Source organism: Phocoena phocoena, chromosome 2 (genome assembly GCF_963924675.1).
Source record: "Phocoena phocoena chromosome 2, mPhoPho1.1, whole genome shotgun sequence".
In the NCBI taxonomy this organism is placed as follows: domain Eukaryota; kingdom Metazoa; phylum Chordata; class Mammalia; order Artiodactyla; family Phocoenidae; genus Phocoena; species Phocoena phocoena.
This window is the reverse complement of record NC_089220.1, coordinates 139,226,716-139,370,894: the sequence shown is the minus strand read 5'-3', so window position 1 is coordinate 139,370,894 and position 144,179 is coordinate 139,226,716. Positions and strand designations below refer to the sequence as shown.

General features: G+C 43.5%; 2 protein-coding genes across 2 annotated transcripts; both read left to right on the top strand.

Annotated features, from left to right (window-relative positions):
- The first annotated feature begins 53,075 nt into the window (after positions 1-53,075).
- On the top strand, positions 53,076-64,334 carry ARPIN (actin related protein 2/3 complex inhibitor). Its single transcript, XM_065871131.1, has 6 exons — positions 53,076-53,222; positions 55,772-55,847; positions 58,693-58,825; positions 61,957-62,163; positions 62,544-62,707; positions 63,554-64,334. Exons 1-6 carry the CDS (start codon positions 53,131-53,133, stop codon positions 63,560-63,562), a joined length of 681 nt encoding a protein of 226 aa, XP_065727203.1. The 5' UTR covers positions 53,076-53,130; the 3' UTR covers positions 63,563-64,334.
- A 4,176-nt stretch (positions 64,335-68,510) lies between these two features.
- Positions 68,511-125,412, top strand: AP3S2 (adaptor related protein complex 3 subunit sigma 2). The gene is made up of 6 exons (XM_065871132.1): positions 68,511-68,579; positions 72,158-72,249; positions 72,879-72,990; positions 96,147-96,218; positions 123,567-123,674; positions 125,284-125,412. Exons 1-6 carry the CDS (start codon positions 68,511-68,513, stop codon positions 125,410-125,412), a joined length of 582 nt encoding a protein of 193 aa, XP_065727204.1.
- The last annotated feature ends 18,767 nt before the right edge of the window (positions 125,413-144,179 follow it).

Below are 144,179 nucleotides of genomic sequence, written 5' to 3'. Positions count from 1 at the left end.
GAGCCATGGTCGCTGAGCCTGCGCTCCGCAAAGGGAGAGGCCACAATAGTGAGAGGCCCGCGTACCGCAAAAAAAAAAAAAAAAAAAAAGAGTAAGGATAGAAGGAATAGACCATCTAGCCACAAAACATATTAGAAAATTGTGACATTTAAAATTCTGTGGTATTAGGACAAAAATATATAGTTGTTTTAGTAGCTTAAAATAGGGTACTCAGAATGAGATGATGATACACATATTAATTTAATGTGTAATAAAGTACCATCATCAGGAAAAGAAAAGGTTATTATTATTATTTTTAAAATAAATTTATTTATTTTTATTTTTGGCTGCATTGGGTCTTTGTTGCTGCATGCAGTCTTTCTGTAGTTGCGCTGAGCGGGGGCTACTCTTCGTTGTGGTGTGCAGGCTTCTCATAGCAGTGGCTTCTCTTGTTGCAGAGCACGGGCTGTAGGCGCACGGGTTTCAGTAGTTGTGGCACGTGGGCTCAGTAGTTGTGGCTCGCAGGCTCTAGAGCGCAGGCTCAGTAGTTGTGGCGCACGGGCTAAGTTGCTCCGCAGCATGTGGGATCCTCCCAGACCAGGGCTCGAACCCATGTCTCTTGCGTTGGCAGGCAGATTCTTAACCACTGCGCCACCAGGGAAGCCCAGAAAAGGTTATTTTAAAAATTATTTTGGGCTACTGGCTGGCAGTTTAGGAAAAAAAAAATTATATCCTCACCTCACATAATACAACAAATAAATTCTATCTGGACTTAATAACAATCATAATAAAGATCAAATGTAAAAATGTTGTAAGGAAGAGAAAATAGACACTTTCATGACTTCCTAAGCTTAGAACAAATGGAAGAAATCAAGGGAAAAGAGAATATTTTTGGTTCTATAAATAAGTCAAACTTTGCCATGGTAAGAAAACAAAAATTATCTCTAAGAGATAATTAAGCGAAGAAGGCAAGTTGCGGTTAGTTCACATAATGTTCACATAAAGAAGAAAAATGTTCACAAAAGAAAGCTATATATTTTTGTGAATATATTAGGTGTGTAAATACCTAGGAAGTGGTGAAGAGGAATATACACAAACTGATAGCATTTGGAGTGGGCTAAGGGGACATTTGCTTTATTTGAACTATATGAATTTTAATTTCATACAAGATATACTCATGTATCACTTGTGTAATTTTTAAAGAAAAAGTGATGACAAAACTAAAAAAGACTGTGTTAAATACTTTTAAAGCCTTTTTAAAAATTATATAAAGAACTTGTATAAATGATTTTTTAAACTGTAAAATCCCAATAGATAAATAGTTAAAAGATACCATGAGTCAGGTCACTGAAAAGAAAATACCAGAAACAAAACTAGAAGAAAATGTTTGCACTCACAGTCATTTAAATAAATCCAGAGTGAAAGCTGTCACTGAAGATCAGAATTCCAACTTCTCTTCTGGGCCCCAGGACCAGCTCAATCTTGGGAAATGGGCAACTTGCGGGAACCTGCAGCAGAAAGGAGGATGGGGGGCCCTGCTCAGACCCCCCCAACTGGAGATTTTGCTGGTGTTGGCTGCCCATCCCTTCCTATGGGGATGGTCCTGTCTTGCCCCTAATTTGCCTCCCTGCCTTCTCTGCAAGAGAGTGCAGTATGGGGAGAAAGAAAGAGATCTGCAGAGAGCTGGTGGGGTGACCCAGTCTGCAGACAAAATTGAGGCTATTTTGTCTAATGCCTCCACACAAGTGTCCTTTCTTAGGGACTGAGCACCAGAGCATGGGGGGAAGGTTGGCTTTAGGACTTCCTTGAGCTGGTAGGAAACCATGGGAAGAAGTGGGAAGGAATGATGAATACAAAGGGATTCTGAAGCACTTGGAGTACAGTGGACATCCTTGGGGATAGGGACCTTCTCTTTTGCTGTCTAGATTCCCCAGCATTTGTTCACACTTGAGCTGCACAAGTCTACACTGTGTGGACTAGCACAGTGGAGCTGCTGTGTGCCTGCAGATGACTCACGTCTCTTTTTCTGGATCTGGACAACCTGGGTTGAAACTCAGCTCTACCTACTACCTACTTGACACCAGGAAAGTAATCGAACCTTCCTGAACTCATTTTTTACTTTTCTAAATGGAGGACAAGAACAGAGCTCCCCTCCAAGGGCTGTGGAGAGGATTTAATGAGAGAGTGAAGCATGAGCATCGGGTCAGGCACAGTAAAGGGTTAGCAAATGGCAGCTGGTACATCATTCTCTAAAGACCTGGCCTCTTACAGCGCAGCACAGGTAGGTCATGGATTTGAACTTGTGCATCTCGTGGTTGCTGACCATCTCCACTCGCATGTCCTTTCGGGGTTTTAAAAAATATTTTATTTATTTATTTGGTTGCACCGGGTCTTAGTTGCAGCAGGCAGGCTCCTTTGTTGCGGCACGCAAACTCTAAGTTGTGGCATGCATGTGGGATCTTAGTTCCCTGTCCAGGGATTGAACCCGGGCCCCCTGTGTTGACAGCATGGAGTCTTAACCACTGTGCCACCAGGGAAGTCCCCACTTGCATGTTCTCTTTACATGTCACTTGTCCAAAACAGACAAGTCTACACGCCAAACCTGTCCCCACACTGGGCTCCGGTCAATGGCACCGCTGTCCATCCAGGGCCAACCAGAAACCTGGCACTCCCTCTCTTTCACCCTCAGTAGCCATCAATGACCAAGGTGTATGGATTCCACCATGGAAATACTTTTCAGGATGTATCACCCAACTCCCACAGGCCTGGTCTAGCCGCCAGTGTTTCCCTCCCTTGTAACAGCCTTTTAGCTACTCTCTCTGCATCTAATCTGGACTCCTTAGACCCATTCTTTTAAAAAAAAAAAAACCTCTTAATGACTTAAAGCTTTTAATGGCTTCCCACTGGCCTTAGGATAAATCAAAATAAAAAGTAAAAGTTATTGAGGGGCTTCCCTGTTGGCACAGTGGTTGAGAGTCTGCCTGCCGATGCTGGGGACACGGGTTCGTGCCCCGGTCTGGGAAGATCCCACATACCGCGGAGCGGCTGAGCCTGCGCGTCCGGAGCCTGTGCTCCGCAACAGTGAGAGGCCCGCGTACCGCGAAAAAAAAAAAAAAAAAAAAAAAAAAAGTTATTGAGCAACCACGGTCCTTCCTATCTGTGGGGGGTTGGTTCCAGGATGCTCAAGTCCCTTATATAAAATGGCACAGTCTTTGCACATAACCTAAGCACATCCGCTTGTGTACTTTAAATCATCTCTAGATTACTTGTAGTACCTAATACAATGTATATGCTATGCAAATAGTTGTCAATACAATGTAAAAGTTATGTAAATAGTTGCTGGTTTGACAAATTCAAGTTTTGCTTTTTGGAAATTTCTGGAATATTTTTTCGAATATTTTCAATCCAAGGTTGGTTGAATCCGGGGATGTAGAACCTGGAGATAAGGAAGATCGACTGTATTGTGTACCAGCCACTGTCTTAAGTGCTTTACCTGCTTTATCTCTTTCAACTCTGGAAACCCTATTAGATAGATACCATCACTTCCAGCTTGCCTGGTCACCTTCAACAAGTTAATTTAGTGACTCAGTTTCATTATCTGCTAAGTGGTGATAATACCTTATCTCTTAGGGTTATTGTGAGGATTAAATTAGTTATATCATGTAAAGTGCTTGGAAAAATGCCTGGCATGTAGTAAGCGCTTATTAAATTTAGCTAAGTGTTGGAGAAGACACCCCATCTTGCAGCTAGGGAAATGGAAACAGAGAGGTTAAGAAACTCCCCCACCCGCCCCACCAAGCCCCACAGAGGGGAAATGGCCCAGTCAGGATTCAACCCAGGGCTCTTGACACCAGTCACTGAGCTGAGTCTTCAAGGAGACTGTTACTCACCAGCCTCTTCCAAAGCCACCCTCACCTACTGTACTCACTGCAGCCCCTAAAGGCACCTCAATCTGCCTTTTGCATGCTGTCCCATCTCGTATGGGCCTTTGTCTCTTCCAGGAAGCCCTCCCTGGGCACCCAGACCAGGTTAAGTGCTTGGTATGTCCCTCCCATAGGACCCTCTCCCCACTTCTTGGCAACACTTTGCACATTAGCAGTTATTGAATTGATCATAACACTGTGTTTCCTGCCTGTCTTCCCTGCCCTGTGGTGAAGGCGGGACAACGTCTATCTTAAAACCTGCAGTGCTTTATCAATATTTGTAGAATGAATGAATGAATGTACCTCAGGGGTTTCAGTCATCCTTGTCAACTACATGATGCAAAGCTCTTTTCTAAGAGGGAAGTAGGTGGTGAGGGGAAATTTGATTGGAGACCCAAGCCAGGGAGAGGTCTAGGATAATGGAGCAGGGGCTCATTGGTACCAGGGGCTGTGGGGGCCGAGTGGAAAGGGCTATCAAAGCATAGAAGGCAACAAAGTCATTCTTAGCATCTTAGCATTCTTCTCCAGCACCGAAGCCAGGGACCTGAGTAGGGAAAGCTGATTGGAGAGAGCCTGGCACATAGTCAGTGCTCAAAAAGCATGCGTCGTTCATATTAATAAAATAATAATCTGCATGGAGCTCCTGCGAAAATTTGTTTTATTTGGAAAAACAAAAAGGGAAGGAAAAGGGAATAATGTGAACCAAAATACAAAGAAATGAAAGTGCAAAGCATTTGTGTGTGGTCAGTGTGGTGGGAACTAGGGTGCATCTGTGGAAGAACTCTGGGTGGTGAGGCTCAAAAGGCTCTAAAGCGGGGTCATGGCCAGAGTGGAAGGGTCTTGGATGCCGTGTTAAGGTATCTGGGCTTTATCTTGTAGGCCAAAACATTGCCTACAATGTCAAATAAGGTTAAGACAAATACTGTATGATATCACTTACATGTGGAATCTAAAAAATACAACAGACTAGTGAATATAATTAAAAAAGAAGCAGACTCACAGATACAGAGAACAAACTAGTGGTTACCAATGGAGAGAGGGAAGGGGGAGGGCATTGTAGGGGTAGGGGATTAAGAGGTACAAACTATTATATATAAAATAAGCTACAAGGATATATTGCACAGCACACGGAATATAGCCAATATTTTACAATAACTATAAATTGAGTATAACCTTTAGAAATTGGGAATCACTCTACTGTACACCTGTAACATATAATACTGTACATCAACTATACTTCAATAGGGATTTCCCTAGCGGTCCAGTGTTTGGGACTCTGCACTTCCACTGCTGTGGGCCCAGGTTCAATCCCTGGTCAGGAACTAGGATCCCGCAGGCCATGCGAGGTGCCGCCAGAAAGACAAAACAGAACAACAACAACAAAAAAAAACTATACTTCAATTAAAAAAAAAAAAAAAGAATTGACAGAGTGAAGAAAATGAAAGAAGTCCTTTACTGAGAGACTGCTGCTTGGAGCCTTTAATTTGTCATTTTGTGTTTGGATTCTCTAACATGGGTATGCTATAGAGGATTTCCTAAACTTATGTGACCAAAGAATGAAGCTTCTAAGGAATGTACTTGGAGAAATGTTGCTGTAGTCACTGGGCAACGCTGAAAGGTTCTGAGGGGCACAAAGTGATAGGGTCAGATTTATGTTTTATACTTTTTTTTTTTTTTTTTTTTTTGCGGTACGCGGGTCTCTCACTGTTGTGGCCTCTCCCGTTGCGGAGCACAGGCTCCGGACGCGCAGGCTCAGCGGCCATGGCTCACGGGCCCAGCCACTCCGCGGCATGTGGGATCTTCCCGGACCGGGGCACGAACCCGTGTCCCCTGTATCGGCAGGCGGACTCTCAACCACTGTGCCACCAGGGAAGCCCCCAGATTTATGTTTTAGGCAAAGTAATTCTGTGGCCTTGTTGCCAGTGGTGGGAGAAGCACAGGGAAAAGGAGAGGAAAGCATCTCTACAATCCACCATCTTCAGGGAAACAGAAGCAGCTCACGTGCCTGTCAGAGAATTGACTTCACTGACCAACGGGGCGGGGGCGGCACGGGGCCTAGGCTTGGCTTGGTTGCTGTCCCTATGCTTCTGGATGGTCTGACAGGCGAAATGCCGAGTGCTGGAGAAAGGCGGCTTTGAATGTATCTCGTGTCTGTGATAAATAAGAGGAGACTGGCAGCTTTCTCCTTTACTCCCTCCCGCAGACTCAGGTATGTCCTCCACAGGCCCAGCCTCTCTTTTCACTGTCCAGCCTCAGGCCCTCCCTTCCCCCCACCCCCCTTGCCACTTCTTGCCCAGGTGCAGTGGGACCATCTCCTGTTCTCCTCTCCCTCCCTTAGATTCCATTTGTGTGTCCAAAATGACCTGAATCATGGTGGGGCTGCAGACTCACATCTTTCTCACATGCCTGTAAAAAGAAGATGTAAGAATGTTCTCCTTGACACACCTCTATCAAGAAAAAAGAAAACCATAATATGTGAAGGGAAATTCAGCCTAACAGAAAGCCCTATAGTCAACCTCCTGAGCTCTTGGAAATGCTCAGAAGCCCCTTTCAGATCCCCACTGGAGTCTCCATCTGCTAGCTTATTCTCATTAATTAAACTTCCTTTTTCTCAAGCATCAGCACTCATAACAAATAAAGGTTGCAGATCCAAAATCATTTTATCATCCACAGTTGCAAGTTTTGCTTTCTATTTTTCACTGCAAACATCCAAGCACTTCCTCAATATTACGGATTAAATAAAAATTTTTAGTTTAGCCTGGGAATTTTACAACTAACAATTCCCCCTCCCCTCTCCCCACACAGGTAAAAATGTGCGGAGTGCGAAGCTGATTTACAAATGAACTTTTGGAGCATAACCTGTCTGGAAGCTCTTAGGTACATCTCTGTAACCACATAATTGTGTATCTGTTTGTGAGTTTGTTCACCCAAAGTAGACTTTTGTCTTTCTTTCTCTTTAGCTTTCTGACATCGAACGCTCACCTAACCTGCTTCTTAATAACGCATCCCAATATGGCTTCTAGGGCACTACCCCTAGTCACTCTAAGTCCATGCTATTGGGTGGGTGTTGGCCCCACCCCTGAGGGCCCAGCCAATCAACGTATCACATTTCCGTGTGTCAGTTTTGAGCCAAGTCAGGCCAGCGAGAGCCAGTGAAACTCAAGTTAGTTGTCTGACTTACTGGATTACTTTTTCCCTTTTCCTGAGAGGCTGTAACGTTTGGCGCTATGGCTGCCATATTGCGCTGACAGGAAACTAAAGCCAACATGGAGGAGAGCAGAGCTGAGAAGCGGGACTTGGAGTCAGTCATCCTTCTATACTCTGATCATGCTGCACCTGAAGCTCCACCTACACTGGGGTTTTAGTTCTATGTGTCAGTAAATACACTTTGCTTAAATCAGTTTGGGTGGGGTTTTCTCTCACTTGGTAACCAGAAGAGCCCTCCCTCTAACAGCAATCTACTTCTTCATTAGTAAGCCTCATGGCAGACTCACGGATCCTGCACTGTTGATTCGAATACCCGGCTCTTCTCCCTGTCTTTGGAGGATGAGCACTGCACACACGTCTTGCTGAAAGAAAACGAACTGTTTTTAAACAGTGTGAGCTCCGGGCTCCTCTGTACCTCCAAATAGGCAAGTCACATATGTTCCTAGGGCTCCAGCAGACACTCTAGCTGGTATCTGGCATCTGTCCTGAAACCCAGAGTGGTTCTCCTGCAAGGAAAGGCAGCCAGCCTCAGGCAGAAACAAGGTGACAGGGAACTCAGGGTGCTCTGAGTCTCCTGACGGCCAAATTGACCAGACTTACCTCTCCAGGCCCATCTCCAGAGGCAGAGAGAATTCATGCCATGTTTGGAAAAACAGTAAACCTGGTAGGCAAGGTAGGGAGAGGATTAAAGGCGAAGGCGAAGGCATCAGCCAGGTCTGGGTCCAAATCCTCATCTTACTACACACAAGCTGTGTGCTGGTGGCAAGTTACTGAGCCCCCTGAGCCTCAGTTATCTCATCTGTAAAATAGGGATAGCAGTATCCACCTCACAAAATATTTGTGGGGACTGAATGACATAATGGCGTAAAATGCAATGCCTAAAGTAAGCACTATATGGGAAAAAATAATTATTATTGTCATTAGATATGTCCAAGCCCGATCTAACCTATAAGCACACTAAAGCATTCTGTTAACTGGAAGAGTTCCAAAGACAGAGAAGGTCAAAGCTGGCTACAGGTTGGTTACCCCTCAATAGGAACCAAAGGGTGAAGAACATGGACTTTAGCTTCAGGAAGACTTAGGTTCAAGTCTGGCTCTGTCACTTACAGTTGTGTGATCTTGAACAAGTCATGAGTGACCATTCTGAGCCTCCACTGCCTCATCTGTAAAATGGGCAAATGGAAACCTACTTCAGAGACTTGTGGTGAGGATGCTATGAGCTATGCATGCACCTGCTTGGCACATTGTTCAAAGCTCAATAAGCGATGGGTACACCTCAGGTGTGTCCACAGGCAGGCTATGCAAGTGACAGTTCTTAATTATGTGAACAGAGGAATGAGGCTGCTGTTATCTTTATTTACACAGCATTGAGTATTCCTTAGACAAGGGATGTAATTTATGGCGAGAGAAGAGGAAGAGAAGAAAAAAGAAGAAGAGGAGAAAATGGCATGTGCTGGGGAGGAAGAGCGTGGAGAGATGTTGTCCTGAGATCTTTACGCAGACCCCTGCTTCCTGGAGCTGATGGCAGGAGCTCTGGTCCAGGTTTCCCAAGAGCTTGGTTTTAGCCAGTGCCTCTCCATCCAGGTACTCAGACCCCTTTAATCCTGGGTGAGGCGCTTTCCTTAACTGTGTGACCTTGGAGAGAAGCTCAGACAGCTTCTCTGAGCCTCTTGTCCTATCTATATGAGTCTCTTGTCCTATCTATATGAGCCCGTTGTCCTATCTATATGTCCTATCTATATGGCATTATGAATACTGGTCTCTTTCGCAGGATGGATGTGGGCATTAAATGAAATGTGGAATGTGGAAACACTTCAGAAACTCTCCAGAATCTTCTTATTGCCCCAGGTGGCCTTAGTATTCTATGGTTTGTGTCCTGCCATTTTCCAGTGTATGTTACACATTTTATTTAATTTATTTTTGGGGGCTGTGCCAATTGGCGGGCGGGATGTCAGTTCCCCAACCAGAGATCGAACCTGTGCCCCCTGCAGTGGAAGCGCAGAGTCCTAACCACTGGACCACCAGGGAATTCCCACATTACACATTTTAAACACACTTTTTCTGTGTCTATTTCATGGCCTGGAGGATGGACGTGGTGGGAATGCGGGAGGGGCAGCAACAAAGAACTGGGCGTGGGCGGAACTCCCTGATGGAGGTGGTGGTTGGGCTGGGGCTATTAAATGGGGCAGGGGCTGAGCCAGTGGAAAGGAGGCAGGCTAATCCGTTTAGGTGTCAGACAGACCTGAAGCTGAATCCTGGCCTCCAACTGGGACACCTTGGGCAGATCATCTGTGAACTTTCCAGCTTCCTTTTATTCATGGGGATGAGGGTGTTAGTGTGAAGATTAAAAGAGAAACATGTTTAAAGCACTTAGTATGGTCCCTGGCTTGTTTTCACTCGCCGTACTTTTTAAATGTTTGTTTTATTACCAAAAGAAGGGAAATAAATCAGAAACTCAGGAACATCTGAATCCAGCCTGGGTTAATTCAAAAATGAACACTTAACCCTCTCAGGGTTGAAAGCGCACACACAGATTGGGACCTGAACCCAGAGGCTGGGTCTCCAACCACTGTCATTTAATTAAAATCACACACCTGGTCTCAGGGCTTACTGAAGCTCAGTTTCTTTAGGTCTCAGTGCAGAAGGAATTCAGCAAGAGGCAAAGTGATAGGCAAGAAGTAGATTTATTAATATAGGACGCTTGTGAGTAGGCAGGCAAGGGGGCTCTGCTCCGAGAACTAAGTGGTAAAGCAGGTTTATTTAGAGAGATGCACATTCCATAGGTAGAATGTGGTCTGTTTCAGAAAGTGAGAGTGGCCCCAAAATATAGAGTGGTTAGGTTTTTATTTTTAATTTATTTATTTTATTTTTTCATTTTTGGCTACATCGGGTCTGCGTTGCTGCACGCGGGCTTTCTCTAGTTGTGGCGAGTGGGGGCTAATCTTCGTTATGGTGTGCGGGCTTCTCACTGCGGTGGCTTCTCTTGTTGCGGAGAACGGGCTCTAGGCGCCAGGCTTAGTAGTTGTGGCTCGTGGGCTCTAGAGTGCAGGCTCAGTAGTTGTGGCGCACGGGCTTAGTTGCTCCGCAGCATGTGGGGGATCCTCCCGGACCAGGGCTCAAACCTCTGTCCCTTGCATTGGCAGGCAGATTCTTAACCACTGCACCACCAGGGAAGTCCTAGAGTGGTTAGTTTCTATAGGCTGGATAATTTCATAGGCTAATGAGTAGGAGGATTTTTCCAACTATCTTGGAGAAGGGGCGGGAATTTCCAGGAATTCGGTGGGTTTTGGTCAGTCTCAGAACTGTCATGGCGCCTGTGGGCATGTCGTTTAGCATTTGCTAATGCATTACAATGAGCGTATAATGAGGCTCAAGGTCTACTGGAAGTCCAGTCTTCCGCCATCTTGGGGTAATAGGTTCTAACCAGTTTTTTTTTTTTTTTTTTTTTTTTTTTGCGGTACACGGGCCTCTCACTGTTGTGGCCTCTCCCATTGCGGAGCACAGGCTCAGGACGCGCAGGCTCAGTGGCCATGGCTCACGGGCCCAGCCACTCCGCGGCATGTGGGATCTTCCCGGACCGGGGCACGAACCCGCGTCCCCTGCATCGGCAGGCGGACTCTCAACCACTGCGCCACCAGGGAAGCCCTCTAACCAGTTTTTTTCGTATCCTCAAGGGCTATGTCATGCTTTAAGGGTTGTGCCATGCCCCCTTCCCTCCTGTTTCATGGTGAGTCTGGGATTTTCAAATATACTTGCCTTCCTGCATTTAATACTATTTGATTGACTTAAAATAGTGGAGTGTGGACTCTTACAGTTGGAAGGGATATTAGGGCTTGTAGCTGCGGCCCCAGGAATCCTGGGCTCTGCAGAGCTGCCTCAGAGCCAGGAGTGCCCAGCAGGCAGGGTTGCAGGGCTTGGCTGCTAAAAGAGGTTTGAAAACCCCATTAGCCCAATGCCTGAATCCATTATGGTGTTTCTGGTATGAGACTGAGGCCCTCTTGGAAGAATTCTGGTACAGTAGACTTCACTATCTTTCTTCATTGGAGTAGGAATTGACTGTCCTGTCATGGTCATCTGTGTCCAGTTTATATATATATATTTGTTAAATTTATTTTTTGGCTGAGCCGCATGGCTTGCAGGGATCTTAGTTCCCTGACCAGGGATTGAACCCGCACCCTCGGCAGTGAAAGCATGGAGTCCTAACCACTGGACTGCCAGGGAATTCCCTGTGTCCAGCTTTTAGATCAGAGTTCTAGCATTCTCCATTGTTAAGGAGCTTCCAGTATACCCACGAGGAGCCCCAGGGTTCTGCCTGATTGTCCTCTTGAAGGTGGGCTGGAGGACTGAAGGCTCATGCTGAGTAGCAGAAAGAGGAGGGAGTCCAGAATCCTGGAGAAGTCAATCCTTTGGGGGGAGGGGTGTGGCTCTGGGGGCCAGATGCCTCTGGGACAGAGAACTCTGTCCTCTATGAAACCTCATGTTGTTATACAACAGGCTGTAATTAATACCACTGAGGCTCTGAAACACTTCCTATCATTCTAATAAAAAATGAAAGCTAACTGTGCCCAGCGGCCACAACCTTGCAGACACTTGCCCGCCCAGAAGCCTTCAGCAGAGGGCGCTCACAGGGACTGGAGGTGTCCTCATGCCAACCACCAAACTGCAGGAGAATGAAGCCCTGCCCCATCTGGTCCTGCTCAGCCAGAGCAGGGCAGGTACCTGGAGACCTGTGGCCCCAGGGAATATGAGTCATTCAGAGAGGAGGCCTAGGAGTGTCGGGGGAGGAGGGAGATGGAGAACAGGCATCAGGGCTGATTTCCTTTGACCTCCAACTTACACATCTATTTGTCACCCATTTTGTACTGGTCAGGCTTCCACCCTGGTGCAGAGCACGGAGACTCAGCCAGGACTTCCCTGCACGATGCTTCCAGATTCACCTGCTGAAAGCACCACTGGAATCATATCCTGTTTCCACTCAAGAACCTGTAGTGGCTCCCCATTCCGTGGTATCATGTGAATGTCTCTGCCTTGTGTCAAGGCCTTTGACTATCTGCCTCCTCGCCTCCAATCTGCCTCATCTCTACATGCACTGTTTGCTTCAGGCAGACTGGTCCCCTTGATGGCTCCCCCAGACTGCCATCCACTTTCTCCTTGCAAAATGGCACTAGTTGTGCCCACTTTATAGAGTTGCTGTTGTGAGGACTAAGTGAGAGAACACATGCGAACCATATGCCTGGCACATGATAAGCACTTAGATAAAATGTTTGTGATAATGATAACAATGCTGCTGCTGAACTATTTCTTGCTTGGTAACTTCCGCCCTCCTCTTCACCCAGCCAAAATATTTTTGCCTTTGACAGTCCAGCTCCAAGCTGCTCTTCCTCTCAGAAGTCATCCAGGATCACATTGGGCCAGTGGTTTACAAATCTGGGGCACTTCAGAATCACCTGATAAGGTTTTTTCTTTCTTTCTTTCCTTTTTCCCCCATTTTGGGGGTTTGTTTTTTATTTTTTGGCCAGGCCACGAAGCATGTGGGATCTTAGTTCCCTGCCCAGGGATCGAACCTGTGCCCCCTGCAGTGGAAGCGCAGAGTCTTAATCACTGGACCACCAGGGAAGTCCTGGGGGATGGTTTTTTTTTTTGGTGGGGGAAGGGATGGTTTTTAATATATTTTTTGTGTGTGGTAAAAAACATAACATAAGATTTACCGTCTTAACCACTTTTAACTTTACTGAACCACTTTTACAGTTCAGTCGTGTTAAGTATATTGACATTGTTGTGCAACAGATCTCCAGAACTTTTCATCTTGCAAAACAGAAACTCTGTACACATTAAACAAAAACTCCCATTTCCCCCTCCTTTCTCTTTAAGACTAAAGAATATTCCATTTTATGTATATACCACATTTTGTTTATTCATCCATCCATTCATCAATGGACATTTGGGTTGCTTCTATCTCTTGGCTATTGTGAATAATGCTGCTGTGAAATGAGTGTGCAAATATCTGTTCAACTCCTTCCTTTCAATTCTTTTGGATATTTACTCAGAAGTAGGATTACTGGGACTTCTCTGGTGGTCCAGTGGTTAAGACTCTGTGCTTCCACTGCAGGGTGCACAGGTTCGATCCCTGGTCAGGGAACTAAGATCCTGCATGCCAGTGGTGTGGCCGGAAAAAAAAAAAAAGGATTGCTGAATCATACGGTATTTTTAATAAATTTAAAATTTTATATTGTAGTATAGTTGATTTACAATGTTGTATTAACTTTAGGTGTACAGCAAAGTGATTCATATACATATATCTATTTTTTTTCAGATTCTTTTCCCATATAGTTTATTACAGAATATTGAATAGAGTTCCCTGTGCTATACAGTAGGTCCTTGTTGATTATTTACTTTATATATAGTAGTGTGTATATGTTAATCCCAACCTGTTAATTTATCCCTTCCCATATGGTATTTTTATATAAAATTTGAGGAGCTGCCATACTGTTTTCCACAGCTTTTGCACCATTTTACATTCCCATCAACAGTAGTGCATAAAGGTTACAATTTCTCTACATCCTCGTCAATATTTGTTATTTTCTGGGTTTTTCTTTTTTTTCTCTTTTTTTTTTCTAATGGGTGAGTTTCTATTTTCTTCATGATTGTGAAGTGATATCTCATTTGTCTGTTTTTGCTTTTGCTGCCTGTATATCCAAGAATTTTTGGCATCATATCCAAGAATTTATTGCAAAATCCATGAAGCATTTCCTCTATGTTTTCTTCAAGGAGTTTTATAGTTTTGGGTCTTATGTTTAGGTCTTAATCCATTTTGAATTAATTTTTGTATATGCTGTAAAGTAAGGGTCCAATTTTATTCTTCTGCATGTGGATATCCAGTTTTCCCAGCACCACTTGCTCAAGAATTGTTCTTTCCCGATTGAGTAGTCTTGGCACCCTTGTTGAAAATTGTATGATCATATATGTGAGGTTTTATTTCTGGGTTCTCTATTCCATTGGTCTGTGTCTATAGTACCACACTATTTTGATTACTATATCTTTGTACATGCATTGAAATTGGGAAGTATGGGACTTCCAACTTTATTCTTCTTTTTCAAGTTTGTTTTTTCTTGCAATTCAGGGTCCTTTGAGGTTCCATGTAAATTATAGGATGAATTTTTTTTTAATTTATGCTAAAAAGTCATTGGGATTTTGATAGAGATTGCACTGAATTTGTAGATCACTTTGGGTAGTAATGACATCTTAACAATATTAAGTCTTCCAATCCATTAACACAGGATGTATTTCCATCTTCTTTAATTTCTTTCAGCAATGTTTTGTAGTTTTCATTGTACAAGTCTTTTTTGGATTGTTCTTTGTTAGTGGGTAGAAATGCAACTGATTTTCATGTGTTGATTTTGTATCCTTCAACTTTGCTGAATTTGTTTATTCTAACACTTTTGTGTGTGTGGAATCTTTAGGGTTTTCTACATACAAGATCATGTCATCTCTGAACAAAAATAATTTTACTTCTTCCTTTCCAATTTGGACCCATTTAATTTCTTTTTCTTACCTAATTGCTCTGGATAGAACTTCCAGTACTATGTTGAATGGAAGTGGTGAGAGTGGACATTCTTGTCTTGTTCCTGATGTTAGAGGAAAAGTTTTCAGTCTTTCACCATTGAGTATAATGTTAGCTATAGGCTTGTCATATATGGCCTTTGTTATGTTGAGGTAGTTTCCTTCTGTTTCCAGTTTGTTGAATGTTTTCATCATAAAATTTTGTTAAATTTTTTTGAAAGCTTCTTCTGCGTCAATTGAGATGGTCATGTGGTTTTTGTCCTTCATTCTGTTAATGTGGTGTATTTATTGATTTTTGAATGTTGGATCACCCTTGCATCCCAGGAATAAATTTTACTTGGTCATGGTACATAATCTTTTTAATGTGCTATTGAATTCTGTCTGCTAGTATTTTGTTGAGGATTTTTGCATCAGTATTCATCAGGGATATTGGTCTACAGTTTTCTTTTCTTGTAGTGTCTTTGTTTGGCTCTAATATGAAGGTAATGCTGGCCTCATAGAATGAGTTTGGGAGTGTTCCCTCCTCTTCAACTTTCTGAAAGAGTTTGAGGAGGATTGGTGTTAGTTCTTTAAATATTTGATGGAATTCTCCAGTGAAACCATCTGGTCCTGGGCTTTTCTTTTTTGGGAGGTTTTTGATTCCTAATTCAATCTCCTCCTAGTTGTATGTCTGTTCAGATTTTCTATTTCTTCATGACCCAGTCTTAGTAAGTATATATGTCTAGGAATTTATCTGTTTTTTTCTAGGTTAACCAATCGTGGTGCACAATTGTTCATAATATTCTCTTATAATCATTTTTATTTCTACAAAATCAGTTTATTTATTTTTAAAATTTTATTTCTTTATTTATTATTTATTTTTCGTTGCATTGGATCTTTGTTGCTGTGTGCGGGCTTTCTCTAGTTAAGGTGAGCGGGGGCTACTCTTCGTTGTGATGCACGGGCTTCTCATTGCGGTGGCTTCTCTTGTTGCAGAGCACGGGCTCTAGGTGTTTGGGCTCAGTAGTTGTGATGCACAGGCTTAGTTGCTCCACGGCATGTGGGTTCTTCCTGGACCAGCGCTTGAATTCGTGTCCCCTGCACTGGCAGGTGATTCTTAACCACTGTGCCACCAGGGAAGTCCCCACATTACCTTTTGAGAAGCTCAGCCCATGTCCCCAGACAGCCTCCATTGCTCCCAGCAACAGCTGGTCTTGGGCTGACCACAGCTAAGTTAAGGTGGAGTGTCACCTTAAAATTAACTGATGACCAAAAGTGCATCTCCAGCCAGCAGCTCAGGGCCCCCAGTGAAGCTGGCTGAAAGCTCTGGGCTGCACAGAGGCTCATGGGATGCTGCTCAGGCCGAGGGGCTTAGTCTGGGGGCTGGGTGGGGTGGGGGCCTGCTGAGGGCTAGCTGCCAGCCTCAGGGCACCCTTCTGTGCCCACGGGGTCCCATTCTGTCTTGTATAATGAGTTTCCTTGGTTGGCCTGTGGTTGGTACAGGGCAGCTTGGGGCTCTCTTTGATGTACAGGCCAAGGGAGCTGCTGCTAAGAGGGGTCTGTCTTAGTGGGAGGGCAGGGTGACACCTTAGTGGAGCCTGGTGGGCTAGAATTCTGAGTTTCTATGCTAAAACCTGGGGGACAGGGTGCCACTCAGTCACTGACTCCCTAAGCACTTGCTAATCACCTACTGTGTGCCAGGCACTTTGCAAACATCATGTGATTAACCTTGGCCGCAATGTTTTATAATGTGGGCTGGGAGCTGAGGCTCAGATAGGTGAGATGGCTCGCCCAGGTTTCACAGTGGGCTGCACTGCACACCTGACCTGAGAATGCCGAGTCCTGGAGACTGGAAAGCCTCAGAGTGGTCTGGAGCAAGTGACAGGGGCATGATGGATCTATCAGGGGCTGAAGCAAATGGGCATCTAGCACTGGCCCTCGTGGAGTTTACAGTCCTGGGAGTGTTAGACAAATGCCCACATGACTCTGAGATAAGGTGGAGGATGCAGGAAGTTCACCTTGCTGTTGGGTGGCCACAAAGTTGGCAAAGGTCGTGTCGTCTCCCAGTAGGGAGGCCCTGCCCTTGTAAGGATGCTCCTGGGCCTCAGCCCAGGTCTCCTGCCTGTAAGACCTGTATAAGGACTCACCCCTGATCTGTATAGTGGTTTCTTTTCAACCTTTCTGGCTATTGATTTTTAATATTTTTTCAATATTGATTTTTAGTATCTTAGCTTGTTCATTTGTCTTAGTGTATATATCTTTTAAGAAATTTTTTATTCTTTAGTGTATATTCTTCATTGTTTTGATTTGTATTATTCCCCATTATTTCTCCTTTCTAAATGATCTCATTTTACCTTCTATCCTTTCAAACATTTTAAGCCTTCTGGTTTCCTTTCAAATCTTCTCTTTAATTATCTGTGTTTATTGTTATATTTCCCTTCAATTTTAAAAATCATATTTTTCTGACTTGAAAAACATAATGCATTTTTATTGCTAAATATTTGGAAAATATAGGAAAGGGTATAAAGAAAGAAATTTAAATATCCCATTAAGCTCTCCTCTAGGGATAACCACTGTTGTTGTTCTATTCTTTTCAGCTACTTTTTTTGTTCATAAACACATAGATATTGCTTTAACCCTTTGTCATATGTGTTGTAAATATTTTCCCATGATTTGATGTTTGTTGAAAAAAATCTTCATTTTTGTAAACAGTAAAAGTTGCACATATTTGCTGTGAAAACATCAGACAATAGTAAGGGGTCTACAGCAAAAATGCAGTGCCCCCTCCTCCCCCACTCTCCCTGTCCCTGGGAAACCAGCCCGAGACAACTACGATGAACTGTTGGGCATCCATCCTTCTAGACTTCGAACATGCATTTTCATGTGTGCTTTAAGCAATATTTGTACCTTTTGCTTTTTCACTCAACAGCACATGATGGGCATCTTTTGACATCAGCCGTGAGCAGTGTGGAGGTGGGGCTTTGAAGGGACCATAGCCAGGAAACCCTGGAAGGCTGTACTTACCCATCACATGAAAGGTTCCCAAAGGAGCTCATGTACAGGGACCAGCAGCCAAATGAGGATCAAAGCACCATTCACTTCATTTTTAGCTGAGCAAATGCCTGATACCGGAGAGGCCTGGGTTTGAGACCCAGCACAAAGTGTGTGCCCTGATGCTTCCATCTTTTAGCAATTCCATTTTACTGCAATTAGCACATAGGAGGTGACTTTCAGCCAGCATGGCTAGGTTTTAATGGGCTGGAGGTGTGAGAAGGTAAATTCTCCAGTTTCCTTGTTCCCTCTCAGGAGAGGTGCTAGTGCAGTCAGCTGTTGAGGGTAGAGCTCTGCCTGAGCCGGGGTTTTCTGGGTCTCTTGGATTCCATTGCAATGATAATAACATCCAACATAGTTCTAAGTATGCTTCACATATACTAACTTGGTTATTCCTTATAAGAGCTAGTATTTTAATACTATTTTTGGATAATAATATTTTACAGAGGAGAAAACTGAGGCACAGAGTGGTTAATTAACTTTGTCAAAGGTCACACAGCCAGCTAGATGTAGAACCTGGATTTGAAAGCAGGCAGTCTAAAATCCGTGTTCTTAACTAGTATGTTATTCTACCTCTGTAGCTAGTTTATAGTGGCTTCTGGTTTTTTACATCATCCAGCTCTAGCATCTGGGTTCATGGGATCACTTCTTCCTACGGCACAATGCCACATTGCTATAGTGTCCTCTGGTTATAAAGAGATGACTAGACTTTGCCTGTTGCAGTCACACTACAACCGTGTGAGCATGCATCCTCATTTGTATTCTGAGTCAGGAGGCCAAGACCAATGTGAACTAGCAGGCCTGGCCATGTCTGTCACAGCCTCATACAGGACTCAGGGGCAGATGCTGGACTGCAGCACTGAGTCTGGGCATCTGGACAGCCCCAAGGTAAGGGGATCTGAAGCAGATCAGTAGATCCCAGGTGAGGGCAGAAGGTGAGACGTGGCCAGGCCAGTCCCAAGGCAGCCTGAGAGCTATGAGACCACCAGCATGTGCATGGAGAGGCAGCACAGGGAAGACCAAGCATGGGCATGTCCATTGGATACAGTGACCTCCCTGCTGCTGAGCAGGGCCAAATCAAAGCCCAGCAGCTTCTCCTCCTCCAGGCTTGGGGTGTGTGAGAGGAAGTGGCAGAGAAACCTTCCCTGAACCTGCAAGTAAGTGCAGACCTAACACATTCTTTTAAACCATGGCACATCACACAGTCAGAAGGATTAATTTATGAACATTTAGGTTCTTTCTCTTTCTGTCTCTCTTTTCAAAGATAAACAAAGATGCAGTACCGAAATTCCACTCCCTCATCAAGCTCTCCATTTCCCCAGGTATTCTTTCGTGTCTTCCAATAAGGTTATTAGGCATTCCACATTTCCTGTTAAATTTATTCCTAGGTATTTTACAGCTGTTATTATTGTGAACTTATGGTGTTTAAAAATATATTTCTTATAGTTTTATGTTTTTATATTGTCAAATCTGTCAACCTGTTCCTTTGTGCTTGCTAACTTTGATACTAGGCTTAGAAAGGTGTTCTCCACTTCAAGATTATGGAACTGTTTGCTTATATTTTCTTCCAAATCTTTATGCTTTTAGTTAGTATGATTAAAAGTTTCTTGTTTGCCTTTAAATCATATAGGGTTTTATTTAGCATCTGGTATGAGGTAGAGCTCAGCTTTATCTTCCAAGCTGTTAGCCAGTTGAACCAAGGCAATGTATTGAATTACCCATCTTTCCTCTATTGATTTGAAATTCCACATATACCACACATCCAATTCTTATATCTATTGAATCTCTTTTTCAGTTTTCTATTCTGTTCTATTGATCTGCTCTTCCCAGGCCAATACTACAAAATGACTTTATTTCTCATTAGAAAAGCAATAAAGGCTTATTACAGAAAGATCAGAAAATACACAGACACAAAGAAACAAAAAACACCTGTGATTGCATCCAGGGATAACTACCATTTTTTCTTGCTGTGTATCAATCTAAATCATTTAATTTATTTAAACATGTATACATATATATTCATAAAGTAAAATTAAGACCATGTCATATAAGTAGTTTTATAAACCTTTTTCACTTTATGATACTTCAGGAATGCTTCCTTGCCAGCAAGTACTCTTCTTTTTTAAACTTTTTTATTGTAAAATATAACATTTATACAGCAGAGTATACAAAAGGAATATTTTTAGCTCAATAATTTATCACAATGTGAACACCCACGTAACAACTACTCAAGTTAAAAAACACATGTCAGCACCCTGGAAGCCCATCTTGTGTGCTCTTTTAATCACTGCTTCCTTCCCCACAAAGATAACTTCTAACTTCCTTGCTTTTTTTTTTAGAACTTTGCCACGTAAACTTTTATCCCTAAACAATATAGAGGTTTTTTTTGTTGTTTTTTTTGGTTGTTGCTGTTTGTTGGTTTGTTTTGTTTTGCTTTTTTGGCTGCTTGGCTTACGGGATCTTAGTTCCCTGACCAGGGATCGCATCTGTGCTCCCTGCAGTGGAAGCTCAGAGTCCTAACCGCTGGACTGCCAGGGAAGTCCCACTTTGTCCATTTTTAAATCAGGTCATTTTTAAAATTTTCGCCATTGAATTGAGTTCTTTCTTTATTTTGTGCTTCATGAATCAAGACGTCCATTTCCCTTCTTAGATTTGGGAAGTTGTCAGCCATTTTTTTTTTTTTTTTAAATAAGCTTTCTGCCTCTCTCTCTCTCTCTCTCTTTCTCTCTGTCTCTCTCTTTTCTCCTGGGACTCCCATAATGCATATATTATTTCACTTGATAGAATCCATAAATCTCAAATGCTTTCTTCACTCTTTTTCATTCTTTTTTCTTTTTGTTTTTCTGACTGGATAATTTCAAATAACCTGTCTTTAAGTTCACTGATTCTTTCTTCTGCATGAATGAATCTGCTCACTGTTGATTTTTTTTTTTTTCAGTTCATTCATTGTATTCTTCAGCTCCAGGATTTCTGTTTGGTTCTTTCTAGTGGTTTTTATTTCTTTATAAATTTTTTTTGGTTCATGTATTGTTTTCCTGACTTTGTTTAGTTGTCTATCTGTGTTCTCCTGTAGCTCATTCAGTTACTTCAAGATGATTATTTTGAATTCTTTGTCAAACAGTTCACGGATCTCCATTTCTTTAGGATCAGTTACTGGAGCTTTATTAGTTTCCTTTGTTTTGTCATGAGTACCTAACTCTTCATGATCTGTGTAACCTTGCATTTGTGTCTGTGCATTTGAAGAAGCAGACACCTCTTCCAGTCTTTACAGACTGGTTTTGGCCAGTAAAGACCTACTCCTGCTGAGTCCCCAGACTGAGAGGACTGCCTCTGGGGTTGTGGTGAAGTGGGACTGGAGCCAGGTCATGGGACTACTTCTGGGTCCGCAGTTGGGTTCATAGACAGTGGGCCTGTTACCAGAGGTGTGAATGGGAATGGCTCCTGGTGGGTCCCTGGGCATGCAGAGCTGCTCCTGGGACCACAAAAAGTGAGGCTGGAGCTTGGTCATGGGACTGCTTCAGGGTTCACAGTTGGATCTCAGGTCACAGGGTCCAAGGTCAGCAGGCCTGTTATACTGGGTGCCACTGGGCATGGTTCCTCTTAGCTCCTTTGACAAATGGGGTTGATGGAAGGACTGTGGACATGTGGGGCTGGAGCTGAGCCTACAGTGGGAAAGGGCTGCTTCTGTACCCGCAGTCGAGACCACATTCGGAAGACTTGCCACTGGGGTGCAGGTCTGCCTTCTCAAATCAGCACTCCTCAGTCTTAGGCTCCACTGGAGTTTTGCAACCACCTACCTGGGTCATAAAGTTCCCACAAAGGTAATTTTGTATGTGGACTGCTGCCAAATTGTTATTTCTGTTGGGGGATGACAGCTGGGAACCACCTATTCCCTTATCTTGCTGATGTTACTCCCTTGTTAATTCTTGATGATATCAATAATCTTTAATTTTAGCAACTCTGATGGGTAGGTAGTGGTAACTCATTGTGGGTTTAATACACATTTCCATCATGACTATTGATGTTGAACACTTTTTTTTTCTTGTAGAAAACATATATATTCTTTTTTTTTCAAATTCTTTTCCCAATTAGATTGTTACAGAATATTGTTGAACACTTTTCATATGTTTATTGACCATTTAGATATTCTCTCATTCTGTAATTAAGGTTTATTCAAGTATTTTGCTTTTTTTTTTTTTTTTTTTTTTTTTTTTGCTGTACGCAGGCCTCTCACTGTTGTGGCCTCTCCCATTGCGGAGCACAGGCTCCGGACGTGCAGGCTCAGCGGCCATGGCTCACGGGCCCAGCCGCTCCGTGGCATGTGGGATCTTACTGGACTGGGGCACGAACCCGTGTCCCCTGTATTGGCAGGCAGACTCTCAACCACTGCGCCACCAGGGAAGCCCGCTTTTTTTTTTTTTTCTATTGGGTTTTCTTTATTTTTTTCTTATCAATGTTTGAAGTTCTTTATATTTTCTGGATATGAGTTATATTTTGATTATAGTTATTGCAAATATCTTCTCATCTGTGGTTTGCCTTCACACTCTTTGTTTTTAATGGCTTTATTGAGATATAATTCACATGCTGTACAACTCACAAATTTAGAGCATAGAGTTCCATGGCTTTTAGTATATCCACAGAGTTATATGACCATCACCACAGTCATTTAGAACATTATTCATCACTCCCTAAAGAAACCCCACACTTCTTAGTTGTCATCCCCCAATCTGCTCATTACCTCAGTCCTAGGCAACACTGATCTAATTTCAGTCTTTATAAATTTGCCTATTCTGGACATTTCATATAAATGGAATCACATAATATGTGGTCCTTTGTGACTGGTTTCTTTCATGCAGCATGTTTTCAAAGTTCACCCATGTTGTAACATTTATCAGCATTTCGTTTCTTTTCAAATAGTATTCTATTGTATGGATATACCACATTTTATTTATCCATTCATCAAATGATGGACATTAGGGTTATTCTACTTGTTGACTACTATAAATCATGCTGCTATAAACATTCGTGTACAGGTTTTTGTGTGATATATATTTCATTTCATACGCACACACACCCAGGAGTGGAATAGCTGAATCATATGGTAACTCTATGTTTAATCTTTTGAGAAACTGCCAGACTATTTTCCAAAGTGACTGCACCATCTTACATACCTATCACCAATGTATGAGGGTTTCAGCTTCTCCAGATTCTCACCAATATTTGTTACTATCTATCTTTTTGATTATAGCTATCCTACTGGGTGTCAGGTGATAGCTCATTGTGATTTTGATTTGCATTTTACTGATGGCTAATGATGTTGAGCATATTTTCATGTGTTTATTGGCCATTTGAATATCTTCTTTGGAGAAATATCAGATCCTTTGCCCATTTTTATATTGGATTATTTGTCTTTTATTATTAAGTTTTAAGAGTTCTTTATATATTCTGGATACCAGACGCTCCTCAGACATATGATTTGCAAAAATATTCTCCTATTCTGTTGCTTGTCTTTTCACTTTTTAAAAAAAATTAATTTATTTATTTGGTTGCGTGGGGTCTTAGTTGTGGCAGGCAGGCTCCTTAGTTGCAGCTCCAGGGCTCCTTAGTTGCGGCACATGGGCTCCTTAGTTGTGGCATGCAAACTTTTAGTTGTGGCATGCATGTGGAATCTAGTTCCCTGGCCAGGGATGGAACACAGGCCCTCTGCATTGGGAGTGCAGAGTCTTATCCACTGTGCCACCAGGGAAGTCCCCTTTTCACTTTCTTGATGGTGTCCTTAAAAGCATGAATGTTTTTAATTTTGATGCTTCTTACTCTCTTAATGTCATTTTTTGATGAACAGAATTTATTCATATTCATAATGTCCAATTTATTAATCTTTTCCTTTGCTGTACTTTCTCTGTGTCCTTTAAAAAATATTTGCTGGGACTTCCTTGGTGGTGCAGTGGTTAAGAATCCACCTGCCAATGCCGGGGACACGGGTTTGAGCCCTGGTCCGGGAGGATCCCCCATGCCGCGGAGCAACTAAGCCCGTGTGCCACAACTACTGAGCCTGCGCTCTAGAGCCCGCGAGCCACAACTACTGAGCCCACATGCCACAACTACTGAAGCCTGCACGCCCTAGAGCCCGTGCTCCAGAACAAGAGAAGCCACCGCAATGAGAAGCCTGTGCACCGCAATGAAGAGTAGCCCCCGCTCCCCACAACTAGAGAAAGTCCATGTGCAGCAACAAAGAGCCAACGCAGCCAAAAATAAATAAATTTTAAAAATATATATTTGCTTATCTCAAGGTTATAAAGATGTCCTATGCTATCTTCTGGTGCATAGCTGCTGAATGGTAGAAACATAACATGAGCCACCACTGCAAATCATATATGTAATTAAAAATTTTCTGGTAGTCACATTAAAAAAAATAAAAATAAACAGGTGAAATTAACTTGAATATTTTATTTAACTCAATATAGCAAAATATTATTTCAACATGTAATCAGTATAAAATTTTAATGAGATATTTCACATTCTTTTCTGGTATTAAGTCTCTGAAATATAGTGTGTGTTTTATACATAGAGCACAGCTCAAATCAGACTAGCTACATTTCTAGAGCTTCTTAGATACATGCAGCTATTGGCTAAAAGCTTTTTTAAAAATAATTTATTTATTTATTTATTTTTGGCTGCATTAGGTCTTCATTGCTGCACGCGGGCTTTCTTTAGTTGTGCCGAGTGGGGCTAGTCTTCCTTGCAGTGCGCGGGCTTTTCATTGCGGTGGCTTCTCTTGTTGCGGATCACGGGCTCTAGGTGCGCGGGCTTCAGTAGTTGTGGAGTGTGGGCTCAGTAGTTGTGGCTCACAGGTTCTAGAGCGCAGTCTCAGTAGTTGTGGCACACGGGTTTAGTTGCTCTGCGGCATGTGGGATCCTCCCGGACCAGGGCTTGAACCAGTGTCCCCTGCATTGACAGGCAGATTCTTAACCACTACACCACGATGGAAGCCCTAAAAGCCTTTTTGTCTTGCTCTCCACATTTAGATCTATAATCCACTTAAAACAGATTTTTGTGTATTGTATGAGGTAGGAGTTGAGTTTCCTTTCACTTTCCATTTAGGTATGTGGTTGATTGCAACATTTCTTGAGAAGACCACCTTTTTCCTTCTGTTCTGCATCTTCATCATAAATCGAATGATCATTCATCTGTTTATCTGTTTCTGGGTTTTTTATTCTGTTCAATTAGTCTGTTTTTTCTTGTGCCAGTGCCACCTGCTGTATTAATTTAGCTTCATTATAAGTCTTAATACTTGGTATTATCAGCACTTCAACTTTGTTCTCCTTCATGATTGCCTTGGCTATTCTTTGTACTTTTGCCATTTTCCATACAAAATTTAGAACCAGCTTGTCACATTTTGTAAAGCAAAACAACAATTACCTCTTAAGTGTTTCATTGGCATTGCATTGAATCTATAGATCAATATGGAGAGAATTGACATTTGTAATTCTTTGCTTCTAGTACATAAAGAATAATTAATTTTGTATATTCATCTTATATCCAGCAACATTCCTAAATTTACTTATTTCTATGCATTTTTCTGGATTTTCTACATACACACACAATCATATTTTCTGTGAATAATGAAAATTTTATTTTTTCTTTTCAATCTTTACCATTATTGCTTTATTTCAGTTTGGATCTCTAGTATGAGTGGAATAGGAGTGGTAATTATAGGTAATTGTTCCTGGTCTCAGGAAGAGAGCTTTCAATATATTACTATTAAAGAGTTGCTGGAGCTTCATCTGATTAAAGAAATTACCTTCTATTCCTAGTTTGCTAAGAGTTTTAAATCATAAATTTGTGATTTCATCAAATTCCTCTTTTCAGATAATCCTATGATTCCCTTCTTTATTCTGCTATGAATTACACTGACTGATTTTCAAGTATTAAACCAACTTTGCATTCCTGAATTGGTTGTGATGTAATATCCTTTTTTGCACATTGCTGATTAGATTTGCTAATATTTTATTTAGAATTTTGCATCCGTAATCATGAGAGAGATTTGTCTGTCATTATTCTTTCTGGTAAAGTCCTTTTTGTATCAAGGTTATATAGATCTCATAAAATGAGTTATAAAAGTTCAGTTGGCCTTCAAACAATACAGATTTGAAATGCACAGGTCCACTTATATGTGAACTTCTAAAAACAGTAAATACTACAGAACTACATGATCTGTGGTTGGATGAATGTGCAGATGTAGAAACATGGATATGGAGGAACCATGGATGCAGAGGGCTGACTATAAGTTATAAGTGGATTTTCAACTATGTGGAGGATCCATGACCCTAATGCCTGCATTGTTCAAGGATCAACTGTATCCTTTCTTTTTCTTTCGCTCTCTCTCTCTCTCTCTCTTTTTTTTTTTTTGTTATGCTTTCTTTTTCTATTCTCTGAAAGAGTTTGTATAAGATTAGAGTTATTTATTCAATAAATATTTGGAAACATTTAACATAAGATTCAATTCCCAGTTACAGGAGTATTCAGATTTTCTATTTCTTCTTATATCTATTTTTGGTAAATTATATTCTTCTAAGAATTAGTCCATTTTCAAATTCATTGGCATAGTTTTTCATAGTTTCTTCTCATTATCCTTGTAAATTCTGTAGATTCCATAATTATACTCTCTTTCCAATTTCTGAGATGGGTAATTGATGTTCTCTCTCTGTTTTTCTGAAACAAAGCTTACACATTTTATTAGTTTCTTCCAAGAAAACAAAGTTTGTTTTCTTTTTTTGTGTGTGTGGTATGCGGGCCTCTCACCGCTGTGGACTCTCCCGCTGCGGAGCACAGGCTCCGGACGCGCAGGCTCAGCGACCATGGCACACGGGCCCAGCCGCTCCGCGGCATGTGGGATCCTCCCAGACCGGAGCATGAATCCGTGTCCCCCACATCGGCAGGCGGACTCCCAACCACTGCGCCACCAGGGAAGCCCTTGTTTTCTATTTTATTAATTTCTGCTCTTTTTCCTTTTTTCTGCTTTCTTCAGTCTTATTTGCTCTTCTTTTCTAGCTTTTTAAGGATAGATACTTTATTGATATTCTTCTTTTCTAACATATGCACTTAAAGTTATGACATGTACTCTAATCACAGTTTTTGCTGCATCTCGAAAGTTTTTATATGTCAAATTTTTATTATCCTTTAGCTCAAAATATTTTAAAATTTTTATTTGTGATTTCTTCTTTGACTCTTGGGTTACCTAGAAGTATATTGCTTAATTTTCACACATCTGTGGATTTTCTAGCTATCTTTTGTAACTGATTACTAGCTTAATTCCACTGCAGTAAGAGAACATATGATTTCAGTATTTTGAAATATGTTGAGACTTGCCTAATGGCCTAGTGTATGACCAATTTTAGTAAACAATCAATTTGTATTTGAAAAGAATGCAAATAGGGTCGTTGGATGCAGTGTACTATATATGTCAATTAAGTCAAATTTGCTAATAATGCCCTAATCTTCTTAATTCTTGGGGAGTTTTAAACTCTTTGAGTTACGAATAAGGGTAGCAGAGTACACCACCCCAAAATATGCCACTCTGGCAAAGAATTATTTTGAGTTAAAGGCAATTGAAAAGAAGAAAACACAACAAAAATTCTGTGATCCTCCCACCCACCAGGAAGGACAGAAAGATTCTTAATCAACAGAGACAGCTCTAGACTCTTCTCATTCTGGAGATGTCACCAGAGGAACCTACATACCAAATCTTACTCCCCGATATATTGACCTTCCCACAGTTTGCCACCCTTAGGAGCTCAAAGTCCCTTTACTTTGTTTTGTCACTGCTTTATAATTTATTGTTCCTTTGTCAAGATGATATAAAAGCCCAAATTCTAACCACTTCTTTGAGTTACTCATCACTATTTCTGCATGTGTGCATGATACATATCTTAGTAAACTTCTGTTTATTTTTCTTTTGTTAATCTGTCTTCTGTCAGACTAATTTGCAGGGCCCCAGTCAATGAACTTCAGATGGTAGAGGAAGAACATTTTTTTCCTCCCCTAAAGTTTTGGTGATCATGAAGGTACAGAAAAGGCTGGGGTACCCTACTTGCTCTGGAAACCACTGATGAGATCCTGGGACAACAGAAAAAAGCTGGCAAAAGGTAAGAATGCTTTTCTTTAAAAAAAAATATTTATTTATTTATTTATTTATGGCTGTGTCAGGTCTTCGTTGTGGCACACAGCATCTTCGTCGCAGTGTTTTGGCTTCTCTCTAGTTGTGGCATGTGGGTTTTCTCTCTCTAGTTGTGGCATGCGGGTTTAGTTGCCCTGTGGCATGTGGGATCTTAGTTCCCCAAACAGGGATCGAACCCGCGTCCCCTGCATTGGAAGGCGGATTCTTTACCACTGGACCACCAGGGAAGTCCCCTAAAAGGTAACAGTTCTTACCATGTCAGCCTCCTGCATGTGTGTTTGTCATGCCTCTGGTATGACCCACTGACTGGAGACTTGACTGAAAATCTGGAAGCAAGCCTATGATCCGGCTTCAGCTTTGCTCACCCATAGTCCTAGAAGCAGTCCTGATCACCCAGGGACCCAGGATGAACCATGCCAATTGGCACCTCTAGTAACAGGTGTGTCAACCACAGACTTGACTGTAGGCAGCCTTATGACACAGCTCTGGCCCCACTCTACCATAGTCCAGAGGCAGTCCTGCCAGCCTAGGAACCTAACCAGGGATCTAGCAGAAGCCTGGCCAGGCTAAATCCATTCATGCTCCTGGTAACAGGCCTACCTTCTGTGGACCTGACTATGGACCTGGAAGTGGCCCTGTGACCTGGCCTTGGTCCAACTCAACCATGGTCCCAGAAACATTCCCATAAGCCTTGGGATCTGATAGGAACCACTCCTGCCTGTGCCGCTGGTAATAAGCCCACTAACCAGACCCAACTGCAGACCCAGCAGCAGCTACATGATCCAGCTTCAGCCTGGCCTTACCACCATCCTGGAGGCAGTCTTGTCAATCCAGGGACCCAGCAGGCGAAGGTCTTTCCCTGCCAAAACCAGTCTGTAGAGAACTGAAGAGATACCTGTTCCTTCAAATGCACAGACACAAATACAAGTCTACAAGTATCACAAAAAATCAGTTAATCATGACAAAACAAAAGGAAGCCAATAAAGTTCTAGTAACTGATTCTAAAGAAATGGAGATCTATGAACTACTTGACAAAGAACAGGTCATTTGAAATTATTCAGTCAGAGGAACAAAAAGGAAAAAGAAAGCAAAAGAGTGAAGAACACATTCAGGACTTATGGGATACCATCAAGTGAAATAACATATGCATTATGGAAGCCCCAGGGGAGAAGAGAGAGAGAGAAAGGGGCAGAAAGAAATAATGGCTGAGAAATCCCCAAATCTAGGCAGGAAAAAGGACATCTTGATTCGTGAAGTCTAAATGTTCACAAATAGATTGAATCCAAAGGGGTCTACACTGAGACACACTATCATTAAATTATCAGAAGTCAAAAACAAAGAGAGAATTTGGAAAGCAGCAGGAGGAAAGCAACTTGTCACATACAAGGGAGCCCCCATAAGTTATAGTACCCAAGACAGTGTGGTGTCAGTGAAACAAGACACAAATACCTAAGTAAAACAGCATAGCAAGCCCACAAATAGACCCACATAAATATAGTCAACTGATTTTTGACAAAGGAGCAGAGGCAGTACAATGGAGAAAAGATAGTCTTTTCAACAAAGGGTACTGGAACAACTGGACATCCACATGCAAAAAAATGAATCTAGACACAGCTTTTATGCCTTTCATAAAAATTAACCGAAAATGGATCACAGACCTAAATGTAAACTGCAAAACTATAAAACTCCTAGAAGATAACATAGGAGAAAACCTAGATGATCTTGGATGGTGATGGCTTTTTAGATAAAACTCCAAAGACACGATCCATAAAAGAAAGAATTGATAAGCTGGACTTCATTAAACTTAAAGATTTCTACTCTGTGAAAGACAATGTCAAGAATGTGAAGACTAACCTCAAACTGGGAGAAAATTTTTGCAAATATGTAGTGGTGGATACATATATGTACACTACATATATGTAGTGGTGGATACATATCTGATAAAGGACTGTTATCCAAAATATATGAAGAACTCTTAAAAATCAGCAATAAGGAAACAAACAACCCAATTTAAAAATAGGCCAAAAATCTTACAGACACTTCACCAGAGAAGACATACAGATGGTAAATAAGCACATGAAAGTATTCTCCACATCATATGTCATCAAAAAAAAAAAACAAACTGAAACAATGAGACACTCCCGCACACCTAGTAGAATGGCCAAAATACAGGGCACTGACAACACCAAGTGCTGGTGAGGATGTGGAGCAACAGGAACTCCCATTCATTGCTGGTAGAACACAAAATTGTACAGTCACTTTGGAAGACATTTTGGCAGTTTCTTACAAAAATAAGCGTACTCTTATTGTATACTCTAGTAATTATGTTCCTTGGTATTTACCCAAAGGAGTTGAAAAATTATGTCCATACAAAAAAACATGCACAAGGATGTTTATAGCAGCTTTATTCATAATTGTCAAAACCTGGAAGCAACCAAGATGTCTTTCACTAGGTGAATGGATAAACTGTGGTACATCTAGACAATGGAACATTATTTAGCACTAAAGTAAATGAGCTATTTCGCCATGAAAAGACATGGAAGAAGAAAGGAAGAAAAAAAAAAAAGAAGAAAAAAAAAAAAGACATGGAAGAAAGTTAAATGTGATAGGGCTCAGGAGCATGCTACCCCAAAATATGACACTTTGGCATATATTAACTATTTTAAGATGAAGGAGTTTGAGAAAATGACGGAAACAGGAAGGTCACTTTGTTTTGTCTTTTTTTTAAAAATTAATTAATTAATTAATTAATTGATTGATTGATTAATTAATTATTTTTGGCTGCTTTGGGTCTTCGCTGCTGCTCGCAGGCTTTCTCTAGTTGCGGCAGGCGGAGGCTACTCTTTGTTGAAGTGCGCGGGCTTCTCATTGCAATATCTTCTCTTGTTGCAGAGCACAGGCTCTAGGCACGTGGGCTTCAGTAGTTGTGCATGTGGGCTCTAGAGCGCAGGCTCAGTAGTTGTGGCACAGGGGCTTAGTTGCTCCGCAGCATGTGGGATCTTCCTGGACCAGGGCTTGAACCCGTGTCCCCTGCATTGGCAGGTGGATTCTTTAACCACTGCACCACCAGGGAAGTCCCCAGGAAGGTCACTTTGACCTCCTCCCCCACTTGTTCTTCTTCCCTGAAATATGTCACAAAACCCTCATGAAAGAGGTGCCTTCCCTATACCCAGAGGAAAGGAGCATCCTTATCTCTGAAGACAAATGGAAGCCAAGAGGAATCCTAAGAAACAGGCCTTGCTAAGTTTCCCCTAGTTTACTGCAGTTACCTTATACTCCTTAATCTAGCATATTCCTCCACAAGTGATTACTCTGCTTCAAAACTTGCATAAAAACACACGGGTCTTCATTTACTTATTAAGGCTCATGTGTCATGTAAAACTTTTATTAAAGAAATGTGTATGCTTTTCTCCTGTTAATCTATCTTTGTCAGTCTAATTTTCAGATCCAGCCAGGGACCCTAAGAAGGTTGAGGAATACCTTTTACTCCCCAACAAATGCGTACTATTACGTGAAAGAAGCCAATCTGAAAAGGCTATATACTGAATGATTCCAACTATATGACATTCTGGAAAAGGCAAAACTATGGAGACAGAAAGAAGATCAGTGGTTACCGGGGATTTGGAGTGAGGGATGAATAGGTAGAGCACAAAGGATTTTTAGGGCAGGGAAACTCTTCTGATGTAGTGGTGGATACATATCATTATACATTTGTCCCAACCCACAGAATGTACAACACCAAAGTGAATTCTAATGTAAACCATGGACTTTGGATGTTAATGATGTGTAGGTTCATCAGTTGTAACAAATGCACCCTTCAGGTGGGAGATGCTGTTAGTGGAGAAGGCTATGCCTGTGCGGGTACGGGAGGTAAATTGGAAATCTCTGTGCTTTCCCACTTAATTTTGCTGTGAGTCTAAAACTGCCCTAAAAAACAAACTGCACGATTTTTTTTAACTGACTCAAAATCTCCTCATCAACCACAGAATCATTCTTATTTACGTCAGGACACTTTCAGATTCTGTAAAAAGCCAGGACATTGGAAAAATAATTGTCCTATAATTAAGAAGAAAAGGAGGGGGGGAATTAAATAGTGATTGCCCTAGATTTCTGATAATAGGCAAATAGCACCCCTGAATTCCTTTTTAGAGGAAACCTACATCCTTTCTCTGTCCCTTTGAGATATAAATCTTACTGTATCTTTGAAATATAAACATCCTAGGAGATAACTCTTAGCTAACAGAGCCATCTGAGACTAAAAGAAATAAAAGAGGGAAAAAGAGGCTTTTTGGAAACAAACTGTTACTTGCTGCTTCCAAAGAGTCACCACTGGCCCTAAATTTAGTCCACACACTCCATACTACTACATATCAGGGCAAATAAAAATCATAAGGTTCTTCTCCAGGAATACTGGTAAAAAGCTTTAGCCCTCATGAGCAGGTAAACTTAACTTGTTCTACCTGCCGGAAACATAATTCAGATTAAGAAAAAATAAGTCAAGAATGAGAATCAACTCATAAAAATTAGTGAAATTTATGTTCCTGTGTTTATACCTAACTCGTGGCTGAGAGAGAGAGAGAGAATATCTCATGGGGTCAAGCTGGCTAAAATTGAATGGTTTTATTGTAAGGGCTAAATGAGCTTTAATAGCAATAGTGTACCAATGCAAAAGTAGAATTTTGTTTTCTTTCTCTGTTACAAGGTTACAGGTTTCTTGGATTATTTGTCTGTTCTTAATGAGGATTGTAAAAGGGTTTTGTTTCTGTTTTTTTAATCTGATGAATAATTTTCCTAGGAAATATAGATTCGATGTCTTATCGAGATAATTTCCTGTGCTTCTCGTTGACTTCATTAGGTCTTTGATTAGTTATGAAAACCAAAACTTCTCAATACTAAAAGAGCTAAGGCTTTTTTTTTCTCAAGTATGTTACTTCCTATATTTGCCTTTGAAATCTTTTATTGTCACATTGGTAAATGAATAAATATTCTTTCATAGTGATCTGTGATCAAGTGCTCAAACCTTTTGGCATTTTTGACAAACTTTACAAAATCAAATTCTACTTTGATGTTCTCCTGAAATCTTTTACAATCACCTACAATCCAAAAGTACTTAATCCTCAAAGAGATTCATAGAAAAGACTCTGACAAATACTCTGGAACACAGGTTTCTGATAACTTTAATATTATACCACTGAACTGGGTAAGAGTTTCCAGAACTCTAGTAAAGAAACTGATGCATTAATGAAACTGTGAACTCAAGATCAAGCAGAACAAAAATTAACTGTATAGGACAGAATAAACTGATGAGGATGATTATAAAAATTTTATGGCATTTTTGTTTAAAACTTTGCTAGCTCTCTAATGTTTGATTTTCTCGATACAAGGGACACTTCTCTTTTCTCATAAGCTATTTATAACTTATAGCAATTCAATAAATTATACCATTGTAAACAGAAATGAAACATTAATTTTTTGGGACTTCCCTGGTGGCGCAGTGGTTAAGAATCCGCCTGCCAGTGCAGGAGACACGGGTTCGAGCCCTGTTTCAGGAAGATCCCACATGCTGTGGAGCAACTAAGCCTGTGCACCACAACTACTGAGCCTGAACTCTGGAGCCTGTGAGCTACAACTACTGAGCCCGCATGCCACAACTACTGAAGCCTGCGCACCTAGACGCCTGTGCTCCACAGCAAGAGAAGCCACCACAATAAGAAGCCAGCACACCGCAAGGAAGAGTAGCCCCCGCTCGCCACAACTAGAGGAAGCCCATGTGCAACAACGAAGACCCAATGCAGCCAAAAATAAAAATTAATTAATTAAAAAATAAAAGACTTAAAAAAAACCCATTAATTTTTCTCCCAGTCTGCTATAGATTGAATGTTTGTGTTCCCTCCAAATTCCTTTGTTGAAATCTAATTCCCAATGTTATGGTATTTGGAGGTGGGACTTTGGGAGGTGATTGGGTCATGTGGGTGGAGCCTCAAGAATGGGACTACTGCCCTATAAAAGGAGAGTCCAGAGAGATCTCTCACTTCTTCTTTTGTCATGTGAGCACACATGAGAAGACACTTGTCTGTGAACCAGGAAGTGGGTTCTCACCAGACACCGAATCTGCTGGCAACTGGATCTTGGACTTTCCAGCCTCCAGAAGTATGAGAAATAACATTTCTGTTGTTTGTAAGCCACCCAGTCTATAGTATTCTGTTATAGCATTTTGACCAGCCTAAGACACTACCTGATCCCACCAGAATTCAGACATTCTTACTGAGCCTTGTAGCCAGTATATTGTGGCAACAGGGAAGCTGTAGGATTTCCAAGGCTAAGTCAGAAGAAGTGTTGCAATTTCTGCCTTGTTCTCTTAAAATGCTCTCTGTTGAAGCCCTTAGACACCATGTAAAATCTGACTATCCTGCTGGGGGGACTATGTGGAGGGAACCTGGAGAGTAGCTGGAGAGGTAGAAAGGCCAAACTGAGCCCACCCTTTCAGCTGTTCTCCCCAAGGCACGAGGCATGTGAATGAAGCCTTCCTAGAGCTTCCAGCCTAGCCCAGTTGCCACCTGAATAACACCCAGTGACCCTTGTCAATGCCATGTGGAAGCTAAAGAATGTTTTACTCAAATTCTTTTCTTTTTTTTTGGCCGCGCCATGTGGCTTGCAGGATCTTAGTTCCCCAACCAGGGATTGAACCTGGGCCACGGTCAAATTCTTTTTTTTTTTTTTTTTTTTTTGCGGTATGCGGGCCTGTCACTGTTGTGGCCTCTCCCGTTGCAGAGCACAGGCTCCGGACGCGCAGGCTCAGCAGCCATGGCTCACGGGCCTAGCCACTCGGCGGCATGTGGGATCTTCCCAGACCGGGGCACGAACCCGTGTCCCCTGCATCGGCAGGCGGACTCTCAACCACTGCACCACCAGGGAAGCCCACCATATACTTTTTATAAGACTCTAAAACAAGGGAAACAATACATTGTTTAGGCAATCACAGGCAACAAACGATAAAATAGATAAATTGAAGTACATCAAAATGGAAAACTTCTGTGCGTCAAAGGACACAATCAACAGAGTGAAAAGGCAAACAGGGCATGGGTTCAGTCCCTGGTTAGGGAACTAAGATCCCGCAAGCCGCACAGCATGGCCAAAAAACACAGAAAAAGGCAACCCATAGATTAAGAGAAAATTTTTGCAATGCAATGTTGCAATTATATTTAATTTTGCAATTATATTTAATAAGGGATTAATATGCAGAATATAGAAAGAACTCCTACAACTCAACAACAACAACAAAAACCAACCTAATTAAAAAGTGGGCAAAGGACTTTAAGACATGTCTCCAAAGGAGATATTCAAATGGCCAACAAGTACATGAAAGGTGTTCAACATCACTAATCATGAGGGAAATGCAAATCAAAACCACAGCAATACCACCTCACACACAGTAGGATGGCTATTATCAAAAAAAAAAAAAAGGAAATAATAAGTATTGGTGAGGATGTGAGGAAGTTGAAACCCTTAAAAACTGTTGGTGGGAATGTAAAATGATGCAGCTGCTATGGAAAACAGTATGGCAGTTGCTCAAAAAATTAAAAACAGAACTACCATGTGACCTAGCAATTCCACTTCTGGGTATATATATCCAAAAGAATTCAAAGCAGAGCCTCAAAGAGATATGTGTATGTCCATGTTCATAGCAGCATTTTTCACAATAGCCAAAATTGTGATAGAAGCAACCAAGTGGATAAACAAAAGGTGGTATATATATGTGTGTGTGTGTGTGTGTGTGTGTGTGTGTGTAATGGGATATATATTAGCCTTAAAAGGGAAGAATATCCAGTCACATGCTACGACATGTATAAACCTGAGGAGACTGTGCTAAGTGAAATAAGCCAGTCACAAAAGGACAAAATGCTGTCTGATTCCCCTTACATGAGGTATTTAGAGTGGTCAAATTCATAGAGGTAGAAAATAGAATGGTGGTTGACCAGCGGCTGTGGGGAAGGGAAGATGGGAGTTACAGTTTAATGGGTATGGAGTTTTAGTTTTACAAGATGAAAAACATTCTGGAGATGGATGGTGGTAATGGTAGCACAAAAACATGAATGTTTTTAATGCCTCTGAACTGTACACTTAAAAATGGTTAAGATGTTAAATTTTATGTTATGTGTATTTTACCACAATTTAAAGAATGAAAAAAAGCAGAGGAATGAGAAGCACAAAATTCAGGATAGTGTTTACTTTTAGTTGTGGAAGGATGGGGATGGGAAAGGAGCCAAATAGTTATTGGCAATATTCTAGCTGGGTGGTGGATTCTTGGGAGTTCATTACAGAAATGCATACATAAACAAATCAAAGTAAATAAAATGGAAGTGACCATGCATGGATCATACAATGACAGTGTGTTCTTGTCTAAGAATTATAATCTAAATACATGCATTTGAGGTCCAAAAAGTAAAAATCATTTTTAAAATGCACTTTAATCAAAAAGAAGAGACTATAAATCATTCTTGATTTACTATTGTAATATTTTTGCAGTCTTTATATATATATGTGCTAAAATTGGAAAATGGAACACTCTCTTTTGTAACTTTATTTTTCACCTAACGATAAATTGATAACATGTTTGTATGTCATTAAATATTCTTTAAGAGTATTTAAAATATAGTCATAAAATTCCATTGTATGGATACACCATAGTTTATTTAAGTAAATGACTACTGTTAGAATTTAAATTGCTCCTATAATTTTCCTATTATTAACACATTGGGTTTAATATCGTGGTAGCTTAATCTTTGTACCTATTTTTTGTTTGTTTGTTTGCTTTGTTTTTTGTTTTTGGCTGCACCCCACGGCTTGTGGGATTTTAGTTCCCTGACCAGGGATTGAACCTGGGCCACCGCAGTGAAAGCACTGAGTTCTAACCACTGGACCATGGGGGAATTCCCTTTGTACCTGTTTTTGATTCTTTCTTCTGGGGAAATTCATGGACATGGAATGGTTGAGGCAAAGATATAGGAAAAAAGTTAAGGCCTTTGATATAAAAAAATTCCTATGATCCTCAGGAAAGGTTTACCAAGGCTCACTCCCACCAAGAAAATATACAAACAATACACAAGCCCATTTTCTCATATCCTCATCAACTATGAGCTTTATGAGTCTTTAACTCCTTCCTGAAAATTTTTTTTTCCGTGATATTTTGACGCGCAGGCTCAGCGGCCATGGCTCACGGGCCCAGCCGCTCCGCGGCATGTGGGATCTTCCCGGACCGGGGCACGAACCCACGTCTCCTGCATCAGCAGGCGGACTCCCAACCACTGCGCCACCAGGGGAGCCCCTCCGTGATGTTTCAGTTTGCATTTCCTTGATTACAACTGAGATTGAATATTAAGATGTTTCCATAGTTTAAAAAATTAACTAGTTTTTAATTGAAAAAGCAATTCATGTATATAGTAAAAATATCAAACAGCATAAAAAGATACACTATGAAATAAGTCTCCTTCCCAACCTGGAGCCCCAGTCCCCCCGAGGCAGCCACCATGATAAGTTTCTTGTTTCTCCTTCCAAAAATATTATGTACATAAGCAAGCACACATGCAAGAAGAAAAGCATTTATGTCCATATATAATTCTCCATTTTAAAACCCACGAGAACATGTTTTTAGGGTGAAATACAAACTCCCTGACCTGCTTACGGCTCAGACCTCATCTGTACAGCTTTCCCCACCAGTCACCACTCTCCGATGGCAGTGGCCATCTTTGTGGCCCTTGGCATCCTAAGCTCTTTCCTGTCTTGGGGCCTTTTTTCTTGTGCCCTGTTGCCTCAACTCAGATAGCACCTCTAGAGAAGTCTTCCCTGACCACCTGTTCTAAAGCAGCCCCACTGCACCCAGTCTCTCACTGTCACATCTCTTTCCTGAGTTTCCTTCATAGCATTTAGCACTACTGGAAATGATTTCATTTCTGGGTTATTTGTTCATTGCCTCTCTTCTCTACCAGGATGCAAGCTTCATGACAGCTTGGATTGGAGCTGTTCTGTTTACCTCTATTTCTCCAGTACCTGGGACAGTTCTCGGCATAGAGCAAGTCCTCGATTAATATTTGCTGAATGAGTGGTTGTTGAGCACACTGTACTCTACTGTGCTGCTTTTACTTAAGCAAGTAAGAGAGTTCAATATTGCATGCAAACACACCTATGCATGTTATGTATATATATATGCTTCATTCTTTTTTATGGCTGTGTAGTATTGCTTTGAATTGATATTTCAGTTTATTGAGCCAGTCCCCCATTGATGGACTGTTTGGGTGTTTCTAGTATTTGCTATTTGCTCACATATATATTATTTCACATATATAGGAATATATTCATAGAAATAGTTCTATTCCTAGAAATTGAACTGCTGAGTAATAAGGTATGTGTGTGTATGGTTTATTTTATTTTACTGAGGTATAATTGACATTATATTAGTTTCAGGTATACAACATAATGATTCAATATTTGTATATATTACAAAATGATCACCACAATAAGTCTAATTAGCATTTCACCACACATAGTTACAGATTTTTTTTTCTTGTGATGAGAACTTTTAAGATCTATATGTTTGTAGTTTTAATAGCATTGTCAAGTGTCCTTTCAAAAAAGTTGCACCAATTCACACACATATTTTCCCCAGAAATGTGAGTGTCTCTTTATCTGTTATAGCCAAATTTGTATTATCAAATGTCCTGATCTTTAACAAACTGGGGGAAAATATGGATGAAAACAAAAATCGGCTTTCATAGAAAATATAAATATAAACTGCTCATAAAACATGTTAAATATTAAAAAATAAAATAAAGTTCAAAAAAATGATTTAAAAAACATGCTAAAAATGCTCAACCCCACTCAGTGTTTTTATTTGCATATCTTTAATTATGAATGAGGTTGAGCATCTTTTAACATGTTCACAAGTGATTTATAAATCTAGAACAATGTTTCCCCCACCCCTTTTTTCATGTCATTGGCATGTCAGTGCAGAAATTCTAAAATTCAAAGAGCCAAATTTATCAGTCTTTTCTTTTATGGCTGAGACTTTAGGTTTTGATTAGAAAACTTATCCCACACTGAAATTATTAGACTTTTTTCTATGTTTTCTTCTGGTGTTTTTACAGTATTAAAAAATTTTTATCTTTACTGGTATTCAATTGTCCTGATACCATTTATCGACCTGTCTGTCTCTTCTCTGCTAAGTTGTAATGGCACCTTTATCATATACTGGTGTTTTCTATGTCCACCTACACCCTCACCATGGGATTGTGGAGTCACACATGAATGTATAAAGTTGCCTTCCTTGAGATTTTATTTTTGGGGAGCCTAAGAATCTTGAGGCATATGCTATGTGGAGGGAAGATAGGCAAGTCCCTTTGAGAGTACCAAGAAAGGAATATTTCTCAAAACTATGAAGAGGACAGAAATCTGGGGCTCTTGATGGGTGCGAGGGGCACTTTTCACCCTCTATCTCAAGGGCATCAGGAAGATGGTAAGGCCTAAAGGTGTTAGAGCTTGGAAAATTTACAACCTTATAAACTGAGACTGCTAAACCAGATAGAATGAAAATAAATGGAGTTAACATTCAATTCAGGACATTTAAAAAAAACAGAAAAATAAATGTTAAAAACAAAAACAAAAATGGGGCTTCCCTTGTGGCTCAGTGGTTGAGAATCCACCTGCCAATGCAGGGGACACAGGTTCGAGCCCGGGTTCGAGCCACAGGAAGATCCCACATGGCGCAGAACAACTTAGCCCCTGCGCCACAACTACTGAGCCTGCGCTCTAGAACCCGTGAGCCACAACTACTGAGCCCACGTGCTGCAGCTACTGAAGCCTGCGCGCCTAGAGCCCATGCTCCCCAACAAGAGAAACCACCACAATAAGAAGCCCGTGCACCGTGACAAAGAGTAGCCCCCTCTCGCCACAACTAAGAAAAGCCCGCGCGCAGCAATGAAGACCCAATGCAGCCAAAAATAAGTAAGTAAAATAAATAAGTTAAAAACAAAAGCAAAAGGAAGGAATTTGTAAAGCTAATAAGATAAAATAATGAATTAGAAAACAGGAAAATGATAGAACTAATAAATATATTCAAAGAATGATTTTTGGAGAGAAAAAATTAAAAACTGGTAAATGAGGATGAAGAAAAAATGGTAAAGCATACTCATAGCAAGATACTGTACTAGGATATTAACAAATAATTTTTGTCTTTTTCATTTATTCTGGGCTGAGAGAGGTAAATTAAAGTCTCCTATTTCTGTTGTATTTCTAATACACACACATACACACACACCTGTGCATACACACACATTTTTTAATGACATTTCCCTTTCATGCACCATTTCCACTCCCATTCCAGCTCTACTCTTCCCCCACCCTCGTCCCCTGGTACCCACTAATGTATTTAACTATGTGTCCTTGGTTATGCATGTCTCATCAAATTACATACAATATTATGGTCTGGATTGTGTTCCCACCAAAGTTCCTACATTGAAGTCCTAACCCCTAGAATCTCAGAATGAGCAGTATTTGGAGGTCAGGTCTTTAAAGAGGTAATTAAGTTAAAACAAGGTCTTTTAGAATTGGCCTTAATCCAATATGACTGGTGTCCTTTTTTTTTTTTTTTTTTTTTTTTTTTTGCGGTACGCGGGCCTCTCACTGCCGTGGTCTCCCCCGCTGCGGAGCACAGGCTCCGGACGCGCAGGCTCAGCGGCCATGGCTCACGGGCCCAGCCGCTCCGCGGCATGTGGGATCCTCCCGGACCGGGGCACGAACCCGCGTCCCCTGCATCGGAAGGCGGACTCTCAACCACTGCGCCACCAGGGAAGCCCTGGTGTCCTTTTAAGAAGAGAAAATTTGGACACAGATATGTATGTGGACAGAGAAAAGAACATGTGAAGATACAGGGAGAAGACTGCCATCTAGAAGTTAAGGAAAGAGGCCTCAGAAGAAACCAGCCCTGCTGACATCTTGATCTCAGACTTCGTAGCTTCAGAACTGTGAGGAAATAAATGTCTGTTGTTTAAGCTACCCCATCTATGGTATTTTATTATGGCATCCCAGCAAACTAAGATATCCAGTGTTGGAGTATGTATGTGTTTGTTTTTTAAATTTACATATATCTTAGATATAGACTCAGTTTGTTTCTTTTTTTCCCCCTTAGTGCAATTTCTAAAAATATTTTCTTTTTGCTTATCATATTTTCTACCGTGTATATTGATTTTTTTGTTTTTTGTTACTGTGGTAAAATACATATAACATAAAATTTACCATCTTAACCTTTTTTTTTTTTTTTCTGCGGTACGCGAGCCTCTCACTGCTGTGGCCTCTCCCGTTGCGGAGCACAGGCTCCGGACGCGCAGGCTCAGCGGCCATGGCTCACGGGCTCGGCCAATCCGCGGCATGTGGGATCTTCCCGGACAGGGGCACGAACCCCTGTCCCCTGCATAAGCAGGCGGACTCTCAACCACTGCGCTACCAGGGAAGCCCTTAACCGTTTTTAAGTGTACAATTCAGTAGCATTAAATACATTCACATTGCTGTGACTCATCCGTCTCCAGAACTCTTTCATTTTCCCAGACTGAAACTTTATACCCATTAAACAACTTCCTCTTCCTCCCTTCCCCCAGCCCCTGGCAACCCCAATTCTATTTTCTGTCTCTATGAGTTTGACTATAGGCACACTCAGAGATATTGCATGTTCAGTTCCAGACCACCACAATAAAGCGAATGGCGCAGTAAAGTGAGTCACATGATTTTTTTTGGTTTTCCAGTGCGTATAAAAGTTATGTTTACACTATATTAAGTGTGCAATAGTTTGATGTCTAAAAAAAAACCAGTGGACTTACCTTAATTAAAAAATACTTTATTGCTAAAAAAAGCTAACCATCATCTGAGCCTTCAGCAAGTCCTAATCTTTTTTGCTGGTGGAGGGTCTTGCCTCAATGTTAATAGCTGCTGACTGGTCAGGGTGGTGGCTGCTGAAGGCTGGGAGGCTGTGACAACTTCTAAAAGAAGACAACAGTGAAGTTTGCTGCGTTGATTGACTCTCCCTTTCACAAATGTTTTCTCTGTAGCAGGCAATGCTTTGGATAGCATTTACCCACAGTAGAACTTTTTTCAGAATTGGAGTCAATCCTCTCAAGCCCTGCTGCTGCTTTATCAACTAAGTTTATGTAATATTCTAAATCCTTTGTTGTCATTTCAACAATCTTCACAGCATCTTCACCAGGAGTAGATTCTATATCAGGAAACCACTTTCTTTGTTCATCCATAAAAAGTAGCTCCTTATCTGTTAAAGTTTTATCATGAGGTTGCAGCAATTCAGTCACATCTTCAGGCTCCACTTCTAATTCTAGTTTTCTTGCTATTTCCACTATATCTTCAGTTACTTCCTCCACTGAAGTTTTGAATTCAAAGTCATCCACGAGGGCTGGAATCAACTTCTTCCAAACTCCTGCCTGTTAATATTTTGACCTTTTCCCATGAATCATGAATAAAGGCATCTAGAATGGGGAATTCTTTCCAGAAGGTTTTCAATTAACTTTGCACAGACCAATCAGAGGAATCACCCTCTATGGCAGCTATAGCCTTATGAAATATGTTTCTTAATAGCAAGCCTTGAAAATCAAAATTACTCGTTGATCCATGGGCTGCAGAATGGATGCTGTGTTAGCAGGATGAAAACAACACTAATCTCATCCTACATCTCCAACATAGCTCTTGGATGACCAGATGCATTGTCAATGAGCAGTAATATTTTGAAAAGAACCTTTTTTTTTCTAAGCAGTAGTTCTCAAAAGTGGGCTTAAAATATTCAGTACACCATGTTGGAAACAGATATGCTGTCATCCAGGCTTTCCTGTTCCATTTATAACACAGGCAGAGTAGATTTAGCATAATTCTTAAGTCCCTAGGATTTATGTAATGGTAAATGAGCATTGGCTTCAACTTAAAGTCACCAGCTGCATTAGCCCTTTACAAGAGTCAGCCTGTCTTTTGAAACTTTGAAACCAGGCATTGACTTCTCTCTAGCTACAAATGTCCTAGATGGTATCTTCTTCCAGTGTAAGGCTGTTTCATGTACACTGAGAATCTGTTGTTTAGTGTAACCACCTTCATTAATTAGCTTAGCTAGATCTTCTGGGTAACTTGCTGCAGCTTCTACATCAGCACTTGCTGCTTCACCTTTTATGTTACGGAGATGTCTCTTTCTCTAAACCTCATGAACTAACCTCTTCTAGGATCAAATTTCTTTGCAGCTTCCTCACCTCTCTCAGCCTTCAGAGAATTGAAGAGAGTTAGGGCCTTGCTCTGGATTAGACTTTGGCCTAAGGGAATGTTGTGATTGGTTTGATCTTCTATCCAGACCACTCAAATTTTCTCCATATCAGCAATAAGGCTGTTTCCCTTTCTTATTATTCATTTGTTCACTAGAGTAGCCCTTTTAATTTCCTTCAAGAACTTTTCCTTTGAATTCACAATTTGGCTAACTATTTGGTGCAAGAGTCCTAGCTTTCATCCTGTCTCAGCTTCGACATGCCTTCCTCACTAAGCTTAATTTCTAGCTTTTGATTCAAAGTGAGAGATGTGGGACTCTTCCTTTCACTTGAACACTTAGGGGCCATTGTAGCGTTATTAACTGACTTAATTTCAATATTGTTGTGTGTCAGGGAATATGGAGGCCTGAGGAGAGAGAGAGAGATGGGGAATGGCCAGTCGGATGAGCTGTTCCCACCAACATAACATTTATTACGTTCTCTGTCTTACATGGGCATGGTTCATGGCACCCCAAAACAATTACAATAATAATATCAAAGATCACAGATCACCATAACAAATAAAATAATAATGGAAAAGTTTGAAATATTGTGAGAATTACCAAAATGTGACAGAGACAGGAAGTGAGCAAATGCTGTTGGAAAAATGGTGCCAATAGACTTGCTTGATGCAGGGTTGTCACAAACCTTCAATTTGTAAAAAAACACAATAAAGTGAAGTGCAAAATGAGGTATGCCTGTACTCTAGGCACCTCATATAAGTGGAATCATGTAATATTTGTCCTTCTGTGTTTGGCTTATTTCACCTGGCATAGTGTCTTCGAGGTTTATCCATGTTGTAGCATGTGTCAGCATTTCCTTCCTTTGTAAGGCTGAATAAATACTCTATTGTATGTAAATACCACAATTTGTTTATTCATTAATCCACTGATGAACGTTTGGTTGTTTCTACCTTTTTGCTCTTATGAATAATGCTGCTATGAACATGGGTGTGTAAATATATCTTCAAGATTCTGTTTCAATTCTTTTGGATAAATACTCAGAAGTAGAATTGCTGGATCATACAGTAGTACTATTTTTAGTTTTTGGAGGAACTTCCATACTGTTTTCCACAGCGGCTGCGCCATTTTGCATTCCCACCAGCAATGCACAAAGGCCCCAATTCCTCTACATTCTTGCCAAAATTGGTTAATTCTCTTTTTGTTTTTATATAATAACCATCCTAAAGGGTGTGAAGTGGGACCTCATTGTGCTTTTAATTTGCCTTTCCTCCTATAGCTTTTAATTTTTGAATTTTAATCCTACTTTATTTGACATATTAACATTACCTTCATTTAGTTTCTTTGTGGATTGTAATATTTAGCACTATGAAGTTCCCTTTTTAAAAATCTGATTTAGGGACTTCCCGGGTATCGCAGTGGTTAAGAATCCACCTGCCAATGCAGGGGACACGGGTTCGATCCCTGGTCTGGGAAGATCCCACATGCCGAGGAGCAACTAAGCCTGTGTGCCACGATTACTGAGCCTGCTGTGCTCTAGGGCCCGCGAGCCACCAACTACTGAGCCCGTGCATCACAGCTATTGAGCCCACGTGCTGCAACTACTGAAGCCCGTGCGCCTAGAGCCTGTGCTCCACAACAAGAGAAGCCTGCGCACCGCAAAGAAGAGGAGCCCTGGCTCGCAGCAACTAGAGAAAGCCCATGCGCGGCAATGAAGACCCAACTAAAAAAAAAAAAAAAAAAAAAATTAAAATACATGTGATTTAATGCCTTTTCTGTTACGTTCAACCTTGTCCATTATTAATATTAAAAGTGTGCCTCTTCCATTTTGGTTTGCATATTTCTACTCGGTCTTTGCCAAGTCCTTTTGCATTTATCTTTCTGGCTCACTTTGTTTCAGAGAATTTTTGTATGTGATTGTATTAGCTTGGGTTCCTCAAAAGGCAGAGCCAGAAACAAAAATCTTTCTTGCCATTACTTAATTACTTAATGAGGGAGTGCAATCCCAGGGACGCCAGAGGAAAGAGCCGAGGATCAGGGAATGAGGGAGAGCAAATCTAAGGGTGCATTACTCAACTGGTCACCACTTGGAATTAAGAGGGAGTGCTTGTCTGGTCTTATGGGCCCATCTTCCAAGAAGCCCTTTCTTTCTTTCCTTTTTTTTTTTTTGGGCCAAGCGGCATGTGGGGTCTTAGTTCCCCAACCAGGGATCGAACCTCTGCCCCCTCCATTGGAAGGGCAGAGTCTTAACCACTGGACCACCAGGGAAGTCCTCCAAGAAGCCCTTTTTTTTTTGCAGTACAAGGGCCTCTCACCACTGTGGCCTCTCCTGTTGCAGAGCACAGGCTCCGGACATGCAGGCTCAGTGGCCATGGTTCCCGGGCCCAGCCACTCCACGGCATGTGGGATCTTCCCGGACCGGGGCTCGAACCCGCATCCCCTGCATCGGCAGGCGGACTCTCAACCACTGCCCACCAGGGAAGCCCCAAGAAGCCCTTTTAACTATATTTCATCACAGTCTGAACAGGGAGAGAAAGGAGGAAGAATTTATCTGCCAGCTTCTGTCCCCCATTGGTCAAAGGTTCTCTCCACAGGTGTTCACTCCTCTGCACTTAGGGTTGTACAAGCCCTGGTGCCCAGAGGGCCCTGGTGTCTCGTGCTTCAGCCTCAATAAGGATGCCCCAGGGCAAGAAGGGGAGACAAGTGACACAGGGACACCTGAGACACTGTTAGGTTGTACCCACATGAAGTGAGTTGAAGCACACACGGTTTGTCATCACAGCAACAGCTAGAATGGAACAAGCGGCCAAAGGCCCCAGAGACAAGTGGGGCGAAAGGTCCAGCGCAAGCACCATCACTGAGATCTGCTTCAGCTGCCCCCACCCAACCTGACTGCTGTACTACAATGTGGGACCTCCATTTTTGTGAGAAAAAGATTCCTTAGTCTCAGGATTCCCTTCAAGGTGGTGGCCAGCCACACATCTCTGAAAAGACTTTTATTTGAGAGTCTAGTTCCAGGGTAGTGCCTATTTATCTACTCCCATCAACCCCACGGGGCATCTCAAAGATACCGGTGGCCCTCTCCTTCCTCAGTGCCTCTGGGACTTCCTGCCCCTAGTCAAATGGTGGGTTCTCAGGTCTTACAGAGTAAATCCCTCTTACATTCCACTCTCCCTGAGCCTTGTGATCACTTTCTCAACATTGTGTCAAGGAGGTTCTGGCATCTCTACCTCACTGTCATGTACAAGTTTCGTAGCCATCTCCACACACAGTTGAGACCAGCTCCAGGCATCCTTGCTAGAATATTGAAGGCCACGTCGCAGGTGAATGCCCCATGTCAATACATTCTCTCCAACTGAGCCTTATGTTCCACTCCCCCCGTCCCCGGTCAATCACCTCAGATGCACTGCCACGTGGCTTCCCTTTGCTCCAGGTGGCACGTGTTGACCAGGCCCTGCAATTCCTTGGGCGTGTAAGCTGAGCCTCTGGGAGGAGGGACTGTACCCTCCTGCTCGGGTTGTGGTGAGCCCTGATTCCGATTATGGGCCTGGAGGCAATGAGTGGCAAAGGACGCAGATCTTAAGAAAAGCAAATGACATTTTGCAAGGCATCTGCTTCCAGTGAGGACTTTGCACTGTCTCCACATTAGGGGTGGGGCTGCTTCTGCTGGCCAGGAGAGTTTAGGGGAATTTATGTTTAGGGGATCAAGGTTTTCATGCTCATCCGCCCAGTGTCCCCATCCCAGGGTCCCATGCTATTTGGAGCAGGGCCCTGAGTTTGACAGGAGGCTATCAAACCTGCACATTCAGCCTCCTTTGGCAGCTCTGTCACCCTTACAATCAGCTGCTGAGCCTGACTTTTAGCAGTTTGCCCTGAAGCTGCAGAAGATGAGAGTCTCCTTAAAAACTGCCATAAAACTCCCTGTGGCTTTCATGTATCTTAAGTTGGCTGTTAGCTACTCTAAGCCTATCATTTTCTTTTCTGCAAGGTTTCTTATGCTGTTACTAAAAGCTAGCCTACTCTACATTTCTTATAATTATCATTGCCCCCATACAATCAAATGCTACATTCCATTTTCCAGCTCAGTTTCACCTTCTGCCTGCACCTCCCCCCAATTGACCACAGATGAAAACCTTAGTCATTCTGATGCCACTTCATGCCAAGAGTTATCACCACCCGCTTACCACTAGCAATAGTGTCCCTACTGCTGTCAGAACAATATAGGTAATCCAATTTCACAATCCTATCCTGAAAGTCTTCTTTTGAGGACCACCCTTGGGAACAATTATCTTTGGGGGCAAGTGGTGCAGTGTGCCCTTGAGATGAGGTGTGGGGGATTGTTTCTGCGGGAAGTCAGTTGGAGCCCAAGAGGAGGTGGGTCACTACAGAGAGGCTAGGACAGGATAGGTCCAAGGCACTGGAGGCCAAGAGACTCAGATATGGCATTAAGAGATGTTTGTTACAAAGGCACATCACAGGTTTTCTTTCCAAACTAGGTTTACCCCATTTGCATGTATTGATGTAATGTGATGGATAGGTTTAGTTCTCATTCTGGCATCATGTTTTATGTTATGCTTTCTCTCTTGAGTGCTTCCTTTGTTTTGCAATCTTCTGCTCTGTGGTGTGTATGTGTGTTTTCTTCAGGCTATTTCACTGCGTTGGTGGCAATTTAGCACGCTGTTTCTTCTGAAACCACCAAACTTTAGCAGGACAAGATGTGTCAGATATGCTAAGATATGATCTGATGCATAAAAGCTAAGAGTCCACATACATGCCTGCTCCTGGTTTTTTTTTACTGTTATGTATTCGTGCCTGACAGAAATCCTGATAAATTCTATTTTGCTTTCCATCAAAAGAGAAAAAAAGGGCTTCCCTGGTGGCGCAGTGGTTAAGAATCCGCCTGCCAATGCAGGAGACACGGGTTCGAGCTCTGGTCCAGGAAGATCCCACATGCCGCGGAGCAACTGAGCCTGTGCACCACAACTACTGAGCCTGCGCTCTAGAGCCCACGAGCCACAACTACTGAAGGCTGCACGCCTAGAGCCCACGCCCCGCAACAAGAGAAGCCACCGCAGTGAGAAGCACGTGCACCGCAATGAAGAGTAGCCCCCGCTCGGCGCAACTACAGAATGCCTGCGCACAGCAACGAAGACCCAACGCAACCAATAATAAATACAGACATACATACATAAATTAAAAAAAAAAAAAAAAAAAGAGAGAGAAAAAAAAGTTGGTGTGTTTATAATTACGTGCACAACTTTAGTGAGAACACTCCTGAAACTGCTTCCATTTTGACTAGACTTTTTTTTTTTTTTTGGTAGTGCGGCATGCAGGATCTCAGTTCCCCAACCAGAGACTGAACCCAGGACCCTGGCAGTGAAAGCATGGAGTCCTCACCACTGGACCGCCAGGGAACTCCCTTGACTAGAGTTAACAAGAACTAAATCCTCTGCTTACAGTTTTACCTGTCTGGTAAGCAGAAGAATTTTCTTCATAACGGCTTCTGGCTCCTTAGTTTCACACCTTGTTTCTCCTACACTCCCCACACAGTCCAGGCACTGGGCACTGCAGGGCACATTTCTCCTGTGATGTGACCCCTTGCCACGCTCTTCTGTGTCGCCCACTCTATGCCCTACAACAGATAAGCCATCACAGAGGGTGGTAGGGCACGCCAACACCAGGACGGCTGGCGAAAACTGAATTATAGGCGGGAACGACTACAGACCACATAAATCTATTCTGCGAGACCCAAACTAAATGTATCTCTTGTCAGCTTTCCTTCGCTCAGGTTCATTCAACATCATCTAACATGAGGCAAAGGAGAATTTGGGCAAAATAAGATAGTGGTCTTAACTGACTGCACCAAAACTGTCTTACCTATGAAAATTTTACAAAACCAAATGCCCACGTGAACACATTGTTAGGGACCTTCAAACCCATCCTGAAAAGGGACCATGGGGCTTCCCTGGTGGCACAGAGGTTGAGAGTCCGCCTGCCGATGCACGGGACACGGGTTCGTGCCCCAGTCCGGGAAGATCCCACATGCCCTGGAGCGGCTGGGCCCGTGAGCCATGGCCGCTGAGCCTGCGCGTCTGGAGCCTGTGCTCCGCAACGGGAGAGGCCACAACAGTGAGAGGCCCGTGTACTGCAAAAAACAAACAAACAAACAAAAAGGGACCATGGAACTGAGGAAGCTTTAACTGTCTCCATGTTGTACCTCCTGGTTTATAATTTAATGTAGAGACATCAATAATCCACAAATCCATCAATAATCCACAAATAATCAATAATCCAACAAAGTTGTTTTTTTCCCCATGATGATTGATGCTTTTTTAGGAAACAAATATCAAAACCTTAAAAGAAAAAAGTTTTCTTGTTCTTTTTAGTTGCCTGTCTTGCTGGTGCCTTGTTGGCCAATTGTGCTGATGGGGTGAAGTCACAGAGCCCAATAAGCAGATTACTCTTTTTAAGAAAGGATTTACAGCAGTGCAGTCTGATAGAACTTTCTGCAATGATGGAACGGTTCTTCTCGGCACTGTCTAAACTGGTAGCCACTGGCCACATGTTGCTAGCTTTCGAGCTCTTGAAATGTGGCCAGTGAGACTTTAGAACTGAACTTTAAATTTTATTTAGGTTTAATTAATTAAAGTTTAAATTTCAATAGCCACATATGGCTAGTGACTGCAATTAAAGAAAGTGAAGATTTGGAGCCATTTGAGGGGGAAGATGACACAGAATGGGGAAGGAGGAGGGGGGCGTTCTGGCCATGAGGTTGTGACCAGCCTGGGGAGTATTTTGGCTTGTTTTTGTTGTTGTTTTTTAATAAATTTATTTACTTATTTATTTTTGGCTGCATTGGGTCTTCATTGCTGTGCGCGGGCTTTTTCTAGTTGCAGTGAGTGGGGGCTACTCTTCGTTGTGGTGCACGGGCTTCTCATTGCGGTGGCTTCTCTTGCTGCAGAGCAATGGGCTCTAGGCACGCGGGCTTCAGTAGTTGTGGCACGTGGGCTCAGTAATTGTGGCTTGCAGGCTCTAGAGCACAGGCTCAGTAGTTGTGGCACACGGGCTTAGCTGCTCCACGGTACGTGGGATCTTCCTGGACCAGGGCTCGAACCCGTGTCCCCTGCATTTGCAGGCAGCTTCTTAACCACTGCGCCACCAGGGAAGTCCCAAAAAGCTGTACGTTTTTAATGTATACAACTCGATGAGTTTGGAGATAAGTACACACCCATGAAACCATCACTACAATCTATGCTGTAAACAAATTTATCATTTCCAAACGTTTCTTCAAGCCTTCTTTTTTTTTAAAATACTTTATTTCTTTGGTTGTTCTGGGTCTTAGTTATGGCAGGTGGGCTCCTTAGTTGCAGCGTGTGAACTCTTAGTTGTGGCATGTGGGATCTAGTTCCCTGACCAGGGATCGAACCCGGTCCCCCTGCACTGGAAGAGCAAAGTCTTAAACACTGCGCCACCAGGGAAGTCCCAAGCCTTCTTTCTTTCTTCTTCTTCTTATTTGTTTTTTTGCGGTACGCGGGCCTCTCACTGTTGTGGCCTCTCCCGTTGCAGAGCACAGGCTCCGGACGTGCAGGCTCAGTGACCATGGCTCACGGGCCCAGCTGCTCCGCGGCATGCGGGATCCTCCCGGACCGCGGCACGAACCCGCGTCCCCTGCATTGGCAGGCGGACTCTCAACCACTGCACCACCAGGGAAGCCCTCTTTATTATTATTATTGTGTGTGTGTGTGTGTGTGTGTGTGTTTAAGAACACTTAACATAAGAACTGCCCTCTTAGTAAATGTTTAAGCATATAATACAATATTGTTAGCTACAGGCACTCTACTATACAGATGTCTAGGTCTTATTCATCTTGTACACCTGAAACTCTGTGCCCTTTGACTACTACCTATGCATTTCTCACTCCCCCAGCCCCTGGCAGCCATTCTACTCTCTGCTTCTATGAGTTTGACTATTTTAGATTCCTCATGTAAATGAGATCATGCAGTATTTGTCTTTTTGTGTCTGGCTTCTTTCACTTCCAGGTTCATCCATGTTGTTGCAGATTGGCAGGGTTTCCTTCTTTTATTAAGCCTGAATAATATTCCATTGTATGCATATACCACATTTTCTTTTTCCATTCATCCACTGATGGACATTTAGTTTGCTTCTACATCTTGACTATTGTGAAAGGACCATGGGAGTGCAGATATCCCTTTGACACCCTGATTTCAATTCCCTTGGACATATACCCAGAAGTGAAATTGCTGGATCATTTGGTGGTTCTATTTTTAATTTCTTGAGAAACTTCCATAGTGTTTTTCATAGTGGCTGTACTAATTTACACTCCCATCAATGCTGTACAAGGGTTCCCTTTTCTCCATATCCCTGCTAACACTTACCTTTTGTTTTTTTGATAATAGTCATTCTAACAGGTGTGAGGTTTTCCCTGATGATTAGTGATGCTGAGCAGCTTTTCATATACCTGTTGGTCATCTGTATCTCTTCTGTATGTCTATTCAGTTCCTTTGCCCATTTTTTTTTATCATGTGTGTGTTTTTTTTTTTTCTTTTTCTATTTCTATTGAGTTATGAGAGTTCCTTATATCAGCCTGGGGAATTTTGAAGAGACAGAACCAAAGGACAGTTCTGCCCAGAGGGTCTCCTACATCCTTCCTTCTTAGAATTTAGGGAGCAGCCAGGTAGGCCAGATAGGGGTGGGTTTGACTAATCCATTAGGCACAATGCCTAAGGCACAGGAAAATATATTAATTTCTTTTAAAATCAGAAGAAAAAAAAGAATTTTTAGGCCAAAGAAAATGTCTTAATATATATTAATGTATTCATCTTTATGTCAACCCAGTCATAAAACATAAGTTAAACACTTTTTTTATGGAGGAGGGAGCCCTTGAAAACAAAAATGCTGAAAATGCACAAAAGTCATAATGTGTGGGCGGAGGGGGTGCTTCTTCTACCACTGACAGCTCAGCTTGGGCCCCCAGGTATCTAACCTGGCCACCTCCCCTTTGAAGTGTCCCCCAGAGGCTACACTTCGACTCCATGAATGGGCCCACCTGCCCCAGGGCTTGCCGCAAAGGAGTCAAACGAGAACCAAGGCTCTCAACAATCCCCGGGTCAAAACAGACCCCTGCACCCGGGCTTGGGAAATGCATCCTTAGTTACATACTTGGGCACAGGGCAGTAGGGAGCTGGGAAGGGGTCCAAGAACTGTGCGGGAAGACGGCGAGGGGCAATGCTCCTTTCTAGAATGAGTTTATTAAATACTTACAACCCCTCTGATACTGACCCCGTTTTACAGAGGAGGAAGCACGGGCTCAGAGAGGTTGAGGAACTTGCCCAAGCTCACACAGCTGGGATTCCAACCTTGTTAGGCCGTAGATCTTGACACCCAAGACCAGGCTCCTTCGTTACAGATCCCTGGAACCCCTCCCTCAGCCACTGTGCGACCTCGCGCGCGGGCATAAAGAGCAGGTCTGTACTTAGCACCCCGCCGTCCCTGAGGACTGTTCCCTTTTTCCCATTCCTGCTCTCTGGAAACTCATCCTTTCAGAGCTGATCCTATAGGCTCTCTGGGCCTCAATTTCCCCTTTGTGCGTGTGTGGGGCAGGGGTCTCCTTCTAGTAACAAGGAAGAGGGAGAGAAAGAGAAGGGAGTGGCTCCCTTCCTCACCCCCACCCTCGGGGCTAAGGTCCCAGCCGGGTCTTCAGGGAAGCCCACCTCCCGCCAAGCAAGGTCCCACGGGCAGGAATGGGGCTCGGCCCCTTTAAATCCCGCGCGGGAACGCCCGGGGCCGGGCCGCGCCGGTCCCGGATCTGCGGCTGGGAATTGCTGGTCTCCGCGTGTCCTGCCGGTGCTTCCCCTCGCTGTACCCCACCTCGCGGTGCCCCCAGCCCCGCGTGCAGGCTCCTTGCGCCAGGCCTTGAGGGCGCCGCGGCCGTGGGGAGAATGAGCCGCATCTACCACGACAGCGCCCTCCGGAACAAGGCGGTTCAGAGCGCGCGGCTGCCCGGGGCCTGGAACCCCGCCGCCCACCAGGGGTAGGCTCCGCCCGCGTCTCCCCACCGCTTCCCGGGCCCGGCCTCCGTTGGCTCCCGAGGCTCAGCTTTGAATCCGGGCTCCCTGGTTGGCAGGGGGAGGGGGTGCGCTAGCGGGGTCGGGTGCGGGTGGGAGGAAGGGCGGGGCTCGCCAAAGACCTCCCTGGCCTCCAGACCGCTCCTCCCTGCGCTCCCCTCGGAGCGCACCCCCCTGAGACACTGATCGGCGTGAAGCTCACCGAGGGTCGGTCCCGACTCCCAAGCAGGGCTCAAAAGGCGGTGCTTACTTCACGTCAGCCTTTGTCTCAACCCCACCCCGGTGACTCTAAGCTTCACCCCGCTGCCTTGCCTTCAGGCTTTTGCACGGGCTGCACCCCGCTCCGGAAGGGGCAGTGTCCTGCTGGACGGCAACAGCGGGTGGGAGTTGGCTTGGCAGGGCCGCGGGAGGGGCAGGGCCTGTCTGGAGGGCGTGTTAGATCCGGAGGGCCAGGCCCTGCCATCACGGACGCCGAGGTCATGAGAACGAATGGACGATTCAATTTGCAATTACAAACACTAAAGAATGAAGGGCGCAAGGGGCGGGGTGCGGTAGGGGCAAGTAAGGTCCAGGGTGTTTTCACTTTTCATCCCCATCCCTTCAGCTGCCCCCACCCCTCTCCCATTTCCGTGGTTCCAGAAAAGGAAGTCCCCAGGTTCTGCTTTTATGAAAACTAGAATTGGGAAGCGGGGGTCCATTTCCTCTCAGTGAGGGACCCTGCGATCTCGGGCTCATCACGAAACTTCTGAGTCTGGGTTTCTCCACTTCTAAAGTGGATACGAATGAGGACAGGAATATGAAAGTGCTTTAAAACAGGTGCAAAGGGAAGATACTTTATAGCAGCTTAGACCCCGCCCCCCCCCCCCAAAAATTTGGTGAAATAAAAAAGTAAAGTCCTCCGGTCAGAATGGCCATCATCAAAAAATCTACAAACAATAAATGCTGGAGAGGGTGTGGAGAAAAGGGAACCCTCTTGCACTGTTGGTGGGAATGTAAATTGATACAGCCACTATGGAGAACAGTAAGGAGGTTCCTTGAAAAACTAAAAAAGAATTACCATATGACCCAGCAATCCCACTACTGGGCATATACCCTGAGAAAACCATAATTCTAAAAGAGTCATGGGGCTTCCCTGGTGGCACAGTGGTTAAGAATCCACCTACCAATTCAGGGGACACAGGTTTGAGCCCTGGTCTGGGGAGATCCCACATGCCGCGGAGCAGCTAAGCCGGTGCGCCACAGCTACTGAGCCTGCATTCTAGAGCCTCCGAGCCACAACTACTGAAGCCCACACACCTAGAGCCCGTGCTCTGCAACAAGAGAAGCCACCACAATGAGAAGCTGGCGTACCACAACAAAGAGTAGCCCCTGCCCCCTGCAACTAGAGAAAGCCTGCATGCAGCAACAAAGACCCAACACAGCCAAAAATAAATAAATTTAAAAAATAATTTAAAAAAAAGAGTCATGTACCACAATGTTCATTGTAGCACTATTTACAATAGCCAGGTCATGGAAGCAACCTAAGTGTCCATCGACAGATGAATGGACAAAGAAGATGTGGCACATATATACAATGGAATATTACTCAGCCATAAAAAGAAATGAAATTGAGTTATTTGTAGTGAGGTGGATGGACCCAGAGTCTGTCATACAGAGTGAAGTAAGACAGAAAGAGAAAAGCAAATACTGTATGCTAACACATATATATGGAATCGAAAAAAAAAAAAAAAAGGTTTTGATGAACCTAGGGGCAGGACAGGAACAAAGGCACAGATGTAGAGAATGGACTTGAGGACACAGGGAGGGGGAAGGTTAAGCTGGGACAAAGTGAGAGAGTAGCATTGACATAAATACACAACCAAATGTATAACAGCTAGTGGGAAGCAGCTGGATAGCACAGGGAGATCAGCTTTGTGCTTTGAGACCACCTAGAGGAGTGAGGTAAGGAGGGTGGGAGGGAGACGCAAGAGGGAGGGGATATGGGGATATATGTATACATATAGCTGATTCACTTTGTTATACAGCAGGAACTAACACAACATTGTAAAGCAATTATACTCCAATAAAGATATTTAAAAAAAGTAAAGTCCTTTATATTTAGTAAACACTTAATAGTTTACAAAGCGCCTTCATATTCATGATCATATGTTATTGTCATAGAAGCAGAGTGAGGTGGCTATTACTCTCCCATTTGGTGGATAAGAAGACTGAGGCTCTGGTTACAGTAACCCCCTGCAGGAGGGGCCATAGCTCAGTCTTGCAGCCTGTCAATGTTCCTTCCTAACCTCCAGATGGTGCCCCAGCCTTTGGGACCCTCAGAGGAGTGGGGGCCCAGTGTGGGAGCCCAGAGAAAGGGGCTGCATCATACTGGGACTGCCCAGGGACCAGGTAAATGGGAGACACACCTGGGACTTGCTTCTGTCCTAGTGCAGACCCTGACCTGGGCCATTGCACTTGTGGTTCTTGCCTGAGGACTGACAGAACCAGTTGAGCCCTCATTCTCTCTCATCCTTAGGGGGAATGGCGTCCTACTGGAAGGAGAACTGGTCGATGTATCTCGGCACAGCATCTTGGATGACCATGGCAGGAAGGTGAGGATGTTTCCCTGGGGGCACCCGCAGGGCACTGGCTTCGGGGTCCTCACCCACCAAAGCATCTCTCTGCTTGGCTCTGCTAGTGCCAAGACTTGGGGTCCAGCTCTTTCCTTGAGGGGCTCACAGGGCAGGTGGGGGGGGTGTTGGTTGGGAGATTAGCAGCCAAAAGGGGCGACAGATGGAAGAGGTCAGTTAGGGCTGTGCTGGGTTTGATGGGAGGGCCTGGATTCTTGCTGAGAAGACAGACCAGGCCCTAAACCCGAGGGGTGTGTTTGGGGCCAGGACTGGGAGGGCTGAGAGCAGGAAAGGGTGAGGTGAGTGGTTCAGGACTCAGGCTGTGTGTTCTGAGTGGGCTGGAAGACCTGCCTTCTGAAGAGGTCCTGTCACCTTCTGATGGAACAAATTTAGAGTGCTGGGAAGCTTGCTGGGTAGGCAGGATGAGTGGCTCTTTATTCCGGGGCTGAAGGTCCAACTCCTGTCCTCTGGCCTGGTGGTTCCCACTGCCTCCGGACCTGATGGACAAGGTCAGAGTGAAGTTATATTCCTATGTGGGTGCAAGGTCAACAGTGACCTTCCCCTTTAGGGGTACCAGCTCTGTAGCTGGGAAGTCGTGTGTACTTTGAATTGTTTAAAATTGAATTACTTTAAATGCACTGTTGGAGTTTGCTGTTAGAAGACGCCTTGAAGTGACTGCATTTGCAGAGTGGTGAATATCTTAGCATGGGTTTACACATCTTTTTTTTTTTCTTTTCTTTTTGGCTGAACTGCGAGGCTTGAAGGATCTTAATTCCCTGACCAGGGATCGAACCCTGGCTCCCTGCAGTAGAAGCGCGGAGTCCTAACCACGGGACTGCCAGGGAATTCCCTTGCACGTCTTTTAATATCACTGTGTGGCTGGGTGTTTTGGAATGTTGGATTTTTATAAAGCAGGTCACTGTTGTGGACCTGGACCTCCACGTGTGTAGGGGTGTGAGAGCGTTGAGGTAGGAGGAGGGTTGCTGAGTTCTGGGCCTTTGTTTCCAGCCTGAGTGTCAAGCCACGTTGCCCGGGGCTTCGGTTCCCATGTCCATGCCCTTCTCCTCTTGTCCTCTGAGCCTCCTGGGGTTATGCCCTTTATCACCCGCCCATCTCAGATGTCCATGGACACACCTGGCATTCTCCATTCTGTACTAGCCAGTGTTTCTTTCCTGAGCACTAATTCTAAATCTCCACCCCCCACCAAATAACCCCACCCAGATGTGCTGACCACCTTATCTCCTTGATCTGTAGAACCGAGCTCATTAAATCCCTTCTTGAGGCAGGCCAGAGGCCTGGGGCTACACACAGCTGGTTTTTCACCCACACCCCATGGGAACAGCCTCAGCTCCGGCTCAGCACTAGTTTCAGGTCAAGAGATGCTTTGCTGCACCCTCCCCTCCTTAGCACGCAGGTCAGCAGGCTGAGCACAGCAGTCTGGAGCCCTAGCCAGCCTGCCCAGGAGAGCCCAGCAGTAGCTGAGTGGAGCTGGCCCACCTCGGCCGTCCTCCACAGGCAGGGTGTCCTCCAGCCCCTCTCCAAACTTGCCTTCTCCAACTCCTTGTTTCCTAATGATAGTGCACTAGACGCCCCCGACCACCAGCCTGCAAACCTCCACTGTCTCCCCTCCCCCCTCCCCCAGGTGAGTAATGCCTAGTCCTGCAGGCCTCCTACCTTGACCATTTTCCCCTCCCCTCCCTTCCTCTTTCCATGTCTGCTCACCTCACATGGGCCCTCAGGAACTCAGCCTGTCCTGACTAAACCTTGCACCCCCTCTCCTGCCTTCTGGCTGCACCCAGCGCCCATTCCTGCCCTGCTATCAGCTTGTCTCCTGAAAGACATCTCTCAGGGTCTCGCTGCTGTCCAAAAACCTTTCAGGATTCCTTCTAGTCTACCACATAAAATGCAAACTCCAAATGCCAACTCAAGGCTGATCCCCCACTTGCTTCCCCAGCCTGGACTCCCATGAGACCTCTCAGGGTCCTGCATTGCTCAAACATCCACACAGGACCTTGACTTTTATTTTATGTACTTGTCCAGGCTCTTAATATTCTTCCTACACCCTTATCCCACAGTTGCAGGTTTCTCCCCACTCTGAGACCTTGCCTTCTCTGTTTCTCCCAGGAAGTGGTTTCCTTTTCTTTAATCTCCTGTTTTGTGTGTGTGTTTTATTATAATATTTATTTAACTTTTTATTGATGTATAGTTGATCTACAGTGTTGTCAGTCTCCTGTTTTGATTAGGACAGCTGGCAAAGAGCATTTACAGCACATTTCATGCCTTATACTGTGTTTGCTCCTTGAACCCTTACAACGTGCCTGAAAGTAGACATCGTGTTGTCTCCAGGCAACAGGGGAAACTGAGGCTAGGGGTGATTTGCTCCAGGACTCACATCTGTTGGAAGAGGCACAGTGGCTGTCCTCACTCAGAACTCCATTTCAGTGCCCTTTCCATGGCATCTTGGCTGCTTCTGCTTCATGGTATTTGGGCTCCTTGGTGCTCGGGTTATGGTTTTCTGTATATTCTTTCTGTCTCTCACATGTGGAGGCCTTGGGGTCAGGCTCTGAGCCTGCCCTCTCATGGACGTCTAGCCATGGTTCATTATGTGTGGCAAGTGCTCTACTAAACACATGAATGAATGAATGAGTGAATGAATATTGGGAGTGGAAGCCTGTGGCCAGCTTGAATATCTTTTGGAGGTGGGGTGGGATTCTGGGGTAGAGAGTGAGGTTGGGAGGGCTGCAACCGGAGCACGTGGGGAGTGTGTGTTGTGTTGAAGGCTGAAGGGAATGAAGCAGCCCCTCACTGTCTCTCTGCTTGGCCCCAGGAGCGCTACTACGTGCTGTATATCCGGCCTAGTCACATCCATTGCCGTAAGTTCGACCCCAAGGGAAATGAAATCGAGCCCAACTTCAGCGCCACCAGGAAGGTGAACACAGGCTTCCTCATGTCATCCTATAGTAGGTACCCTTCGCCCTTTCTCCCTCAGAGCCTTCATACGCTGTGGTCTTCCTTTGTCTCCAGAGGTCTCTTGGTCCCTAGAAAGTGTCTTCTCAGCCTTGAAGCCCACATTTGGCCTGAGGGGCCCCTGGCTGGACTCTTCCTGCCCCCCATTCACTCAGAGGATCCCCGGTGCCCTACCTCAGTGCTGAGGACCTGGGTGCCTTCCCAGCTCCTGCCATCTCTTGCAGTCTGGCAGAATCGTCCATGAACCTGCCTTAGTGCAGAGCCCAGGCCAGGTGGCCTCTATTTTCCTGCCAAAATGCTCACTTGGTTCTTGGGCCCTTTGTGATCTTATTCCTCTTCCCAATTTTGGCTGGAGAAGGACCTCCTTGCTGTCTGCCCCATGTGAGAAGGTTTAGAGGTTGAGTGGGTACTCATCATCCCTCTATCATTTTATCCATTCATGCTTTCAGTTGCTCACTAAGTATCTGAACATTTAGTGAGAATCCACCGTGTGCCAGACCCTGAACTGCATGCTGAGGGTTCAGGGACGAGCAAGACGTGGACTTGCACACAAGCCGTTCTCAGGCTGGTAGAGGAGATGGACAGGCCATGACTGGAGCCCTAGCGGGGGCTCTGAGCCCAGGCAGGTGCGATTGGGGGAGGTGCCCTGGAGGAGGGAATGCCAGTACTGGATCCTGAAAGACAAGCAGGTATCAGCAGGGTGCCAGGGCTTGGAAGGGTGTTTCAGAGAGGGGGCAGGGTGCCAAGGGCATTCTGGGAACTGAGGGCTCCCGAAGGTGAAGAGCAGCCCTGCAGAGAGGGCACCCAGTCGAGGGTGCAGGGGAGCTCTGCGTGAGTGGTTTTAAGTTAGGTGAGTGATACGATTAGATTTGCTCTTTTTTAAAATAAATTTATTTATGTTTGGCTGCGTTGGGTCTTCGTTGCTGCATGTGGGCTTTCTTTAGTCGCAGTGAGCGTGGGCTACTCTTCGTTGTGGTGCGTGGGCTTCTTATTGCAGTGGCTTCTCTTGTTGCGGAGCACAGCCTCTAGGCACTCGGGCTTCAGTAGTTGTGGCATGCGGGCTCAGTTGCTCCACGGCATGTGGGATCTTCCTGGACCAGGGCTCGAACCTGTGTCCCCTGCATCGGCAGGCGGATTCTTAACCACTGCACCACCACAGAAGTCCAGATTTGCTTTTTAAAGTCCCTGGGGAAGTGAAGAGACTGGAGACCAGGAGGCTGTTAGGAGGCCATGATGGCATCTAGGAGGGAGATAAGAGGCCCAGGATTAAGGACTGGTCAGTGAGGATGGAGAGACTGGGCAGACTCAAGATAGAGGAGGGACCATGGCCTCGGTGTTTGTTTGGATATGGGGGGAGTCAGGGATGACCCCAGGATTTGGGCTCAGGTGCCAGGTTTGGGAGATGGAGGTGCAAGAGGAGGAGGTTTGGGGAGAAGATATCTGTTTGGGACACATGGCATTAGCCACGTGGTGGTGCTTCCAGGTAGAGGTAGATGTGCACTAGGGACTTGGTACAGTTCTAGAACCCAGGAAGAGGGCTGGGCTGACAGCAGGTATTTTGGAGTCATCACACACGGGTCGTATTGAAGCTGTGCCAGTGGACAGAGTCAGCCAGGAAGTTGTCCTGGGGAACAGCAACAACGGGGGTGGACAGGGAAGGAGCCTTGTAAGGAGCAGGGGAGGGAACGCTGGCGGGGTCTGAGCGGGGTGGGGCAGGTGTGTGTCTCTGAAGCCCAGCGAAGCCCAGGGGTGAGGAGTAACAATGGGGTCAGGCGGTGCCCAAGGCCCAGGTAAGTCGGGACTGCGGAGCATCCAGTGGCTTCACAGTGACATGCTCCCCAGTGACTGGTGGGGGGTGAACAGTGTCTAGAGTAGTGGGTGCCAGAGCTGGAAAGCAGGTAGGTGGTAAGGAAAGATCCAAGAGAGGAGAAGGAGAGGCAAGTCCTGGAGGAGATGGGAGGGGGTGGGGTCTGGGGCCCAGATGAGCTGGCCTGAGGCAGGAGGGGAGACACCTCGTCCTTTGAGACAGATGGGAAGGAGGAGAGGTTTCTTGTGGTTCTAGGTAACTGGACAGGTAGGTCGTGGCCCCACCTCTGGCTTCTGTTATCTTGTGAAGTAGGAGATGAGGTGGCTTGTCTGGGGGACAGTGGGCAGGGTGAGGGTTGAGGAGAAAGTTCTCTGTGTGAGCAAGGTGTCTAGGGAATCCCAGAAGGCGTCCCTGACAGAGCTTGGCAGAGGTTTTACACCACAAATGGAGCATGGTCTGGTGTTCAGGACCCGCGGCCGCCTGGGTATCAGTGTGGGGAAGGCAGCCAGTAGATGGCACTGGGGTTGCCATACTCTCAACGCTGCAAGTTCTCACTTCTTAGTCTGGGACCGGGACTCCCCGCTCCATGCTGCCCCCGCCCTGGGATTAGCAGATTTGGGACTTTCAGGGTAGGCGGGTGACAGGCTGTTGGAACCTTCCCTGAGCCTCTGCGCTCTGCCCGAGCCAGGACGAGCAGGCCAGTAGAGAGTATGAGGACCACCAAAGTTTGCTGCTGGTTCCAGCAGACCCCACCCCAGCCAGGGAGTCCCTGAGAGCCCAGAGAGAACCCTGCCTGGTCACTGGGGTCTCAGTGGGAAGGCAGAATTGTGTGAAGGGCTTGAATCCTGCCTCCTCCACTGACTAGCTCTGTAACCTTGGGCAAATTACTTAACCTGTCTAAGCCTTAATTTTCTCATCTGTGAATAGGGATAGTAAAAACATTGACACTTGCTGAGTGCCAGTCCCCATGCTAAGTGCTTTACCTGCATTCGATATTTCTTTCACATGTCACATCACTCCCATCGGGTAGGTACCTCTTTTATCCTTATTTGTCAGGCACAGAGAGAGGTTAAGTAACTTGCCTGTGGTCACATAGCATGTAAGCAGATTTGCACCAGCTAGCCTGGCTCCAGAGCCCGTAGCCGTAACTCCTCTGTGATGCGTTCCTTGAGTACTGGCAGAATGTGAACTCAGAGCCCCTACCTTCGGGTGGTTGTGAGCGTGTACAACACGGAGGCCTTACCTGGCTCCTAAAAAGCCCTCCTAGAGTGCTTGCTATTACGGTGGTAATGACTGTCTCATGCTGTGTGCCTGCAGAGGTGGAAGCCAAGGGGAACACCGACAGACTCACGCCTGAGGTGCTGAAGGGGCTGGTGAACAAGCCAGAGCTGCTTGCGCTGACGGAGAGCCTCACCCCTGACCAGACAGTGGCATTCTGGATGCCTGAGTCGGAGATGGAGGCCGTGGAGCTCGAGCTGGGGGCTGGGGTACGGCTGAAAACTCGAGGCGACGGCCCCTTCCTGGGTGAGCAGTGCAGCCCTCACTGTGGCCTGATGCTTCTATATGGCCTGTGGGGGCTCCTGGCCTCCTGTCTGAGGCTTACCCACCCCTCCTGCTTCGAGTTCATGGAGCAGGCCACATCTGGCCTCCCCGTGGACAAGACCCCTTGAGATTTATTCCTAAGTCCCTGGGCAAGTGCTTTGGGGCCAATAGCCTGAACACTTTGGATCCTGGGGTGCTGCCCAACCCCATGGTTCCTGTGGGTGACCTCTCCTATCCATTGCCTCGGGGGTCCCATCCAGGGCCTCCCTGAGCACACTCAGGCCTAGGGGACCCCAGCAGAATGGGCCAGCCCCCACTATGTTTCTGCCACATGGAGAGAGGCCTTCAACTTCTCCTTTCAGATTCATTAGCCAAACTCGAGGCTGGAACAGTGACCAAGTGTAATTTCGCTGGTGATGGGAAGATGGGGGCATCCTGGACAGACAACATCATGGCCCAAAAGTCTTCAGAGGGGGCTGCAGTGGAGACCCGAGAGCAGGGGGACGGCGCCGAGGACGAGGAGTGGGTAGGTCTGGGGAGATAACCGTGGACCTGGAGTTGGTGTGGTTCATCTCCTGGCAGGAGTTTGTATGCACTGGTTGTGGTTGGGTGTAGGACGGCAGCATAAACTTTACTCCCCAGCTTTGGTGGAATTGCTGAGAGTGTGTTAGCATCAGGAAAATTCCCTCAAGGTATAAAGGGACCTTTCTTTTTGGTGGGTCTGAACTGTGCCAATCAACAAGAGAGCCCCAAAGATTTATGAAAGCAAGGGATGGAAGGAAGGGAGTGCAGAGGGGAACCAAGGAGGCTTAATTCCATTAAGGCTCCAAACATTTCTACTTCAAGTGAATACATTAGCCATGTTGAGCAGCTGAATGAGCGTTTTCCCCCCTTTGTTCTGGGCTCCCTGCCCAGAGTGGCTGGAAAATGGCTGCCTGGTCCTTAATAGTTATTTTAGCCCAAAGTTCAGCCTCCTAGTTGATCCTCAGCCTACTCACGGTTGATTTGGTATTTTGAGGTATATTTCACCTGAAGATTTGATTTGGTGTCAAAAGGCCCCAGATTGAACGTTTAAAACAAAGTCTCAGAAAAATGGGCTCTTTATCTAGGTGATGAAGATGATGATATTTGCCAGAGAAAGCAGGGGCAGATAGAGGGAGTGGGTTCCCTTTTGTCTTAATAGAGTGAGTCTTGGACTAAAAAACAATTGGAATTGCCAGGCTGGCTCCCTGGGCCAACACTAATGAGATGAGGCCAAGGCAGGTAGCCGCGGGCCCCGCTGGTACCACTCATTCGAACCCTTGTTTGTCTGATGACGGTAGAAGACTTTTACGAAATGTGCTCTGTTCGTATCTCTTTACTTTACCTCTAGGACGACTGAGGTCAGTGAGAGATGGGGTGCCTCCGGGGCCCACTGTTGAGCATTTCTTCCATCAACTTTCACTCTGGAGCTCGAGAGAGCAGGTCCACCAAGCCTTGCCTGGTTCTTCCCTACAGCCACTGTGGAATACCCTTTGAACAAGCTCTGCTAAAATCAAACGCAAGAGCCTGACGTTAGACGTGGGGCCCCAGCCTGTGGCTCATGGAGGGTCCCTCCCTGGATGTGAGTCTAGCCTTCCTAGACATTTTCATGGTGGCCCTCACCCTGAGTGGCAGCCTTGTTTCTGGAGGCAGGCAGGGGGCAAGTCCCCCAGGGCAGTCAGAAGAACTGGACTTGGTTTTGGTGCAGAACTGGTGGGGAATCCCTCACCTGCATGCAGAGTGGCTCAGAGGAGAAGTGAGCGGGGCCTCCTTCTTCTGTCCTTGTTGTATTTCCTGGTTTCCTTCTGCAATTGCCCTCCTCCCCAGCACTCTGTGCTGTAGCCTCTGCCCTCCTGCTCAAGCCTCCTTGTCCCCTGTGCCCTTTTCAGTCCCCAGAGCTGCCAGTTCTTTATTCCTCCTCTGGTTCTCTGCCACCCTGGGGGTTCCTGTCTCCTGACCTCCTTTGGCGGCTTTCCTGGGAATGCTCTTTTCAGGGAGGCTGAGAGCGTTCACAGGGGTGGCCAGCTGGTCTCCAACTCTCTGACTCATTCTGCCAGGCCACATTTTGGACAACACCTTTTTTCTTGTTTTGTACCTTGAGAACTTTTTACGAATGAGTAAATCTTCAGGAAGGATTCCTCTACACTGACTGTGTAATTATTAGGTATAAACTGAGCAACCTCCCTATAAGAAGAAAGCCGTATCTTTTTGGTCATGAACAATTGCCTTGCTGGGTAGTATGCCCACACCCACATCTATGAAGAGATCTGGAGTTGAAATCTACACGTCCTAAGAATGGGTAGGGACTTGGTGGAATGTGGATCCTGCTTCTCTCAGGGAAAAGAGGGGTGGTGGTAAACTAACAATTATGGAGTCCCCTAATGTGTCAAACACAGCACTAGATGCTTTCCGTGATGATAATTATAGTCCCTGACTGTTGAGTGCTTCTTGGTTCTATTACTTGTGCCAAGCACTTCCAGTATCTTACTTAATTGTCACAACAATCCCAAGAGGCACATGTGATTATTATCTCCATTTTTTTTCATATGGTTTTCATGGTTGAGGTCCCAGCGTTTATTATCAGGGTTCAAACTTTCATTTGCCTTCCTGCATATTTAAGCCTGGGCTCAACAATATGGCTGTGAGGCTTGGGGTTAACACTTCATTTAGGCCACCTGAAGTCACAGGTCACTGGACTGCCCTCGGGTCTCTTCTGTTCTTGTTGCCCTTTTCTTAGTTCACATACTCGTTCTCTTACCTCAGCTACTATAGAAGCCGCCTCGCTAGTGTCCTGTGTCTGAATGGGGCTGGCTCACTGTTGAGCATGCTGGGACCTCAACCATGTGGTGGCCAGGGGAGGGGTTAAACAGGAGGAGGACTGGGGACACTGACATGGGGAGAGGCACCCAGTGAGGGCATCCTGTTGCCCAAAGCACTGTGGCCAAAGGGTATGGCAAGCTCATGTGGGCAGGCCACCATTCTAAACGAGGAGGCACGGCGTGTCAATGGGGGAGCCCCTGGGCAACAACTAGGCTTGGTGTCTCAGTGGGGTGGGGATGGGCTCCTGGAAGGAAAAGGCCATGGTGGCTGGAGCTTAGAGAATGGTGGGAGGTTGGGCATGGCATCTTCAGCATGTTAAGTATTTTGGGACTTTATCCTTAATACCTTGGAAGCCAGTGATCCCCAGGAGAGTAATAAGATCTGATTTGTATATTTCAAAGATCACTTGACTGCAGAGAAACTGAAGGCAATGAGCCCAACTAGGAGACTGCTGCAGTGGTGGGGGTGAGAGCCTAGAGTGATTTAGTCTATAGCAGTGGCAGAGGAGATGGAAAGAAATTCAGGTAGACAGGTGGAAAGGGACTTTCCAGCAAGAGAAGAGGACCTGCAAGGCCATGGAGGTGGGGGAGTGGCCCGATCTTGGAATATGCAATTTCTGTACATGGTCATTGCAATTTTATACCAACACATAAAATTTGATAATCCTTTTTCAATTGATGTTGTATAACTACTTCCTATCAATATATCACTAGTCTTCATGTCATTGTTTTTAAAATTGACTACCTTAATAGCTCTATTATTTTCCAGAATTTGGGTAATTAATTGATCCCTCTTTGGAGCTATCTGTGTCAAAAACTATTGTAAATTACATAGTTCCCTCAATCTCACCTGCCTCCCCCCGCCACTATATTTTGTTTTGTTTTGTTAAGATTTTTTGACGTGGACCATTTTTAAAGTCTTTATTGAATCTGTTACAATATTGCTTCTGTTTTATCTTTTGTTTTTTTTGGCACGAGGCATGTGGGATCTTAGCTCCTGGGCCAGGGATCAAACCTGTACCCCCTGCGCTGGAAGGTGAAGGCTTAACCGCTGGACCGCCAGGGAAGTTCCCAGGGTTATTTGTTTAGGGATGGATTCCTAGGGGTCAGATTACTGGGAATCTAGGAATTCTTTGTAAAGGTCTTGGGTTTTTTATTTCTGTTTGTTTTGTTTTGTTTTTTTTGGGCCACGCCATTGCGGCATGTGGGATCTTCCCTGACCAGGGGTTGAACCCATGCCCCCTGCATTGGAGGCTGTAAAGGTTTTGTTATATTGCCAAATTGCTTTCCAAAAGGGTTGTTCTAAATTATAATCTCACCAGCAAGGTAGGAGAGGACTACTTTCACGCTACCCTTGCTAGACTTGGGTATGATAATATTTTAAAAATTGATATTTGATAAGGTAAAAATAACACTTTAAGTTAATACTTTAATTTTAATTAGGCTTTTCCCCCATTAATAGTGAGCTTAAGGATTTTATTTCATGTTCATTTTCTAGATGTATTTCCTCATTTGTTACTCAGTTCCTTTGCCCATTTATTACTGAGGGGGGGAGGTTTTTTTGGTTTATCAGTATTTATATTTTAAATATAACCATTTGCCATATTTAAAAAACTTTTCCATTAAAAAAATTGACTTACAAACGTAAAATTTTTGTATAGCTATATCTTGACTTTTTATGATTTTTATTGCTTCTAAGCTTATATACTCTTTTCAGATGTTAGATTCTCTATCATTTTCTTCCACTCTAGTTATTACTTGGTTTTATATTTAACTCTGTATTCCACTCTGCCTTTAATTTGAGAGAGTATGAAGGGAGATAACTAAATTGCTTATTTTCAAATTGCTAACCAGTTATCCCAACACACTGAATTCCTTCCCACTGTCAAGGTATGATGTCTTCCACATCACATATTAAAATCACTTACACTTAAATTATCCATTATATTTCAATAAGTCTCCCTTTAATGACAATGTGACCTATCAGAGTAGGTTTTCATAGTTGGTAGAGCTAGGTCTCACTTATTATTCTTCTGTTTCAGAATTTTTTTTGGTATTCCTCCTCAACATTTGAAATATTTTGTCAAGTTTCAGTGCATATTTATTGCCTTTGGATTCTTTTAAATGAAAAAAAAAACTCTGGCTACAAGAGTAATACATTTTATTTTAGAAAATTTAAAATAAGAAAAAAATATAATTCCACCACCACTTTTAAAATCACTTATGTAGTACTCAGTTATACACCATGCACTGCTCTGAGTACTTACAAATATTAACTCTTTTTGTGCTATACCAACTGTCTTAGGTAAGTAGAATTTTTTTTTTCAAGTAGAAATAAACTAGTCTTATAGTAAAGGAAACTGATGTTATGCCTGTTTTACAAATGATGACACTTGCCCAAGGTGCACAGGTGGTGGAGAGAGCCAGGGTTTTGATCAGAGCAGTGTGGTTCCACCGGCCTGTGGTGAACACTATGATGCTGCCATTCCATCAGACACAATTATTATTCATATTTTGGTGTATATACTTCCAATCTTTTACCAAGTGGAGTGTCCCTCTACATACATATGCATGTGGATCAATGCATTTAACCAGTTTCTCATTTTGGAATAATTAGTTTGCTTCCCACTTTCCCCTGTAATAAGACTGCTGAGATGTATGTTCTTGAGGCTAAATCTTTTCACACACCCGCATCGTTTTATTATAAATTCTAAAACTGGAAATGCTGGGTCTAATGTTCAATATATTTTAAAGGCTTGATAAATATTGTCAACTGTCCTTTGGGTAGGTGATTCCAATTTGCAGCTCTATCTGTGATATAAGGACGTGCTCCACCTCACCCGCACTAAGTCATTAAAAGAAAATACAAAAACTTTACTAATTTGGGGTCGCCGGTACCTTTTAAAAGGAATTGCATTAAAGATCCCTTAATTCCACCATTCGCTATCTACCGTGGAGAGAGAGCCCTTTTGCACGAGGAGGCACATATATAATTCACTACAGCATTGTATGTAATACTAAAAAATAAAAATGAACCTAACTTTCCCCAACCGGGGAATGGCTAAATTAGCCTGCATCTCCACACCGCGCAACGTTCTGCAGTGTTAAGGGGAAGGTAAGACTGCATGTGTTAAGGCAGACGACGATAAAGGGTGACTCCCGCTGCGCTTCACCTGGGAGCGCGGCTGCTGTTGGGGTTTCCGCTTCTTGATCCACTTTTCCGGTGTGCTCGGCTTTGCCCCAGGCCCGGGATTCCGCGGCCCTAGCCTCGGTGTCCGCACCAGCCTTACCCCCGCAACCCGCCGCCCGTCCTGGAGCCTTCTCCAAGGCGTGCCGGGAAACCGGACTCTTGGTGGTCGGGCCCTTGGGCGCCGGGACATGTTTCCGGGAGCTACTCTCAGCAGCGCACCAACAGGAAGCGTCCGTGTTGTGGCGGAAGGAGGTGCTCTCTGGAGGCAGCCGGTGGTGAAAGGAGCGTGGCGGGCAAAGATGATTCAGGCGATTCTGGTTTTCAATAACCACGGGAAGCCGCGGCTAGTCCGCTTCTACCAGCGTTTCGTGAGTGCGGACGAGCTTCGTCACATCCTCTCGGGGCACCTGCGCCCCCTTCTCTCTCTTTGTCCCGTATGGCGCACGCGGGCATCGCCCGCTGACCTCCTAGGCCTCCTGCACCGTATACGTGATCTTCCCCAGACCGGGGCCAGTGTCAGTCCTTGTGTCCCACGCCCCGCTACCCCCGCTCTTTCCCACCCCTTCCTGGACCCCGGCATTTTGGTGCCATTTTTGTGACGCTTCTCGCAGAGTCTCAGGGCTCTATAAATGTGTGTGTGTGTGTGTGTGTGTGTGTGTGTGTGTGTGTGTGGAGGGGGTGTGCCTCATGGACAACTTGAATGATTGAAATCAAATGAATCTCAAATTAATTAAACTGTTAAACGCAGTTTCACGAGGAGGAAGAAATATGCAGCTTTTAAATTATTTTGCTTTAGCTAACGGATTTGGAAAAGTGCTTTCTTGGAATTATTTTGCTTCAGTGTAGGCTGGGAGCGCCCAGGAACTAGATACCTTTCACTACGTAGAGTTGAAGAAAAAGTCAGTTTGAAAGTGGGAAATGTTGAGAAATTATACGTGATAATGTGAATTTGAATTTTCCAAAGGCGTTACTCTGGAAAAAAGAAACATCATTATTTGCCTCCTGCCACCCGACGTTTTATTTCTTCGTGGCTAGGTTTCAAAATGTTAAGTACGTAATTGTGAAACCGTAGAGTGGAAAGTGTCAGAAAACTTATGTTCAGGCCTCAGCAACACCTTATTTTACCCTTGTGTCAAGTTAACAAAAATCTCTTTCAGACTTCATTTCCTCTTTTGTCAAGTAGAAATGAAAAAAAAAAAACTTTTTTACCTTTTTCGTAGAATTTTTTAGCTAGGTTACATTTTATTATATCGATTTTATATTAACATTCAATAACACTATTCAACTTGTATTTGCATTTGTGTGTGTGTGAATTTTTCTCTCAGGTTTTTTAAAGTGTTATTGAGATACATTACATACCATACAGTTCACCTTTTAAAAATATACAGTAGAATGGTTTTTAGTACTTTACAGAGGTATGCAACCATCACCACAATTTTAGAACATTTTCATTATCCCAAAAAGGAACCCCTTACCCATATAGCAATCATTCTGTGTTTCCCCCTCAACTCCCCCAGCCCTAGGCAACCACTAATCTACTTTCTATCTCTCTAAATTTGCCTATTCTGGACATTTCATATAAAATGGAATCATACAATATGTGGTCTTTTATACTGGCTTCTATTACTTAGTATAATGTTTTCAAGGTTCATCTATGTTGGAGTGTGTATCTGTTCTTTATTTCTTTTTATTGCCAAACTATATTCCATTGTGTGGATGCGCCACATTTTGATTGTCCATTCATCAGTTGATATTTCCACCTGTGGCTCTTGTGAATAATGCTGCTGTGAACACTGATGTACAGGCTTTTGTGTGAGCATGTATTTTCATTTCTCTTGGGTATATATCTAGGAGTAGAATTGCTGAGTCACGTAGTAACTTTATGGTGATCATTCGGAGGAACTGCCAAACTGCTTTCCAAAGTGGCTGCACCATTTTACATTCCTATCAACAATATATAAGAATTCCAATTTTTCCACCTCCCTATCAACATTTTCTATTATCTCTTTGATTAAAGACATTTTAGTAGGTGTAAAGTGGATTCTTGCGGTTTCAAAAATTTTTCTAATGACTAATAATGTTGAGCATCTTTTCATGTCTTTATCGACCATTAGTTTATCTTCTTTGGAGAGCATAGGATTTTTATAAGACCTAAATTAACTCCTAAGTGAAGGTTACCTTGAAAACTGCAGAGTACTAAAAGATATGAGGGATTATTAAAATGATTGAGAGATGTAAGCAATTGGTAGTTTGCTATTTTGTTGAATTAGAAATTAGGTAACCTCACCATTTCATAGTGCTTACCCACTGACTATCACCACTTCCCTGTAGAATCAGATAAAAGGCTTCGCAAGATGTTTTGGTCAGTTTAAAAAAGTGCTGATGCTTAGCATGTTTTGTATTTCTGGGTACACAGAGTTAATCCTTTACAGCATCCTGGCGTCTGTGAGCTTTCTGAATTCTTTAAATGGAAACCAGAAAATAGTGATTGATTTACTCAACCTTACAGTGACCAGTTATTAGCAAGTTTTCATTTATCCATTTGGTAAATGAGAGAGCCACTGTATACCAGTGTAAGTCAAGGTTATGAAAAGTAATTTCTCCACAATGACATTTTCCCTGTTTTTTCCTGCTTCGTTTAAATAACTAACCATTTCAAGTCTAAATTCAATGCTGTAGAAAGAAAGGGGTTAATGTTACTTGAATCTATGTTCTGACTCTTTAAGGGAAGTCCAATCTGAAGGTTTTCTTAAGCTTTGCTACTCAAAATGTTGTCCTCAGACCAGCAGCATTGTTATCACCTGGAAACTTGTTAGAAATGCAGTCTCAGGACTTAGCCCAGACCTACTAAATTAAAATCTGCATTTTAACAACATTCCCGGGTGATTCATTATACATTGAGATTTTTTTTGGCCCTGCCACGTGGCTTGCAGAATCTTAGTTCCCCAACCAGGGATTGAAACTGTACCTTTGGCAGTGAAAGTGCAGAGTCCTAACCACTGGACTGCCAGGGAAATCCCATTATACATTGGGCACTGGTCTAGAGCTTTTAATTACTTTTGTCTTTTTTTTTTTTTTTTTTTTGGCCATGCAGCATGTAGGATCTTAGTTCCCCGATTAGGGATGGAATCTGAATCCTCTGCATTGAAAGCGCCAAGTCTTAACCACTGGACCTCCAGGGAATCCCTACTTCTGCCTTAATGATTGATTTCTCCCTCCCACTATCCTTTTTTAAAAACCATACTTACTATGAACTTTATATGTATAAATAGAAATCAAATGTGAGTTATCAAGAGATTCCATCACAGTTGAGCTTTCTGGAGTGTAGTAAGTGAAAAAAGGTGTTTATACCTCTGCAATTGTTCAAGATTCTAATCTAAATAGAACATTTTCTGTCTTTCTCTGTAGTACTTTGTTGGTAACACAGCATCTTATATGTAATGTCTGTATTACCAGTACAGAAGATGGCAAATGCAGGTTTTTAAAGCACGTACACGATTACATCTTGACTTCCTTAAAGTGTTAGACCTATTAACGTTTGTTATTTGCCCTGGCATAGATGTTTTCTAGAGTAAGACAAAATATTTCAGAACCAGGCCTTCTAGTTATTCTTTGACCTTGTATGAGAGTTTGTCAGTTCTCCTTTTCTTGGTTATTCACAGTAAAGAAATATCAGCTTACCTATCAGGACGGTAATGGTTAGGGACTAGATATCTAGGTAAATATACCCTATTTTAATTCCTGTAACAGAGCCTTGTCGTCAGTTTTTCCATAGATTCCCCTTTTACTTTTTCTCTACTCATCATTTCTATCTTTTCTGTAAACTGGTACCAAATGTTCAAATCATTCCTAGTTTGGAAGCCCTTGCCTTCCTGTCCATCCTCACTGATGGGATGTAGTTTTTCAGACTTTCCCACTGATTCACTTTATTTCTTTTATTCCATAGCCAGAAGAAATTCAACAGCAGATTATTCGAGAGACCTTCCATCTAGTTCTCAAGCGGGATGACAACATCTGTAACTTCTTGGAGGGTGGAAGGTAAATGATCAGTTTTCTCCCCATACATCCACTTTTTTTTTTTTTTCTTTTGTGTTATGCGGGCCTCTCACTGTTGTGGCCTCTCCCGTTGCGGAGCACAGGCTCCGGACGCGCAGGCTCAGTGACCATGGTTCACGGGCCCAGCCGCTCCGCCGCATGTGGGATCTTCCCGGACTGGGGCAAGAACCCGTGTCCCCTGCATCGGCAGGTGGACTCTCAACCACTGTGCTACCAGGGAAGCCCCCCATACATCCACTTTTGGGTGGCCTTCATCATTATTGCTTCTTCAGGCAGTACTCAAGTGTCAGGTGAGTACCTGATGCAACTTGAGCTGAGTTGAGCTAAATCTGCTCAGGGAGAGACCCAGTTCTGTTTTGGAAGCTGCTAAATGGTTGTGCTTCAGATATTTACAAGTTTGGTGCCTGGGAGGGTGGGCAGAAGAAAAGAGGAGGTAAAATGGCTTTAGGCACCTCTGCCAAATTTGGTTGCCGTTCACCTGGTAGAAATGGCCTGTTGTTTGGCCTGTCCTCCCCCTTTCTGTTGGGCCCCTTCTCTTCCCTTGGCACAGAGCTTGTCTTTGATATATTCAGTTAAGATATAGGCATTTAAATGTTCCCCATCTTCCACAGTTTGATTGGTGGCTCTGACTACAAACTGATTTATCGGCATTATGCTACCCTCTATTTTGTATTTTGTGTGGATTCATCAGAGAGTGAACTTGGGATCTTGGACCTCATCCAGGTATGTGTAGCAGGTAATGATGACAGCCACTGCAGAGAGTTTGCATGGGATTTTTGAGTAAAACCATCTGTAGATCCTTTTGTCAGTCTCTTTTTTGATACTTGGTGAAAGTTACTAGATGTCCACCAGATGGTGCTATGAGAAAGCTCCTTAGCAACCTTTAAAAATTCTTAGAGATTCTTCTCCAGCCCTCTCACTCCCTTAGTTTTCTTATACGAGGCAGAGTCCTAACCAGTTCTTATACCAGTTCCAATGTGTGTACTCACCCCCACCCCAAGCAATTAACTCAGTTCTCCATGGACAGTAACCAGGTGTCCCATAAATTTGCTCAATTCTGACACTGTCTATCTGGAGATCGATACCAGTCTCAAGTCCAGGTTGTCTGTCACCTGTGCGTCTGACTGACAGCATATAGCTTGAAGATTTCCATGATTATTTCCTCCTCAGGTTCAGTTTATTTGCTAGAGTGGCTCGCAGAACTTTCTAGAGAAACATTTTACTTACTAGTTTACCAGCTTAATTTAAAAGGGTATAACTTAGGAACAGCCAGATGGAAGATGGGGAAAGGGCGTGGAGCTTCTATGCCCTCTTCAGGCACGCAACTCTTCTCGAATATCCACATGTTTACTAGCTTGGAAACTCTCCGAACCCTGTCCCTTTTGGGTTTTAAGGAGGCCTCTTTACATAGGCATGATTGATTAAATCATTGGCCGTTGGTGACTGATTGAGTTTGCAGCCCCTCTCCCCTCCCCAGAGGTCTGGAAGTAGGACTGAAAGTTCCCACAATCACATGGTTTGTTCCTCTGGCAACCAGTCCCCATTCCTGGGTGCTTTCCAAAAGTCACCTTATTAACAGAACAAAAGGTACCTTTATCACTTAGGAAGTTCCAAGGTTTTTAGGAGCCCTGTGCCAGATACAAGGATGAATACCAAATATTTCTCATTATAAGTTACAGTGTCACATCATGTTTTAAGATTTTTTTCAGGTATCAAACTAAATGACATTTAAAAATGCATACTTTGTATTTTCACTTGTAACTCTAGCCTAAAGCAAAGAAGCTTAATGTTTTATCTAGTCTGACCAATCTTGACATAGGTAAACATGTTTTTTTAGGCTTTTTGAAAATTAGAAATGGCTTACAGATTTCTTTTCATTACTTTCATGGAAACTGAGATATGTAAGGACCCTGTACTGGGAACTATTAATTTAGTACAATTCCATCATTTTGTACATGATATTCTAGATAGGCTTTAAGTGACTTGAACAAGTTACTTAAGTTGAAAGCACTCAGAAGGAGCATGCATTAAAACCTAATAACAATTATAGAAAACTCTAGCTATAGATTATAAAATTTACATGCTTATAACTATATTTTATTTTGTTAAGATAAAATTAAAGAAGCTAAATTTAATATACCTTGGGACAAATAAATGGAAATTTTAAATGTGTATTTTTATTTCAGATATACTACACTCTTCCAAAAAGTTATATACTTGGACATAGCAATTTTTAAATTTTATTTTATTATTTTCTTTTAAATTTTATTTATTTATTTTTATACAGCAGGTTCTTTTTTTAAATTTTTTATTATTTTAATTTTTTTTTTTGCGGTACGCGGGCCTCTCACTGCGGTGGCCTCTCCCGTTGCGGAGCACAGGCTCCGGACGCGCAGGCTCAGCGGCCATGGCTCACGGGCCCAGCCACTTCGCGGCATGTGGGATCTTCCCAGACCGGGGCACGAACCCGTGTCCCCTGCATCAGCAGGCAGACTCTCAACCACTGCACCACTAGGGAAGCCCTACAGCAGGTTCTTATTAGTTAGCTATTTTGTACACATTAGTGTATGTATGTCAATCCCAATCTCCCAATTCATCCCACCCTCTTTCCCTCCTTAGTGTCCATACGTTTGTTCTTTACATCTGTGTCTCTGTTTCTGCCTTGCAAACCAGTTCATTTGTACCATTTTTCTAGATTCCACATATATGCGTTAATATACGATATTTGTTTTTCTCTTTCTGACTTACTTCACTCTGTATGACAGTCTCTAGGTCCATCCACATCTCTACAAGTGACCGAACTTTGTTCCTTTTTATGGCTGAGTAACATTCCATTGTATATATGTACCACATCTTCTTTATCCATTTGTCTGTCGATGGGCATTTAGGTTGCTTCCATGACCTGGCTGTTGAAAATAGTGCTGCAGTGAACATTGGGGTGCATGTGTCTTTTTGAATTATGGTTTTCTCTGAGTACATACCCAGCAGTGGGATTGCTGGCTCATATGGCAATTCTGTTTTTAGTTTTTTAAGGAGCCTCCATTCTGTTCTCCATAGTGGCTATATCAGTTTACATTCCCACCAGCAGTGCAAGAGGGTTCCCTTTTCTCCACACCCTCTCCAGCATTTTTTTGTAGATTTTCTTTCTTTCTTTTTTTATAAATTAATTAATTAATTTTTGGCTGTGTTGGGTCTTCGTTGCTGTGCATGGACTTTCTCTAGTTGCAGCGAGCGGGGTCTTGGTTGCGGTGCTCAGGCTCCTCACAGCAGTGGCTTCTCTTGTTGTGGAGCATGTGCTCTAGGTGCAAGGGCTTCAGTAGTTGTGGCATGCAGGCTCCGTAGTTGTGGCTCACAGGCTCCAGAGCACATGCTCAGCAGTTGTGGCTCATGGACCTAGTTGCTCTGTGGCATGTGGGATCTTCCCGGACCAGGGCTTGAACCCGTGTCCCCTGCATTGGCAGGAGGACTCTAAACCACTGCACCACCAGGGCAGTCTCATTGTTTGTAGATTTTCTGATGATGTCCATTCTAACCAGTGTGAGGTGATACCTCATTGTAGTTTTGATTTGCATTTCTCTAATCATTAGTGATGCTGAGCAGCTTTTCATGTGCCTCTTGGCTCTCTGTATGTCTTCTTTGGAGAAACGTCTATTTAGGTCTTCGACCCATTTTCTGGTTGGGTTGTTTGTTTTTTTAATGTTGAGCTGCATGAGCTGTTTATATATTTTGGAGATTAATCCTTTGTCCATTGATTCATTTGCAAATGTTTTCTCCCATTCTGAGGGTTGTCCTTTCGTCTTGTTTATAGTTTCCTTTGCTGTGCAAAAGCTTTTAAGTTTCATTAGGTCCCATTTATTTATTTTTGTTTTTAATACCATTACTCTAGGAGGTGGGTCAAAAAAAGATCTTGCTGTGATTTATGTCAAAGAGTGTTCTCCCTATGTTTTCCTCTAAGAGTTTTGTAGTGTTCAGTCTTACATTTAGTTCTTTAATCCGTTTTGAGTTTATTTATTTTTTGCTGTATGCGGGCCTCTCACTGTTGTGGCCTCTCTCATTGCGGAGCACAGGCTCCGGACACGCAGGCTCAGCAGCCATGGCTCACGGGCCCAGCTGCTCCGTGGCATGTGGGACCTTCCCGGACCAGGGCACGAACCCGTGTCCCCTGCATCGGCAGGCGGACTGTCAACCACTGCACCACCAGGGAAGCCCCTTTGAGTTTATTTTTGTGTATGGTGTTGGGGAGTGTTCTAATTTCATTCTTTTTCATGTAGCTGCCCAATTTTCCCAGGACCATTTATTGAAGAGACTGTCTTTTCTCCATTGTATACCCTTGCCTCCTTTGTCATAGATTAGTTGACCACAGGTGCGTGGGTTTATCTCTGGGCTTTCTGTCCTGGTCCATTGATCTATATTTCTGTTTTTGTGCCAGTACCATATTGTCTTTATTACTGTAGCTTTGTAATATAGTCTGTAGTCAGGGAGTCTTATTCCTTCAGCTCTTTTTTTTTCCCTCAAGATTGATTTGGCTATTCAGGGTCTTTTGTGTCTCCATACAGATTTTAAGATTTTTTTGTTCTGGTTCTGCAAAAAATGCCATAGGTAGTTTGGTAGGGATTTCATTGAATCTGTAGATTGCCTTGTGTAGTATACTCATTTTCAGAGTATTGATTCTTCCAATCCAATAACGTGGTATATCTCTCCATCTGTTTGTGTCATCTTTGATTTCTTTCATCAGTGTCTTACAGTTTTCTGAGTAGTTATTTTACCTCCTTAGGTAGGTTTATTCCTAGGTATTTTATTCTTTTTGCTGCAATGGTGAATGGGATTGTTTCCTTAATTTCTTTCTGATCTTTCAGTGTTAGTGTATAGGAATGCAAGAGATTTCTGTGCATTTATTTTGTATCCTGCCACTTTACCAAATTCATTGATTAGCTCTAGTAGTTTTCTGGTGGCATCTTTAGGATTCTGTATGTAATAGTATCATGTCATCTGCAAACAGTGACAGTTTTACTTCTTCTTTTCCAATTTGTATTCCTTTTATTTCTTTTTCTTCTCTGATTGCCATGGCTAGGACTTTGAAGACTATGTTGAATAATAGTGGTGAGAGTGGACATCCTTGTCTTATTCCTGATCTTAGAGAAAATGCTTTCAGTTTTTCACCATTGAGAATGATGTTTGCTGTAGGTTTGTCGTATATGGCCTTTATTATGTTGAGGTAGGTTCCCTCTGTGCTCACTTTCTGGAGAGTTTTTATCATAAATGGGTGTTGAAGTTTGTCAAAGCTTTTTCTGCATCTGTTGAGATGGTCATATGGTTTTTATTCTTCAATTTGTTAATATGGTGTATCACATTGATTGATTTGTGTACTTTGAAGAATCCTTGCATCCCTGGGATAAATCCCACTTGATCATGGTGTATGATCCTTTTAATGTGTTGTTGGATTCTGTTTGCTAGTATTTTGCCGAGGATTTTTGCATCTATATTCATCAGTGATATTGGCCTGTAATTTTCTTTCTTTGTGACATCTTTGTCTGGTTTTTGTATCAGGGTGATGGTGGCCTTGTAGAATAAGTTTGGGAGTGTTCCTTCCTCTGCAATTTTTTGGAAGAGTTTGAGAAGGATGGGTGTTAGCTCTTCTCTAAATGTTTGATAGAATTCACCTGTTAGGCCATCTGGTCCTGGACTTTTGTTTTCTTTGATTTCTTCAGTGATCTCTTGGTTATTTAGTAACGTATTGTTTAGCCTTCACGTGTTTGTGTTTTTTACATTTTTTTCCCTGTAATTTATTTCTAATCTCATAGCATTGTGGTCAGAAAAGATGCTTGATATGATTTCAGTTTTCTTAAATTTACCGAGCCTTGATTTGTGACCCAAGCTGTTATCTATCCTGGAGAATGTTCTGTGTGCACTTGAGAAGAAAGTGTAATCTGCTGTTTTCGGATGGAATGTCCTATAAATATCAATTAAATCTGTCTGGTCTATTGTATCATTTAAAGCTTGTGTTTCCTTATTAATTTTCTGTCTGGATGATCTGTCCATTGGTGTAAGTGAGGTGTTAACATCCCCCACTATTATTGTGTTACTGTTGATTTCCTTTTATATAGCTGTTAGCATTTGCCTTATGTATTGTGGTGCTCCTTTGTTGGGTGCATATATATTTATAATTGTTATATCTTCTTGGATTGATCCCTTGATCATTATGTAGTGTCCTTCCTTGTCTCTTGTAGCATTCTTTATTTTAAAGTCTATTTTATCTGATATGAGCATTGTTACTCCAGCTTTCTTTGGATTTCCATTTGCACGGGAAATCTTTTTCTATCCCCTCACTTTCAGTCTGTATGTGTCCCTAGGTCTGAAGTGGGTCTCTTGTAGACAACATATATATGGGTCTTGTTTTTGTATCCACTCAGTGAGCCTGTGTCTTTTGGTTCGAGTATTTAATCCATTCACATTTAAGGTAGTTATTGATATGTATTTTCCTATTACCATTTTCTTAATTGTTTTGGGTTTGTTTTTGTAGGTCCTTTTCTTCTCCTGTGTTTCCCTCGAGAAGGTCCTTCAGCATTTGTTGTAGAGCTGGTTTGGTGGTTCTGAATTCTCTTAGGTTTTGCTTGTCTTTAAAGCTTTTGATTTCTCCATCAAATCTGAATGAGATCCTTGCCGGGTAGAGTAATCTTGGTTGTAGGTTCTTCCCTTTCATCACTTTAAATATATCGTGCCACTCCCTTCTGGCTTGTAGAGTTTCTTCTGAGAAATCAGCTGTTAACCTTATGGGAGTTCCCTTGTATATTATTTGTTGTTTTTCCCTTGTTGCTTTTAATAATTCTTCTTTGTCTTTAACTTTTGTCAGTTTGATTACTATGTGTCTTGGCGTGTTTCTCCTTGGGTTTATCCTGCCTGGGACTCTCTGTGCTTCCTGGAGTTGGGTAGCTATTTCCTTTCTCATGTTAGGGAAGTTTTAGGGAAGTTTTCAAATGTAATCTCTTTAAATATTTTCTTGGGTCCTGTCTCTCTTCTCCTTCTGGGATGCCTATAATGTGAATGTTGGTGCATTTAATGTTGTCCCAGAGGTCTCTTAGGCTGTCTTCATTTCCTTTCTTTTTTTTTTTTTCTTTATTCTGTTCCATAGCAGTGAATTCCACCATTCTGTCTTCCAGGTCACTTATCCATTTTTCTGTCACAGTTATTCTGCTATTGATTCCTTCTAGTGTATTTTTCATTTCAGTTATTGTATTGTTCATCTCTGTTTGTTCTTTAATTCTTCTAGGTGTTTATTCTTTAATTCTTCTAGGTCTTTGTTAAATATTTCTTGCTTTTTCTTGATCTTTGCCTCCATTCTTTTTCTGAGGTCCTGGATCATCTTCACTGTCATTATTCTGAATTCTTTTTCTGGAAGGTTGCCTATCTCCACTTCATTTATTGTTTTTCTGGGGTTTTATCTTATTCTTTCATCTGATACATAGTCCTCTGCTTTTTCATTTTGTCTGTCTTTCTCTGCATGTGGTTTTCGTCCCACATGCTGCAGGATTGTAGTTCTTGCTTCTGCTGTCTCCCCTCTCTTATGTTTTATTTATTTATTTACACCCATTCACGTTCAGAAAATGACTTAAAATGGTTAGTTTTAAATTTTCATATAGTATATTCACTTATCATATATAAAAATATAAATAAATACTAGAAACATCCAAAAAAGATTCATCTCTAAGATAATTTTAAATGCTTTTTTTTTTGGCTGCATTGGGTCTTTGTTGCTGCCTGTGGGCTTTCTCTAGTTGCGGTGAGTGGGGGCTACTCTTCTGAGTGGGCTTCTCATTGCAGTGGCTTCTTTTGTTGCAGAGCACGGGCTCTAGGCATGCAGGCTTCAGTAGTTGCAGTGCGCGGGCTTTAGTATTTGCAGCATGCAGGCTCAGTAGTTGCGGCACGCAGGCCCTAGAGTGCATGGGCTTCAGTAGTTGTGGCACGTGGGCTCAGTAGTTGTGGCGTGTGGGCTCTAGAGCTCAGGCTCAGTAGTTGTGGCGGACGGACTTAGTTGCTCCGCAGCATGTGGGATCTTCCCAGACCAGGAATCGAACCCATGTCCCCTGCATTGGCAGGCGGATTCTTAACCACTGCACCACCAGGGAAGTCCCTTTAAATGCTTTCTTAACACCTGAGTTCGATTGGACATTGAGAGTCAATGTGGCATAACAGAAAGAGCTCAAGATCTAGAATCAGAAAACCTGGATTTGAATCATGGATCCACCATCTGATATAGAACTACTAGGTTGTAAAAATGGAACAGACTTACAGGTACAGAGAACAAATGGGTGGTTGCCAGAGGGAAGGGGGATGGAGGTGGAGGGCAAAATAGGTGAAGGGGATTAAGAGGTACAAACCTCCAGTTATAAAATAAATGAGCCACAAAGATATAATATACGGCTTAAGGAATATAGTCAATAATATTTTAATAACTTTGTTTTGAAAGGGATGGTTGCTAGACTTACCTTGGTGATTGTATCATAATGTATGCAAATCACTATGTAGTATATCTGAAACTAACATAATGTTGTATGTCAACTGTATTTCAACTAAAAAAGCCCGAAATACTAGGTTGTAGAATTCAGTTGTGGCAATGTACTGTATATTATTGTACACTGTAGAATGCTATAGGAATGTGCATATAATAAGTGTATTAGAAAATAAAGGTAAAATATATAGTGGTAATATATTTTTAAAATTGAGATGCAGTTATTAGAGGAGATGCACTTCAAGACAAAAGAGAAATGCATATTAACAAGACAAAACGAGAAGTGTAACTTTATAATGTCGTGGACATTTATTAAATACTTAGTATGCACTGGATTTGGGAAGATAGATAAAGAAAAGGTAAAAATAATAGGAACTAAGAGTTTTCATCATTGAAAAGACAATAAAATCAGTAAATAGTTATCCTAATATAAAGAGGATAAAAATCAGAAATAGAAAACATTAAAATGTTTTAGCGGATGATATACATAGTTACAATGCCAATATATTTGAAATAGCTGACCTCAAAAAATAAATATCCAAAGACACTGAATCCAATATCAGGATGAAATAAGAAAGGTAAAATGAAAAACTGACTCCCTAATAAACTCAGTAGATTTTAGTATAGTAAGACCTCTATTATGTAAGTTATTTTTTAGACTCAGACTAAAAAATCATACTGCTTAAGTGTATTTTATGGAGTAAATTGGTTATGATCCAAAAGCTTCTCACAAAGAAAATGTGAGTCAGATACTGCATTTAAAAAAAAAATTTATTTTATTTTTGGCTGCGTTGGGTCTTCGTTGCTGTGCACAGGCTTTCTCTAGTTGCGGAGAGCGGGGGCTACTGCTTGTTGCCGTGCGCAGGCTTCTCATTGCAGTGGCTTCTCTTGCTGCGGAGCACAGGCTCTAGGTGCGCGGGCTTCGGTAGTTGCGGCACATGGGCTCAGTAGTTGTGGCTTGCGGGCTGGAGCACAGGCTCAGTAGTTGTGGTGCACAGGCTTAGTTACTCTGCAGCATGTGGGATCTTCCTGGACCGGGGATTGAACCTGTGTACCCTGCATTGGCAGGCAGATTCTTAACCACTGCACCCCAGGGAAGTCCCTGATATTGCATATTTTTATTGGACAGAATTATTAAATAAAATCTTAACGAATAATCAGTTGAACCAAGGAGTCATGAGACCTGGCTCTTGTTTTGGACTCTCCTGTTAGCAAGCAGCATGGTCTTAAATCATTTAAGTTTTGTTGGCGTTGGGGTTTTTGTTTTATGTTTTGGCTCTGTGTGTGTGTGTGTGTGTGTGTGTGTGTTTATTTTTATTTATAAGTATACTAGGTGTTCTTTCTAGCTCTAAAATTCTTTCTCAGGAATACTGCATACTAGAAGAATTATTTATTACGTCCAAATAATCTTTATTCCAAGGATACAAGTCAGTTTAACAATGACATATTCTTAGAGTCTCTATTACAACAGTAAGAAAAATATAACTAATATAATTTCATCAGTACGTGCCGAGAGAAATGATTACCCAAATTATGTTTCTGAAATACTCTTAGATTGGAATCGGAAGCATTTTTACTTGATTATTTAGTGCATGTTTTCTTTATTCAGTATAAACTATTTATTGTTGAAGAAATAATACACTTATGTGGTTCAAAATTCAAAAGGAATACCAAGAGTATACAGTGGAAAACATCTTTCTTCTCTTCTCCTCCAGTCACCCAGAAACAGCCAATTTTAGTTTTAAAACCAAGAGCCAGAGCCAGTGTTATCTCAGGGGAGAAATCTACAGGCATTTATGAAAACAAGGTGTCTCTTACTGTTATTCTAATTTGAGCAACATTTGTAATGAGTGATTAAAAAAGAAATGAAGAAGTAACATAGTAAAGGAGGAGAGAGGTAAGTTATTACTGTAAGAGAGCCTGATTATGTACCTAGTAAACCTTAAAAAAAGGGGGGAGATTGTGGCAAGTAATGAATGATACGAGCAACATGGCAGAATATGAGATCAGTTCGTCAAAATTGAATTTCCTATTTTTTGTGAAAACAGCTAGGAAATTCATAATTAAAGAAATTTCACTTACAGTAGTGACAAAGGATATTTAGTGTTTAGAAATTAACTTAGTATGGAATACTTGATATTGATTCCAATAAAATTATAAAATCTTTGTTTATTTATTTATTTATTTGGCTGCATTGGGTCTTAGTTGCAGCACGTGGGATCTTTAGTTGCTGCATGTGGGATCTAGTTTCCTGACCAGGCATCGAACCCAGGCCCCCTGCATTTGGGAGCATGGAGTCTTAGCCACTGGTGGTCCCTACAATTGTAAAATTTTAAAGGAAAATCATAAAGGAATACTTGAAATCAGTGGAGCTATAAGCCCCTTATTGGGAAGAGTTGAGCAAAGATGACAATAGTAATCAATAGATTAAATGGGGAACCAAGTATAAATCCAGAAGATCTTTTTTTTAAAAAATTTTTTTTTGGCCATGCCACATGGCATGCGGGATCTTAGTTCCCCAACTAGGGATCCAACGCGTGTCCCCTCCAGTGGAAGCACGGAGTCTCAACCACTGGACTGCCAGGGAAGTCCTAATCCAGGAGATCGTATAGAACTTGGTAAAGAGAAAGTTTATGAGGAAAAGTGAATGGCCAAGAAATGCAGAAGTATGTTCTGAGGGAAGAAGGGCAGTAATGAGTGACTGGCTTCACTAGGCTTCAGAATATATAATGGTTGCAGATGAAATTATTATCTACCTAGAAATTCCAAAACAATCAACTGGAAAACAATTAGAATGAGCAATATAGTTCAGTAAGGGACTGGATACAAGTTTAATGTATAAAAACTAATAGCTTTCCCTTAGCAATAATAAGTTAGAAAATATAATATTTAAAAGGGGCACATTCACAGTAGGAAAACCTTCCTTAAGATACCCAAGAATAAATGTAAAAAATGTGTAAGATCTATATGAAGAAAACTTTAAAATTCTACTGAAAATATGATAAAAGAGCAAAATAAATGAATAAAACATACGCTTTGCCTGTGGAAAAACTTTTAAAACTCAGTACAGTTGACCCTTGAACAACACAGGGGTTAGAGGTGCTGACCCACCATGCTGTCGAAAATCCCTATATAATTTACAGTAGGCCCTCCTGTATACCCAGTTCCTCTGTGTACACGGTTCCTCCATATCCGTGGTTTTGCGTCTTCAGATTCAACCAACTCGGGATTGTATAGTACTATAGTGTTTACTATTGAAAAAAATCTGAGTGTAAGTGGACCCACACTGTTCAAACCTGTGTTGGTCAAGTGTCAACTGTACTTCCAGCTTATAAATTACTGAAAACCCAATCAGAATCCCAATAAGATTATTGCTGTTTTTTAAATAATTTTTATTGTAAAACGTATATACAAAAACTACGGAAAACATGCCTGTGCAGTTTGAGGAATGCCAATAAAATGAAACTCTCACCCAGATTAAGAAATAGTACATTGCTAGTACCTCAAAGCCCCTGTATGTCCCTCCTCAGTTCCGTCCCCCTTGTTCATTGCATCCTTCTTCAGACTTTTTAAAGACTTTATTTTCCTTCTTTTCTTTTTCTCTTTTTTGGCTGTGTTGGGTCTTTATTGCGGCTCACGGGCTTCTCTCTAGTTGTGGTGTGTGGGTTTTCTCTCTCCAGTTGTGGCGTGTGGGCTCCAGAGTGAGTGGGCTTTGTAGTTTTTGCAGCACGTGGGTTCTCTCGTTGAGGCACTCGAGCTCAGTAGTTGTGGCACATGGGTTTGGTTGCCCCATAGCATGTGGGATCTTAGTTCCCCAACCAGGGATCGAACCTGCATCCCTTGCATTGCAAGGTGGATTCTTTACCACTGGACTACCAGGGATCCCTTTCTTCAGACTTTTAAGTTGATCATTGCTTTGCTTCTCTTTATAGTTTTATCATGTGATGTATATTCCCTAAATGATACTTTGTTAGTTTGGAAAAACTGAGTGTAAGTAGTTGTGTAAGGAAAGGATAATTTGCCACTACTAGATGAAAGCTCCCGCAAGAAGATAAGCTGAACAGTGTCACCATCTGACTTCAGTTTCCCTGAGGGTTTACAAGAGGCCTTTCTGAGGAAGTCTGAGGGCAAGCTCATGTGAGTGATTCTGGGGAAACTTAGAGCTCACTGTAGTTGGGGCATTAGCCTTTGGCTGTCTTGGAGGAACATGGACAGGAGGAATGGACCACTGTGTATTTTCTGCTTCTCACCTTTTCATAACTTCTGTATTTCAGGAGTAAATCAAAGCAGAACATTTCAATGGGGGATGGGTAAAATGAGTATTCTCAGCTGATCCAGGTGGCAGAGCAGTAGAACAGATACTAGATGGTTTGATTGTTTCCATTTTCCTTTTTTTTATTAGTTTGATTGTTTTCATTTTCCTTTTTTTTAATTAACCCAAATAGAACTACTGTAAGTCTTTATGCAAACTGTTGTGTCTCTCACACCCCAATGAAATTCCTGGGTCAAGGGATTAATATTTCTAATTACAATTCATGTTGCTAGATAGATATTCGGGAAGGTTATATTAATTTATAATGCTTCCTGAAGTATATGAGTTTATGTTTCTTCCTAACTCCAGCATTGAAATATGTCATTTTTAATTTCTACTCGGAGGTGAGTGGTACCTCACAAATGTCTGAATTTTTATTTTTATTAATCATGCCAACTTTTCCCATGTGTGAATTTATTTATTATTATTATTTTTTTTGCGGTACGCGGGCCTCTCACTGTTGTGGGCTCTTCCGTTGCGGAGCACAGGCTCCAGATGCGCAGGCTCAGCAGCCGTGGCTCACGGGCCTAGCCGCTCCGCGGCATGTGGCATCTTCCTGGACCGGGGCACGAACCCGTGTACCCTGCATCGGCAGGCAGACTCTCAACCACTGCGCCACCAGGGAAGCCCCCATGTGTGAATTTACAGTGTTCTTTTTCATGTAAACCTTTTGTAATATAATTGAAATATTTGTCCAGTTAAGTCTAGTTCTGGGTTATAATATTATATTTCATTTATTGTAAGATACACATTTTTTCACACTTTAATAACTAACATGAGGATGTATATTACAGTAGATGACATCTTACAGTTACAATTGACAGCATTTTTTTCTTTGTTAATATAAAAATAATGGTTTGTCTTATAGTCAATGAAAAAGTAATTCTTTGTATATTTTTGTTTATTTTAAAACTTTTTTCTAAACGATTCTATTAAATGTGAATAATCCATTTATACCTCCTCTTGTTGAAGAAACCTTAATATATAATATGTTAAGTTTAGAGTAAAATCCAAACTCCCTATCACAACCTGCAAGGCCCGACATGGTCTGGCTCCTTTGTCTCTCTGTCCGATCTCACCATATACACTGTCACCTTCACTGTAGCCATTCCAGCCTTCTTTCTGCTCCTCAGGTCCAAGTACATTTTTGCTTCAGGGCCTTTGCACCTGTTCTATCCACTGGCGTGATTTTTCCCAGGTGTTTCCCTCTTCAGCTCTTTAAAAGACTGGCTTCTTCATTCATGACTCAGCTCAAATGTTAATCCTCAGAGAGACTTTCTTGACACTCTGTTTGAAGTAACCTCCATCACATCATCCCATTTACTTCCTTCAGAGCATGTGTGACAATGGAAAAGATCTTGTTTATCTGCCTCATTCTTCCCACACCCAGAACATAACCAGACAAGAATGTGACTTGCTGACTGAGGTATCCCCAGAGTACACCCGTGTATGCCTAGTGCACAGTAATCACTCGCTATTTAGTGTTTACTCTTCACTTTGTTCCACTGAGTTATGTTTCTCTTTCTGTGTTAATTTTGCACTGTTTTACTTGTTGTTAATATAGGTTCATATCCCAGTAAGACCGGTTATTCCCCTTGGGTGCGGTTCTTTTTCAGAATATTCTCCAATAGTTATAACCATTTATTCATCCTTATACATTTTTGAATAATTTGTAAAGGTCCCAAAAGTCCCTGTTGGATTTTAATTAGAAGTGAATTTAAAGTAGCATTTCCTTGCATTTATTCATTCCTTTCAAATCTTACATTACAGTTTTGTTTTTCAAAAAAGGTCCTGGGCTTCCCTGGTGGCGCAGTGGTTGAGAGTCCGCCTGCCGATGCAGGGGACGCGGGTTCGTGCCCCGGTCCGGGAAGATCCCACATGCCGCGGAGCGGCTGGACCCGTGAGCCATGGCCGCTGAGCCTGCGCGTCCGGAGCCTGTGCTCCGCAACAGGAGAGGCCACAACAGTGAGAGGCCTGCGTACCGCAAAAAAAAAAAAGGTCCTAATATCCCATGGTTTATTCTGGAGTTTTAGGATATTAAGCTTTTTTTTTTTTTTTTTTTTTTTTTGCGGTACGCAGGCCTCTCACTGTTGTGGCCTCTCCTGTTACGGAGCACAGGCTCCGGACACGCAGGCCCAGCGGCCATGGCCTACGGGCCCAGCCGCTCCGTGGCATGTGGGATACACATGGACCGGGGCATGAACCCATGTCTCCGGCATCAGCAGGTGGACTCCCAACCACTGCGCCACCAGGGAAGCCCAGGATATTAAGCTTTTATTCATCATTATATTCACAAATATTTCTTTACCATTATACAGCCGTCCCTCTAATTCTTACTTTACGCTCTTCATTATTTGCACTTCAGCATAGTTGAAACTATCTACTTTATGTTTATCTCCTCTACTTCTTCACTAGTCATAAGTTTATCTTCCAATTGGGACAAAATTCCAAATCATTTGTTTTCAATTAAAAAATGTTTTAATAAGTTTTTAGCACAAAGATTATTTAAATCTTTTTAACACACACAAGATTTATTTCAGTATATTCTGAGATATGGAACTGAGTTTCTTTTTCTCTGTATCATGTTCCAGTTTCTTCAAATTATTCAGTCTCCCATTGTTTTGCTACTTCTAGTTTAACTTAAATTTCTGTATAAATGTAGGCCCCTTTTTGGAATTTCAAGTACATTGTTTTGGGTTTTTTAAATTATACAAGTAGTACCTAGATATATTCTTTTTATTTAAAAAAGTAAGGTTTTTTTTTTAAAACAGTTTTATTGGGATATAATTCACATACCATACAGTTTATCCATTTGAAGTGTGTAATTGAGTGGATTTTAGTATATTCACAGAGTTGTATAGCCATCATCACAACCAATTTTAGAACATTTTCATCACCCCAAAAAGAAACCTCTTACTCATTATAGTCACTTCCCATTTCCCTCCAACTGCCTCCTAACTCCAGCCCTAGGCAACCATTAATTTACTTCCTGTATCTATAGTTTTGCCTATTATGGACATTTCATAAAAATAAATTTGTATAATATGTGGTCCTTCTGGACCACAGAAGACTGGCTTCTTTAGCATAATAGTTTCAATATCCATCTGTTGTTGTAGCATGTATCAGTATTCCATTCCTTTTTTTATTATTAATTTTTATTGGAGTATAGTTGATTTACAATGTTGTGTTAGTTTCTGCTGTACAGCAAAGTGAATCAGTTATACATATTATCTACTCTTTAGATTCTTTTCCCATATAGGTCATTAAATATATTAAGTAAATATATTAAGTATAATGGAGAAGTCCTCCCCCTTAGCATTCACTCCCCTCTCATATACCACTCCTCTTTCTAGAGGTAGCCACTATTAAGCCTTTTAATGCATGTACACACACAGACACACACACACGTCACATACATTATTTAATTTTTAAGTAAAAAGTAATCTCACTACATACATAGTTCTGCAACTTGCTTTTTTAATCACTTAGAAGTCTTGGCGCTTTTTCCACTTCATATATGCTTTTTAGTGATGCATGATTTTCCACAATATTAATATATCATAGTCTTTTATTCAGTACCCTACCTGTGGGCATTCAGGTTTCTCCCAGTTTCTTCCTATTGCAAATTATTGTGCAATGATATCCTTGCACATGCATCTGTATGCACGTGTGTTAGTTTCTTTAGGATAGATTCCTAAAATTGGAATTGCTGCTTTAAAGATGTGTGCTTTTTAAATTGTTAGATAGTGCCTAATTGCCTCTCCCCAAAGTCCTATTTCCCCATAACCTTACCAGCTTTAAATATTAAGGATATTTTCAAATGTTTGCCGTCTTATGGGTGAAAAAATAGAAATTTGTTGTTTCCCCTAGCATGCTTGAATACTAGTGAGGCCACATATCTTTTACTGTTTACCAGTCATTTTGTATTTGAAAATGTCTGACCATAGCATTTGTCCACTTTTCTAATGGCTCATTTGTTTTTGTTTTTTTTTAATCTATTTATTTATTTTTAAATTTTTTGGCTGCATTGGGTCTTTGTTGCTGTGCACGGTCTTTCTCTAGTTGCAGCGAGCAGGGGCTACTCTTCGTTGTGGTGTGTGGGCTTCCCATTGCGGTGGCTTCTCTTGTTGTGGAGCATGGGCTCTAGGCACGTGGGCTCAGTAATTGTGACGCGCAGGCTCAGTAGTTGTGGCGCATGGGCTTAGTTGCTCCGCGGCATGTGGGATCTTCAGTTGTAGCGTATGGGCTCAGTTGTTTCATGGCATGTGGGATCTTCCCGGACCAGGGCTCAAGCCGGTATCCCCTGCATTGGCAGGCAGATTCTTAACCACTGCGCCACCAGGGAAGTCCGGCTCATTTGTTTTATTCATTTGTAAGCGTTTGTTTTTTTCCTAACTTTATGGATACTAATCCTTTTCTGTTATATTTATTGCAGATATTTTCTCCTAGTCCATTTGTCTTTTAACTTTATATAGTTTGGTTTGCTTTTCTTTCTTCTTGTAGCTTGAAGGTATATAAAAATATTCTCCAGTATTGCCATTGCTTTTTTTTTCTTTTGAGAAAACCATTTTTATTATTATCACCACCCAGCTTATTTGTGCTTGATTATGTAGCACATTGGCCAGATTGTCTAAAGAGATCTACATAACATTTCTTTCATGTTTCAAGAGATGAAAATAACTAAAAAGTTAACAAAAGTACACAAGACAGTGGATGCAAAAAACTCTGTGTGTGAGATTTTATCCCATGTGCAGCTTTTATATATTTGAAAAGTAGAATTCATGAGCTAAAAAATATTGTCCTATCAAGTTTGTTTTTCTAAATTTTATTTATTTTTGGCTGCGCTGGGTCTTCGTTGCTGTGCGTGGGCTTTCTCTAGTTGTGGTGAGCAGGGACTACTCTTTGTCACTGTGCGCGTGCTTCTCATTGCGGAGCACGGGCTCTAGGTGTGCAGGATTCAGTAGTTGAAGCACGCAGGCTTGGTAGTTGTGGCACGTGGGCTCAGTAGTTGTGACATGTGGGCTCTAGGGCACGCGGGCTTCAGTAGTTGTGGTGCGCAGGCTCAGTAGTTGTGGCTTGCAGACGCTAGAGCGCAGGCTCAGTAGCTGTGGTGCAAGGGCTTAGTTGCTCCATGGCATGTGGGATCTTCCCGGACCAGGGATCAAATCCATGTCCCCGGCATTGGCAGGTGGATTCTTAACCACTGCACCACCAGGGAAGTCCCCTCCTATCAAGTTTGATAGAAGTAGATTTAACCTGATTACAACACTAACACCATTATCATTGATTTAATAGTTGTAAAAAATGATGTTTTTCTTTTTTCCCCCAGCTTTATCAAGGTGTAATTGATGTATAACACATAACATTGTGTAAAGTTAAGATGTATAGTGTATTGACCTGATATACTTATATATTGCAAAATGATTACCACCGTATCAAGCTAACATCTTTTATCATGTCACAAAATTATCATTTCTTTTTTGTGGTAAAAATCATTTTTCGATATACTAAAGTCAGCATGACATCCATGCAAATTAGAATGCTAGCTGTTTGGTGCACAAGGACCTGACTTCAGAACAAGAACTCTGTAAGTCCCATACTTTTTTTTTTTTGGCTGCGCCTTGTAGCATGCGGGGTCTTAGTTCCCCAACCAGGGATCAAACCCATGCCCGCTACAGTGGAAGCGTGGAGTCTTAACCACTGGACCACCAGGGAAGTCCCTCCCATACCTTAAATGTGTGATCTTTTTCAACCTGTATCCATTCCTCGCGTTGAAGAGTGAGACCCAATCCTACTCCTCTTTGTGTATGAGTTTATGATCTTTTCATACTGAGCATCTAGATTTCCACATAGTACTTCCTGTTGCTTCAGAGTCTTGTAACTTTCTTCATCAGCTGAACTATATCCAGTGTTTTCCTTTTTATTTCTGTTCAGCGAATTTCATTGGAGTCACAGCTGCTGTGTTATAATAGCTAAGTGTGGCTATTCTGATCTCTGCCAAAGGTTTAGCTTGTGGGGCTGCCCTTTGAGCCTCTGTAGCTACCTGGGGAGTTACTTGTGTTCTTGATGGCAACAGGGCAGCAACATTGAGAACAGAATCTCCAGTAGCTGCAGCTGTTTCTTCTTGTTTTTGTTTTTACACCATTTCCTTTTCTTGTAATTTGTCTGCCCTTTCCAACCTTGTAGGATCAAGACCTTTTCCATTCCTTGCTTCTACTAAGGTGATGCCTTTTATGAGACTTAGATGTTGAATGACTTTTGCCTCTTGGTGACTTTCATTCTTTGTATTTGTGTCTGTTTTCACCATTTGCAGATGAATTTAGTTGCTCTTTTCCTTTGTGAGAAGAATGTTCTTTGTCATTTTATTCCCCAGATTTGTTTCTTAATTTAGTTTTAGATTCATGTCATATTATTTTGCCATCTGAGTCTGTAGCACCTTCGTTTCAGTCCCTTCATGCATTAGCATGCTGTTTGCTTATTATGCTCTGGCTCCTATGGTTTCTTCCTACATTATGTGACTTTTGTTTCCTTTCTCTTGACCTTGATTATGATCTTGAATAATGATGTTTTGAGAAAGCTTTAGGAGAAACAGATACATCTGACTGTTCATTTTGATCTCTATCTGGGGATGTCTTTTCTGGAGCTATTTCATCTTATTCTGGATCACCAGCCTACCGAGAACCCAATTGTTATGGACTAAATTGTGTCCCCCCCAAATTTGTATGTTGAAGCCTTTAACCCCCAATGTGACTGTATTTGGAGACGGGGACTTTAAGGAAGTAAGTTAAACTAGGCCTAAGGGTGGGGTTCTGATCTCATGCAGCTGGTGTTCTTATAATTATGAAGAGGAAGAGACACCAGAGATCTCTTTCTTTCCACATGCACAAACCAAGGAGAGGCCATTCAAGGACACAGGGAGAAGGCAGCTGTCTGCAAGCCAGGAGGAGAAACTGCTCCTGCCAAACCTTGATCTAGGACTTCTAACCTCCAACACTGTGAGAAAATGTCTGTTGTTTAAGCCACACAGACTTAGTTACTACCATGTGGTATTTTGTTGTGGCAGCCCAAGCAGACTAATATACCAATCTTTTTTTTTTTTTTTGCGGTACGCGGGCCTCTCACTGCTGTGGCCTCTCCTGTTGCGGAGCACAGGCTCCGGACACACAGGCTCAGCGGCCATGGCTCATGGGCCCAGCCGCTCTGCGGCATATGGGATCTTCCCGGACCGGGGCACAAACCCATGTCCCCTGCATCGGCAGGCGGACTCTCAACCACTGCACCACCAGGGAAGCCCCTAATACACCAATCTTAATTTCATTAACCCTCTTTAATGAAAACAGCCCCTTGGCACAGTGCTGCTGAGAAATATGGGCTGCTTCTCCTCACGTGTCCTGGCGCTAGGCAGCATCTCCACTTGCTGCTTTGAACAGTGTCAGCTAACCAGAAGCATCCCACAGAATGACTAAATCATTTCCAAGAGAGACCCAGATGGCATAAAATGGATCTGCCATTGCTTTGTTAGTTTTTTTTACATTTAGCTCAATATCTTTAAGGTATTTATATATCTGTATTGAGATAGATACTATATATATATATATTTTTTGCGGTACGCGGGTCTCTCACTGTTGTGGCCTCTCCCGTTGTGGAGCACAGGCTCCAGATGCGCAGGCTCAGCGGCCATGGCTCATGGGCCCAGCCGCTCCGCGGCATGTGGGACCTTCCCGGACCAGGACACGAACCTGTGTCCCCTGCAACGGCAGGTGGGCTTTCAACCACTACACCACGAGGGAAGCCCAGGTACAATATTTCTTACCCCAAAGGATAGCCATTTGTCCTGACACTATTTATTGTCTAGGTCATCTTTTTCCCATCAATTTTCCCATCTTTATCAAAAATTGTATTTTCTTGGCATGGGAGGCTCCATGCAAAATGAAGTGCCTCTACCCCCAGACCTACCAGGGCAGGGCAGAGGAGGGGACATCTGCAATAGAGGGAGAGGAAGAGGATTTGGTGGTGCCAACCATTGGAGGCTACATGAATGCTGGCACCTGGTATGGGAGCTACAGATACGGAGGCAACTTGGTGACAGCAGGCTATAGTGACTTTTTCACAGACTGCTACAACTGTCGTGATTCTGGGTCTTCCTAGAGCATGTAAAAGTATTCCGCACAAAATCAACTTTCTACTTCAATTTTCTCAAACTTCAAAACCCAAAGTGTCTGTGCTGTGTCCCTGTGCTTCACTACTTTTGTCAACTGTGACTTTTTGGTGAAACTTATCTGAAATTCATAGCCTGTAGAATTTAAGACAATGGCAGTTTTTAATCATGCCTTGTCTTTGAACTTGATCTATTGACATTCACAATAAGTGGAAAACAATTTTCAGAGAATGCATTTTTGTTCAGACTTGCACAGGATTCTAGAACCAGCATTATTCAGCATTAAGGCAAAAACCCACCTTTGCTTTTTATGGGAAATATTACTTTATTTAAGAGACATATGATGCATTGTAATCTACATCATTTTAATCTACATTACCTTAATTTACAGTAGGTTTTTTTAATGAACTCTGACCTTTTAACAAATTTCCAACTTGTGTTTATGCCTTTGATAGTAATGAAAATGATTTATCCCATCCAGAAAAAAAAATTGTTTTCTTATAAACATGTATATGTTTCAGTATTTTATATTCTGTCCCACTGATCCATACTTTAATTTCTATCTTAGTATTACACTCCTTTAATTACCAAAGCTTTACAATGAATTTTGATACCTAGTAAGACCAGCCATTTCTTATTATCATTGTTTGTCCAAATGTTCTTGGTATTCTTTCACATTTTATTTTCTTAAGAATTTTAGACTTTGTCAGTTTCATGTTTTAAAAAGTCCTCTTGGGAGCTCCCACACTTCTAAGTTCATTTTCTTCCTTTAAAACTATAGAACATGAATTTTAAAAGAACATACATACCCACAAGGACAGAGAGAACAGGAGAGAAGACAGTAGCAAGGAATTGTTTGAAAGAAGGGAAGTATGGATGCCTGGTATTCACTTGGCTGGTCCAAGGAGGTCACACCCCAGGCCAGCAGTAGAGAAAGCTGACAGCCAACCTGCTGCACACTGTGGAACCCTCAAAAGGCACAAAGCTAGCTGTACAGAGTCTCACTGTGGTGTGGGTGTGGAGTGGTCAAGGAAAGCTGAGAACCAGTTAGATCCCTAAGTCCTTTCTCCAATTCTAGACATAGTCGATGTTACAAGTCAGGGGGATTAGTGAACATATGACTTGTGAATGTTGTATACTAACTTTCCAACCCTTTTCCTGCCACTCAGCTCCCAAATTTCTGACAGCTAGTCTTTTACTCTTTAGGCAGGAGATTGTAAAATTCCTCTGGGAAATCTGACCAATCTAAGGAAAATGAAATTTAAAAGCCCAGGGCCGTGGTGGAGGGTAGGATTCCCAGCAAATAGCCATTATTACAGAGCTTCCAATCAGCCTTTAATTCTTATGAATAAAAAACAAGGATAATCAGACATCTGAGGAAAGGCTCTGACATGGAAAATGGAGACTAAAACCAACAGTAAAATTCAACTCATTTTAACAATAAAGCAAACAGCCCCCTATCTCTAAGCCACAGAGAAATAAAGGAAGACAAACAAAAATGGGCTCATAAACAGGAAACACAGAGCAGAATGATCTCTTAAAAATTAAGAACATGAGAGGAAAATGAGACAGAAAAGATAAGAAAATGGGAGGTCGAATACCCCAATATAAACAGCTCCAAAAAAAGAAAGATGAGGAATATGGAAGGGAGGAAATTCTCAACAAAATTATTTGATGAAATTTCCTCAAACTGAAGGACTTGAGTTGCCGGATTCTAAGGGCTCACTGCCCAGTACAGTGACTGAAAACCCATATTTATGTATGTTATCCTTACAGTGGATTTTCAGTCATTGTTAAAAATGTATAGGGTTATAAATAATGCTATTATGAAATTATTATATGTGTTTTTTGGCATACATTTGTATGCATTTCTTTTGAGTATGTACCTAGGAGTAGAATTGCTGGATCATAGAGTATTAGTAAATAATGTCAAATAGTTTTCCAGAGTGGTTGGAAGTATAGTTTCCATTTATATCAATTTGTACCCAGTCAAAAACAAAAAACTCAAATGTCTATAGGAGAATGGATAAATAAATTCAAGAATGAAATACTATACAGCAGTGAATATGTACAAGATTTTATGACATGCAACAACATGGAAGAATTCACAAACATTGTTGAGTGAAAGAAGCCAAACGAAAAGAGTACATGATGTATGATGCCTTCTATGTAAATTCAACGACAGGCAAAACTAAACTGTGATGGTAGGAGTCAGGATGGTGGTTACCTTTGGAGAGGATACGGTCTGAGGGGGCATGAAGGGGGCTTCTAGGGAACTGGTAGTGCTCCATTTCAATATTTGGGTGGTGGTTACATGATATGCTCATTCTGAAAATTCATTAAGCTATACCCTTATAGCTTAATTATAAAGTATTTATAATATATAAATTATAAAGTGTTTACCCTTTAAACACTTTTCTGTTTAAATGTTATATTTAAAGTAAATTAAAATCGTAAGCATGTTAAGTTGATTCATGGAAAAGTGTTTCGAAGTTAATGTTCATTGAAATTAGCAGGACAGAGCTATGTTAGCACCACGATAATGAAAAATGTTTTTACATGTATACGTGGAGGCTTGGGGAAAGGACATAGTATTATAAGTAGCTGTTACTTCGTTATTCTTTTATATCAGCTGGCATCTTATAAAGGGGGAAAGAAAGCCTCATGTGTCTGCTGGTTGTGTTGCTATACTGAAAACAAGATTGTCCTGTCCTCAATTGTCCCCTTCAAATTGGGATAAGTAGGGTGATCAGCTAGTGCTGGGAGGTTTGCAGTGGGGTTTTTTTGGGGGGGGGCGGGGGTTTGAGATTTATCATAAGGTAAATAGTATCTTGACTGCCCCCTTTACTTTCAGATGTGACATGAAGATGTGACTTGTGTATCTATTTCTCCTTGTTTCCTAGGTTTTTGTGGAGACTCTGGATAAGTGTTTCGAAAATGTTTGTGAATTGGATTTGATCTTCCATATGGATAAGGTAACCTTCGCTCCCAAACCAGGGTTACTAGGAAACTAAGAACTTTGGACATCTCTAGCCATCTGTACACCTTCATGTTCTCTCTTTTGGTTTTTTTACTCTAGGGATAGTCCTAGAACCTAAGTTATTAAACTTAATAACATAAGTTTAATAGTTTTGGGAGTATTTTGCTGAGATTTGTTACCAGTTTTAACACACACAGGATAATTACTGGGCCTATGTTATGGTTCGTGTTTTCACAGACGGACTTCTTGGTTTAGGGCAATGATGGCTACCAGGCCAATGGTGAGATAAATAGTTTTGTATTGATTTTGAAATGAGTTTCTCAGGCATAGTCCAGTGACAGTGAAGCTTTGAAATAAACACATCATGGTTTTGAACTTAGCTAGTAAAATGTACCCTTTTCCTAAAGAGTAATATAGTGACTAAGACATCAGTAACATAGTTTGAGGTCACGTGATACTCTGTAGGGAAGCCTGCCAGGCAGAAATGAAGTGGTCCGAAGTACACGTTTTCAGTTTTGTGTTGCTACCATAACTGTGACATGCCTTATGTCCTCATGTGCCAAATTAAATATGGGAGATAGCCAGCAAGGGGATAGGAGCTGCCACATTTATTTTATCCAGCTGGGCACATGCTGTACCCAGTGCTGTTCATTGGTAGAGGTTGGTGCATCTTAGGTTTGCTTGGTCCTGGTTTTTCTTCCACTGATTATTGTCACAATGATCCATGGCCCTTAGAGGGAGATAATGATGTTTAGGAGACTACTACCCATTGCTGTGCCGTGATCCTTTATTAATCTGTTTTCATCATGACGAGATAGGTTATTTTTAGATCCATCATTGCCATCTAGAGCACTTTCATTTTCCAGTAGGATCTTCAGCCTCAGTTAACTCTCCCAGGGTTTTCAGATAGCATTTTCTGGGCTAATGCAATGGGTGTTGGAATGGAGTACAGTTTTCTCTCTCAACATGTGGCTTGGCTGTGTGGCTCCCTGAGCAGCTTGGTGCAAGAGAATCACAGAACCCCATTCCTTTTATAGATACTTGACTTGGGGCTCCCTGATAGCCTCACAAGACTTCCGGACTGACTGACACTTTTGAGGTGGTTACTCTCCCTTTTCATATGAAAGGACTTTAGAAACTTCAGAGACCTCTCAACCTCCTCTTGGCAGGCAATTAGAGTGGTTTTAGGCTTGTCAGTTGTTAAAGGTGCTGCTATCTGGTAATTTCTGTCAAGGAGAGCCATAGCTCTAGTTTCCTTCTGTACTAGTGGGGAAAAAAAGTTAAGACTTAAAGAGACTTGAGAATATGGAGGGAACAGAGGAATGCTTTCTATAGGCCCTATTATTATTTTAAAACAATTTTTTTTTAATTGTGAAATACAAGGTGTTAACCTTGGGGTTAACACCTGGTTTCAAAGTGGATTCCTTTGGGGATGCCACCTGTTGCTTACCAAGCCATTCTCAGCTCATGGATTAAGGGATAGGCTTTGCTTGGGAATTCCCAAGCAGGAGAGGAGGAGGCACAGGTTTCCCATCCTCCCATTGTCACCATGGCAAGGTGTGTCAGGGCCTGTCTCTGGTAGAGTGGCTTCCCGCCCCCTTCTCCCAATGCCCTTTCTTTTTTTTTTAAAAAGAAACTCTATATTCTTTTTTATTAAAAATTTTTTTTTTATTTTTGGCTGCATCGGGTGTTCATTGCTGCACGTGGTCTTTCTCCAGTTGAGGCGAGCAGGGGCTACTCTTCGTTACAGTGTGCGGGCCTCTCATCACGGTGGCCTCTCCCGTTGAGGAGCATGGGCTCCAGGCATGCGGGCTTCAGTAGTTTTGGCGCATGGGCTTAGTTGCTCCATGGCACGTGGGATCCTCCCGGACCAGGGCTCGAACCCATGTCCCCTGCATCGGCAGGCAGACTCCCAACCACTACACCACCAGGGAAGCCCTGCCCTCTGTATTTATCAGACAACTACAGGAGCAGACTTACCAGTGAGGAGATAGACAAACTGCCTGGATACTAGGTAGTCTGTTATTTGGGTGCCAGCTGTCTCTAGAAGTTGTCTCAGAATGCCAGATGCCTAACACCTGAAAACTTGGGGGCCTATAGGATGATACACCTGGAGGAGGCAGTTGCGGGTCCTATGGGAAGTTGAGCTTGGTCCTGTGCAATTTAGGGTCAATTTGTAAGTTACACATGCGCACATGCACACACACACACACACACCTGTTGGGATTTCGATTGGAATTGCGTTGAATCTATAAAACATTTCAGGAGAATTTACACTTTTACAATATCAGGTTTTATCCATGTTATGGTATAGCCATTTCTTCAGGTCTTCTTTGAGGTTTCTCAGTGAACTTTTACAATTTTTCCCATAGAGGTTTTACATATCTTTTATTAAATTTATTCCTAGATACCTGTTTTTTTATGTAATGATGTTTTAAATATTCATTTTTGTTTATTGTTGCTATATAATATATCCATCACTTTATTTCTGTAAGTTGATGTTGAATTCAGAGATTGTGTTAAACACTTACTAATTCTGATATTTTATCTGTAAACGTTTTGCCCATTTCTTTTCAATCCTGTAGCTTTCTTACTGTTTCTTGCTTTACTGACTAGGAACTCCAGTGTAATGCTGAATAGAAGTGGTGATAGTGGGCATCTCATTTTGTTCATAATTTCAAAGCGAAGTCTTCATCTTGTCAGTATTTGCTATATATATAGTATTTGAAATATAGCAAGTTTTTGGGTAAATATTCTTTATCAAGTTAAAGGAAGTTTCTTCTTTTTCTAGTTGCGAAGAGTTTTTAGTCATGAAAGGGTGTTAAAATGTATCAAAAGCTTTTTCTCCATCTCCTGGGGTAATCATGATTTTTTGCCTTACCATTCTAATATTGTTCTTTAAATATTTGTGAGGATACCTGCTAAAGCAGTAAAGTAATTCCAGTCCCAACTATTTTATTGCACGTCTTTTAAAGGAAATAAAAGGCCATAAAAATATTGTTCTTTCTCATATGTCTTATCTTCAAATGAGCTCTATGAAGTGTTTTGCTGCTGCTGCACATTTCTTTTACAGTTTATAAAACTGTTTATTTTTAGTTGCTCTATGACATCAGGAAATTGCTGTCCATATCTCCTAAAGTTTTTGAAAAGTGATGATGCAAGGACCAAATCTCAGTGTACTCGCCTGTAGAGTGTCTAAAGGTGTCTTCCAACACGGGACTTTCTTTCAGTGGAATTTGAAGCTTACCTTTGCCCTCATGTAGAGCAATTGCTAATTCAGGCATATCTTCTATTGATAGTAGAAAATGGTCTTTTACTCATATAGGCAAAGGACCTGTCATAATACAGGAGGAATGTCACCTTGAACGCAGTCCTTCTTAATTAGTCTCCACCTTAAGTCAGGAATTCCCATCAGGCGGTTACACTCTGCGTTGGGTTGTCATGGATAGCTGCCCCATTCCCCTAAGCAGTTGTGGCTGGAGTAGCAGGACTGTGTAAGGTCCAGAAATGACTCAATTCCTGCTGCCCTGGCAATTTTTTTCTAATCTTGAGATTTCTTTGTCAGCTTCTAAATTATTTTTGTCAATGTCCTCTTTTTATTACTGCTGCTCTCTTCACCTCTTCACTCACCCTTTCTTCCTGTCTTAAAGGAAGGTTTATTCCATTCCATTTCTAGAACTAAGTCCTCTTCCTATCTCTCCCTAATATGCAGCATAATCTCGGTTCTTCAACTTGTCTCCGAGGTGTCTTTATTTGCTCCTTCTCCTATAACTACAAATTTCGCCAGATTGTCCCAATCTCTTACAGAACACAGCTCTCCCCATGCCTCTAGTGCTCCTTTTAACTGTCGTTTCATTTCCATTTCATTTAAGGTAAACCTCCTCATGTGTGAGTGATTTATACCCAGTCTTGCATTTCTACTTTGTCTGTTCCTTTTCTGGAGCCTATAGCCTGGTTTTAACTTCTACCCCAAATTTACTGATTATTTCCTAATTCTATTTGCTAATCTTCACCTTCTTTAGTGTTTCTGCAGTATTTGATGCCGTTGATCATTCCATGAAGCACTGCCTTAATCCTTTTCTTACCTTTGTTTCTGTCACATAGAACCCTCCTGGTTCTCTTATTCTCTTCCCACCTTCTACCAGTAAATTATGATGTCAGTCATCTCTCACTTCACTCTTTTCCCTGTCCTGCTTCTATCTTAGATCTCATCTGTTTCTCATACTTAAACTGTTATTCACTTAGGCAGTTCGTAAATTGGTATTTCTAGTCCTGATGTATGGCCTGAGTCTTACTTTTCCCAACTGCTCGAAGACATTTCTTTCTCATTTCATTCTAGTATCTTGTTTCTTCTTGCCACTTCTTATCCGTAGCCACATTCAGCACGTGTCTCCTGAAAACTGTTTCTTCCCTTAGCTTCCCTTTTCCGTGGTGCTACCAATATTCTGTGTCACGTACACGCAAAACCTTTCCTCCTTCTTCCTTGCCCCCAACAGCCAGTCAGTCACTAAAACCTGTGCTTCTTTCCATAGAGTCCTTCTTATATCTTGTGTTTAGATTCACTAGTTATTGACATTGGTCACACTTGCTTTTTATCTCTCTAGATACATACTTTTTTCCTGAACCATTTGAGAGTTAGTTGCAGACATCATAACTTTTCAACCCTAAATACTTCAGCAGACCTCTCCTAAGAACAAAGACATTGTCTTATATAATATGTTGTACATAATTCTCTAATATACTTAATTACAGCATAATTAATTATTAACCACAACATAATTAACATTCAGGAAATTTAACATATGGATAATATATACTGTTATCCAATATATAGTTCATATTTAATTTTCCCCATTTGACCCAGTAATGTCCTTTATATATATATAAATTTTATAATCCTAGTTTCAATTATGAGTCAAGGAGAGCCACTGTCTTCATTTATGGTGTCTCTTAATTTCAGTTGTGTCTGTTGGGTTTTCTTACCTTGTTTTCTCTTCATTCTTGTTGATCCTGCACACTGGAATTAGATTCATTTTCCAAAGCACCCTTTAGACTAGGTCCCTTGATCACAGACCTGTTTTGGTCCCCCATTATCAAGCTTTGACCCCCTGGCCAGGCATTCAAGGCTGTTCACAGTTTGTCCCTATTCTGTCTTGTCCTCACTTACCATTACTTCTAGCCAGATACCTTCTGCTCTAGCCAGAGTGGACCAGTCTTCATCTCTTTGTAATTCGTGCTTCAGAGCCTCTGCCTGAATTGCCTTTCAACATCTCTTTGTAATCCAGTCTGTCATTCAAGCTCAGCTCAAATCCTACCACCCTAAAGCTTGTCCTGGTTACCCTGGCCTGTCATCATCTCTGTGGACAATATGTAGTGCTATTTCTGACCTTATGTACCTTAGTTTATGTGAGTTTGTATGTTTTCCCTACTTGACTAGACTGTTCTTTTCTTTGTGTTTGCCCTTGTCTCCCTCCCTGGATCTAGCATGGCCCCTTTTACTGAGTGAGCTGTCTACAGGTGAGTGTCACTAAAGAGTTCTCATGTCTCTAGCCTCATAAGCTTCTTCATGATTTAAAATGCTGCAGGTTGGAGTAAAGTTTGATTTCATAGTCTCTGACATAGTCCTCAACTCTCCAGACTGTGTCATTTGGAGCTTATCTTGCCTGGGGCAGTTGGTTCCCTTCTGCTTTCAGAAATCCCCCAAACACAGCTCAATTTCATGGCTGAGGTGGGTATTGGTGTTGATTTCGGTGAATTGAGTTTTGTTCAAAGACAGTCATGTGAGTAGCCTAACATTCTGTTCTACCAGTGCCTCAATAGCAAAGCTGGATTTGGAACTCAATTGGACTTTCAAGATTTGGTCATCAGAGTCATGGTTTAGTGCCTGTGTCAAAGGAATTCATCCAGCCTTTTTATAGATTTCAATCTGCAATGGGCTGTCTCAGGAGATTTGGAATGTATGCTTTGGGGCAGGTCTGAGCCCAAGAAACCCTGTAGTATGGAATTTAAATCTCTGCTAAGTATAAGCTGCTGAAATGGGAAAATGCTGAGGGCTCAAAATTGAAATGAACTGTTGAGACCTAAGATGAAAGGATCATAAATAAATGATGGTGCTTGTTAAATGTTCCTTCTGGGAACAGAGGTTGTGATAAGAAAGCTCATTAATGCCCTCCACACCCCAGTGATGTTTGAAGCAGATACCCTGATTTCTGTTTCAGAGAATGGAGGAAGAGTAAAGGACACACGTTTTGTGTGTTTTTGGTGAGGAAGGAGGAGCTGTTTGGGCCTAAAAGAACAAGACATTCTGTTTGAGTTTTAGTTCTTGTGAAAGGTGATAGTTGGCATGTCTAACCGTCTCTGGCTACCTGTGTTTCTCTCTCTGAATGCTCCCGAGAAAGTGGAGGGGAGCTGAGGCCTGCCTTTTGTCCCATCGCATTCCAAGCCCTTCTCTGCTGAGACTTGAGAAGAATTTTGTGGCAGAATATTTTTCAGAGGCCAGTATCTTGTTCCCTCAGGACAGCTCAGAGATTAGCAATAATGATTTCTTAAATTTCTAACATTGCTATACTTTGTTTTAAAAAAAGGAAAGAAAAGCTCAGACTGCTCCAAACTATACGTAATATCTGCTACAGTACACACTCACTTTCCTTTGCACTTGAACTTTGCACTGCTTCAATGTACAGTCTCATTGATTGCCACTAGAAATTACAGAGAACCTTTTTGGTTTGTTTAATCGTTCCTTATTACTGGTTTAGGGTATTAGGATGATACTGTACACAGAACAGCAAAATTTGACCTTTAGAGCTGTTTGTTATCCAGCCTTTTCAATAAAACCTAGTGTTTGTCAAGACTGTAGTGATAGCAGAGCTTATTACCAATGATGTTACTTGGTTGTGTTGCAGATAAAACAAGTTGTGTATCACTTGGATTGCTGATGTGTAGGTGCCCTAAAAGGCTGGAATTGAGATTCACTTCTTGCTATTATTATTTATGATGCAAAAGAGGATTGGCCTGCTCTGAGATAAAAAACAGAATTTCTTGATCCCCAATTGAAGACCCTTTGCCAGACTTGGTGTTTGTATCAATCTAGGTAGACTAGGTAATAACATAACTCCAAACTTTCAGTAGCAGAAAGGTTAATTTCTCACTCAGGCTGTGTGGCTGTGGTGTGTGTCTGCTTACTATAGTCACTCGGGGGTCCAGGCTGATGGAAATCTTCATCAACGTGTACTTTTCCACCTGGGTGCTTAAAGTGTGTTGGCTCTTAAAGTGACGCATCCATTGCACTCACATTTCATTGGCCAAAAGCAAGTCACGTGCTCTCACTTAAAGGCCTAGGAAAGTGCAGTCCTACCGTGTGCCCAAGATGGGGGAGAACCTGAAATAGTTCTGAATATTACTAATGACTACCACAGTTTTGTTTTGTTTTGTTTTTCATTTATTTTCTTAGAGGCAAAACAAATCCGACGTATGCTTCAGTATCAATTTATAGGTGGAAACTTAGAAATTTTAGTATCAGAAAAATCGAGGAACACTTGTAAAAAGGAAACATGATTGACTCTTAGGAAAAGGCATCTCATGTAGCAGCTTTTCAGTTTCTCTAGTGAAATACTTGGCATTTATGTCTTATATGCTTCCCATATGAATTTAAGGTGATTTACAAAATTAAAATTCCCTAATAGAATAAATTGCTTCCATATCTGAGAGGCAGGTTCCTCTCTCCTTACAGAGTCTTCCAGTTACCTATCCTTACCTTGGTGGCTTTCTGACCTTGGTAAAGTACTGATGTCTGTTGAGAATGTTTTTGTCTTTTTTTCTCTGATTATCAAATAGCAAACATTTATTAATGAGGAGGCCACTGTGTTAGATATGGAGATACAAAGATGGAAAAGACAAATATTCTGTCCTTAAGAGGTTCATGGTGCAACTATAAAGATGGGTCACATAGAGACATTCCTGGGTCTTGGACTAAAGCAACATTTTTGGAGAAGGAGCCTTAAGTTGAATGCAATTTTTTAGGAGGCATGTTATATGAGGGAGCTCTCATTTTGTACTACTTTTTATAGCAGTGATCACAAGCACTGCATTTAGTCAAATATGTATAGTATATCTGCATATTGTACTTCATAAAACTAAAATGTATATACATTATTTATACAGAATAACATAGTACCTAATCGTGAACTCTTTTATTTAATGATATTTAATCAGAGGTAGAGAAAGAAGAATGGAACTTTAAAGAAATAGCTGTTTCTGGGGCAAGTCTCTGAAATGGAGGAGGGGCAGGATAGATGGTGGCCCATCTATAGCTTTTGCCTGAGAGCCTGAGGTCCTAGATATGGAGCATGTTGGGCAGCAGGTGTGACGGCCCCAAGTCAGGTAGCTGGAGAAAACCATTAGCAACTTGAGGTAGAAGATCACTGCCAAGTGAGAAGACTAGTGAGGTCTGTACGAATTCCTGAGTAGAATACAGTTAGCCCTCTGGATCTGAAGGTTCCCATCCGCAGATTCAGCAAACCTCAGACTGAAAATACTTGGGGGATAAAAATATTCCAGAAAGTTCTAAAAAGCAAAACTTGAATTTGCCATGCTGCCAACTATTTATATAGCGTTCACATTGTATTTGTAACTATTTATGTAACATTTACATTGTATTAAGTATTATAAGTAATCTAGAGATGATTGAAAGTATATGGGAAGATGTACGTAGGTTATATGCAGGTACTGTGCCGTTTTATATAAGGGGCTTAAGCATTCACGGGTTTCAGTATTTGGTGGCAGGGTCCTGGAATCAGCCCCCAACAGATACCATGGGTGGACTGTAATCATTCAAGGGGAGGGTAATCATAGAAAGGGAAATTAATGTTGATTGGGCAGCTGCCAAGTGCCGGGCATTGTGCTAGGTACTTTAAGCCCAGTCATCTTTAATACAGTAGATAGTAACATCCCTGTGTAACAGATCAGCAAGCTGAGGCTTAAAGTGCCTAAAACTTAAACAAACAAACCAAAAAAACACAAAACATGTTCTTTCCACTATACTACAGAATTTGAGATTTTAAAAGCACGAATATTATAATAAATATGATATGTAAAAATTTACAGAATTTGTTGACTTCTGATTCCAAAACCAGAATTCCAGGAGACCACACAGTAGGAACAAAGGCTAAAGGTATGGCAGGGGGTGGGGAGGAATAGGAACATTAAGGGTGAAGGCCACTGGAGATTGGGAACTTTGCATAAACTGCCGCTAGACAAAGGGTCTGCCAGCTGAGGCATTAGTGGCATTTTGGGCAGTGCAGTTGTTCATTGAACTGTGGATATCCCTGACCCCCTCTACTAAATGCTAGTAGGTCCTCTGCCTGATACATTTCCAAATGCCCTCTGGGGTGGGAGCAGTGCTATCCTAGATGAAGAGCACTGAGTTAGAGTAGGGTGTGTGTATGGGATTAGGCCGAGAGAAGTTTGAAGAAGTAGATAATGGTCAGACTGTGGAGAACCTTGTCCTCTGTTTCTAAGTCCAATGTACACTCCCCAGTGCCCTTCTCACCAAGCAGTTTTGATACTTCCTCATTATTAAAGCATTCTTTGTTTCTATTTTTAGGTTTTATCTACCTTTCTGGCCATTTCATCTGGCATTTTGAGCTTCTTACCTCTTAAATGATCCCTTTTCTCTTTTCTTTTAGACACTCTTTTCTTAGGAAATCTCACACAGTCCCATGACTTCAGTTATCTTTCTGCTAGTGATTCCTAAAGTACCATCTGAACTCACTTCACTTCAAACTCAGTTATGTCCAAAACTGCATCTCTATCCCCCTGTATTTCCAGACTGACAGTTCTGGAAAGGTTTTAGGAAAACTTCTTGGCATTCCCCTCACTGCCCATAGACTGAAATAGATATACTTATCTTGTTTCCACCCGAGCACCTTCAATTACTTTTGCCGTGACATTTAACACAGTGTGTTGTTTTTGCTTATTTGCCTGTTTAAGAGCACACACTCCAGAGCCTGCATGTCTCGGCTTGATTCCTGGCTCTGCCGCTTAAGAACCATATGGCTTGTGCCTTAGGAACTTATGTGTGGACAGGAAATCGTGATAGCACCTAGCTTATATGGTGGATGTGAGCATTAAATATATGGAAAGTGCTTAGAACATAGTAAATATTTATTTCATTCTTTTGTTTGTTTACTCCCCGCCACCTCCAGATACTGTTAAGGTAAGGATCAGACTGTCTCGCTCACTACTGTATTTCCAGATATTAGCACAATACTTGGCACATACTGGTTATTCATTGTTGAATTCATTTGTCCATCTACTACCAGCGAAATAGTTAATCAAAAATTCCTTTCTTGGGCTTCCCTGGTGGCGCAGTGGTTGAGAGTCCGCCTGCCGATGCAGGGGACACGGGTTCGTGCCCTGGTCCGGGAGGATCCCACATGCCGCGGAGTGGCTGGGCCTGTGAGCCATGGCCGCTGGGCCTGCGTGTCTGGAGCCTGTGCTCCGCAGGGGGAGAGACCACAACAGTGAGAGGCCCGCGTACCACAAAAAAAAAAAAAAAAAAATTCCTTTCTTCATGAATCTTATATCTACTAGAGGGAGACAAAATAAAATAAATGTTAGGTGGTAATAAGTGCAGGAGAGAAAATAAAGCAGGTTGAGGGGTGGGTAGGTATGGCTTGATATTTTATCTAGGGTGCTTAGGAAACACATCCCTGATAAGATGGCATTTGAGCAAAAACCAGAAGAAAGTAAGAGAAGAGAGAGATAGTTTCTTCCCTGGAGAAGAACATTCCAGGTAAATGGAACAAGTCCAAAGGCCTTGGGGCTGGTATAGCCGAATGGAAGTGAGAAAGGGGTGGGGGGAAATAATAGGAGATGAGGTAGGGATGGGGAAGGAGGAGTGGAAAAGTCATCACTGCCTCTGGAGAGGGGAGCTAGGTAAGTGTGGGGACTAACTTTTCAAAAATGTTGTACCATGTGCATATACATATATAGCCTCTTTATCACCCTGGGTCTTCTAGGTCCAGTGCACTGAAGAAAGAGTACAGCCGTCTCTTAATGTAAGCTTTATACAGTAAACAGTTTAAATTGCTGTCTCCTGCTCTGAGGCAAAGTCTGAGTTTGAAGCTAGATAAGTTGTAGATTGTCTACACATTATCCCTTCACCTTAGCCTAGGAACTGTGATTAACTCCGGAGTACAAGTGGGAGGGCCAAGGGAGTGTGTGCACAGTAGTGGTAATGGCCCAGAGTACACCTCAGGACACATTTATGAGTCTGAAAGCACGTCCATCTAGATTGGGGAAGACAATTTGCTACATTGACATCTTGGTCATTGATAAATCTTTGTGGCCTTATCTGCTTATGACCTCAAGAATTAAGGTCCATATTCTGTAGAGAACAAGTTGCTCCATCTGTTTCTGAAGTTAGCCAGGTCTGTACCGTGAGACATTTTTAGCAGGTTAGGGCAGAGGTATGCCCAGACCCATCCGCCTGCAGTTGAACTCCTGATAGCACTGAAGGGAAGTCATCCTGTCAAAGCCTGGAGTTGAGCACTTCCTGTTTTTTTGCCCAGTCACTATAAAGTGCATCCCTTTAGATTTTCAGAATCAATATATCTGAATTTACCCTAGAAGAATCATGTTAATGTTGTTTAGAAACCTCAGGGAAGGAATGGAAGGTTCCTTGCTGACTGGGCCTGACCCCCTTGGGCTTTAAGACTGCTGCTTCTTTTCCTACCTACAGAATGAGAGAAATGGGCACATTCCACACAGCTCTGTCCCTGGCACCCTGCTGGCTTTCTCTTTTTACATTCATCCTTGGGCACTTGTCTGCTTTGATACACATGGGCAACAGATCTACATCTCATTCTGACCCAGGCTAAAGGCTTGTGTTTATGGGAGTGTACAGCACCTTTCCATCTGGATGACCTGCCATCACTTCCAACTTAGTGTACACCAAACCGCTCATTTTCTCCTACTTTCCTCACCTCCTCTCTTGCCTACCCCTCACCCACTTACCCACTCAGCTGTGGTCTTCTCTTCTTAACTTTCCTTATTCTGTCAGCGATATCATCTTTCTTCAAGGCATGAAATCTCGGATGTGTACTTTGCTTTCTATTTCCAAGTGGTCACAAAATGGTATTGGTTCTTCTTTCAGGGTCCGCTTCAGTCCCACCTCTGCCTTTCCTTCTCTTTTCCTTTCCCCTTTCCTTTCCTTTTCCTTCCTGGGTAACTAATATATCAGCTCTAGGTAACTACTGCAGCTATATCTAGTCTTTCTCCCAACCTTTTTCACTCAGTCTAATCTTCCATAGAAAACATTTCTCCCATTTTCCCTTCAGTCTACATTCTTCCTTCTGACCTCAAAGGATCTCTGGATTGTGGATCCTCTTGTCCCTCAGGCTGTCTCTGCTTTGGAACGGAGACCCCTCAGGCCAATCAGACAGTCTTCCTCTGTTTTTCATACATACCTTGTCAATTCCCACCTCTTTGCCTTTGCCTATGCCTTGTCCCCACCCTGAAATACCCTCATCTTCTCCCTAACAAGCTTTCAAGATTTCAGCACACAGCTCAAGTTTTACATTTGTTGAAGTCTTCTCTGGACTCCAGTATTGTAGGTCTCCAAGTTATTTGTCTTCTTACTCTTGCTTTAAAGTTTTTATTCCTAATTGTTTCCAATAGGATTTAAACTCTTGGAATAGTGTCAATATGTAATAGTTTGTTAGTTATCTGAACAGTACAGGGCACTCAAAGATAGTTGGTAGGTTAATTGTTGCAGTTGATTGTCCAAATTTTGTGTGGTTTTTTAATTTTTTTAATTTTCAAAGCACTTTTCAGATATAATGTCTGATTAACACAGCTAGAGACCTTTTTTTTTTTTTTGCTGTATGCGGGCCTCTCACTGTTGTGGCCTCTCCCGTTGTGGAGCGCAGGCTCAGCGGCCATGGCTCACGGGCCCAGCCGCTCCGCGGCATGTGGGATCTTCCCGGACCAGAGCACGAACCTGTGTCCCCTGCATTGGCAGGCGGACTCTCAACCACTGCGCCACCAGGGAAGCCCTAGAGGCCTATTTTTAAAAACTAGATTCTAATTAGACCTCAACTTTCAAGGTTATGACCTATGTACACCCACTAGTTTCAGGGCATACATCAGTCTATCACTTAGCTTTGCCTTTGCCCCCTTGGGAGATAACATCTGTGTGGACTCAGGAGGAGCCCTGTGTTCCTTGAGTGGGATTCTGCCTGAAGTGGCTTCATGGGTTCTGGCTCTACTAGATTCTAACTTTGTGACTTAGGCAACCCTCCTAAAGACCTCCTTGCGCCTCAGTTTCTTCAGTTGTAAAACAGGGATGATACCATATTTAATTGATTCTTAGACTCCCTTTTTTGGTAATATTTATAACTTTACATATCAAATCCAGATTTGTCTTACAGTCAATGGCATTTCACAGTTTAATTAGCATTTCAACATTTTCCTTTTTAGTGATACATAAAATAATGGTGTGATTTATAATCAAAGAGTCTTGGCATCTACCATTCACGGTTATTTTGAGGATTGGAGTTAGTGGGTAACTGCTTAGCTCAATAAATGATGATTTTTGTCTTTATTTTTACTTTTTTCCTACAGTTCTCTCTGCCTTCAATATTACCCCCTTAACTTCACCCTTTACACACCTGCCTAATGACATATTAAAAGTGTGTTTTTGACTAACGCCCTTGTTTGAATTTTTCAGTGGCTCTGTATCCCCCCATAGCAGTGATTCTTCTTCTTCTTCTTTTTTTTTTTTCTTTTTTGCGGTACGCAGGCCTCTCACTGTTGTGGCCTCTCCCGTTGCGGAGCACAGGCTCCGGACGCGCAGGCTCAGCGGCCATGGCTCACGGGCCCAGCCGCTCCGCGGCATGTGGGATCTTCCCGGACCGGGGCACGAACCCGTGTCCCCTGCATCGGCAGGCGGACTCTCAACCACTGCGCCACCAGGGAAGCCCTATTTCCTGCATCATTTTATTTTATCTTTAAATAGTATGTCAGGTAAGAACTCTTGTTCTCCCCATCTTACAGATGGAGAAACTGAGCTTTAGAGCTAGGATGCCTCAGTTTCTCCAAAGTTTCACAACTAGTAAGTGGCAGAGACAGAATTCAGACCCTGGACTCTGATTTCAGAGCCTGCACTCTCCACACAGCTATACTCCCTTAGTGTCCTCTCCTGCTTTAGCATCCTCAACGTGGTAAGAATGTATTAAGCTCATGTTTTGTTAACAGATAACCAGCCAGAGAGAGGATAAAATTCAAGAGAACAAAGCCTGGACCATTTTCTTTACAAAGTGTTGTGCTTAGCATTTGGGACCAATATTGCAAACAGGCAGGAAATGAGGGAGGATGAAACAGTAGACAAAAAAGAAAGTCCTGCTAGAACATTTTAAAAAAATTACTTCACAGAGAACTCTGACTCATTATAGGAATTTTTTTTTTTAAGGAAGGAGTAAAATGCAATGAGTATACTTGGCTACAGTCAACAATACATACTCAAGAACACAAAACAGGACTTCCCTGGTGGCGCAGTGGTTAAGAATCTGCCTGCCAATGCAGGGGACACGGGTTTGAGCCCTGGTCTTGGAGGATCCCACATGCCGCGGAGCAACTAAGTCCATGCACCACAACTACTGAGCCTGTGCTCTAGAGCCCGTGAGCCACAACTACTGAGCCCGTGTGCCACAACTACTGAATCCCTTGCACCTAGAGCCCGTGCTCCGCAACAAGAGAAGCCACCACAATGAGAAGCCCGCACACCACAATGAAGAGTAGCCCCTGCTCGCCACAACTAGAGAAAGCCCGCATGCAGCAACAAAGACCCAATGCAGCCAAAAATAAATACATTTATTTTTTAAAAGAGCACAAAACATAAAACCAGCAAGTGAGTAATCCTTTTTAAAGAAGAAGAATTGTTAGGAGAGCATAAAGAATAGTTTTTTGTTTTGTTTTGTTTGGAGACTTTACCATGATTTTTTTCTTTTTTATTTATTTTTTGGCTACATTGGGTCTTCGTTGCTGTGCACGGGCTTTCTCTAGTTGCAGCAAGTGGGGGCTACTCTTCATTGCGGTGCGTGGGCTTCTCATTGCAGAGGCTTCTCTTGCTGCAGAGCGTGGGCCCTAGGCACGTGGGCTTCAGTAGTTGCAGCATGTGGGCTCAGTAGTTGCAGTGTGCAAGCTCTAGGGCACACGGGCTTCAGTAGTTGTGGTGTGCAGGCTCAGTAGTTGAGGTGTGTGGGCTCTAGGGCTCAGGCTCAGTAGTTGTGGCTCATGGCCTTGGTTGCTCCACGGCATGTGGGATCTGCCTGGACCAGGGATAAAACCCATGTCCCCTGCATTGTCAGGCAGATTCTTAACCACTGCACCACCAGGGAATTCCCTGAAGAATAGTTAATGAGTTACTGAGTGATTTGCCATTTTCCTTGCCTGGATAGCTTCTCTTCCATTTACTGGTTAGTTTAAGGCCCAGCCTTGTCTAAAATTCCACAGCATTTTGTACTTGAGTCACAGTCTTCCTTTTATTATAGTTAATTCCATGCATGTTTTATCTTCCCTCCTTGATTAAGCCCTTTGAGGCCAGCGTCCAAATTTTATCTTCATTTCTTCCTTCTGGCTTTAACATTCTGTGATGTTAAGCATATTTAAAGACAGATATTGATGGGACTTTGCTGGTGGTCCAGTGGTTATGATTCAGCACTTCCAGTGCAGGGGTCACGGGTTCTATCCCTGGTCAGGGAGCTAAAATCCCACATGCCGTGCACCGCGGCCAAGGAAATATTAAAAAAATTAAAAATAAAATAAAAATAAAAATAGACATTGTTACAGATCACATTCTTTTAGTGAAAATGAGTGAATACTTGAACCTAATACGTTATCTTGTTTGTGGGGGTACAGTGGGCTCACATATACATACTTAGTATATACAGATTCATCTCTAATCATTTGGCAAGAAGAAAGAGAATTAAATTCTAAATACAGAATGATTCTGTCCACAATTCTACTCCCTTAGTCTGTGCCTAGAATGAGTGTGAGAGGGAAGATTTGAATCCGCTCTTCTTTGCCTCTCCTCTCATGTGCCTGTCATGTGCCTCCCATGAGCATCTTACTGTGTTTAGAGTAATTTTAATCCTTAAAGATACAATACAGATTTTCAATCTGTGTGGTCCCTAAACAACAAGGCAGCCACTTTATCTAGTACTTAACTGAGGACAAAAAAAAGTAATCAAGAGGAAAGACTAGCCAGGTTGGACTGCATTGGTGATTTAAGGGATTTTGGCTATGCATAGTTTCCATCTTACTTGGTGACTTTAGAACTTAAACCTTATATAAGATGAGATTCCACTGTTTTCTCATTTTTTCATTGTGTGATCATGTGAGTGAAAGAGAAAGACAGAAAATCAAGGGCTAGGGATTGGGTCTTATGGAATTTCATGACAAGACATCTGGAGAAAACTGTGGAAAATGTCTAGTCTAAAAACCAAGGAAGGTCATGAAAGTGGTTCAGGAGACACTAATAGCAAGGAAAAGAGAAAAACAGAACTTTACAAAGCAGATTGCTTTCTTTGCCTGCTCTCTTTACTTTAGCAGAGCATACCAGGTTTCTGGAAGGCATTTTTATGCCCTCTTCCCCTTTTCATTTCTTTCTAAAATGGATAATATGGGAACTAGAGACTTACTTTGGAAAAAATGACTCTCAGATGATTTTCTCTTCCCCTATCAGTACTGAGTCCACTTGCAGCATCCTCCTACCCTTTGGCCTATTAATAGCCACCACACCTCCTAGCGTAGACAAAGAGATGATGCATACCCCATCCCACCAAGAATCTCTTCCCTCCTTACTCTCTGGAGGCCTTTCCTAGGAACTGATGAAACCAACCAAGCTTTTTGACTTGGGGTAGAAAAAGTTATTAGCACTTAGATTTTATATAGTAGACTAGATATTTTATTAGTGATTAACAGTTCTTTTTTAAAACGTGAATGTTGCAATATTGGCATCCTCCTGTTCCAGTACAAGCACTGTGACCATGCTCTTTTGTATTTGATGAGCATTTTATTGTCTTCTCTGTGGTAATAGTTTTTTTTTTGTTTTTTTTTTTTTTTTTTTGCGGTATGTGGGCCTCTCACTGTTGTGGCCTCTCCCGCTGCGGAGCACAGGCTCCGGACGCGCAGGCTCAGCGGCCATGGCTCACGGGCCCAGCAGCTCCGCGGCATGTGGGATCTTCCTGGACCGGGGCACGAACCCGAGTCCCCTGCATCGGCAGGCACACTCTCAACCACTGCGCCACGAGGGAAGCCCCGTAATAGTTGTTTTAAGAAAGATATGAGGGACTTCCCTGGTGGCGCAGTGGTTAAGAATCTGCCTGCCAATGCAGGGAACACGGGTTTGAGCCCTGGTCCGGGAAGATCCCACATGCCACAGAGCAGTGAAGCCCATGTGCCACAACTACTGAGCCTGCACTCTAGAGCCCACGAGCCGCAACTACTGAGCCCGTGTGCCACAACTGCTGAAGCCCGCGTGCCTAGAGTCTGTGCTCTGCAACAAGAGAAGCCACCACAATGAGAAGCCCGCACACTGCAACCAAGAGTAGACCCCGCTCGCCACAACTAGAAAAAAAAAAAAAGCCCGTGCACAGCAATGAAGACCCAACACAGCCAAATAAAAATAAAAAATAAAAATAAATAAAAAAAGATATGAGAGTATGGATACGAAGTGGGGATGTGAGCCCTTGTCTTGTGTGATACAGGAGGCTTTCATCCTCCAATGCAGAATACCTGGAGAGGGATTGATCTAGTTTAGAGATTTCTGTGGATATGATTGAGCTTGGAGTGTGGTGAGTGTTGACATGTCACTACCCTTTCTGCCCATGGAGTTCCGCTAGATGGGTTCCTGCCATCCCAATATAGAACTGCATTTTACTATAGAAACAGTATTATTCATGGTACTTAGTTGTAGATGCAGGGGTGCTTTATGGTATCACATTCTAGGTAACATGGATTTGAGTCAGCTTTTGTGTCCTGCTTGCATGAGAACCTTATTATAACTATAGAAAAATACATTGTAACTTTAATATTTAAAAATAAACTTTTGGAACATGGCCAGCAATGTCTGTAGACTGTATTTTTACTGGAGGAAAAAGAGTGATGTTTGTTATCTTCAAGCTCCAGGTCAGTTTGCTTTTAGTGATTGCTGGAGGACAGAGGGAACGAAAAGTGCCCAGTGAACTGAGAAGGTATCTTGAGACTGAAAGACAAGACAGGCAGCTCTATATAATCGATGGATCAGTTTATTATAGGGTAATTCACTCACAGGGTGGGATCGGGCAGTGATCTGAAAGCATTTGCAGCTACACTCCACACTGCCGAGGGGCCCTTGGGACAGTTTCATAGTTAACCTAGTGTAGGGGGGTATGTGCTCGGAAATGGGACATGCATTCCTAAGTCAAGATTTATGAATGGGTTACTAGTCTCATGGGTAACCAGGTATATGTCAGCAAAGGTCTTCATCATTGTTTGGGAACCAACAGAGCATAGAGGCCACCTGGTCAGAATGATTATTAAACAATATCTATTACATACCAGTCCCCTGACAACAGAGAGGTGATTACTGCACAGTACAGTCCTGGGTAGGATCAGTAGAAGGACAGGAGGAACTGTATATGCCCAAGATGGCATCAGTTATGCTAACAGCCGTAGACAGTGATGGCTTCTGTTGACCTGGGATTGGATTCAGAACTTTTTTATCTTCAGTGAAAAACTTAACCAAGGATGAACTTTTGAAGATCCTGGAATCCTCTATTCTTGGATAGGTTTGTTGAAACTGACTTGTCTCCACCCCCTGTAGTTCCAGAGCTGTGTCCCTAAGGAGCACCTCTGTCCTTGAAGTGACACTTTTATTTTCCCTTTTAGACTGTATCAATCCTGACACGAAACGAGCAAGCTCATTTTAACCCACTTTTATCTGTGGAGGTTAACTCTTGTGTCCCAGGCAGTTAGAGTGTGCTTCTCAGTGCCAGAATGGGAAGCCAGGCCAACTCAAAAGGCCTGTGTCTCCTCAAAATCAGGACTTGTGAACCAGATGAGCCTCTTTCATCCATTCAGCCAGATTTATGAAGTACCGCTGTTACGAAGCATAGTGCTTGGCACTGGAGACCCAGAGAAGAATATGACATAGATTTTGCCTTCAAGGAAAATCATGGTGGAGGAGAAGAACAGACAATGAAAAATATGACAGTGCACTGAATTGAGTGCCTCAGGAGAGATGCATACTAGGCACCAGCAGTATCACTGAGAAGAGGGTGATTATCTTAGCCTAGAGAGGTCCTTAGTCTTTCTTGAATTTACTCGGCCCAAGTCTTAAGTATTCATCACCTCAAATCTTGGAAGAATGGTTTTGCAGTCTCTGATTTTTACAGAACTGCTTAACAGGATCAGCATGAAGAATGGTAGAAGGTAGTGAGGGTTAGTATTAGCAATTCTCAACAGAGTTGTCAGCATTACAAGCCCTTGTTCAATTAGAGAAGTGCTTTCTTTCCATCAGGAAGTCCCAGCAGGTTAAACAGTCATTTAACTCTCCTTCGATGCTTCCCAGTGTTATTTTCACCTTTCTGTGCATTTTCACAGTGGAACTGCTTACCAAGCCTTTGTTGGCACAGAACCTCTGATTCAAGCCCTTCAGAACAGGAGAGTCACACCTTCCAGGAGTCCCAAAGCTGTACCTAAGCTCTATTGAATGCTCAACATGCATCAGATTTATTCTTATTTCATCTGTTAGTAAACTGGGTCACAGGAACACTTCCTGAGGGAGCCCAGGGTACAAACTTATAGGTCTCTATCCTGATCAGGACATTTCATATTGCCTCTAGGGAATGAGATGGGGAAGGTCTCAAACAGTTAGCTTATACTGACAGAAAAGAATACAGGGGCCACATTGGATGCCCAGTGGATCCAGTTATAGAAGCAAGTACCTTCAACAGAGGGAGGATGATGTGACAGCTTCCTGGAAAAGAAAAATGAAGGAGACGGATGTCCAGATGTGTGGGGAGGAGAGAATAGAGTCTCGATAGCAGGTTAGATTGCCTTCAGAGGAATAGACATCTTGACTGGTAATCATTCCTACTTTTTGACTGTTTTGAGGGTTGTTGTTTTTCTCTTTAATTAATTTACTTTTAAAATTTTGGCTGCACCAGATCTTAGTTGCAGCATGTGGGATCTTTCTTGTGGCATGCAGACTTCTTAGTTGTGGCATGCATGTGGGATCTAGTTCCCTGATCAGGGATCGAATCCAGGCCCCTTGCATTGGGAGTGCAGAGTTTTACCCACTGGACCACCAGGGAAGTCCCTTTAAGGGGTTTTAAGAGACAGAATTATAAACACCCAACTTTCACTCATTAAAGTGTGGCCATAAATTTATGTATCTTGATCTTGTAAAACACAGTTTCCAACCAGCATTTTACCTGTTAACATTTCAGATTCATCACCCAAAGTATTTCCTCTGTTGCCTTCCCCTCACATCAAGATAACCTATTTGTTTATTAGGGTTATCTTAATCTTTTTATTCAGATTAAACTCTTCCCTGTTGTGATTACTCTTGGGTCAAATTACCAGGGGATTTGCCAGGAACTAAGAAATCAGTAGCACTTTTGTTTAAACACTTCTGAAAGAATTTTGCTAGAGAGCTATGAATTACTATTACTTGATAATTGATATTTGTTCAGTGCACACTGCGTTAAGCTGGGTTTAGGGCTCTTGAGGACCTTTACCTCTTTGCTATCTTCTATTCTTGTGGTTTTTATTACCACCTACATGACTCAGGTTTCAGATTTCTTTTTCCCCCACATCAGTTGGTTTGTTGGTTTGATCCTTTAACCCTCAGTGTTCTTTGAGGTACTTATCTACATTTCTGCTAGCATCCTTAAGATCAGTCCATCAGTCAGCTCCTGTCATTTAACAGAACCATTCTTTGTGATCTCTTTATTCTAGGTTTTTTCTTTTTCGGTACGCAGGCCTCTCACTGTTGTGGCCTCTCCCGTTGCGGAGCACAGGCTCCGGACACGCAGGCTCAGCGGCCATGGCTCACGGGCCCAGCCGCTCCGTGGCATGTGGGATCCTCCTGGACTGGGACACGAGCCCGTGTCCCCTGCATCAGCAGGCAGACTCTCAACCACTGCGCCACCAGGGAAGCCCTTTTTTCTAGTTTTTTAAGTACATGAGTTTGGTATTGATTCTTGGCTGCCTTCTCCCCACACTCATGCTTGGCAACCTCCAGCTTTCTCAAGGCCCCTCTATCTCCACTCAAAGAAATGTCACCCATCTTTCATGGTCCACTTCATAGTCAGTGGAAGGAAGTCTTCACTGACTTGTCAGGTTAACATGGGCAGCTGGTGAGCTAATCCCTAGTTGCTCATCCTTTGCTCATTTACACTGCACAAGTCACTGTGCTTACCAAAGGTCAGTTGTGATTGTTTGAGACCTGTTGATGCCAGTTATATTGGTATTGTAAATAAGTAACTTAATTAATCATATACAGCTAAACCATGAGTGAGGAAAGAGACTTGTTCTATGAAAACTTAACTTGCTTTGGAAAGGCAAAGTAACTTGCGTTGGAAAGGCAAGTTACTTAAAAAAGGAAATGAAGTTGAATTAGGTTTGGACAGGATAACTGTAGGAGACTAGAGGCGGAGGACTCTTAAAATCTAGAAAAATTCTGTGCTTCCTGTTTCACAGGAGTCTGAGTTCTCCCTCTCCTTTAGAGAAACTGGAAATTGTGGATGATACATTATGAGTGAATTTTATACAAGAAAAAAGGCATAGATCTCTAGCTAGCAGAAAAGATCTTTTGGGCTCTACATCAAAAATTTGATGGCTCTCAAGGTAGTGTTTATAGCAGATGATTATGGGCTTGGACATTGGGGAAAAAGTCACAATAAAAGTCAAAATAACTTATCTTTATTACATGGGTTGTTGGTTTTAAATGCTATCCATTGAGGGTAAGGAAAACAGTGTTATTATTCTGCCTCCCTCTTTTTTTCCCCTGTCTTCCTAATTTTTGGCTAGCTGTAGCTTTCTACATTGTCAAAACATATAGCATGGGCATTCTGTTGTCACTCTAATCCCATTTGTCTTAGTCCTACCATTAAGGGGATTCAGTGCTAATCGCCAGTCTTTCTGCCACGATTTTTCCAGTCACCTCTTGGTTAGCAGAAGTGTTTTCTTCTGTAGATTCCTCAAAAAAGACTCATGGGAACAATATTTCCTATTCTGTTACTCTTGATTGACAGTCACCTAGGTGTAAAATTCTTGGGTTACCGTTTGTCTCCTTGGGAATTTTTGTAAGTATTGCTCCTTTTTCTGCTAGCATTGAATTTTACCGTTGAAATTTTCAAGATTTTGTCCCTCTTTTAAGTGATTTGATCTTTTTGCCTGGTTGCAGAAATTGAGAAATCTTACCTTCAGAGTCTATCTTGGCACTGACTGTTCTGGGTCAGTTTTTCCCTGCGATACAATGTGCCCTTTAAAGAACATCTTGAATTATATTTTTACATCATCTTTATGAACTGAGTCTTTACATATTTGTTCTGTTTCTATGTTACAGTTTTCTTTTATGCATATGTTATATCTCCTTTGCTGTCTTCTGTAACTCATTTTCTCCCTATTCCTTTTAATTCTTTTTTTCATTTGATTTTAGTTGCTTTTTAAAAATGTCTCCCCTTTTTGTTCCTCCCTATATTTTCAGCAGTCTCTCCTGCCTTTTCTTCCTTCCAGTTTCATCTTCTTTTCTGTATGTTTTTTCCCTTCCACTTATGTCTTCTCTTCTTCTTGTCTCCCTGCCTCTCCCATAAACTCTTGCACTTCTGCTTTGAGCTCTTGCTTCATAGTTCTTTTTTTTTCAGTTTTGTAAAGTATTTTATTACATTTTATCTGCTGTATCACAGCATTTTTCTGGTGTGTAGTCTTAGTCTTCCCTTTGGGTTTCCTGTTTCTTTCCTAATTTTTTTCTTGTTTCATCTTTATATAGATCCTGTGCAGATTTCATTTTTATAACTCATCTTTAAATAGGTGAGTTTTTCAGGGACCAGCTGTTTGCAGGATGCTTGTTTAGGGGAGGTCCCAAGTCTATGTTCCAGGCTGGCTGCAGTTGTTCTCATGATTTCATGTTCCGGGTGAGTTCCTTTACCCTTTATTTCTACCTAGCCAAGAGAGGTGGGTGTCTGCAATTTTTCCACCATGCAAAGGCTATCTTCTCCGCTGCCACAGAGACTGGCTCTGTGAGGCAAATAGAGCTTGTTTGGGTGGTTTCTCATTTAGCCCCAACTCCAGGTCCAAGGAAGTTCCTGTCTTCCAAAAACAAGGAATCTGTTTGGTCCCAGAGGGTGTGTTCTTTACCTACAAAAAGTATATTTTTGCAGATCTTCCTGAGCTCTCCAGCTCCCGTGTCCTCTCTCGGTAGCATCCTTTCTTCTTCTCAAAAGGAAAAGAGCCCTTGCTTGAGCTCCCTGCTTTTGACAGCTTTTACACCTATTGGCGCCTGGGATTGTGGTTATCTCCTTTTTTTTTTTAATGTATTTATTTATTTTTTAATTTTTGGCTGTGTTGGGTCTTTGTTGCTGTGCGCAAGCTTTCTCTAGTTGCAGCGAGCGGGGGCTACTCTTCGTTGTAGTGTGTGGACTTCTCATTGTCGTGGCTTCTCTTGTTGCAGAGCACAGGCTCTAGGCGCATGGGCTTCAGCAGTTGTGGCATGTGGGCTCAGTAGTTGTGGCTGGCGGGCTCTAGAGCGCAGGCTAAGTAGTTGTGGCGCATGGGCTTAGTTGCTCCACGGCATGTGGGATCTTCCCGGACCAGAGCTCGAACCCGTGTCCCCTGCATTGGCAGGCGGGTTCTTAACCACTGTGTCACCAGGGAAGCCCTGTGGTTATCTTCTAATTTTGTTGAAAATGGAGTTTGCATTTTTATTTATTTCTCCTTTTTTGCACTTGAAACACATTTTGAATAGCATTTAAAAATTATGACTTCATGATGCAGTGTTCAAATCAAAAGTCTTAACTGACATTATCTATTAACCAACCGCTGGTCCCCATGATATCCTCTTTTAGGCCTTTTACTACACCTTCTCCATAAAGCCTCCACCACCACACTGTCATCCATCTTTTAAGCACCTGAAGCCCACGGAAGATGCTATGAAGATGCTTTTCAGACTTATGAAAAGCCTTTTATTGGGCTTCCCTGGTGGCGCAGTGGTTGAGAGTCCGCCTGCTGATGCAGGGGACGCGGGTTCGTGCCCCAGTCTGGGAAGATCCCACATGCTGCGGAATGGCTAGGCCCGTGAGCCATGGCCGCTGAGCCTGCGCGTCCAGAGCCTGTGCTCTGCAACGGGAGAGGCCACAACAGTGAGAGGCCTGCGTACAGCAAAAAAAGCCTTTTATTCATTCAACATGCCTACTCCACACTGGGCATTGTTCTAGGCCTTGGGGATAAAGCATGGAAGACTTTCTACTAGACCTTTGACACACCCTGTTCAGATGAAGAGGGTGGAAGACTTAGTTTGGGATTTTGAGGAGGGAGTATGGTGGAGAGGGTAGAACATGAGCTCTGGAGTCAGACAGACCTAGATTCAGTGATCAGTTCTGCTACTAAATATGTGACATTGAGATAGTTTATTGACTTTTCCATGTATCGTTTTACCTCAGATGGATGTTATAAAATTAAAATAAGTTACGTATAAAGTGCTCAGCACATAGTAGATGCTCAACAAGTACTACTTCCCCTATGAAAAAGGGATTCATTAAACAAAAGGAATAAGTACTAGGAGTACTGGTATAGAGACCTATTTTTTTAAATTGTGGTATCATTTACATAACATAAAGTTTACTGTCTTCATTTTTAAATGTACTGTTCAGTAGTGTTAAATGTGTTCACATTTTTGTGCAGCCCATCTCCAGAGCTCTTCATCTTGCAAAACTGAAACTCTATACCCATTAAACAACACTCCCCGTTCCCTCCTCCCCTCAGTCCCTGGCAACCACCATTCTACTTTCTACCTCTATGATTTTGACTACTAGGTACCTTATATAAATGGAATTATACTATATTTGTCCTTTTATGTCTGGCTTATTTCACTTAGCATAATATCCTCAAGGTTCATCCATGTTGTAGCATGTTTCAGAATTTTCTGAATAATATTCCATTGCATGTATATTCCGCATTTTGTTTATCTGTTCATCCATTGATGGACACTTGGGTTGCTTCCTACTTTTGGCTATTGTGAATAATGCTGCTATGAAGATAGGTATACAAATATCTCTTTGAATCCTTCTTTTCAATTCTTTTGGGTATAAACCCAGAAGTAATATGGTAATTCTATTTTTAATTTTTTAAGGAAACACAATACTATTTTTGGAAGCCTATTTCTTGATGGGGAAGTATAAACAGTGTAGTCCCCCAGGGCATAATTTTAAGACCAGTCTTGTTTAACATTTTGTAAATTATCTGTATATGAGAGTTTCACTATTAAATTGCCATTGCATATAGATAATGAAATAGTTCATATTGTGTAAAATTTTAAAACACCTCATGTGAGTGTATATGTAGACATAAAAGTGGTTAATAAGCCTTAATTAATGTAAGCAAACATATTTTATTTGTATTTGAATGTATGCTTTATTACACTCCCTCCTCGAGGTCAGAAGAAATACCCTAGTTACATCTGTTAGTGTATTCCCCTCACTTATTATGGGCAAAATATGGAGAACTGATGTGTCAGAAAACTTCATGTGTCAAAAATACACGTGCACAAACTCGCAGACATGTCTTTTTTCTTGACTGTCCATAGCCTGTGGAGTATATTGGCCCTCAAATCCTCCATAGTTTAGTCTGGACTTTACGCCAATAGGGTCTCAGCTGAAGACAGTTTTTTCCCCCGGAGATATTTGATCATGTATGGAGACGTTTTTGTTGTCACAGGTGAAGGAGTGCTACTGGAATCTAGTGCGCAGAGCCAGGGATACTGCTAAACATGCTGCGATGCACGGGACAGCTCCCCACAATAGAAGACCCTCCAGCCCCAGATGGCAATAGTGCCCAAGTTGAGAGACCTTGCCTTAGACCCAAACTACCTTCTCAGCATCATCCTCAGCCTCTCTTTTGCATAAACCTGACCTTCTAGCCAGACCCAGGTGCTCCTCAGACCATACACCAGCTGAATTGCTTCCTCCAGTGCCTTTCACCTGAAATCCTCCTCCCTGCTTCTCTGATGGCAGACCCAGCTTCAGTTCTCTCACTGTCTCGGTGAAACTGGCTCTGGTCTCTCTAGCCACTGCTCTCTTCCTTCTCTGACCTCCTGTAGGACTATCCCACTAATCTGGCGATTGGTTTAACAATACAGAGTGGTACTTGCTCTCTTTCCAACTTAATTGAAAGTGCTTTGAAAGCCATGTCGATAGGACTTGATTTGAAATATGAAGTACCACCCCTTACATACCCCAGTGGGCACCTTGACCCACCTGGGGCTTCCCATGGCAGCTTTCCTGCCACTGTGGGATAGAGTGGTTTAGTCAGCGCAATAGTCGGCTGTCACAGCAGTCTGAGACTAAGCTTTGTTGGGAGAAGTACTAGCTAGATGGAAGGCCCACGTGTGAGCCTCATGACCAAAAAAGTATTCACCCTGAACATGGTTTCTTATCTAAAGCTGGAAGATATGGGATGAGGACGGGTGCCAAGAAATGGGCCTGTTTTGTCTCCAGCGGAGCACAGACTGGAGGATCTTATGAAGCCTGGGGGATAACATATTTCACGTGGAAATGTGCGTGGACAGGAATTGTTCTGTCATAGCTGGACTGACTTAATGCCAGTCGGTGTTTATGATGATAACACTAGTAATGAAAGGCATCATTATTTTTTTAGAACCCAATGTGTGCCAGGCACCGGGTAGGTGCTTCACACAGGTTGTCTCCTTCAGCCCTCACCACAATCCTGGAAGGAAGCTGAAGCACTGAAAGGATGATTTGCCCAAGGTCACCCAGCTAATAACAAAGAGCAGAGCTGAAATTTAAACACAGTCTGACTTCAAATGAAGCCTGTGCTCTCAGCCACCACCTTGTGTGTAGCCAGGCCCTTCTGCACTGCTTTTGAAAGAGATTTGTGTCTTGATATGCTGGGATGTGGGGGGGAAATCCCCTGTGGTCTCTGAGACATTTGTTGTGAATCAGGTGCCAGTGTCAAGTATGACCACCCTGCTGCTACAAGAAAGCCCACAAGGTTTCCTTTGGGTCCATGCTGTCACTCCCACAAAGGGCTCTAACCCTTCTTCTTTTTGTTTCCCCTTCAGGTGCACTACATTCTTCAGGAGGTGGTGATGGGTGGGATGGTGTTGGAAACAAACATGAATGAAATTGTGGCTCAGATTGAAGCTCAGAACAGGCTGGAGAAATCCGAGGTGAGATGCAGCTGTAATTTTGCCCTGGCTGGTTAGAGAAGACGTGGGCGGAAGGAGGAATGGCTAATGTGTGGGTTTGGGTTGCTGTGGCTCCTTAGCAGGGTTTTCTACTCATCCTCTTTCTTCTTGAGTCTGTCGAAACTCATTGGTTTGAAGTCCAGCCATGAAGATTAAAAAGGTAAGAAAAAGGCTAAAGGTGTGAATGTAAAAGCCAGGTGGCATGGGAAGGCAAGCAGCTTCTGGCTTGGGAGGTTATGGCCAATGTTTGTGGTTTCTAATTCCTCCTTCAAAGCCACGTGTTCCCTGGAGGGACCCAGAATCCCCTTCTCTGATTCCAGTGTGGTTTCTTAGTTTGTGTGCCTATGAGTGGTCTCCCAGCAGGCACTTCTCGTGGTTTCAGACCTCAGAGTTGCCAATTTCCTTATTTCCAGTTAGCCTTATAAAAAGCTACAGTAGAGTTTGGGCTGAGTTTGAAAATAGCATACCCCAGGTCCACCCCCACATAGTGCTGAGTTTGATACAAATGCTCACAGTAAATTTCCATCCTTTTCCCCGAGGTCTCTCCATCACCTTCGTCAGCCTTACCAGGGAGTAGGGGTTACAGGCATACACCTTCACACGTGGCAGAACAAGCAGAACAAATTACCTCTTCAATTATCTGAGTGTCTTAAAGAGCTTCATTGCTTTGTGTAACGGAACTTGATCTTGCGAAACCAGGAATGCTTCCTATGAGGACTGGCAGTCCTGCTGAAGAAGCTTTTCCAGACCACAGCTATTGTGGCAACTATAGTTCTCTTAGAAATGTAGGCTGGGAAGCTTCCGGGAATAGTAAGTGAGTCAGAGGCAAGGGATTTGGAAACTAGAAGCAATGGAGACTTGCTGGGCGAGGGTGGAATTGGAGTCAGGATCCTGAAAAGTAGTCAAGAAGGACGAAATGGTTTTGAGAACATCCTCGTCGACTTCTCCCCGTCTCCGCACACCGGGGCCGAGCCTGGAGAGTGAGGGCTGACCGCAGGCACCTTTCCTCTCTGTTGCTCCCAGACCTTCTGTGTCTGTGGGTACACTCCACCTCCTACGTGTCCTTCTTCCCGTCTTGTGGCCACATGACATTTCCAAAGCCAGCTCTTGTCCATTTCATGGTATTAGTTGGCAAGCGGTTGTCCTAAGCTGTGACATTCCTTTTCCCTTTAAGAATTTCCCTGTGACTACACTCCTCTGTAAGAGTCTTCAGTCTCTTGAGGAAAGGGTTTTGTTTAATTTTGTTTCATAAACCTGTTGCTGAATATGACTTGGTTAAACTTCCTTGGTTATTTCAACAGGCATCTACTGAACATCTACTGTGTGCCAGGCACTGTTGGCACTGGAGCTATAAAACTGCATAAGACACAACCCACCTTTAGGAGTGCAGATTGAGTCCCTGTACTATAGAACCTACTAACCTAAAGATTGTTGTGTTGGCCACCTTTGAGGCATAAGGAGGGAAAAATCAAAATGTGCATTGCATGTGCTCGGTTTGGACATTTTCTAGCCCTCTTTCACTTGTTTTTATTTAAGCCTTAAGCAGATGACACTGAGGGTTTCTCTCATACCCACCTTCACGTCTCCCCAGGGTGGCCTTTCAGCAGCGCCCGCCCGGGCCGTGTCCGCTGTGAAAAACATCAACCTGCCGGAGATGCCTCGGAATATCAACATTGGCGATCTCAACATCAAAGTCCCCAACCTGTCCCAGTTTGTCTGAGAGCGGAAGATGGCTGAACTGAGTCCTTGGAACCAGCAAAGCTGAGCCAGTTCTGCAGCAAAGCCCGCTCTGCGCCCTAGAGGAGTCCTGCCTCGGGCCGTGGCCCCTGCTGTCCCGAAGTGGGAAGGAGTCCTGTGTCCACTGGCAGCCTGTGTGCTTGCTTCTCACATGTGCGGCCTTGCCTGTCTCTTGTACACACAGCCACTGCAGATGTCAGGGGCCCTGGCTTCCTCAGTAGGGGTCAGGTGCCCAAGCCACTCACCCCCTTTACCTGCCACGTGCAGCCACTCCCAGGGATTGCAGACTGTAGTGAGAGGCCCCCCTGCTCCCAGAACCCCACCACGAGGATGTTCTCTGACGTGAGTCTTCAACTTTAGCACCACAAGGCTCCCTGAGGTCCTGTAGCATTGACTTTCCTGGTGAGGTGCCATAGCTAGAAAAAGGCTGACCCTCTAGATGTGGGGATGTGGTGAGTGGCAAACAATGGCAGGATGTTATGAGATCCAGAGTTGCCTACTGACTCTACTAGAGTTGGCACACCCAGAATCCTCTTGTATAGCCACGCTGTCTCATCACCACCTCCTGCAGCATACACTCCCCGCTGCCACAGTCCTGGCCCTGCTCTCCCAGGTGTTTATGTGCAGGACATGATCCAAATCATAAGCCTGTTGTTTGCCTGCCCCCCACATTTCTGCCAATAGGGAGGGTACCCCCCCCCACAGCCAGAGGGGTCCCCCTCAAAGGGGAGGGGCCCTGTGTCTGTAGAAAGCAAAGCTGACAACATGTGGAACATCTAAGAATTATGACTCTTCCAGGTTTAAAATACATTCTCCTTCCGAGTAGCAGACGGGTCAGTTGCTGTGTTATGAATGATGAGTCTTCTTTGTACAGGAAACCCGCTGCTGTCTACACCAGCTTCTGGAGCATGAGAGCCTGAGCTGGGGTCATGTGTTCTGGACCTGGCACAGGGGAAGGCTGGGGACACGTGCATCCTGCTGGCTGAAACCGGTGGCAGTGCAGCATCTTCTCCCCAGTGTGCGAGGGGTCCCTGCCTGAGCTCACTCTGGGCACGCCCTGTTCCCCTCAGATGACAGTCCCCTAGAGCTAGCTGTGGAAACCTGTAAATGTTTACATTCGGTAAGAGCCTTTCTTCCTGTGGTTAACTTAAGAGCTGAAGCTGCTCCTTGAAGTAGTGCCTCTTACTCTTGCACTGCCTTGGGGCCAGGTCTCAGGTATGATGTTGAGCTGCCTTGAGATTAGGGAGCTCGCTGCACCATCATGGTAAAGTCTCCCGGCCTGGGGACTTCTCGTGCCTGCCGGCCAGTGGCCCAAACTGTTTCCTCAGGCCTCCTGATGCTGTCGCAGAGCCCATCTGAGATGGTGCCCGGCAGGACCATGGTCAGGACCACGTCTTTTCCCACTTTGAATAGTGCTTCCTGTGCTTGGTGCCTTTTGCTCCCTGTAGCCTCTTAACCTCAGTCTTTTGGAACATATCTGATAACCTCAGAGATGGGCAGTGTTGATCAGAATGTAGGCCCTCTTATGTTGGAAGAGGGAAATGTAGGTTTATATATCTATCTGATGTTAAAACCTCTGATATTCTTTTAAAGAGTTTAATTTTATTTTTAACAGACATTTCAGTATATTCACATCCCTCTCACATTTGCTGAAAGTGATATAGGGAACAAAGAAGGAAAACGATATTTATTTTGCACCTCCTGTAAGGTGGCATGAGCGAGATCCTTCCACAATCCTTACAACAGACACTATCATCTCCATTTTGCAAGTCAAGAAAGTAAGACTCAGAGAGGTCAAGTAACCTGCTTTAGGTCACAAGGGCTAAGAATTGAGACTCTCTGTTTGCCTAAATCCACAGTTCATTTTTTTTCACTGCTCAAGATGGCTTCTCCCAATTTTATTTTCTTTCTTATGGATAAGGAAACCTCAAAAAGTGTAGGTAGCTTCTCAGAAACTGTGATTAAAAACTGGCTTGGTAGCCAGTGAGAGCATCAAAGAGTGTGAGCTCGGGGGTCCTCCGCATGCCTCCATTGAACTGGTTAGGAAGCAGAAGCCCAGAGTGTTTAGTGTTGTGTCCAGGGTCACAGAGCTAGAACCAAGTCAGTTTTCTTTTTTCTTTTTTTAAAATTTTTATTGGAGTAGAGTTGATTTACAATGTTGTGTTAGTTTCAGGTGTACAGCAAAGTGAATCAGTTATACGTATACATACCAAGTCGTTTTTCTTGAGTTTGTTTCATGGCTTATCGCATTGCTGCCACATGTTCTGGATTTCCTGGAATAGTCTTTGAATGTTTTGCCTGCCAGAAACCAGTGATTCCCAAAAGCCACTGACCGGTCCTAGAGACTCCAGCAGTGGGCATCGCAACATCATCCCTCATACTGCTTCTAAAAATGACATAAAACTTGAGCCTGGTCTTTTGTTTGGAACACTTGATCCCTTTGGATGAGCCACAGTAATTGTTCATTAACTACTTGAGGTTGCCTGCAAATCCAGGTACCTTTCTTGCTTGTTATCAGCAAAACCATAAACGTTTTTGAAAAATAAGAGGAAATCCTCATTGGCCTTTTTTTGGAGAGGGATACAAATACTGCTGCTGAGAGATGTTGGTTATGAAAATAGGGACCAGGTTTGAATTTGGGAGCCCTTGGTCCTGGATGGTTTACAATGAGGATTTCCTGAAGTGGTACAGAATACTGGGTTTTCAGTGTTCACTGCCACTGACAAAAATCTAATATTCCTCCATTCTGCAATTTCTCAATGCCTGGTGGATGCCAGGCTCAGTTCTGGGCACTGAAGGTTGCGAGCAGTGAGGCCCTGCCTCCTGCAGCTGTCTCTGCTGTGCATCTCTGAGTGCTCACGTTGCATCTGACTGGCAGCCTGAATTTGTGGAGGCTAGAGTCAGTGACTTTGTGTTTTACGGAATATTTAAAGGACAGTAACCCATTTCCCAACCCCAGCTGACCCCATCATGCTCTGCTGTCTGTGCTCCAAACAGCCTGTCTTCAAGCTGCTAGAACAAAAATACCATAGACTGGGTGGCTTAAATAACAAACATTTCTCACAGTTCTGCAGGCTGGTCAAGATCAAGGTGCCAGCAGATTTGGTGCCTAGTGTGGGCCTACTTCCTGTTTCACAGAGGGCCATATTCTTGCTCTGTCCGGAAATAATGAAGAGAAAGCTCTGGGCTCTTCATCCCCTTATAAGGGTGCCAATCCCACCATGGGGTCTCCACCCCTGTGACCTCATCCAAACCTAATTACCTCTCAAAGGCCCTATCTCCAAATACCATCACATTGGGGATTGGATGTCAACATATGAATTTGGGAGAGGACACAAACATTCAGTCCATGTGTACACACCTTTCTGCACAGATCATGGCCCTGTGCTTGTCACATTAAGGATTAAGTCAGCTATCTTGAGTGTTCTCAAGTCCCTGTTATTCAGGCCTCTGCCACTTACAGAGCCAGCCTTTCCTCCCCACCACCTCCACCTCCATGGAGCAACCTAGGGAAGACCTCTCGGGCCCCAGCTTCACCAGGAAAGAAACTAGGGAAGTATGGCTGAAACCAGGCTGCTGGCTAAGTCCTGTCTCGTGGACCAGTCTTTAGTAGGGGATTAAATCCTTAGTGTGGGCCATGAGTTTCCAAATAGGATGCAGCTGTGATCAGTGCCTGACGATAAAGGTCAAGAGAGAGTGTGATAGCCATGATAAGAGCCAGTAAGGTAGGGGAGTCACCTGGGGTGGGGTGGGGGTGTCGGCTCCTAGCAAATATCCTGGTCTTCAGCTTCCCGAGTCTCCTGCCCTACCCATCTCCTTGTGGTCATCGTGAGCCTGGTGTCCACATACCTGTGTGTACACGTGGCCAGTGCCCGCAGGTGGACAAATGGCTGATCTCATGGTTAAGATGTTGCCCACTAGGGAGCACTGGAGGATGCTACATCTGCGATGTCTGGCAGCAGTTGGCAGATAGACAAACAGGCCTCCTATAAGGCAGTAGCTCCATGGAAATGATTAATCTTTTCCAGAAGACTGTCCAAGTTCTTTCCTATTTCAATGAATTAATGTTTTGAAAAGGAAATTCACGTGGTTCAAAATTTAAGGTGACAAAAGGCTGTTCAGCCAGACTCTCACCCTGTTCCCCCAAACCACGGAGCACCCACCCCCATCCCTGGAAGCAACAAGTGTTTCCAATTTAAAAGATTAAGAAACAAAGCCCCTGGATTTTTATTACTGAAACTGAGAGTGTACTTTCCTCAAAGAGTTCTGTTCCATTTGACCTTGGTTGACCTCAGCCCACTACAATCCTGCCATCCTCTAGAGGGAGAGGCCTCCCAGGCCACCCCATCCTTGCTCTGCCTCTCCATTTTCCATGGCACTCTGATGTCCTGTGTGTTTGAGTTGTAGTTTTTATCTCCCCCACTAGGACGTACGCCCCTCAGAGGCAGGGATTTGTCTCTCCTGTTCAGTGCTGTGTCCCAGCTGCTATGACCAGTGCCTGGTATGTACTGCTCAATAAATAACTATTGAATGAGTGAATACTTGAGACAAATGGTAACTCATTCTAACAGCAACTTGTAGCTTATGCTGTCCAGGGCCCCGTGCTCAGTCAGCATTTGGGGAAAGAACCTGGATAATGGCATTGGGAACAGCCTATAGAGAGGGACCAGGTGATGGCCTGTGGAGGATGAGGGAGAGGAGAAAGGCAAAGCTGATGACAGTGGAGCCCACATGACCAGAGGACCAGCGAGGGAGAAAGACCAGAGTTTGGATGTGGACATGTGACACTGGAATTGCCTGAGAGTATCTGGGGCAGATGTCCACCAGCCAGCTGGGAACCTGGGAGTGGGCAGAGAGGAAATGAACGTCCAGCCCAGAGAGATGGTGGTTGAAGCCATGTGGGCGAGCGATGTGGCCAAGAGGACTCAGCCTGTGGGCAGAGAAAGGGAGATGAGAGTCTAGACAGAGGAGCAACTTTAAGTTGATGGAGGACTTTCAGTGGGAAGGGCCCCTGCTGAGAGGCCAAGGCGTGGGACTTAGAAGAGATGACCTTTCTTGGTCTTGCCATTGCCCCTCCACCTCAAGCCCTCTAAGTAAGGCAGCGAAATGAGGGAACTTGGAAGGGGTGGCTCTAGCCTAGTGGTGGGGTGGGTCTCACCCACAAGGTGGTTGTATAAGAGTGTGCGTCACAAGCTAGCTCTGTGACGTACAGAGCCTTCGGAAGGTCAGTGACCACATCCATAAAGGGGTACCAATAACTCCTGCCTTAGGGGGCTGTTTGAGGGTTAACTGAGAATTGATGAAGACCACAAAGGACTCCATAAACACTGGCTGCTGTCATCATTGGGATTTTTGCAGAGGACATGGGAGCTGAAGTAGATGCAATTAGCTGGGAGAGGTTTGGTGGTGCTGGGAAGGAGAGATGGACGTCTGCAGTGCTCAAGTCCTGGCAGAAGACCTCAAAGGTGGGGCTGCAGAGGGATGATGGGGACAGTGGATACTGGCCTGGCCCCACCAGTGGCCCATATCTATAGGCCACCGGTGGATAAAGCTGTAGGGGAAGTGGTGGAATCTCTGGAAAGTGAAGCTTCCCTTACAGTGGAGGTTGAAGACATAGAAGAGCGAGCTTGGGATTGGTAGGACTGGAAGGGTGGCGGACAGAGCCTGGAATTCCCTTCCCCCAGAGTCAGGGGGAAAGGGAGAGGTCCCAAAGACACAGTGGGAGGAGTCAGCATTTGGCCAGGATGGGGGTGAGGGCCTCTGGCCAAGCAGGCCTGGCCGAGGGTTGGGTTCCTATAGGGACTCCACGCTTCCTGTGAGAAATGGGATCTTTAGGCTTTCTCAAGAGCAAACCTTACATTTTTTTTCAACTCTGATATCAGCCTGGCCTGAGAGTGCTTGGGTATAGGGGTGCCCTCCCCTCCCACCTAGGATTGGACCACACTTTCAAGAGGGCAGGTTGGGGGTTATTTTCTGTATTGGTGATGATGAATGCCCTTTACAAACCCATGGGATAAAGGCACAGCTGAAATGACAGAAAGGAGGAGGTACAGGTAAACATTTATTATTTTAAGAGTTCAGCTATTGAACATGTTACAAAAGAGGTTCAGTCAAAAAGCCTAAAGCCCGTGTCATCATCAGACTCCTCAGACTCTCTTCGCTGCCACTGTCTTCTCAGCTGGGGCAGCAGTGGTGGAGGTGGCAGGACCTCCTGCTGGTGCCGCCCCAGCTGACAGGCAGGCCCACCAGCCCCTTCCTTGCAGATAAGGCACCTGATGTCGACATTGGCCAGAGCCTTTGCAAACAATCCTGGCCAGAAAAGGTCAGCGTTTACAGCAGCTGTTTAATGAGGGCATTGATCCTCCGTGACCATCACCTCATAGTTGTGCAGGATGAGGGCCGAGTAGATGCAGGTGAGCTCCGAGATGGAGGCCGTGGTACAAGCGAATGCGAGGCGGGCGTGGTGCTAGTCACCGGATGAAGTGAGGGCCTCACCCCAGTGCGACCCAAGCATCCTCAGAGGGACTGAGCACCTTAGCGGCAGCTGAGGAGAGGGAGCCAGGTGAATTTTTCAAAGACTGGGATCCACTGACTCCCCAGGCTCAGGTGATATTCAAAATATTTACCAACAGGCCTGTCTCAGGCACTGACAAGTGGAGGTACCAGATGGGCGCTTGGGGATGTTACTAGTGGTCCATCATGCTTCTGCCACCAGGCCCTACCTCTCCTGTGGTAACAGAGAGGAGAACCCAGGAGGTTGCCACACCTGCAGCTGCTGCAGTTCGCTCCTCTGCTGGCCTGGGTGGGGCCCTGTTGGTGGCAACTGTGGCTTGGTGAGTCAGTGTGCCCCATCCCGCTGGGGCCCTGAGGTGGGAGGGGCAAGGAGCCTCCTCGTACCCCACCCCTAGACCCTTCCAAGCTGCAAGTGAAACTGGAGGCCAAGAGACACAAGGGCACACCCACCGCAGAAGATCACCGTCTTTGCCCTGGGCAGCCTGGCACTGAAGCTTTCCTCCAGCCTCCCAGTTCTGAGTCCTTGGCACTGGGCGCCATTCCCTTGACCCCTCTCCAAGCCTCCCAGTGACTCCCCAGCTGGCCGCAGGCCACACGAATCTTACTCTGGCTGGCAGGCCTGAGGTCGCTGCCTGCCAGAGATGGCAATATGCACAGCCTGGAAGGTAATCCTTTCTCGCTAGGAAAGTGCTTATCTAACTGAGGCAAGCCAGGATTTGAACTGCTAATTGCTAAGCCAGCTTTTCTGGAACTTCTTTTGTGTGTCTGGGAGGTAGAGCTGGTCCATGAGGAGGTGGCTCCCATTCAGATGCTGGACTGTGCACTCTGGGGTGTTTTCTGCTGATATTCCCTCTCGTTTTTTGCTGAGCTTCCCAGCCTCTACCTGCCTCTTCTCTACCAACTGGGGCCTACATGGGCCCTATGAAGTGCCAACCAACCCATCAGCTGTTTATTGTGCACGACGATGTTACAAGATTGGAAGGAAATCCCTGGATCCAAGGTCTGTGCCAAACAGGCAAGTGATACAGTGATGCTACCTGGCGTCGTGCTGTGCCTGGCACAGGTTGGTGGCCCACAGTGGGCCGTCCTTTCAGGCCTCTCCCTGAGCCGCAGTGCTCAGGGTTACAACCCTTTCCTATCAGGTCACCCACTCCCAGCTCCAGCCCAGACCTGATGAGCTGCTCTTGGCTCCTGAGGCCCCAGAAAGGCCTCAGACTCCAGGCTGTGCCAGGCCCTGGCCCTGGCCAACCCCTCTGCCTGTCTTCAGGTCTTTCTCACTCGCTCACTTCAGGAGAGTCTCTGCACAAATATCGCTGTCAGAGGACTTCCCTGCCCTTTCCTGTTTCTCATGGCACTTATCACCTGACGTGATAGTGTTTGTGATGTCAAATTCTGTTCTTTTCACTATTTTTTGCTGCTATTTTGCTGTGCCTAGCATGGTGCCTGACCCACTTTAGCTGTCAGTTAAATAAGTGATTGTTCATGAATGAATGAATGAACACTTCTGCTGTTCCCCTGTTAACATGCATGGAGCTCCACACCTACTCCAGGCTTGAGGGCAGGAAGCTCTGTGGGGTGGGAGTCATGGGGCCTGGCTTCTCAATTCACTGCCTGAGCCTGAGTGAGTCGTTTAGCTGCCTACTTCCAGTTGTAGGAATAGTGTATGAGAATGCACTTATCATAGAGACATAAAGCCTTGAATGGGATATAAACTTGGTTTGAATCCCGGCTCCACCACCTGCTAGCTGTGTGGCCTTGGGCAACATACCTAACCTCTCTGTGCTTCTGTTTCCTCATCTGTGAAATGGGAGTAAAACAGCTTCCTTGAATCAGTCAAGGTTCTTGGTTGCAAACAATAGCACCAACCCAGAAGCTTACAAAAGGGCTATAGGGAAGCTCTCACAGGCTCAACGGAAAGGTGGAAAGCCCAAAACAAAGCTGTCCAGGACACAAGGAAAAACATTCTCTGAAGCATGCCACCAGCACTGCCAACACTGGACCCCAGGGCCACAGACCCTGCTGGCCTTCCTTGAATAGACCGACTCCTAGGCAGTGCCTCTGATTTGTGAAGCTCAGGTCCAGGGGCCAGGGCAGCAAGTAGAGGAGGCTGGCCCCAGCATCACACAGTGAGGAGCTTGCCAAGCAGGGAAGAGATGCCTGTCCAGCACATCACGTGCAGAGGGTTGTCCTGAGGATTAGAGTTAATACAGAACCTCGAACACAGCTAGTGGGAAACCTGGTGGAATCCGCTGGATTTAGAACACGCTTATCCTATGACTCAGTGATGTCAAAGTAGTGTGCGTGTCTGGAAGACGGGGACAAAAATGTTAACAGCACTATGTGTAATCACCAAAAACTGGGAACAGCCAGATGCCCATCAAGAATGGAACACATGAATAAATAAGTACCCTGGACTACTACACAGCCACAAGAAAGAGCAAACTACAACTATATGTAACAACGTGGAAAAATCTAACAAACACAACACCAGGCATAAGAAGCCAGGCAGAAAACCATGTAGGTTGTACGGTTTCATTTATTTGCACTTCAAACACAGGCAAAGTGAATGCATGATTTTAGAAGCTGGGATAGTGGGTGTCCTAGAACGACAGAGAAGAAGGGGCAGGAGTGGGGCTCCTTGTGCTGAGAAAGCTCACTTTCTTGATCTGGGTGCTGGTTTCACAGTGTGTTCACTTTGTGAACCTTCATTGAGTTCTTCATTTATGATTTTGCATTTTTCTCTAGGCTTGTTATACTTCAATTAAAAAATCACATACAGGGCTTCCCTGGTGGCGCAGTGGTTGATAGTCCGCCTGCCGATGCAGGGGACACGGGTTCGTGCCCCGGTCTGGGAAGATCGCACATGCCACGGAGCGGCTGGGCCCGTGAGCCACGGCCGCTGAGCCTGCGTGTCCGGAGCCTGTGCTCCGCCACGGGAGAGGCCACAACAGTGAGAGGCCCGCGTACCGCAAAAAAAATAAATAATAATAATACGGGTTTAAGAAAAAAAGAAAGAAAGAAAGAATTTGTCTCTGGGAAGCACTGGGGATAGTGCCTATGGTATGAGATGAATAAATGTTAGGTCATTGTTGTTACCATCGTCCTTGTCACTGGTTGGTCTCTCTCCCACCCCACACACCCCATCCTCATACACTGTCCTCCCAGGCTGGAAGAGACCCCTGTGTTCTCAACCCTCAAATGCATTCAGTAGGCAGAGCTGGTGCTGCAAGCACAGGGGTTCTGAGCTCATTTGTGAGTGGTGGGGAAGACCTCCTGGCTCAGCACAACCCATTCATTCCTCAAGGAATTAGTCACTTCCTGCAGAGGCTGGGAGGCCAGAGAGATTGAGAACTGGGCAAACAAAGGGCCTGCAAGTAGCTGAGGACAGGAGTGGAGACAGATCAGGGAGGTGATGGGGAGCTGGGGCCTCGGAGGCAGGGAATGTGTTGGAGCCTATCCTGAGGACAGAAGGAATCCAGGGTAGTAGTCTGTGTGTGCCTGTGTTGGGCATGGGGGAGGTGTATGTGTCCAGTTTGGCTGTGGCTTTAGTGAGGAGAATGGATGAAAATGGAGCAAAGAACATTCCAGGAGTCCAATTAGGAAGCCTTTGGTGGTGACCAGGTCAGGGTGACCATGGAGGTGGACAGAATTGGAGGATTCATGGGGCATTCTGGGATTAGAACTGATAGGACTTGGGGATCGTCATCCAGCATAGAGGGAAGCATGGGGATGGGCGAGGCAGGCGATGACCAGGGGCTTGAGTAGCCCCACAGATGATAGGTCTTGCTCTATCTGGCACCATGGAGGAGCTGGATTTGGGGTGAGTGTAAGTTAGATTTGGGGAGCAGAGTCAGAAGAGACTGAGACGCAGTGGACAATGCCTGTGGAGGGTGGGCTTGTGGGAGGGAAGGGAAGCTGTGTGCATAGAGAACCCCTGGCTTACAGGGACACTGCCCAGTTTAGGCAGCCAGCTCAGAGGAGAGGCCCAGATTAGGAGAGTGTGGGCCATGGAACTAGGGTTTCTGGGGCTCAGTGAGAAGGGGGGGAAGGGCTGACAGGGGGGTGGGATGGGTGCACAGAGTGAGCCGGGGCCAAGGATGACAGAGATGTGGGGCCTGGTGGGCTTAGCTAGTCTCTAAATTTCCAAATCAATGAGGTGGACACTGGTGAAGGGGAGGGCCCTGACCCTTGAGAAGGAGAGCACTCAGCCCAGGGTGGTGGTGCATCAGGGGACATCAGGCTAGATCGCGTGTGTGGAGCCTCTGCATGATCTCCAGCTAGAACAATATCAATGATAATAGTGAAAGTGGCTCTGGTAGACATTATTACTGTTCAAAATATCTATTGCCTCTCCTTGGGGGAGCATGACACTTCCCATACCTTTGACATCAGGCTTGGCTACCTGACTTGCTTTGGTCAATAACCTGAGCATAAGTGAGGTGTGCCACTTCTAAAAAGAAACTTCAGGAGTCATGGTGCTGCCAAGTTCATTCTTATCTCTGCCAGGAGACCTGCAGTGTCCCAGATAAGGGCTGCTCCTTCAACCTGGGTCTTGGAGTGGAGCTGACTTAGTGCAGAGCTGCAACCAACCCATGACGGACATGTAATGTGAGTCAGAAATAAACCTTGTTGTAAGATGCTAAAATCTGGGGGCTGTTTGTTGCTGCAGTATAACATAGCCTCAGCTGACTGCTACAGCAGCTCATGGATTTAGAGTGTATACTCTGCACCAGGCACAAATGATTCCATTTGTATAAAATTCTAGAAAACATAAACTTATCTATAGTGACAAAAAGCAGATCAGTGACTGCCTGGGAACCGGCTGGGAAAGAGGGGGGCAAGAGGGAGGGATTACAAAGGGCATGAGAAAACTTTTGAGGTGACAGATATGTTCATTATCTTAAGTGTGGAGATGGTTACATGACTGTATATACATGTCAGATCTTACAGACTTTAAATATGTACAGTTTATTGTATGTCAAGTATACCTCAATAAACTGTTTTTATAGAAAACTCAACTCTGTTGGACTAGAATTCTAATAAAATTCTTATCCTTATTTTACAGGTGAGGAAAATGAAACTCTTTGGGATTAAATTACTTGCTGAGGGTCACTCAGCTCTTAAAGGCTGGATCCAGAATCTGAACCAGGTGTGCCTGAATTCAAAACCTGTACCTTTTAACCCTAAAGGAGTTTGAGTGGCAGGCCAAGGGTCCAGGGGTGAGAGCCCCCAGGCATGAATATGGGTTACATATGGAACCCCAGAGACAGCCCCAACTTAAACACAGTGTTCCCCAAGAGTCACCTTGTGGGGGGAGAGGAGGTGGGCAGATGCCAGGCCCCACGGTTTTCAGAGCAACCCCATGTCTCCTGGAAGAGTAGGCACAGCATGGCAGCAGTGGGGTTCTGGAGCCAGCTGGTACCCACATGGGAGAGCCGGCTGTTAAAATTTCAGGAATTTCACGAATCAGTTGTTAAACATAGCCATTATTAAAAATTAAATCATATATGCTTACAATTAAACAAAACATGTGAAAAACAAAGATTATAATACTCAAAACTCATGGCCTCCTAATTATGTTCCCACTCTGACTGGTGTTTATGCTCTTATGGTTCTGCACACCATTGTGTCTATTAGGGGGAGATGGTCTCTTCCCAGCTCCGCCTCCTGTGGTAGCTTGAATTTGGACTGGTGGGATTATTTACCCCATGGACATGGGAAAAATGCTAAATCAGTGCTAACCCCTCAAGCCCACCCCCTGCGGATTGTTAAACATTTAATCATCACATCACTGAGCCCTAGGGTCTTGGACAGGAGACTCAGGTCTGGGGCTGAAGGGAGAGGCAAGTACAGACAGAGGCTGGAGGCCCCGGGGCCGCCTATAATGGCGGTGATAAAATGGCTAGCCTGATTCGACCCTAGCTGCCTGACAAGTTTTTTGTGAATTCCCTCCCTTAATCCTCACCACAACCCTGAGAGGTAAAATGCTATTACCACCTGCAGATGAGGAAGCGGAGAAGATATAATACTTGCCCAGAGTTGCTCTGCTAGTAAGTGTCACAGGCAGGATTACAAAGCCTGACCCTTAACTGCTACTGTCCACACACCCCCCGCCCCCTGAAAGTAGCAGTGTTGGACTCAGGGTCTGGTCCCACCTTTTCCTGAAACCTCCAGCCAGGCACAGGCTCCAGGTCCCTAGGAGCCTGGAGTAGGCTTCAGTGACCACTGGGCCCATGGCCCCAGTTCTCCCGTGGGCAGCCTGTCTTGGGGGCCACGTTTTGTGCAGAACAGAGTACCAGAGAGAGGACTGACCCGTTTCCCACGACCGAGGCCAAGGGCAGGCTGACCCCTTTCCAGAACAGTTTGCGCCTCTCAGGGGCCCTGGAGCACTAGGGGACAAGCTGGGCTGTTGGAAACCCTGAAGCCTCCTGAGGGCTCTGAAGAGGAGAAATTCCAGAATGCTGCAGCCTGAGGGGCCTCTCAGATCCTCCTCTCAGATCTTCCTCTTCATATGTGAGGAAAGTGAAGGCTTGGGAGTGCAAATGTCCCTGAGACTGAGATGGGGCTGACTGTCCAGAGTCGAGTTTCAGAGAAGAGAGTCTTGGAAAAGGTCTCAGGCTGCCAGAGCAAGAGGAGGAAGCCCTGGGAGGCCAGAAGGTTGGAGCAGGTCTCCCAGGTGCCATGAAGGTGGTGCCCCGAGGGCCGGTGGGAAGGATGCCTGTGATTTTCTTTCCGATGCTGGAGGTGAGGGAGGCTGCAGTGCAGGGTTGGGGGTGACAGGTGGGTGTGCTTCAGGTGAGCCACATGGGGAGTGGACCAAGGCTGGCCTGGAAGAGACTGGGGAAGCTGAGGAGGGCCGCAGGGCCCTGCTGAGTGTAGTGGGTTGAATGGTGTCCCCTAAAAAGACATGTCCAAGTTCTAATCTCTGGAACCTGTGAATGTGACCTTATTTGGAAAAACGGTGTTTGATGTAATTAAGTTAGGGATCTGGAGATGAGAACATCTTGGATTATTCAGGTGAGCCCTAAATCCAATGACAAGTGTCCTTATAGGAGATACACAGAGATGAAGGCCACGTGACTCCAGGCAGAGACTGGAGTGATGCAGCCACAAGCCAAGGACCACCTGGAGCCACCAGAGGCTGGAAAAGCCACTGAACCATCCTCCCCAGCACCTTTGGAGGGAGTATGGCCCTACTGACACTGTGATTTCAGACTGGTGACTCTCCATACCAGTGTGAGAATACGTTTCTGTTGTTTTTGACCACCCAGTTTGTGGAAGCCCTAGGAAACCCATCAGTGGGATTGAAAACAGGCATGTTACAGAGATTCCTCCACTGCATGGGGCGGTGCCAGGCGGGAAAGGAGGCTCACAGACTGGCAGGTGGAGTGCGGTGGGCTCAGGCTGGGTGGGCAGAAGGAAGGCCTGCAGAGGGGGACGGATGGAATAGACGATGGGTGGGAGGTGGGGAGAAGCTTGGAGCTCTCAGGGGGATGGGAGAGCCAGGGTCCAGGAGGGGGCTCAGGAAAAGGGCACTTTCAGGAGATGGCAGGTCCTGGGAAGAGACGCGGGAGGGGTGACCGAGAAGGCAGATGGGGAAACCCCCAGAGCTGAGACTTTCTAGACAAAGGGGCTGACATGCCCAGGGAGAGGCATGCCCAGAGGAGGCATGGGCTATGCCAAGTGGGTCAAAGACGAGCACTGCACCGATATCATCCACGAAGGAATCATTACTGAGGGCTCCTGTGGGCCGTCTGTTGGTAAACGCGGTGCACAGCTTTTCTCGTGTAACTCTCACAACAGCTCGAAGAGGGCTTGTTCCCATTTTACAGGCGAGGAAGGCGAAGGCGAGGGGTAAGGTAGTTGCCCAGCTTGTAAGTGTCAGACCCTGACTGGAAGCCACGTGTCTGCCTGCAAAGCTGGCCTCCTGAGCATCCTGCTCTGCTCTCAGGAGGCTCCCGGGGCAGCCTGTGGCCAGTGCGTGGTTGGCTGGGGTGTGGAGCCAGCACTAGGATGGGAGCCAGCCCAGGGGAGCGGCGCTCACCCTGCCTTCTTGCCCTGCCTGGCCTGTCCCTCCCTCTCACCCCGCCTCAGGGACCGCTGTCCCTCCCGCTAGGCTCCCAGTCCATTCTGTCCCTTCCAGGCCTGGGACCCCGCTGGGCTCAACTTCACATCAACAGCAGGCTCTTTCCCACTTCCGGCCTTGCCAAGAGAGTCAGCTATAAAACTGCTCTTTGTCCTTTTTCTTTTTTTTTCAAAAAATGTGTTTTTGATCAATTTTATAATAAAACCCAAACTGAATTCTTGAAAACAACAGCAATGAGAAATAAAAAAAGAAAAAACTCTCAGCTCCAGGAAGTGCTGACTCCAGCACCATCCTCTCCAGCCCAAGCTGCAGCACTGGTTCCCTTCCCTCTCTCCCCCAAAACCCTACTTCCACCCACCCATGCACAATTCCTGGTACCAAGCCTCCTAAATATCCCCTAGCCCCTTTGTCTCTGCCTGCTGCTGAGATCCTTCACCTCTGGAGAGGCTCTACGCCTCCCAACTGCTCTTCCAGCCTCCAGTCTGATTCCCCTCCATGCTGGTCCCCTCCGTGCATGCTCCCCAGAGGCTCACTCTGAAAGACAAATCTGACTCCATCAGTGTCCTTTACTCAGAGTTCATAGAGTCTTAACTCCTTACCATGGCATTCAAGGCTTCAATGTCCAGTCCCTGCTTGCCCCAGCTTCATACCCCACCAGGCACCTGACCCCCTGCCTTTGCATATGCTGGTCCCTCTCTCTGCTTGGGACACCCTTCTTCCACCTGTCCATCAGGATAATTCAACTCAATCCTCAAGACTCAACCCAATTAGTTCCCTCTTTTGATAGCCCTCTCCTGCCCTCCCCAGGCAACAGAGTGGCCTTCTTCCCCACTGTCATGACAACTGGGTGGAACCTGGTTCATTCATTCATCTGATATGTGTCCATTCCCATGCTAGGCACTGGGGCACAGCAGAAAACTGTACCGGCCCAGCCTCTGCCCCAGTGGACATTACTATCCCTGCTGCTGTTGCCCAGGTAGACCGTGAGTCCCCCAGGACAGGTGCCACCTGCCTGCACAGAGACGAGCTTGGTGCCCACAGGCAGTGTGTGCTCCTTAAATGTTTGTTGACTGAATGACCAACCGGATGGGTGAGTGAATAACCTTAACCCCTTCCAGCTCCCCCTTCCCCAAAGCTTTTCTATCTCCTTTTCTTTTTAAAGTAGTATTTTAATGGTTTTTGTGGTGGGTGCTCCAAAAATAGTATAGATGTATGTTTGTTCTAACAATTCAAAGAATGCACAGGTGTACAAGGAAAAAATGGTAGTCTCTCCCGGCCCTGCTCCCCCCAGCCCCCTGCATCAAGTTGACCTCACTGAAGCCAATGAGATTAATCATTTGGCAGGTGCATTTCCACTACCCCAACACTCATGACTCTACATAAGTCTACATGCACCAAGAAAGTTCTTATGAAGATGAATAATAGTAAATATATTACTTTGGCTCTTGCTTTTTTAACTTAAAAATATGCTAGGGACATCATTCCAAGGTCATATAAACAGAATTAACTTGATCTCTCCAACTGCTGTGTAATGTTCCCTGTGGATGTTTAATACTTTGTTTAAATGGTACTCTATGGACACTTTGGCCTTTTTTTTCTTTTTTTTTTTCTGTAACAAGGAATGCTGCAATAAGCCTCCTCCTACACATCTTTGAGTTCTGGTTGGGTTTCTCCAGGGTTTAGGATAAAGCCCCCAAAGCAGAGTCACTGAGTCAAAGGGGATATGCATGTGAATTTTTAATAGGTCTTGCCATTTTACTTTCTCAAACAGTCGGAGCAATTCACAAGACTCCAGGAGTGTATGAAAACGTGAGTTCCCCATACCCTGGCCAATTCTAGATGTTATCAATAGTCTAAACTTTGCCCGTATCATGGGCAAAAAATGACATCTCATTGTTCTGAAATTGCATTTCCTGAATACAGCTAAGGTGGAACATCTCTTCATGCAATGGTTGGCCTTTTTTTTTTTTCCGGTACACGGGCCTCTCACTGCCGTGGCCGTGCAGGCTCAGCGGCCATGGCTTACGGGCCCAGCCGCTCCGCGGCATGTGGGATCTTCCCAGACCAGGGCACGAACCCGTGACCCCTGTCGGCAGGCGGACTCTCAACCACTGCACCACCAGGGAAGCCCTGACTGGCCTTTTCTATTTCCTCTTCTGTGAGTTTTTGCCAGTTTTCAATTAAAAAATCACCTTGGAGGAACTTTTTAAACATTATCGATATTAATTCTTTGTTGTATGTGTTGCAAATATTATAATCCCATGTAATAATCGTCTTTTGCCATACAGAAGTTTGTATGTGCTTAAATGATTTTTAACTCCTTATTACAGGAATTTGAAAACATACTCAAAAGTAATGAGAACGATATAAGGAACTCCCAGTGTACCTACCTCTGAGCTCCAACAGTGATCAAGATAAGGCTAATTTTTCCCCCAGTATGAAGTTTTCCTATTGACGTTGCTTGTGGTGGTTTGTTTTGCAGAAAAAAAAAATTTTTTTTGTAGTCAAATTTATCAGTCTTTTCTTTTGAGGCTTCAGGTTTTGTATAATATTTATAAAGGACTTCCCCACTCTGGGATTTAAAAAAAAATTCTCCCATGGTTTCATTCAGTAGTTATAAAACATGATTTGTTTTTCATGGTGGGATAGTATTTCATTACATGGGAAGACCATAATTTACTCAACCAATCACCTATAGCTGCATATTTGGGCTATTTCTGATTTTTCCTGAATTATAAATAATACAAGGCAGTAAAAGCCTTGTCCATGAATATTCTAGTTCATCAGGCTAAATTCCTGAAAGTGAATTTCATTTCCATCCCCAAACTGCTCTCCAGAAAGTCGGGCTGCATTTCTGCCACAGTGGCTTGTGCATTACTCTCAAAATGCCCTCAGAGCCTAAAGCAGAAAGGCAGGGACCCAGAATGGAAGATTCTCTCCTGGGCTGATTGAGCCTTTCTTTGGCTTGTCAGCCATAGAGAGGATTATGTCAAATATGCTAGAGGAGGGGGCCAGGCAGCATGAGACTGGAGGCCCAGAGTAGCTGCTAGGGTATCACTCAGAGCCAACTTTTACTTTACATACAATTCTATACTCCAGTAAACTTGTGACCTGTCTTTTCAGAGCACAGGGACAAATGAGAAAGGGGAAGCAAGGCTGCTACTAAGAGTACCCTAGCCCACTTGTGCTGTTTCTAAAGGAAGAGAAAGTGCATGTCAGTCAAAAAGCAACCACTTTGGACCATGGTGATGCAGTGCTAAACTGTCCCACAGATCCCAGTAATGGATGCGGGAGAGTCAATTAGACTGGGTGATCTCAAAATTTGCTTCTAAACCTGAGATTCTGGAAGGTATCTTGAACTTTATGGTAGGCAGAGTAATGCCCCCTCCCTGAAGATGCCCTTGTCCTAATCCCTGGATTCTGTGAAGATGCTTTGCTATGTGGCAAAGAGTAATTAAAATTGCTATCAGCTAACCTTAAAATAGGGAGATTATCTTGGATTATCAGGGTGGACACAATGTAATCACAAGGATCCTTAAAAGCAGATGCAGGAGGCCAAAGAAGAGTTAATGTCAGAGTGATACAATGTCAGAAAGACTGGATAGGCCACTGCTGGCTTTGAAAATGGTAGGGGACCACAAGCCAAGGAATGTGGGCAGCCAGAAAAGGCAAAGAAATGGATGTTCTATAGAGCCTCTAGAAGGAAGCCCTGTGGACACCCTTGAATATAGCCCAGTGAGATCCATCTTGGACCTGACTTACAACACTGTAAGATAATAAGCGCGTTGTTTTAAGTTTGTGTTAATTTGTTACAGCAGCCATAGGAAGGGAATACAAATATCATCTGGTACTGCCCAGTAAAAAAGATACCCAGAGAAGAGGAGTGCCCTGCCCCTGGCTGCACAGCCTCTGGAAGCAACATACTCCTGGCTCTGGTCTTTTTTTTTTTTTTTTTTTTTTTTTTTGCTAGGTCCTGCTGCTTCTCTGCCTTCTTAATGATGAGCCCCAGGTATCACAAAAGTTAAATTCTATGCTGCCGACATTCAATTATCGGGAACAGCCATCTCCGGGGGATGCCCAGTTTATTTTTTTGAATGAGTGGGGCTCCCCCCACCCCCCGCGCCCCAACTCGAAGGGCGAGGCTTTGTGTC

Bases quoted from the DNA above. Each gene is read 5' to 3' on its own strand.
- ARPIN (XM_065871131.1), top strand. From the start codon at position 53,131: ATGAGCCGCATCTACCACGACAGCGCCCTCCGGAACAAGGCGGTTCAG. The intron at 55,848-58,692 runs GTGAGGATGTTT...GCTTGGCCCCAG, and splicing joins TGGATGACCATGGCAGGAAG to GAGCGCTACTACGTGCTGTA. The intron at 58,826-61,956 runs GTAGGTACCCTT...GTGTGCCTGCAG, and splicing joins CTTCCTCATGTCATCCTATA to AGGTGGAAGCCAAGGGGAAC.
- AP3S2 (XM_065871132.1), top strand. From the start codon at position 68,511: ATGATTCAGGCGATTCTGGTTTTCAATAACCACGGGAAGCCGCGGCTA. The intron at 68,580-72,157 runs GTGAGTGCGGAC...TTTATTCCATAG, and splicing joins TCCGCTTCTACCAGCGTTTC to CCAGAAGAAATTCAACAGCA. The intron at 123,675-125,283 runs GTGAGATGCAGC...ACGTCTCCCCAG, and splicing joins ACAGGCTGGAGAAATCCGAG to GGTGGCCTTTCAGCAGCGCC.